Source organism: Diadema antillarum, unplaced genomic scaffold (genome assembly GCF_040938485.1).
Source record: "Diadema antillarum isolate AM-2024a unplaced genomic scaffold, OU_Dant_1.0 seq00000384_RagTag, whole genome shotgun sequence".
Lineage (NCBI taxonomy): Eukaryota > Metazoa > Echinodermata > Echinoidea > Diadematoida > Diadematidae > Diadema > Diadema antillarum.
In genome coordinates, this window is record NW_027271382.1 from 353,934 (window position 1) to 498,112 (window position 144,179).

General features: G+C 40.1%; 4 protein-coding genes and 1 non-coding gene across 5 annotated transcripts in view; 3 read left to right on the forward strand and 2 right to left on the reverse strand.

Moving 5' to 3' along the window:
- Positions 1 to 2,671: 2,671 nt before the first annotated feature.
- Positions 2,672 to 87,061, reverse strand: LOC139731753 (histone-lysine N-methyltransferase 2C-like). Its single transcript, XM_071642635.1, is given in 54 exon segments — positions 2,672 to 3,314; positions 5,513 to 5,815; positions 6,610 to 6,778; positions 7,177 to 7,307; positions 7,852 to 7,988; positions 8,522 to 8,684; positions 10,630 to 10,750; positions 11,915 to 12,027; positions 13,767 to 14,010; positions 14,777 to 14,886; positions 15,682 to 15,783; positions 16,768 to 17,453; positions 17,883 to 18,092; positions 18,584 to 18,754; positions 23,456 to 23,647; positions 26,715 to 30,752; positions 36,989 to 38,515; positions 38,518 to 39,774; positions 39,777 to 39,812; positions 40,639 to 40,795; positions 42,395 to 42,445; positions 44,039 to 44,112; positions 44,476 to 44,675; positions 45,117 to 45,351; positions 46,137 to 46,238; positions 46,934 to 47,080; positions 47,408 to 47,528; positions 47,985 to 48,200; positions 48,852 to 48,964; positions 49,664 to 49,795; positions 50,352 to 50,486; positions 51,121 to 51,336; positions 52,536 to 52,714; positions 55,160 to 55,324; positions 55,902 to 56,083; positions 56,672 to 56,776; positions 57,553 to 57,690; positions 60,587 to 60,706; positions 61,217 to 61,363; positions 61,911 to 62,089; positions 62,578 to 62,738; positions 63,256 to 63,449; positions 64,099 to 64,213; positions 64,980 to 65,160; positions 65,829 to 65,886; positions 66,481 to 66,585; positions 67,558 to 67,667; positions 68,275 to 68,408; positions 69,470 to 69,691; positions 70,394 to 70,762; positions 71,501 to 71,592; positions 72,035 to 72,072; positions 75,641 to 75,802; positions 86,947 to 87,061. Coding segments are annotated over 53 exon segments (14,703 nt in total). The 5' UTR covers positions 75,648 to 75,802; positions 86,947 to 87,061; the 3' UTR covers positions 2,672 to 3,221.
- Positions 87,062 to 99,284: 12,223 nt separating this feature from the next.
- On the forward strand, positions 99,285 to 102,751 carry LOC139731768 (uncharacterized). Its single transcript, XM_071642648.1, has 3 exons — positions 99,285 to 99,770; positions 100,990 to 101,736; positions 102,683 to 102,751. Exons 1-3 carry the CDS (start codon positions 99,285 to 99,287, stop codon positions 102,749 to 102,751), a joined length of 1,302 nt encoding a protein of 433 aa, XP_071498749.1.
- A 6,913-nt stretch (positions 102,752 to 109,664) lies between these two features.
- Positions 109,665 to 109,737, forward strand: Trnak-cuu (transfer RNA lysine (anticodon CUU)). The gene has a single exon. It is a non-coding gene; the product is annotated as a tRNA-Lys (tRNA).
- A 3,941-nt stretch (positions 109,738 to 113,678) lies between these two features.
- On the reverse strand, positions 113,679 to 132,393 carry LOC139731757 (ras-related protein Rab-11B-like). The gene is made up of 5 exons (XM_071642638.1): positions 132,074 to 132,393; positions 127,499 to 127,694; positions 123,261 to 123,454; positions 120,514 to 120,594; positions 113,679 to 119,242 (listed from the first exon to the last, which is right to left on the reverse strand). The coding sequence occupies exons 1-5, from the start codon at positions 132,111 to 132,113 to the stop codon at positions 119,100 to 119,102; spliced, it is 654 nt and encodes a 217-aa protein (XP_071498739.1). The 5' UTR covers positions 132,114 to 132,393; the 3' UTR covers positions 113,679 to 119,099.
- A 9,176-nt stretch (positions 132,394 to 141,569) lies between these two features.
- The window catches only part of LOC139731738 (ras-related protein Rab-22A-like), a 6,812-nt gene continuing 4,202 nt past the window's right edge, over positions 141,570 to 144,179 (forward strand). The window contains exons 1-2 of the mRNA XM_071642619.1: positions 141,570 to 141,978; positions 143,987 to 144,083. Coding sequence (XP_071498720.1) covers positions 141,936 to 141,978; positions 143,987 to 144,083 — 140 coding nt within the window. The 5' untranslated portion in view covers positions 141,570 to 141,935. The remainder of the gene's footprint in view (positions 141,979 to 143,986; positions 144,084 to 144,179) is intronic.

Consider the following 144,179-nt stretch of genomic DNA (forward strand, 5'->3'; position numbering starts at 1 on the left):
TTTTCTTTTTCTTATATATTAAACAAATTTTCTTGTACTTCAAATATATATATATATGCTTGTGTTGTCAAAGAAAATACCATGTTGACACACACATTATGCTACAACCTCTGAAATTACAATGTGATAAAATAGACTTTCATCAAAACACTTTGTTTACGTCTGAGAATACAACAAATGCTATTGGTGCATAGCAACCACACATAATTACATATGAAAATATGGCGTACCAATTTATCCATTCTACGATTAACTCATGGGCATGAATGCTATCTGATCGAAGGTATGCAACCATCGTGTAAGATAACTGCGGTGCTTTCGATGCATGTCCACAAAGAAAAAAAAAAATACACAGAGTATCAGCTTAATGATATGCTCATTCTAATACAACCGATACATGATTTTACTTAGCATATGGCACTGAAAAATTGTGCGTGAAAATATCACTGCCTGACTTGATTTCATCATTTCAAGTTACTGTAACCCCCGAGTGAATATTTTATTCAAGTCTTACCAGAACACGATTGTCTGAAAATTAGCACAAATTGCCCATCAAGGGGGCCAGTGGTGGCTTTCCCCCCAAAAAAAATCACCAATTTCTATTGCAGGAGAAGAGAGAAAAGCTTTTAACCCACACTGATCCCTTACAGCTTTCAACACTCGGCTCACAGAGCAATCTACACACACACACAATGATAACGTTTTTTTCTGCCAAGACAAATATCTCTCTGTATGATAAATACTTTTCATCTTTCTTTCTTTTTTTTCTCTATCTTAACTCTTCATTGCAGCACAAAACGGAAATTTCAATAATCATAAACTTCTATTGTACATCGACTCCAAACAAAAGTAAAGTCCTTAGTCTCCAAATTGGCAACACAATATTTCTGTACTCTACTAAGTGACCTATGAAGCACCATCCTAGTCATCAGAGTCCAATATTACCGCAAAATTAAACAAACGAAACAAAACCTTTCAGTCACAATATCTCTAAATATCCATCGCTGTTACAGATGAGATGGAAACAAAATTAATACTGGCATAGAAAACCTTCATATTTACAACACTACATGAAATTCCACTCTACAAAATTATTTCTTTTTACTAGTAAAGAAGATGCTCATTTTTAAAAACTTTACAGTGAGGTAACTAATACAAAAGTGTTCACTTTATACAAGAAAGAAACCTATCATTTCAGGCTGTGTATAAGTAGCTAATACACACCAGTAATAACAAACTGTACAAATTTGTTGACCATACAACTGAAATGAATATACAACATGTCTAGTTTGTCTGCCATGCTCATAAGCAAATGAGTATTTACAGAACATTCAACTTACCTAAGAACAAATACAACAATAAAGACATCCATTGCATGATAAAGTGGCTATTTCATCTGCTTTCTTTTCTGCTCAGCAAATCATATTTACCAATTCTCTGCACCAAGAAAAAAAGAAAGAACAAATACACTATAAGATGTCAGTTTCATACTCCAAGTGTATTTACAGATATCTACACGAAAGGGAAATATTTACATGTAAATGTACAATATATACAAAATATGGAGGAATGACTTGATTGAGAACATGATTGATTGATGAATATTCAATAATGTAACTTGTCTGAGGCACTGATATATATATACTCATATATATATATATATTTATATGTTCACGCAGAAGAAAACTGCCCTACATGCCTCCTTTCAGCATTGGCAGCAGAATTACAATTTGACATGATACACACACAGTGCAATACGTGACACGCACAAATTATATGTATCTTGACAGAAATATGTACAAACAGATGTGTGCTAAAACATTAACATTTCCAATATTTGTTGTAATGGCTATGAAAATCGCAAAACATTCGCAATTCAATTCCACGCAGAAATTTCACTCTACGTTGCCACACGGGAAAGAGTGGTAAATTGACGAAAGAGTGGCAAGGTCATAAACAAACACTTGGGGGGGGGGGGGGGGGGCGATTTGCTGCTGCCTGGCTGGGAGAATACCAAAGCATGCTCTCATTTCCTACAATCACATCCTATGTCCAAAAATTGAGCAGGAATTACAGTTTGTTGAAAAGCAATTGAGTGCTGCATGCTTTTCACACATTCCACATAATCGGAACTCTGGCGAACAGCAGAGCAGCCTTATGGGCAAGGAATACATTTTCAAACCAAGCACCAAAACGGGTTGAATCCAGGATTTTTCGCAGCTGTGTGTTTCAGACAGGTATACAATGAGAAAAAAAAAAAAGATACCTGTGATTAACTGTTCTTGTTGACAATATCCGACATCAAAAAAGCTTTTATCACTGCAATTACATGATTTTTTTTTCTTTTAGAAAATGAATGTACCGAGTCAAATTTGAAAGAAAGTGATATGCAAGTAAGCCAAAGCTCTCCGAGGATACTAGAGAGTCCTACACCCTTTGTTCCTTGGGTTTTCATGATTTATTACCAGGTATTCAAACATTTCAGTAGAAAGATGGAAAGAACACGTACGGCTTACAATTATGAGTTGTATGATGCAGCCATTGATTGAGTAACATGATCAGATAGCACATCTGTGATACACACAATAAAGAGCCTCTTCCTTTATATTAAATATTTCTTGGGGCATGAGGTGGGGAGGGGGGGGGGGGGGGGGTGTGAGGTTCCGTCTGTTTTCATTCAGGGTTAATGCATGATAGACAGCCTTTTTCATCAAACTAATGCCAAGCACATAATCACCGAAATCGTGATCTATTCATCTAGTAAATCAAAATGAAAGAGGAAGCGCAGAGACCACGGAAAGAGGAAATGAAATTTTGCGTCCACGGTTTTCCTGCAACTGAAGCACAGCAGTTCTATCTTGCCATAATGAGATTGCATGCTTACTCAACTAATATATTCTCAGCTACTAGCACCCCCATCCCCTGTAGTGAAGACATCTAATGTTCACGGTGAGGGTTGACAGACTGCAGGAGTAAAATACGGTGGTCCCTAACACGCCTCCACAATCATGGCAACATCTTGAAAACTTCTTTATTGCTCAAATAGGAAAATAAAAAGGAGTACTATTTACTGTGGATAGACAGTAGATTCTCTCTGCTCTTTGTCTGGATAAGCAGTCAACTCTTTGTAACACAATGAGAGTCGATTCATCGTGCGGGCCCAGCGTTCTGATTCCAAGATGGCTGACATGAGACGCGGTCACGTGATGAGCGTGGCGACATCAATTCATCCACTTGCGACAGTTGGGCGCCTTGCACAGACACGGAATCTTGTTCTGGACATCCTCCAGTTCGAACTTGTAGTCGTAGGTCAGCTGCATTTTGGATAGGTAACATGAATGATGATACAAACAGTATTACAATCAAAGCATCAGACCATTGTGTATTGTTCATCACTGAACAACATTGTGGTAAAGTCCTTATTTATTGCAACACAAGGATGCAATACACTCACAATGACTGCGCTTCCCTCAAACGGGTACTTCCTCTGGCCAATGCTAATGGTGTAAACTGTCTATGAAATAATCATAGCTCATAACCTTCATATCAATCCGAATGTCATTTTCACAGTAACAGAGGCATAAAAACTATTTAAAAAAACCCACCAAAAATATCCTATCTAAAACTGCAACTCTTGTAATTACAGGATCATGTCTCATGTCATCAGAATCTTAACCAGATCCTTTTATCTTTGAACATTTTCATGGAAGTTTGGGGAGCTAACTACAGAGGGCAATCACTGTTAAAATGCAAAGGATTATCAACAGCTAACCCTTTGGTAGTCGATTCTGCTGGGAAAGAAGAAAATACATATGATTCAATGAAATCTGCTGTGTAAGTCAATATTTACATCTACTATGCAAGAGGACAATGAGGAAGGGAAATTTCAATGCGTCCACCACAAGGATGGCCTTTAATTTGAGCCAGATCCCTCTGGTATTGAAGATGTTGATGGGTTTCCAATGAAATCATTGCAAACAAATTTTATCAACTGGGTCAACAGCAAGTTATCAACACAGACAGACAGGTACAGACGGATGGAGAGAAATGGGAGAGAGAGGGACTTTAGCCACGGTCACACTAGCAAAACATTGCACAGTTTGACTTTGAGAAGTCTGCGTGATGTTTCGTCGTCCATTCATGCTGGTGGCATAACTTGCTGAAGTTTCTGTTCTCAAAGTTTGGGTCACTGGTGTGCATGTGCAACATAGAAGAGGCGCACACCGTCTGACAGCTAATAGTGGGGCAGATATGTGAAAAAAATGCTCACATCCGGCGGAAAGTATGAAATTTTGCATATAGGGGTATTTTTGAGGCGCTGATTTCAAAAATTGCCGGATCCAGGAGATCTGATCACGGGGTCGGCCGCCATTTTGAATTCCAAAATGGCTGCCGTCAAAGATCCCTATCTTCAGTTCTGAATGACATTAGCCATTGGAATTTGATATATAAAAGCATGAAGATATGATGACTTCAATAACAGACTTACTTGATATGTCTGACAAGCTGCACGGCAGCCAATTTGAATTTAATACATATCTGCCATGTTGGAGTGTTAAAAATCTCTATCTCGGGTTTGTAAATTAGGCTACCTGATTGAGCCCGCGTTTGTAACTGATAGAGTGCGCGCTGATGTATTTACATTGTGACGTCGGTGAAAGGTGCATTATGCTTCCTTTTTTCTGCACTTTTTGACATGCCCGTGAATGTTAGTCGTGATGTTTGTCTTCGTAGCCACATTGGAATTCAAAATAGCAGGCATTGCGTTTGTCAGATACATCACATCAGTTAATAGTTTAACTCAGTATGTTAAAATACTTGTTTACACCTAATTTCAGGGTCACTCACCACTTAAAAATCGAGATAGAGATTTTGAATATTTCGTCGAGGCGGCCATATTGGAATTCAAAATGGTGGCCATTCGATGTTTGTCAGACACTCCGAATCAATCTGTCATCAAATTCAATGTGTCAAAACGCTCATGTGTACCAAATTTTGGTGCCACAGGTCATTCAGAACTGAAGATATGGATCTTTGAATTTGTTTTGTGATGGCGACCATATTGGAATTAAAAATGGCGGCCGACCCCGTGGTCAAATCTCTTGGATCCGGCAATATTTGAAATCAGCGCCTCAAAATACCCCTATATGCAAAATTTCATACTTTCCGCCGGATGTGAGCATTTCGACCAATTTTTGTTACATATCTGCCCTACTATAATGATTGTGACGTAATAAAGCATACACTGCTATGACGGCACACCCAGTTTCAGTTGCGTGCGTCCAGACTGCGCTGACTTCGAGAAGATTTGCAGGGGTTCAGGAAATTTCCCTAGTTTGAGAGGGAAGTTTCGCGAGAAGTTTTGCAAGAAGTTTTCTGGACGTTTGCCTTCACACTGGCAAAACTTCAAGAACTCAAACTTTAGAGTGTTTTGCCAGTTTGCCCGCAGCTACAGAGAGAGGGGGAGCATGACAGAAAGAGAGCAAGGAAAAAGAAGGGAACATATCCTCACCTCTTCTCCTTTCTGCAGTCTCCTGGAAGAGATAATGATGATTTTCTTCTGGTCCTTGTCAAAGTTCACCACCTCCGCCACGCAGTTCGGGTTGCACGAGTGGTTGATGTACCGTGCCGGGTTGCCGCTGCGCGTGGCGTCCACCACGGTGTTGTCGTCGAGCCGAAACATGTAGACGCCGCGGTTGGCTTCCTCGTACTCCCGCTCGCACTTGTTGGCCACCTCGTTGCGGATCAGCGTGCCAATGTACTCAATGACCATGGTGTGCTTCTCGATGTCGTGGGCGGCGTACAACCCTAAGCCCTGTTCAAATGTTAGATAGCACCCCAAAATCAGACTTCTCTCATCAGCCTCTGCCTTTCACCTATTTCCTAACCCTTTAGGACTTCGATGACTTTTTTTCTTTTTGTGTTTAATTCTAAACAAAACAGACACCCCAAAATCATGTGATTATTTACACATATCATACACATCTTTTTGATAACCAAGGGCCCTGTTGCCTAAAAAGATGCAATCAGACATAAGACAGAAAATAAAACTTAAGTCAGGTATCAGCCAATCACAGATTTAAGTTTGATATTCTGACATACATGTGACCTCAATTTTTTTGCAATAGGGCTCTATTCACAAAGATGTACAACATCATATTCAAAATAGGTGATACCTACAGGGCACAATCAATACAGCAAAATCGAAGATAAATACTCCTATGCTTCCATAAACGTAGATAAACTACCTTGTGGAAGACTAGCAGCTCCATTTCACAACTTGGAGTCTGTTTGATTGTGTTCCCTCTCATAAACTGCATTACATGCGGTTCTCTTGATGAATCTGGGAATTATGTCACTGATATCACTGTACTAGCTTATAGTCAATTTCCTTTTGTTTGAGTGTCTTCCAAATCCAGTGGCAAAAGACAAGCTCCAAGTTGCATAGTATCCTTTCAGTAATGAAGTACAAACACCAGTATCCCTTGAGCAAGTGCATTTCTTTGTAATCTGTTAGAACTGACCTTCCTACTTGACAACGATTCTATGCATGCTACAGTAAATGCTACAAATAGTTGAAAGATGATAAGAAGTGGTTTATTTCCGCACCTGGATCTGTGAGCGAGCCAAGTAGACGTTGGTCTTCCACTCCGTCTTGAGGCGCTTGTACTGCGAGGACTTGGAGTGGACAAACTGCTTGTTGTACGGCGACGCTACCTCTCCAGCCAGGGTGGTGTGGAAGGAGCGAGACGTGGTGTTGCTGGTTAGTGTGTGAGGTCTGCAAAGCAGGAAATGGAAACCAGGGTACAAGTATTGTAGATTTTGATGATTTTGTCTCCAAATTAGGTATCTGCATTCAGCCAAGTATTATATATTTTGGGTGTTTTCACAGGCAGTTCTTGCCCCAAAGCACTGAGACTGAACTGTGGACATCTAAAGATCACCAATGTGCATGATCTCAGAGCAAAGAAGTATGCAGGCGAGTATATTTTTTCTCACTAGCTGCACGTTGCACAAAGCACACAAAAAATTTGCACAACACAAATATTCCGTGTGTATTAAGTATTCAGGAAATACTCCTGGATGGAATCCTAAAAACTGTAACAGCAAAGCAGAAAGAAGACATTTCAAATTTGCAACTACACTTCCGAGAGATACACAGCAGACCGGGCTTACCTCTTGAGGTGAGTCTGTCTCCGCGGTTCGGCCCTGGCACAGCCCGTCGGGTTGACTGCCAGAGGCAGGTCTATGAGCGGTGAGCGGCCAAAGCGGAATGTATAGTGCTGGATCAGATCCACACCAGGAAGCTGTGAGGAGGCAAGAAAAGGGGGAGAAGGAGTCAGCCATCAGTATCACAGTAATTCCCAGCATTACTGACCACAAGTTGCCAAGACAGAGTGCACACTGTTCAGTGACCTGCTTTGGAAGATTGGTTGCTCGTTTCATTTTCCCTCTGCAAGCATTGATCAACTGCTTAACTGTCCCAAAATCCTTAGTAAAGGACTCTTACCCTGAAAGTGAACAAGCACAACTGAGTTCTTACAAAAGGGGCTTTAAAAGAGATTTTCTTGTTTGTTAAACTTTGGGCTTCTTTTCACTACCTCTTGGAGCACTGCTCTAGAGCAATGCTGCTACTTTCATGATTTTGAATGACATCTTATTACCTTGACAACAAAGAAAGGTCCTGCAGAGTGAGCCATAGCTTTATGTGAAAGTACATGTAGTACATATCGCAAATTACGACTAGATAATGCCTTTCACGTGATGGGGTCTAAGGTAAAACACTTTGTGAAGTTTGACCTGAAAGCATTAACAGCACCTCAAACTTTGGTGCCAGAACAAGATACTGACCGACTCGGTAATCCTCTGGATGGCCGGCTCAGTGAGGCCAAAGAGATCCTCCCCGGTCAGGAAGGTTGGGAAGAGTTTCAGCATGTCGGCATCTCGCCTTAGCTTGGCAATCTGCTCAAGGACCTTGTACCAAACGTCTAGCAGGGAGGAGGGACACAGAATAGATACATGTAAAAATCACAATCTAAGCATAAATCTGTACGAATAGAATCAATCAACACATCTTGAATATTTTGAAGCTTAAATCACTACTATCCGCTACCATTTACACCTTGATATTGTTAATTCTCGATGACCAAACACTCGCATCAATATTGTCAAAACGGTAATGAAAGACATCCAAACAAGTTTAAAGGGGGCACATGCACTAGAGCTTTTTTTTTTTTGTAAAGCTGATGAACAATGTCATGATGGTTTCAAAGTATGCTAACTCACAATCGGGTCTGAGCTGTATCAAGCTGCTGTGAAATAATGTAAGAATTTAGCTTTCCTACACAAACTTGTCACATTCAGTAATCCAAGAACCAAGAAATTTTGCATAGATTACAACAAAAGAATTCAGCACGCTTCAACAACATCCACCCATAGATTGAGAAGAAACCCATCTGGATAAGAACGTAAGTTTGACAGACAAAGAGTCTCTGTACGAATTAAATCATTTCCAACTCACTCCTGGGCGTGTCAGCCTTGTAGGTGACGTCCTCGTGGCCCTGCTCAATGATACGGATGCTGAACTCTGGGCGCCCATTCTGGTCCTGGATGGTGCAGGAGTAGCTGCAGCGCTTGTTGGTGTAGCGCATACTCCAGTAGAGACGGATGCTCTCATATCCGACCTGGTGAGAGATAACGTGGAGAATGAGGATAGAAGGGATGGCCTCCAAACTACATAACTACTGGGTGCAATTTTCAGTGGTCCTCTTTGCAAGCCCTCCATACTTCTTAAAAACGGAGGAAAATATGTGGCTAATACGCACCAAGTACGCGTCAAACCTTAAATCAAATTCTACCCATTAATAGCAGGTACGGAGACGACCAAGTCAGTCTTCATCAAAATCCTTTTTTATTGTCTCTGAGTAATTTCCATGTCCCTTAGCAGTCTTACAAGCATGACCAACTTCAAGAGCAGTTTGAATTTTCAGTTATATCAGTACAAATCCAAAAATCGCTAATGACTTTTGCTACACCCACTTTTATTCCTCCCCCCCCCCCCAAAAAAAAAAAAAATGTATTCGTAATGCACACACATAAATGGATGATTATCCTGAAATTTTCATGTTTTAACTAGAAATATCACTGAAGGTGATTAATACCCCCGCCCCGTGACGAGTCTTACCCAAGGAATGATCTTTCCTTGATCTTCTGCCATTTAAATGCCGTTACCATGGCAACGCAGCTTCCGACACGTCCGAAAAATATGTCTTGCACATCTTCCCACCAAGACTATTGTGTGTGCCACATTTCATAAGCTTTTGTCAAAAACTGAGGAAGTAGTTCAATCCACAAGATCTTTCCTTGATCTTCCGCCATTAATATGCCGTTACCATGGCAACGCAGCTTCCGACACGTCCAAAAAATATGTCTTGCACATCTTCCCACCAAGACCAATGTGTGTGCCACATTTCATGAGCTTCAGTCGAATACAGAGGAAGTAGTTCAATCCGCAAGATCTTTCCTTGATCTTCTGCCATTTATATGCCGTTACCATGGCAACGCAGCTTCCGACACGTCCGAAAAATATGTCTTCCACATCTTCCCACCAAGATCAAGGTGTGTGCCACATTTCATAAGCTTTGGTCAAAAAACTGAGGAAGTAGTTAAATCCGCAAGATCTTTCCTTGATCTTCTGCCATTAATATGCCGTTATCATGGCAACATACTTTCGGGTACTGTCAAAAAATGCATCTTACACATCTACAACCAAAGGCACACATCTGTACCAAGTTTCATGGAAATTGGGCAAAAACTGAGGAAGTAGTTTGCAACACAAAATTTTCCATCATTTTGGCTCATAATATGTGAGCTGTTACCATGGCAACATACTTTTTGTCACTGTCAAGAAATGTGTCATGCTGACCTATATCCTAAGACAAACATTCAATATGAATTCCATGAGAATTGGAAGAACACTGATGAAGCAGTTTTGCCATGAAGCATTTTGCCCTATATTTTACCAATAACATGCCGTTACCATGGCAACGCACTTTTTGCCACTGCGGAAATATGTGTCTTGCACATTAACATATTCAGATGAACATCTGTACCTAATTTCATAAAAATTGATCAAAAACTGTGGGAGGAGTTCGCGACGCAAGATTTGTACCCATTTTTGCCCATAATATGCCGTTACCATGGCAACGTACTTTTGGGTACTGTCAAAAAATACGTCTTGCACATCTACAACCCAAGGCACACATCTGTGCCAAGTTTTATGGGAATCGGTTGAAAACTGAGGAAGTAGTTCGCGACGCAAGATTTGCAACGGACCGCCCGCCCAACCGCCCGCCCGACCGCCCGCCCGACCGCCCGCCCGACCGCCCGCCCGACCGCCCGACCGCCCGACTTGACCGACCGACCGACCGCCCGACCGTCCGCTGATTCCTATGTACCCCCTTCAAACTTCGTTTGGCGGGGGTATAATTACCATCATGCAACAGACCTAAGAAGGAAAAGCTGATGATTCCTTTGGGTTTATATTCATCTCCCTAAAATAACTTGTCTCTGTGAAATATGCAACTGCTCAGCCACTGAAAGGAATCATGACTTGTGCGGGCAACTTACTGGGTAGATGGAAGTGAGAGAATGGAACAGATGCATCTGGTGAGGTAGTAGCTGGCCTAGAGACTGGAAGACAAGACTGCCGACGCGCAGAGTGAACTTTCGGTCGGTCATTGTCATGATGCTGAGCAGGAGAACAAAAAATGATACTAGTAAATCACACAAATATATACAGGGAGAGTGTATAGTCACATAGACCATTCCTCCACTGTTACATGTAAGATGCATGTTCAGATGCAGCAAAATTCCAATAAAATATTTTAGTGACTTCACGCAGTAATGGACGATAAGAAGCTCATCTCTAAAATGTCTTCCAAGGCGAGTATTGAAAATACTCCATAAAACAAATGCAAAGCAAAAAAATTAAAAATAAAAAATAAAAAGGGATAAATATAGATAGTGATTTTAACACACACACATAATATGTGTGACTGTGCATCACAAAACCAACAAGTCGCACCCCTTGATTTTATGTGAGGACTCGAAAAAGGTGAAATGGGTCAACTAAGCCTTGGTTTTTTCATGTTTTCTGGGAGAGCTATTCTTCTTCTACATTAATCTGTAGTTAGGGATCATAAAATAAATGGGAAAGTGTGTTTTCAGCAGTTTTCTGGATCTTTTTTTTTTTGTAGCGTAGTGTGATCAGGTATGTCTTAGAGGTTGCTTTTCATTTTTTAAAAATCCTTTGCAAACTCCTCACTTTCAACTCTAATAACTTTTCAAAAGATAATGCTACTGCTTTGAAAGTTGGCATTAATCATGGACAGAATGTGTTAATAGAGCATGCTCAATTTCAGCTTAATCTGATAATCCCTTCGTTGTTGTTGCTCTGGTGGTTCACATCCTGTTTTTTGTCCCATTCACCGCGCAGCTGGCACGGCTTAGTAAAAATTAAGCGCTTGAATAGACCCTGTACTTCAGAGCCTCTTTTCTCAGTTCACTCTTTTCCACAGTGTGTGCTTTCTTTCCAATATTTAGATACGTAAGGTGAGTCCATCTGAATTGAGTTATACATCATTTTAAAGCTTAAAGTCTACTCTTTCAGAATCTGAGCTAAACTAAAAGTCCATGTCTGGCGACTTTTTGTTGAATTTGTGATGCAGGACCACATACATTCAGCTTGCAGCTATAAAACACAGACCCTAATTAAGTATGTCACTTCAGTGTTCCAACGTCTGCCTCTGATGCAACTGATCCATGGCTACTTTGGTTGGCCAAATACGGCCAGCAGTGCCATGTGCATTGCTTCCTTGTGGAATGTTCCGACAAACAGGTGCATGAGACATACCTTGCTACTTGCTTGTGCTCATCCCTGTTGATGTAGACACGGCGGTAGACCACATGAGAATGGAGTGTACTCTCAGTAGGCTTGGAAGGCGCGTGCAGAGGACACATCATCGTCTGTCAGAGGAATAGTTTGACAAGAAGGAAAATAAACACAAAGAAAAAGATAGACCACTGATTACACAAATCCTGTAAAATTAGACCTGTGCATTTTCTGCATAGAAACAGCAACAGCATGGAGTTCTTCACTTATAAACAGCACAGCAGTACTTTGAGAGGTGACAAGACATATTTGGTTTCAAAAAAACACACATTACTTTCCCCTTTCTTGCAATACAGGAGTAGTAATACATTTGTGGAAAACGCATTTTTGCCCCCCAAAAAAGAAGGAAAATACAAAATATTAAAAATACTGCAAGAAACTAGAAATGTCGCTACAGCGACTGGTTATACCCCCGCCAAACAACATTTCATAAGCTTTGGTCAAAAAACTGAGGAAGTAGTTAAATCCGCAAGATCTTTCCTTGATCTTCTGCCATTAATATGCCGTTACCATGGCAACATACTTTCGGGTACTGTCGAAAAATGCGTCTTGCACATCTACAACCAAAGGCACACATCTGTACCAAGTTTCATGGAAATTGGGCAAAAACTGAGGAAGAAGTTTGCAACACAAAATTTTCCATCATTTTGGCTCATAATATGTGAGCTGTTACCATGGCAACATACTTTTTGTCACTGTCAAGAAATGTGTCATGCTGACCTATATCCTAAGACAAACATTCAATATGAATTCCATGAGAATTGGAAGAACACTGATGAAGCAGTTTCGCCATGAAGCATTTTGCCCTATATTTTACCAATAACATGCTGTTACCATGGCAACGCACTTTTTGCCACTGCGGAAATATGTGTCTTGCACATTAACATATTCAGATGAACATCTGTACCTAATTTCATAAAAAATTATCAAAAACTGTGGGAGGAGTTCGCGACGCAAGATTTGTACCCATTTTTGCCCATAATATGCCGTTACCATGGCAACGTACTTTTGGGTACTGTCAAAAAATACGTCTTGCACATCTACAACCCAAGGCACACATCTGTGCCAAGTTTTATGGGAATCGGTTGAAAACTGAGGAAGTAGTTCGCGACGCAAGATTTGCAACGGACCGACCGCCCGACCGTCCGCTGATTCCTGATATACCCCCTTCAAACTTCGTTTGGCGGCGGTATAAATAATAGTTGAAATATCTGTGACAGTGCAGCATGACAATTCACATGTTAACCTTGCCATGCTGAAAAAAAAAGATAAAGAAATAAAAGTGTCCTAAGTCAAAGTATCCTTTATCATGGCACAAAGGATGCATGATCCTTGCAACTTGTGCAGCAATTAAAATTTCAAAATTTGGTGGCCCATCCCTTCACTATCAGCATGTACCAAACAGTTAGCAGATGAAACACAGCGTCACTGCCTAATACAAAATCACATATATTTGTAATTATTACATGTGACTGAAATCGTAAGCCTGTCAGATGTCTTGTGAGACCACAGGAACAATGTGTACTAGTACCCAATACCAAGGTTCTGACTACATCAATATACAGCAGCAGGTAGGCTGCCACACGGTTATCCACCTACTGCCATGTAACAACTTGTCACTCGTGCATGCATAACAGAATATCAAAATCCTTCATCATACATCTATTCGTTGAGACACTGATAATGCAAGCAATTCAACCAAACCGACAACAGACTTTTTCACTTAGTCAATCCAAGCAACATCTAAAGTACAAGGGCAACCGTTGACAGCACTTGCAAATGCATGAGTTGAAGGATTTGAAAACACCCTCACCTTATCCTTGAAGAACATGCAGTGGTCCTGGATGGCACAGTTGAAGTGGTAGACGTTGCAGCAGCGCTGCTTGTGGCAAGAGATGGTGGCACCAAGCTTGCTGCAGTAGCAGCAGTGGCAGGTCTGGCCGCGCTTGAGGGCTATCTCCACGTTCATGAGGGATCCATTCAGGGTCTCGTAGACCTCGTCTGACCACAGGGCGCAGTTCAGGTGCACCCAGGAGTCTACATTCAGGTTCAGCAATCTGGGGGAAAGGACAATGAAAAAAATGGTGAAATCTCCTTTTTGACAACATATTATTGGGTCAGCTTTGGATACACTCAATGCACGAACGGGTGCTATTAGTCGATTATTGTGCTCTTACAGCAGCATACTGGATATGTTTATGTTTGAGTCGGGACACAAAGATATCTCACACGATGACCTTAAAGGACAAGTCCACCTTCATATACATAAGGATTGAGAGAATGCAGAAATATTAGTAGAACACATCAGTGAAAGTTTGAGGAAAATCGGACAATCTGTTCAAAAGTTACGAATATTTTAAGTATCTGCGCAGTCACTGCTGGAAGAGAAGACTACTACAGTGTATGATGTCACATGCATACAACTATATAATGAAAATAAAAAGAGAATTTCACAAAACTTTACTTTTTGAATAAAGTGCACATTTCTTCGACTTGCTACTGACATATGCTAAGGGTAATATTATTCCCCCTGCCTTCTGAAAGAGAGAAGTCGAGTGTTCTTTTGTTATGCAAGAAAAATGGAAATATGTTGAATTTTCTTTATTCTTTCTTTATATCGTTGTACTCATGTGGCATCACAAGCTGTAGTAGTCTTTTCATCCAGCCGTGACTGAGCAGAAACTTCAAAAATTAATAACTTTTTATCGGATTGTCCGATTTTGCTCAAACTTTCACTGTTGTGTTCTACTAATATTACTGCATTCACTCAACCCACATGTCTTTTAAAAGTGACACTTGAATATATGGAAAGATGTTCTGTACCTGGCTGGTCCATTGGTTTCTCCATCTCCAAGCTCACTGCACAACACACAGGCTCTGGCGTCTCGCAGCGAGCTACCTGATCTCAAGGACGTGCCAAGTTTCTTGATCAGCTGTGTGAGTCAAGAGAGAAATGAAAGCCATTCAGATGGGGGTATTATTACAGAGGGTAGTGTCAGGTATATGGCCGTTTCCCATCGTTGAACACTTCACTTCATTTCAAACAAAGATTGTCCCCAATGTACAGCAACTGTATTGTTAAAACATTGGTCATGAGTAATCACAACCATTTTGTAACTACAACAGCACCTGAACAAGAGAGTGTAAGTTCTACAGTGGGAATACACGGACAAACAGTTGCTGTGAAATTGAAAAGATATGATGAACAGTGATCCAGAAATTAGCTCTGCTGGATGCTTTCTCTCATTCATCATACTAGGTGTCTAGGAAAAAAAAAAATCTCACACAGAGTGAATCATACACCATATAAAGTGGCTGAATTAGGAAATTCGAACAAAGCGAGTGAGAGATATGTACGTCCCTTTTCAAGAGAAAATTTAACAGTATTCTACCTAGAATACAATATAGAATGCATTTGTGCTTCAAGAGGCAATATTCTATGGAGTTCGTAAATTTGTGAATTTCGGTAAGTAGACTCGCAAAACTCATAAATATACAAAAACACTGCAAAATATGCTGCGCAAAGAAGAAGAAGAAAGAAACAACACACAGATATTCTTATACAAGCTGCTTTGAGTACTCAAAGACGGACGACATTACCTCTATGACTACATGGTGTTCATATTTGTAAAAGTGAGTTTGGCAAACACCTGCCGGAAATCATATCTGTTAAACCATCCCTTCAATCTTTTTTAATGATATCATTTTGCCAGGGTGGTCTCACAAACCTGGTCTATGTCTTGGTCACTTGGTGGACGGTATTTCTTGGCTTGAGAGAAAGATCCGTGCCAGCGTCTCCATCTGATGTTCTTCCACTTCTTCACAAGAGGCTGCAATAAATCATAGGAAACATCAATAAGTCAACATCTCATCATCACTGTTCATCATGAGTTGCACATTTGCGTACCATGCAATTTGTCTCTACTTCCCTCCCTCATAACTAACCATTAAATGCCATATCTGGCCGAGGTCTGTGGTTATAAAAATAATGGTATTGGCACTCTTAACCACATTTGAGTATATGAATATAAGAACGACCCAAGTCCATGGAGGATCATTTCCAGTAAACTAAAAAAAACTTCATATCTGCTTTATTTGTCCAATAATATTCTATTTAACTGTGATGGGAAGGCAACATTGTATATACAAATTAGAACATATATTATTATGACAATTAACATTTACATTAATTGTGGAGAGGCCATTTTGTGTGGTGGACTTGGGTCGTTCTTTGATTCATATGGACTTGGGTCGTTCTTTGATTCATATACATGATATTCTGCTATAGAGATGGGAGAAGGATGAGAGAGGGCGCTATTATATGAATGTAAGAATGACCCAAGTCCTTCATTCTTACATTAATATAAGATTTAACTCATTCATTTCAGGCACTTCCGGGGATAATTAGGATTTATCATTTACACACAAGATGAGTCCATGCATAAGCTACAATTTCCCATGAAAAACTGAATTTGGCCAAAAATTGGACTTGGGTCGTTCTTATATTCATATACTCATTTGCCTATTCCCAAGTCTTCCAGAGGGCACTGGCATTATAAACACCCTGAACCCTTTTGTACAACTGAGTGAGACATGACAGTAAGACACCATGTCCATAGGCATTTACAACAAGCAGGATTTGAACTCAACGTCTCTGGTTGAAAAGTCCAGGACATCCTCCACTTTGCAAGGTACACTATACAACTGACTTCTTAAAGTTTCATTAAATTAACTTGAAACAATTAATCAATGCTAGCTGCCATGGATACATGAGTAGGAGCTCTGATGATTACTACACAGTACATCATCCTCACCACCTCATCTCCCAGAGCAGCCCTCCTCCTCGTTGCTGTCTTGAGTGTCATCTTTAGCTCCTCCCTTCCACCCTCCGCTTTGCCCTCATCGGTCTCTTTGCATACATCAGGCTTCTTCACAATCTCCACTATCTCCTTGCTCTCCCGGGCAGGAGACACCTCCTCGTTCGATGCCGGCGTGGCCACATTCACCTCCGAGGACACATTGGCAGGCTGGGCGGCAATCGGAGACGATATAGCGGGCTGTGCCGGTTGGGAGCGGGGCGAGATGGGGTTGGACTTGGACTGGGGCGGGGTCTTGGGAATCGGGTTCGGCGATGTCGGGAGTGAGCTGCTGAACTTGGGTGAGGTGACAGTGAGCTGGCTGACGGCCGGATCCGAGCTGCGGTGGTTGACCACCCGACCTGCCTGGGCCTCCGTACGGGCCACCTGGGCCCGCTGAGAAATGGTGTACTGCAGGTAGCAGGCACTGCTGCAGAAGACCATATTCTGGTCGCTGGAACTGGTGGACTTGCGAACGCCTTCCCCGACAACCAGGACATCACAGTGTCTACAGAAGTGAAGCTTGGGATCATCCAAAGCACCACTCCCAGATGACGACTTCAAAGTAGCCTTTGCTGGGACCACAGGAGTGGTTGAGGCTGTCGTTTTGGCAAATTTCTCTGGAGATATCTTTACTGCAACTTCTACAGTAGAAAAGAAAACAATTTTGGATATGAAACAGTTAAGATACAAGGAAATGTGTAATGCAATATGCTTCTAGATAATTGAATTTCAGACAAATCCCACCAATGAGTCAAACATCAGTCTAGTTATCCATTCAGAAACGTTGAATTTCAACATAGCGCTTTTGCCAATTAACTGTTCCCTGGATCAATGCCACAATAAACAGTTATATCTCCCATGCATTCCAATAACCTGAGAAGAGAGAAAACAAAGACCCTCCACACAAAGAATTCATATTTGTTGTGTATTGTCTCCATGGGACACGAGTAAACAATGGTGTGAGTGGTCAGTTTCACCTGACAGATTCAAAGAACTGTATGGACACATTGTTTGAACATCGAATTCTGATAGAGAGAAAAGAAACAAACAGCAAGAGAGCAAAATCTCACCAGTAGGGGTGGTAGGACTCGGCGCCCACTTTCCATGCCTCTCCTTCTGCCCGGCCTCGTTGACCACCTCAAAATTGACAGGCTCCTTGATGCCGAGCAGCTTGGAGAAGGCCGAGAGGACGCCCTGGACGTTGTGTGTCACCTCCGGCATGAGGGACAGGGTCACAGATGTCGTGGCACTGCTGTTCCCGAGTGTCAGCGGACCTTCGGCTGTTCCAATGAAATTATTGAAATTGAAGTCAGTTTTAAGATGTACGACACCCTTTTGTGGCATTCGACTAGAGCTCAGCCTGACATTCTACATAAAATATTTCTTACACAAGTCTTGTTGATACCTGTGCAACTTCTTGCACAAGGAAAACTGCAAAGTATATCAACTCATAGCGATTACTGTGATCTTGACTTTCTTGACCTAAATTTCTGTTCAGGCCTGTGATATCAATTTGCCATACTTCATTACTGTGTTACTGAAACTGTTCGAAACTATTGAAATACTCGGCTTTTGGTATTTTTGCTCTTTCAATCAAATATCAGTGTTCATAAGCAGATGCATATATGTGTGCCCAGATTAGGGTTAAGGTATTTAAGGAGTTTGGGTTGCCTACAATGAGTTCTCACTTGTCGAAAAACACTCACGATAAGAACAACCTGTTAGGTCTGCGACCAGTTATGAGGGGTCGCACGGCTTTGGGTCGACATACCTTTCCTGGGCGTCGGCTTGATGATGGCAATGGTGGGCGAGCCTGATCTCCTCTGGTCGGCCAGGACCTGCTCCACGTCCTGGGTGAACATGCGCAGCCCCTTCATCTTGCTCGGCTCCTGGGCCTCACCCTCCTCGCACTCCGGGGATGATGAGATGATGACATCTCCCCCTTTACCAACACAATCACACACAGCATTATGTCACTTAAAGAGTCAAAAGATGACTTGCACTTCTCTCACACAAAAGAATTCTTGAAGTCATGAACACGTTTCTCAGTGATGACATGAATGCACACAAATGTACACTCTCTTTTAAAAGTTCACCTTTCCCCATCCCCTTCCCGACACTGCATAGTACACGTAGTCCATTCGTAATCTTTCAAAGACAATACAGGCATAGCATGCCTTTAATCTATACAAATACTGTATCATCTGATAAATTTCAGCATGCAGATAAGTTAGCCTTCATTTCACGACAGACACAAAGCATCTAAAACTTGACAGGAAGGCATGGAGGAAGATTTTCAAAAAGGACACACATATAAAATGATAAACACAATACTGAAAGAGTCAACTGGCAAAGTCCATACAGCTGACCAAAAGGTACACAGAAACAGTACTTTGGTAACAGGTTATGAAACAGTAGCCCACTTGAAAGAGTACGTAACAATAACAGAGACAATGTACTGATGTGCTTCCTTCTTGGATCAGAATCCCGCGGCAAAGAAAGAGATGAATTTTGCGGATGCAAAACTTCTAAATTTGCTGCAGAAGTGATTTTAGAATCATGATGTACATAGAATTGTTTTTTCTTAATTTTCTCTGGTACTTCGCTGGTGTTAACCCATATCGGGCCACCTACGGGATATTCCGTAGTTCGTCCGAATGCCACAGAGGCCACATACGGCTTATCCCGTAGTGAATGAAATGACATAAACCTTATAACCTTTGACAACATATCCCAGAATGCTTTCCTACACCGTCTGCGATAATTCAAGAGGATTTTGTCAGTCCAACGTCAACAACATCATAAAAATCATCGAAAAAATGTGTGTTTACATGGAATAACGCGAATAACCACGAAGCATCAGTGGGTGCTATCTACAGCTGTACGGAGTGCTCGATTTTGGATTTTCTGCCGCAGTTTTTGAGGTGGTTTGGACACTTGCTGGGCGATGATTCGACTGTGATAATAGTCCCACATGTACATCCACATGTATGTACAATAGTATAATTCAGTCGAAACTGAAAAGCTGTAACGCCAATAGTTAGATCTATAGATATTGTGACGAGTTTTGCTTCAACATACTATAGGAAGTACACATTATACTACGACTTCCCGTGCACTCGCAATGGCTTCATCATCATAAACATAAATATAAACATGCAATTATTGTATCAATGGTCATGATATTTATATGTCCAGAAAGCTGACACTCTGATCATTTCATTTCCAGTACTGGATGTGTAAAATTACAACATTCACTATTTTTAATCCATGAATGAAAGCAAACAAACAAATTGATTTCGTAACTTTAGGATTACTGTACTTCACTTCTGCTGAGTACTATGACTGCACTGTGCATTGAATGGCAGCATCTTATATACCATTTTAAAGGGAATTTTATCCTCTTTTCAAATGACATATAACTTGTCAATGTTTTGTTCATTGCTTGCTAATGAAGAGCGATTGTTTGGATAGTTGTCTGCCTGCCGGTGTGTGTGCGCAAATGGTGCTGGGCCACTGCGGTGTTTGTTTACACAAGTGCGTTGGCCCGATATGGGTTAAGAGTCACTAACTTTGGCTGAAACTTATTATCAAATATCTGTCCCTCCCCAAACATGACATTGAACTTCATGCCATTCATTAATGGGGGGATGTAATACCTTCCTTGTATATATGTTCTACTACAGTTGGCAGCTCTTGGGAACTCACACATTCCCATACACTCAATTCCAATCTCAGAAAAGGTGGGGTAACAACCCTCTTATACCCCTTTCACACTAGTCACTCTGGGAATCACCCAGGAGATTCAACGGGGGAATCAAGCGTGGACACCTGCAAAAAGTTCTTTCAAACCAGCGAATGTGCTCCCAGACTATAATTTCTCTCATTCACTCTTGCGAGGTGGACGCACACATTACAGCACTTAGGCAAAATGGTCCGCAACACATTTAATCTGGGGGTTTAACAGCAATGCCTTTCACACTACAGGATCACCCACAAGTTCCCGGGGATGGTTGGGAATTTACAAGGGATGGTTCTAAAGTAACATTTCTGAAAAGTCAACCTGCAATTTACCCAGGATTTCACCCATGGGGCCATGAGACCATTCATACTATGAGATCTCCCTGGTGAAATTTGCTCAGTGTAAAAGGGGTACTTAAGTATACAACACAGAGCGATAGAGTGACCTACATTGAGACCCTTTTGTGTTCACAATTTAAGGTGTGATTCCACACCACACTTTTGTTGGATTTTCATGACTAGAATGTAAAAGGAATGGTAGAGGTGTAAAAAAATATTTTTAAATTGAGAAGGCCATATTTAAAAATTTTACACATTTTCAGGAAATTGTGATATCAGGAGCAACACTGTGTGCAAAATTGGAGAAAGTGATTATGGTTACATTCATACTCACTACTAGTACTTGGTGAATAAATATGAAACCAATCTTGATGAACTGTATACCATTCTGTTGTCTGTCTATACTCTACTCATTAAAGTCAACTGTGGTAGCTGTGAGACCTCTTTTTCTTCCGCACAATAGGATTAGCAAAATAACTGCTCGTCTAAACTTCAGTGTGAACATGAAAGCTTTAATCCATGATCAATATCAGCACTATGTACTACAACCATTAAAGCCACCAGGTGAACTATGATATAGCAGCGTATAGATAAGTGCCAGAACTGACATGCTATGCACAGAATAGCGTGCAAGTCTTAATTTCTTTCTTTCTCTCTCTCTCTCTCTCTCTCTCTTCTCTGGCTGTCTCTTCATGAATAGATATATCTATCAAGATTTGTGAGCTTTGGTCATGTAAAATAGAAATATGGGTTCCATATGTTACACTTCTTAACTCATAACAAGAAGATGGCAGACTTCTTTCCAGCCCCCTAATGGAAAGGAGACAGCAATGAAGTGTTACTGACAAAAAAAGAAGAAGAAAAAAAGTGAGGCGCTAGAACAGGTTTTCTTTCACCTGAAATATAGCTTCCGAGCTTTCGAATAATAGAGTTACAATGACTGCCATGATCATTTTCTTATGTCCATGCACAGCTATCCTAGCACTGGATTTCGCATGCACTTATACTGTATCTCTTGCAAATACAACACTGTAACTCAAACACTAAACAACTGCGGCACTGAGATTACAAGGGCAAGCACTTCTCCTGTACTGACCTACAGAACTTTTCTGCAAAAACAAACTGCAGTTCCATACAGAGATATTCTGACAACCATGGTTTAACTTAATGTCAAATTAAAAACACTTGCAGTAGGCACAAGAGAATGAATGTACTCATGATAAAAGCATGATGGGTCAGTGTGAACAGCACAGCAGCATAAAAACTAAAAGTCAGGCCATATTGCACAATACAGCTTCGGTCACAACTCAGCGTACGTTTTTGGCGGAGGCCACGGCCGCCACGTTTATCTGAAAACGTGGGGGAGGAGTGGCAAAAGCATGAAGGGAGTACTATTGCGCAAGGTGTAAGTACGTGCCATTTAAGCGGTCGCGTCCATCATACGTTGCGCACATGGTAAGTTGTACGTGCTGACAACATGCTTACAACGTACGATTTCCATGCGACTGCCACGTTGTCGTACCCAGGAGGTACTTTCATATGCTGCTCAGGAATGTTGTAACTGCGTGCAAGTCGGTTGTACAGAGCACGCACGTCACCCATACTGGGGTGAATTTGTCGCCCGACCGCAGCTCAAACGCAGCGAAAGTTCTGCATGAACTAAAAGTGGAACTAAAAGTGCTACGTCGTGTCTGCGTACTCCCAAATCCGCACCGAGGCGGTACTTACTATGCATGGATCCACAAATTTTGCACACGTTTTTGCAAGTAGACAGCACGCACTTGCAAGTACGGCGAGTAGTGACCGAGGCATCAGCAAGACAAGCATGCGTGTGAATAGCAGGAGGCAATGAATGACTGCAGAGCAAGATGTTAGCACACATAAATATATTTATTATACATATTTAATGTCTCTTCCAGGAATGCATCCTCCAATGCAACCATTTCGATTTGAAACCAGCACTCTTGAATGACAGGAATCAAAGAGCCGGACCTTGGGAGAGACAGAGAAGTTAACACTCCATGCCATGCTGTGCGATTCACATCCACAGAACACTCATGATGACCGACTAACATAGGAGTCATGCAAACATCAAGCACTTGAAATGGTAGGGTCTATAGTATCTGGATGATACACATGATCATCAGCTGCAAAGCAACCCCCTTGGCTCAGACATCCACCTGACCACAGTGACAAAAACTACACAAACCATCACATATTTAGGGAGTGGAAATAGGACACAACCATGAAACATAATAGTTCTGATGTTGACAAAGCTCACGAGGTTGCATTAGACTGGACGTTAGGGCAAAGACAATGACGAAATAGCCCTCTTCCACAGAAGTGAGTAGCTTGGACAAACTTGACACAACAAATAGGAAGGTAATAAATGGCAGCTGCAGATATATGGGGATATATAAATATATACAGAGACACAGCGCAACACCAAACAGGACAGCTGAAAACTCAAACCTTTTTTTGTGTGCGTGTCACTGCTTTCTGCTTTTTTTGGCGCTTTTCTGCTCTGAAAGCACAATTTTGCACAAGTGGACTGCAGCCTCACCTTGCAAGTTAGTGGAGGGCGGCGGGGTGGGCAGGCCAGCCAAGAGGTGTCCCCCTGCCCCACTGTACGCATGGTTCATGGTGCGTGTGATTGTGCGCTGGTGTGCCTGCATCTCTCGCATGACCTCATCACCTGTCAGGACAGTGACCTCTGAACTTTGAACTGTGGTGGTGATGGTGGTGGTGGTGGTGGCTGAGGAAAGGGGGGCAAGAGGATGCATGCACCACTCAAGAGCACATCACATTTTGTCAACTGCTTTTTGGTTTGTTTCTGAAGCTACACGCAAAAAAAAAGACACACAAAAAAAGTGCACACAGTCACAGTTTCTTTTTCCTTCTTTGTTTTTCCAGCTTGAGGCACATCGAAACACTAACAGTATCATTACCCTCCCCACCTCAAGAAGAGGTAAATAACTGTCAACATCTGTGATTAAAACACCTGATCACGCAATGCTCACACCGAACCATTCTTTCTGTAGGATTTTACATCTACGCTGGTTCTTCTCCAGTGACACCTTCCAGTAACACCTTTTAAATGAGCTGATACAAACTGATCCTTATAAAGCTCCTACTGTCTCCTTGTCAAATTCCTCTTTGTTCCTCTCAACAGATTTATAATTTTGATAAGGGGCAAATATTATCACTCAAATGATCCAAATTCTAGCCAGCTGTAATGCCACTCACTTCAAATGCCCATAAATGACCATAACATTTACAGCTTGATATGTGTCCTTCTAACAAACATTCACTCCTTTTTATCTTTTTCCCTCCCCTTTGTCTCTGTATACCGTGGTTCTAGATCTCTGAAATTTGCATACATTTTATTGTTATTCTCCAACAAATTTCCCTCTTACCATTGCATACTATCTCTATTCCCCTTTCAATATTTCAGCTGTCATTTACATACTAGTAGCTTTTTGACCTACAAGAGCACACTAATTCTGAAGATAATTTTGGCCCAAACAATATCACATATGACTACCCCCCCCACCCCCCCCCCCAAAAAAAAGTAAAAGCTTCCTTATTTTTCTTTCCCCTATAATTCTGCATCTGCAACCAACATGTTGCAGCCCAGCACATAGGTCATCTTTTGACATCCTTTCCTGGATCGCAAAGCTAAAGCACATCTGCAAGAACTCATTACGCACACATAAAATCTGTATTTTTTTTTTTCTTTTCATCTAAAGCACAACGGCTAGTAACACATAGTAGGTGTAACAACAAATGTTCCAGCCTTTACAGTGTGGCTACTCCGACAGCAAGCATGGACTGGGATATAGCAAGAAACGGGGCTTGGGGGGAAGGTGGCAACATTCAGTGTGTAAAGCATGCTGAAAACATCAAATTCACTGATCCAACTCCCTTCTGCTGCACATGTTTAAATGCACACTTCTAGAATCTCCCATTCATCATCATCATCTTCCTGTGATCCACGCACAATGTACACAGCCTTTCCTACCCCTCCCCACACAGACAAAAGCTTGTGCTGATGTAGCCTTTTGACAAGGCCTCGTGGCTGAATATTGAGACTAACTCGCCACACCGAGCACTGCGAGAAATGGGTGAACGCGAGACCAAGTGGCGCAGCCACGAGGCCTTTTGAAACCTGGGTTTTTTTCCCTACCACCTCCCAACGAAGGCAAATATGATTTATTCATATATTCATGAGTCAGATCACAGTCGGTATGCTATTGAGGACGTGTCAACGCTGCGCTGGCAATGCAGGCAGCTACGGATGAGCGAGCCGCCGGCATGCATACTTATGCGTATTCATTAGATGCGACGGCGTGGTGAGCAATGCGGTCGCTGATTGGCTGCTACCCTTTTTGGAAGGAGAATTGACGAGAAACAACGCTCAAGTTAAGAAATTCATGTCAAGTTTCAAAAGGCCTCGGTCTAGCATTCACCCGTCCTCTCGCACTTAGTCTCTTTTTCAGCCACGAGGCCTTGCCGAAAGGCTAGTGCTGATGGGAAGCGGTGTTTTTCGATGGCAGATTGCGGCAAAGAATAATCACTTCATAATCTGCCCTGAGGCATGTGATTTTTAAACTGCATGATTTGCAGTGCAGAATAAGAACTTGGGGAAGTAAATATCACACTGATTTCCATTCAGTAAACTTTCTTGCCTGTAAACTTGGGAAGACATTGAATTTTAGGTAGTGTTTTACTATATCAGTGTCATTGACATCTTCCACAAAGCCGTTCAACAAGCTCACAGGAAACAAGGTGCATCATGGTTGCATTTTTCCATTTTCACAATAAGGCCAACACATCAAAAATCAACTGATCCAGTGAAAAAAAAAAAAAAATAATAATGAATAATTAAATAAATGAATAAATAAAAATAGGTCTATATGACCTATACTGCCATGAAAGCCTGTGCAATCAGAAAGATGCACTTTGTTCATGCGAAACACACATCAATATGTCCTTGCGAAGAAAAAGCAGAAGTTACAATAACTCCAGTCAACATCTAATATAAACTTTTAGAAGGAGGGGTGTAGTCAAAACACCTGTTTCCTATCCTGTTTAAAGTAAAATGTGCTCTAAAACTCCCACATTGCGCAGTGAAACAAATTCTTCCTGGCTTAACCTGCCCTTTTCATCTGCTCCTTGGTAAATGTAACACATATGGAAAATATTACCCTATGATAGCATTGTGGTAACCATTGCAGAATGCAAGGTGCAACAAAAGTAGCTCTGATAAACAACAAGTTAGTAAATGTAGCTACCAATAACTTTGTAAGTTCTATGATCATGTTCAATTGAGATCTCCCTCAATTTATCTGAGCCAATGATTATAATGCAATGTTCCAAAGTTGTTACCACACAATCAGTAATACTGCCCAATAAAACACTCCTGAGAAATATAGAAAGCTGCCAACCATTACTAGTATGTTGTCACACCCAAATGGCTTTGAAGTGTATGTTGATTTTGCATTTTTGATTTGTGTTGACTCCACATATCCTTGAAATCAGTACTGCAGACATTGCAGATGGAAACTCCTTCTTGAAATTGCAGAAAAGACCATGGTTTACTGCTAAGTCAAATTTGGATCTACCTTGCCACTTAAGACTGGTGATCAAAGCTTGTTGAGATTAACAAGTATCAACGACCATGTGAATGTCAGAAGTGCTGTGATCTGTTATAGGTTAACCATAATGCAAATATCCTGGGCATAAAGTGATAGTGCCACATGCAATTAAGAATGATGCAGTGCAGTAGTTGCTACTTTTAAGGGAAGATTTTTTTTACTCACCTTGTCCTTTGCGACTGACTTCCGTCAAAGCAGTGGGTCCATTAACAACACCGAGCGGAAGCTTGACTTTGCTGTCCGGCGAACCTTTGCTGAGGTGGTCATAGAAGTCGGGCACCCCGTCAAGGATGGCATGTCCAAATGCGCCACGTAGACGGGTGGAGCCGTTGGCAGTCCCACTTCCAAAGAGAGGGCACAGAGAAAAGTTGATGCCAACTTCTGGCTCTGACAGTTGCAATACTGGCATCTGCTTTAGGGCTGACATCAACTCCTCGACTGAAGAATAGCGACCCTCTTTGTTCTTCTTCGACTTTTTCTCCTTGTGTTTCTTCTTTTCCTTGTGCTTATGCTTCACTGGCAGTGGAGACGTGGGAGGTGGCCCAGGTGTAGGTGCCTTTTCTTTGGCAACAGACAGAGAGTAATCTAACTTTCCTTGCCTGTGTATCTCCAGCAGCATCTGGTGGTCATTTTCTGCAGGTTTCCCATCTTTTTTAACATAGGGCAGCTGCTCAATGATTTCAAGCTGCTTCTGCTGTTCCGACGTTAACTTTATGGGGCCTTCTTCATCATGCACTTCAGATAATATCTCACCACGTGGTTGCGCCAGAACAGAATCCACATTTCCTGTCCCTGCACCGGGCTTTTCCAGGTCTGCCTGACCTGGAACCGATGCCTTGCCAATCATGCTTTTCAGCCCAGCGGCACAAATTGAGGGACCCTGTAGAAGCTGCTTCAGCAGTTGATTCTGGCTGCTCTTCGATAAGCCATCTTTGGCTTCCTTTGCATTGATATCTCCTATCATTAGCATAGCTTGGCTCTGCTGAAGCTTGGTGAGATCAACATTGGCTGTGGGATCATTCGCCATGATGGATTGTAATGCCTGGTGAGTGGCGCTTCCTGGGGCAGTGTGCTGCAGTATGTTTTTGACACTTAGCATCATGCTGCTCTTTTCCTGTGTATGTCCAACTGCTGCCAACACTGCATTTTCATCAAATGTAGGAAGGGAAGTGGGGGGAACGGGAGTGGGCGGGGCACTGAAGGAATCACTAGGTTTCTTTTTGACTCGCTTCTTCTTTGACTTTGTCACCTTTGTTTGCATTCCTGGATAACTTGGAGGCATGGGAAAGCCCTCTGTTGTTGGTGTTGTGCTTTGCCCAGGTATCAAACCCTGCTGAGCTGAATCTCTAGGAAACTGAGACTGAACTGGTGACTGCAGTGGAGGTGTCATCTGATGCTGCGGTGATGGGAAAGGAGGTCGAATGCTCATAGGGCTGCCATGTACTTGCGGACCATGGCCAGGGGACATTCCTGGATTCTGTTGCTGACCAAATGGGACAACTCCACCGTGTTGTTGTGGTACAGGAAGTCTGGCTTGATTTACAATTGGTCCTGCATTCATCTGCTGTTGCTCCAATCTTTGCATTGCTCGAACATGTTCAAGCTCTTGTGCAAGCTGTATTCTTTGTCTTTCTTGCTGCTCTCTAAGCCTTTCCATTCGTTCCCTTTGCTGGAATGTTTCACTAAATGGGTTATTGTCATGTCCAATGTTGATTTGCATTCGCTTGTCTGTGCTGGACTGCAGAGGCATGCCCTTTCCTGATGCTGGAGAATTGAGGGGGGACTGGATTGCTGTTCCACTCTGACTCCCAGCATACTTCATTCCAACCTGAGTATTGGGCTGATGTGGTGCAGACTGATTGGATGCTGAAATAGGTGACTGCTGACCAGGGTGGATCATCATGGGTGATGGAGGTGGCATCATTGGTGATGGATGGCTGCTGTTTGATGCAGGCATTTGTCCTTGCGGTACCATTGGAGACTGCTGATCTGATAAAATCATTGGGGACTGCTGACCATGCTGCACCAAGGGGGACTGACCACCAGGTGGTCCCATGGGTGACTGTGAACCAGGGGGAACCATAGGAGATGCAACTCCTGGGGTAACAACTGGTGACTGATGAGAAGTGGATCCAACTGGTGATCGCTCACTGTTTTGCATTGGTGATTGTTGCTGAGTCATAGGAGACTGTTGTTGGCCTGATGAGACTGCAGGTGACTGATGGCCACCATGAAGAATTGGAGATTGAGGAACCATGGGTGACTGAACTGCCATTGGTGACTGCTGTTGAGGAGAAGGGCCAACACTACCTGGGTGCACTGGGTGTGACATGGGTGACTGCTGGGATGGTTGTATGGGCTGTTGTTGTGGCTGATTTCCTCCACGGACCATGCTCATCTGCTGACTTCCACCTGGCAGCATGCCGCTCTGATTGGTACCAGGCAAACTAGGAGTCTGTGGACTATTTATGGGGATCATTGGGGTCGGAGGTTTGCTACCAGGCATCAGCGGTGTCTGTGGGTTGCTACCTGGTAGATGAGGGGATGGCTGGCTATTATTTGTCATCATTGGTGATGACTGAGGCATGTGTCCATTTCCTTGAATCATGTGCATATGTTGGTTAACAGGAGACTGCTCTGCTGAGTTTGGAACCATTGGACTCCCATGTCCTGGCATGACCACCATCCCTTGATTGACACCCGGCATCATCTGCTGACCATGCATCATTGGTGACTGTTGACCTGACCTCACAGGGAATGGAGCTCTCTCACCAGTTATTGGTGACCGCATTGGATGTGGGATCGGTGGGGTCATCTGTCGCAACATCTGTCCTGGAGGTGCACCACCCTGCATCATGCCAGCATGTGGTCCTTGCATTAAGGAAGGGGATGGGGATGGTATAGACATTCCCTGATTGATCAATACATCTGGTGGTACATTTGGTGAGGTTCCCCCAGGTGGAACAAGAGTTGGCTGTTGACCTGCCATCATGGGGTTATGCATGCCAGGGTTCTGCCCCTGGCCCGGCATCATAAGACCCTGTGGAGACATCATGCCTGGCATCACAGCATTGTGATGACCAAGTGGTGAATGGTTTGGTGCCATCTTTTGTTGTTGCTTCATACGGAATTCCTGCAATAGAATTGCATGCTGTCTCTGCTGTTTGCGAACGTTCTCCAGACACTTTTGTTGCTTTGAATGCCTTCCCTGCACTGCCTCGAGTTCAAGTCGGTCACTTTCTGGAAATTGTTTGTTGTTTTTCTTACAGGCTCGTTGTCTTGATGTCAGGGCCTTCTTCTTTTTCCTTTCCTTGCCCACCTCATTTTCAAAGAATTTCAGTTTGAATTGCAGCTTCCTGTCCTTATTAAATATCCATTCCTCATACTCTGAGCTATTAGTGTCCTCCGGTGCTTTGTCCTCTGTGTTGTCATATGGGTCAAAGTTCAACATTGCCTGAGACATCCCATCCATAGCCATGTTGAAAAACGGAGACGGCATACGCTGCATATTCGGGGATATGAACCTTCCTGGGAATCTGAAGTTATGAGACTGAGGTTGGCCTGGCATACGGTTTATCATAGGCATTCCCATTCTAGATCCTGGACCGGGCAATCTTGGCATGCCATGCATTGGCATTTGATCTCCGGGATGACTTCCTGCCATATGCATCCCAGACCCCGGCATAGGAGGCCTTCCTCCAATGCCTGGATTCTGCACCACCATTGGTCCTCTAGGTCTCATGCCAAAGTGATTCTGAGGCACTGAGGACATTGGAGATATGGGGCCTGGGCTGGGGTGTGCTTGAATACCATCATGAGCATTGAATCTGGGGCCTTGTGGGAACACTTGCATCTGGGGATGACTGGGGGAGAATGGTCCCATTTCTTGACCATGGGCATTCATATTTGGCATTCCCTGAGCTCCTTGAGGTGTCTGAGGAGCCTGCTTGAAAAGATCAGCACTATTGCTCCTCAGTGGATCCTTGAGGAGGTCTACACCATGGAAATCTCCTGCCTGTGGAGTCCTGGGAGGTCTCATTCCTGGAGAGGCAGGAGGAATCCCTTGCACCACTGACTGCTGCTGCTGCTGCTGCTGCTGCTGCTCAGCTATCTGACGCTGCATCTGTACCTGATACTGACGATTCATTGCCAGGAGAAGCTGTGCATGAGGACCAGGTGGCTTAATGGTGAAGTCTTCAGCGTCTGAATAGGGGAAGACATGAACACAAAGAGAGCAAAAAAAAAAAATCCATGAACCACATGTATTTTACCTTTGTTTAGTAAACTGTCATTTCCTTCAACAACAACAAAAAAAGCTTTTGTATCCATTACACACACACACACACACACACACACATAAAAATTAACACAATTATTGCCAGTAGCTAAGAAGCATACAGGCACTAAGAAGAGAATATTCAGAATCAGCAAATTCACTTTGACCACAAATAAAAGCTTCATAAAAGAGTATACATTTTTATGTTTACTAGCTATCACGCTGTCTGAAAAACTGTCGTATTTGAAGGGTGCTCAATCTTAAAGGGATTGTATGGTTTTGGTTGAGACCTAACTTCAGGTTTCTAAAACTTTTTTTTTTAGATAATGAGAAACCTCTTATGAAATGTGACAGAGCACGTAATTCCAAGAGGAATTCAACGATTATTTGATGAAAATTGGTTTTGCAATGGCTGAGATATCCAAAAGAGAGCAATTCTACTAGAAGGTGGGACCAACCTTTTATTACGATCGCTTCGTTTTACTTTGTTTTCAGCTGTCTAAGCCATTCCAAAACAGATATTCATCAAATAACCTTTGAATTGCTCTTAGAATGGCATACTTTGTACTATTTTATTAGGTGATCCGAGTATCCTCTCGGATCACCTTCTGTATCTGTACGGATTCTTTCTTCTTCTTCTTCTTCTTCTTTCTTTATTTCTGGACAAATTTTGTGTATCGATTAGCTCAGAAAGTATTCTTCCTATCAATTTCAAACTTATACCATATGTATCATGTCCCAAAGACGACGGGTCTAATAAAATCATAGTGATCAGTCGACCGTGACGTCACTATGATGTCATTATATGAAAACACATTCTCAATCATATCTCATCAATGGAATGGAATTTTTCAATGAAATTTACGTCACATATATTTCAAGTTATGCGCATTCTACTCATATTCTCAAAATTCATATTTTCTCTTAAAACGCGCGCGTTGAAATATTTGTATGCTCAAATCGAGCTCAAATTTTTTTTGCACACGTTTCAGACCATTTGAAGCATTTTTGGAAAAATTGAAAAAAATGGACGGACGCGTACGCGTGCGCACATATACGCACGCACAGCTCATATGCAATAGAAATTTCCCATTTTTTTACACTTATCGGATGCCTGAAATGTCAAGGAATATTTCTACCAAGTTTCAAGTCAATCCGACTCAATATGACGTCATACGGGCCCGTCAAAGTTGAAATTCCGCGCGTGCGTCAATGGGGATACACAGTGCAATGCCAAAAAACCGCCAATTTTAAATCCGATTTTACTCGTCAGGATGGACGGTGACCCCCAATTTTCTTTACATATTCTGAAAGCTGATGAGTTGTACATGTCATTTCATGGGTTGGCGATACTGAAAAAATGATTAAAAGATATGAAATTTCTTAATAAAGTAAAAAAAGTAAATTTTCAAAATGACGTCATCAAATTGCAAGTTCACTCGAGCGTATCTCACTTATCCTTTGCCGATTTTCACCCAAATGTCAGTATGTTGTAGCTTATGAAATGGTCTTTCACAAATATATTAACACAATTTTAATTGGATGACAGCATCACCTCGTAAAAATGGATTGAATGTAACCTTGTCAAATTTGACCAGTTTACGTGTTATCTCAATGGGAGTGCAGTTTTTCTGGAAATGAAAATTGACATGACTATCTTTATCGAGCACTAGCTCCCTTGTGCTTTGGTGAATTTCTCCCAGATTTTAATATGTAGTAGCTGAGACTTTGGGCTATCGTGACTGTGCCCTCCATTTTTTCATTTGATGTCGGGATCACGTCCAAAAACTAGGTTGAAATTAAAGCTCATCTTCGATGTATTGAGATATTCCTTTCTTTTTGCAACTTTCTTTGCAATAACTCAAGAAAAACAAGCTATATCAGCCCAATATTTTGCACATGTTTAGTTCATGTCACGTACATTATTTCATAAAATGACAACTACTTGATCGGACACCATCTTGGGTATGTAAATTGAGGTCAAAGGTCATAAATGTTTTATCTTGTATCTTGGTGAATACATGTCCTATCTTTCCCATATTTTGCACACGCAAAGACCATGTTACAAGAATCAAAACAAAATAACCACTTTTTGCTCAGATGCCATCTTGCCTGTGCAAAGTGGGGTCAAAGGTCATATGTACTTTTTTTCTCTATCTTCGTTATGACGTGTTATCTCTATGGGAGGGAATTTTTCTAGATGTGAAAATTGACATGGTTGTCTTTATCGAGCACTAGCTCACTTACCCTTCGGTGAATTTCTCCCAGATTTTAATATGTTGTAGCTGAGACTTTGGGCTATCGTAATGTGCAATTTGTTTCTTCATACGACGTCGGCATCATGTCAAAAAACTTGGTTGAAATTAAAGCTTATTTTCGATGTTTTATGATATTTCTTTTTTTCTGAAACTTTCTTTGCAATAAGTCAAGAAAAACAGCCTTTATCACCCCCATATTTTGCACATGTTTAGTTCATGTCACGTACATTATTTCATAAAATAACAACTACTTGATCGGACACCATCTTGGGTAGGTAAATTAGGGTCAAAGGTCACAAATTGTTCATCCTGTATCTTGGTGAATACATGTCCTGTCTTTCCCATATTTTGCACACGCAAAGGGTATGTTACAATAATCACTTCACTAAATAACCACTTTTTGCTCAGATGCCATCTTGGGTGTGCAAAGTGGGGTCAAAGGTCAAATATACTTCATTCTGTATCTTCGTTAGTGTATACGGAATTCGGTACCAAAGATGGCAAGTCTGACTTCCTTTTCTAAATGAGAATCCAAACATCACACGGCCAATGTCTCCTCGACACAAATGAAACCGGTATGGTCATGCATATTGGGATCAGGACTCAAATCATTGATTTTCGAATAGATCGGATCACCTAATTTGTCAGTGTTGACAAATTCCGGTTCTAGTTTATATGTGGTTTCTTGGTATTTTGCAAAAAGTGAAAAGCCCAATCCTCATCTCCACAAATACTATACCATCCCCTTAAGAAGTAACTGAAACTAGAAATGTCGCTATGCGACTGGTATGCCTCCGCCACAATGCATGATTCTCCTAATAGGTCTATAGTACATGTGGACAATGTGTGATTACATTTTCACAAAATTGGCAAAATATTAAAATGACTTTGTCACAAATGTGTTGAATGTTCACCTTCCTTGACTTAGGTTTAATTGGATGAATAGGAGAGCATGTATTTGGGGATTTAAGGACTTATAACTTGACTTCAACCCTTTCATAAGTTTATGCACTGAGTAATTTTCAAGGTATGGAGAAAAAGTGCAATTTCTGTATTGAATAGTAAATTGTTACCATTTTCATCTGGCCTTTGACCCTAAAATTCATAAGAGAATCACTGTCAGGCAGAACATGCATAAATATGTACTAAGTTTCAAGATAACTTGAGCCACTTCCGAGATATGGAGGAAGAAGTAAGTTCAGCACTTTTACTTGATCTTTGACCTTTTTGGCAAAAAAAAAACCTGCTGGCATTGCATAAATATGAGGGAAATAGTAAAATTTTGAATTGTTGCCCTTGACCTTTGACCCCTGACCTTTGACCCCATGAACCCCAAATTCCCTAGATAATCACTGCCAGTCAGTACATGCATAAATACTATGTTCCATGAAGATACCTTGAACAATTTGCAAGATACGGAGAAAAAATGAAATTTTAACATTTTTACTTGACCTTTTGACCTTTGACCTCACGACCCAAAACTTTCACCAGAGAATCTTAATTGGGTAATACATGTATACACTAGGTTTCAAGAAAATATCTTCAGGCATTGCATAGATATGGGGGAAATAGTGCAATTTTAAGCATTTGACCTTGACCTTTTGACCTTTGACCTTGAGCATGTGCACCCAAAAGTTGATAGGCACAACTTCACCCCCTAATACACATACATGCCAAGTTTCATTAAGATACCTCAAAAGGTTTTTTAGTTACGCTGTCCACAAAATTCATTACGGACGGACGGACGGACAGACGGACAACCCGAAAACATAATGCCTCCGGCACCACTTCGTGGCGGAGGCATAAAAAGACTAAAAATGTCGCTATGGCGACTGATGCCTCCGCCATAATGCATGATTCTCCTAATAGGCGTATAGTACAATGTCTTCACAATGTGTGATCCATGACAGTTTCACATAACTGGCAAAATATTGAAATGACAGGTTTGTCAGAAATGTTTTGAACTGAGTTTGCTATAATTTTCTAAGAGTGCAGGTACACATATTTGGGGAATTGAGAATTTTTACTTGAATTCTGACGAACCTTTTTATAAGTTTATGCATTGAGTAATTTCCAAGGTATGAAGAAAGAGTGTAATGATGGAACAAAATAGATTTTTTTTTTTGAGGGGGGGGGGGGCATTGAAACCTGGCCTTTGACCCTTAACCTCTGACCTTCTGGCTGGAAATTTCTTGGAGAATCTCCATTAGGTAATGCATGTATTAAGTTTTGAAACTAATAATGCAAGCATTGCATATACTAGTATATGAGGGAAATAGTAAAATTTTGAGGAGTTGACCTTGACCTTTGACCCCTGACTATAGACTCATGACCCCTAAATTCCCTAGATAATCCCTGCCAGTCAGTACATGTGTATGTACCAAGTTCCACGAAGATACATTGAACCATTTGCGAGAAAAGTGATATTGCAACATTTTCACCTAACCTTTGACCTTTTGACCTATGACCTTATGACATGAAACTCTCTCTGGAGATTCTTTACGCAGTAGTACATGTCCACACCAAGTTTCAAGAAAATACCTTTGGGTATTGCATAGATATGGGGGGAAATTGCAACATTTGTAGCATTTGACCTTGACCTTTTGACCTTTGACCTCTTGCCAATGTCACTAAAATCTACTCAACTAATTGTCCCATCATGCATCATTCTTGGACCAAGTTTGGTGAAAGCTGCTTCATCCAGTTTTGAGTTGTCACGTAAACAGATAAATTTTAGGATTTGACCTTGATCTTTGACCTTTGACCTCTGTCCGATTTCACTGAAAAACTAATCAAGTAATTGTCCCATCATACATCATCTTCTAACAAAGTTTGGTGAAATTTGCTCCATCCAGTCTTCAGTTATCGTGTAAACGGATACAATTTCATGATTTGACCTTGACCTTTGACCTTTAGCCAATTTCACCCAAAATCTATTCAAATAATTGCCCTATCATACTTCATACTTGGACCAAGTTTGGTAAAATTCCAGTAAATATTACTCAAGTTATCGCGTAAACAAAAGCGGACGGACGGACGGACAACCCGAAAACATAATGCCTCCGGCACCACTTCGTGGCGGAGGCATAAAAAGTCTTAACCCTAACTAGGCTGGACTATTTAGGTAGATGATAGAGCCGGTGGGGGGGGGGGGCCTCCAGATCTTGGCCATTGACCACGCGATCACGACGAAAATTGGCACACACATTGTCTGTGACGTAATCTAAAATACGGTGAAGTTGATTTTTCAAAAAAAAATATAATTTATGCAAAATGATGCATGAAATCGGACTATTTGGTATAAATCATAAAATAAAGCTCAAAACAGGCACACTTTTTTGTGTATATATTCTTTTTAATGTCCTTAGCAAATATAAGAGAAAAAAATTGTGCCATTAGAAAAGTTTCTTAAGTATTCTATTGTTTTTTGATTTCTTATGTATTTCGTTGTTTTTTCGACTTTTTGATTTTCACTGTTTTTTCGATGAAATTTGTCCGCGACATTGTTCCGAACACGAAAATATGTTATGAATTGATTTTAATCACTAAAACCCCCCAAATAATCATGCTTTCATGAAATGTGCCTGTAAGCACAGTTTGCATTGAAATTGTACATGAATTCACGTTTTAGAGCAATTTTTGGTCTGACATGCATGTACATATTTATGCCTAAATTCAGAACCGCGCGCCCGGGCATCGTAAATTTAGTGTGCAAAGATGCCGGAGACTCGAAAGAAGAAAGTCATGAAACATCGCGGCGATAGCTTTTCGCGGTGGCGATACATCACGTGGAACGTCAAGGGGGGCCTCTCTAAGGCCCCCCCCCCCCCCCCCCCCCCCCCCCCCCCCCCCCCCCCGGTCTGGTTAGGGTTAAAGGGTAACGTGTATGGATTTGAACAGCTTACCTTTGGCAATCATCTTTGCCTCTGCTTGCAACCTCTCCAGATCCATGTTGTCTATAAAAAGGTCTGAATTCTTGTTCTTGTTATCACCCTTTACCACACTTGCTGCATCTGCAAGAGTTGGCTGTCCTTTTTGCTGATTCAGTTTCTGCTGTTCTTGTTTCTCTTTTTCCAACAGATCTTGCAGGAGTAGGGGTTGCTCATGGAGCAGGGTAGGCCTTCGTCCAGCTCCGTGTGTGCTGCTCTCCCCAGGAGTTACTGCAGCAGATGCCGCTGATGTTTGCGTCTCTGGAGGGACAGGCTGTTGTTGCGGAGTCTGTGCTGTGACAGTTTGAGGGTTTGGGTTGTCAAACCCAAGTGAAGCACTTGTGGATGCAGGTTGAGAAGTACTGTTAGTCTGGTTACTTGTCACATGACTGGGGATTTGATCTGCCACTTGGCTACTGCTAGACACAACCTGACTGACATGTGATGATGCCGCAGGTGTGACTTCTCCACCTGCTGAAGGATTCTGGCCGACAGCTGTGACAGCCTCGGACAAATTAGCTGATGCGACACTTTCAATTAGGGGTTTCACAACCGACCGATTAGCTTCAACAGAACCAGCTGTTTTTTGTGCCACTGCTTTCTCACTATTTTGATGACACTCTGACTTTACATCTTCTGTCTCTGTTTTCATTTTTGATTGGATTGATGAGAGAGCTTCTGACGTTACAGCCTTAGTGGAACTTGCATTTGTTGAATTTTTCGTGGGACCATTGGCTTTGACAGTTTCTCCAGACCCATCAGTAGCATTCATAGCATTGCTTTCCTCCGCAGAGCACCCTGCTTTGTCAGGCTGACTCCGTTGCAGCTCAAGATTGCCTCCATCCTTGGTAATGGTTACAGCTGAGCCACCAGGGGATTTGGGGGCATGATTTACAGAAAGTCCTTGTGAAGACTGTTCACCTTGCATTGAAGGTTTCGGTACAGCAGATTCCTTGTCCACTGCTACTGCACCTTTATCATCCCCTGCTAGCATCTTTGAAGTATGTAGCTCAGATCCCCCTTGCTCCCCTACAGTTTTCACTGGTGTGCCCCTAGCAACAGGCTCATCTGAGGGATTTCCATGTCTGCTTTCAGACAGGGATTGCTCTGTGGAATTTGCTTGGAGTTGATGGTTATCTGAGGCTGCACCAACAGCTGTGTCTGGAGGTTTTTCTCCATCCTTCAGGGTTGGTGCAGAGCTCATACCTTCATCTATAGCTTCGTCACTCAACCCAAAGTCTTTGAAGAGTTGCTGGTTTTCTGCAGAGTGCTTGTTGGTATCCAAATCAGTGCCAGCGAAGTCGATGAGACTGAATTCTCCTGAAAGAAGAAGGTCTTCCAGTTGGGCATCATGGTCTTCCTGTTGTGGTGTCATGGCAGGGTCCTGACCTGCAGGTAGGTGCAGTTCCGCTGGGACTCCTGATGGTTGCTGACTGGAAATGGCATTGTGAATGCGTCCAGATTGGCTCTGCATGGGATTTGCATTCTGGGCAGGGAAAGAGCATTATGCTGTGGGAAGATATGTGCTTGCTGACCTGGGTGATCTGTAATGGGTGACATCATGGGTGGTCTACTGGCAAAATTCTGATGGGGAAGTTGGCGTGGTGCTGGTGGCCTGCTATGAGACTGCCGGACAAGGTGATCATACGGGTCAAGTGAATTTGACCCCATGGACGATCTCTGCTGAGAAATCATCGCCCTGTGATGAATCTTTTCTTGAAGCAGGGCTCCAATGTTTCTTGGTCTTGGGACAGGTGAAGGGGCAGACACAGGAAGTCGAACTCCTTGCTCAAATCTTCTAAGCTCAATGAATTGTCCCGGACCGGGAGGTCGATTCCCAGCATCACTGCCTCTCCGTGACAATCCAGCAGGAAAGAGCCCCTGCCGCCACGACTCATCTGTCTGCTCCTGACCAACATGAAATTGCTCTTGCCCTGCAGAGAATGGAGCTTGAGTTCTTTGTCCAATATATACCTGCTGCCCATCTGCAGGTCTTGGTGTGCTGGGAGCACTGGGAAATGAATTCACCTGATCACTATTAGCAATTGGTGGCACCTGATCTGTAGACACACTGGACCCATGGGGATACGGAGGAGGTGGTCGCTGATGAGCCTCTCCACTCCAATTTTGATTTTGCATTTGCTGCTGCTCGCGTCGCTTCCTTCGCTGCTCTTGTTGACGAACTAGAAGCTCCCTGATGTGCTGCCTCTGCGCATGCTTACTGCCCTCTGCCACAACAGTCCTCTCTTGCACAGGGGGAGCAGCGGTGGGAAAATTGGGGCCATTGCTGCCTTCTGGAAATACCGGATTCTGAAGGAATGGAGCCTGTTGTGGAGACGGGAGTGGCATGTCTGTCTGCATCACCGCATGCCCAGGAGACATATTTCCCACCACAGGTGGCACCTGCTGTGAGACTGGCCCATGTGGCATTCCAGGAGATTGGAGTCTGTCTATGATGGACTGATTGTTGGAAACAGGAAGATGCTCCGTGGCTGGTACTTGGGGCACTCCTTGCCCTGCCATCAAGGACACCAGCTGGTGTGAGTGTGCATTGACAGTACCACCTCCTCCGTGATCAATTTCTCCTGGGTGAGGAGACCGGCCGGGCAGCATGCTGGGGGCTGCAGTGCCTGTCTGCTGAAGATGTACACTGGGAGGCTGGGCCACCATAGGGGACTGAGGCATGGAATCGGTGTTCATGGCAGCAGGTGATGGGGCTGGGATTGACATGTGAACAGGAAGACTGCCGTGGCCTGACATCCCCGAGTGTTCATGTTCACCAAACTGGAATGTGGCATGTCTGCATAGGTAAGTAATGATATAGCAATGGGTTAGAATTGTGTTTGTGTACACATACAGCCACAAGGCAAACTAACAGATATCTGTTGAAAATGTAGGAAAATGGACAATTTAAAACACTACAAGGTACCCATGATTGTTCAGCATATGGCACAAAGGTATGTATATACCCATGAGACAGTATCTGTACAAGCAAAAGTGACCCGTAGTAGAGTTCATAAAATTTATCAAAGATTAGCATTCTTTACATTGAAACATAATAAAATAATTTGACAATATTTGCACGGCATACCAATTTTCTGCCGTATTGACACAAAAAAAAAAACATTTAAAAAAATGGCTATGTGGCAATGTTGATGCAAGCATTGCACTTCGCACAGCATTTACTTTGTGTGTGTGTGTGTGTGTGTCCCGGAAATTTGTGTCATTTTACTCTTTTGAAGAGAAATGTTTTCTTTCCAAAAATGTAATAAAAAACACACAAGAAGCATTCTTCAAAAGGCAAGTAAGAAATAGTGTTTGCATCAGCTAAAACTTCTTTTCATCATAAACATTGGAGGAATAGGAAGTCAGTTTCTCAATGAAAATTCACCAACAATTGTTTTCAGTTTTCATACTCATGATTATTGATTTACTCCAACGGAGGAGCTAATCCAAATATCTAATAATAATAAAAACAGGAACATACTTGCACAGTAATAAGGTTCTTTTGCACTAATCTGTTCATCGTGATTCAGGGACACTATAAATCAAGGCAGCTTTCTCTCCAAAGTACAATAAGTACTAACTAGATGGTAAGGGTTGCTACATTTTGCACTCACACGTACCTGTAGCAGGAGACACTGGGGTTCCCGGCAAGGACTGTGGGCTAGGCTGGGGCTGAGAGGCAGGTGTGGACGGTGGCTGAGCCTGCCGCAGATTGGCTGCGTCAGGTGTTGGACTTGTGAGACTGCTGTCAGACTTGTGGCGCTTCTGCTGGTTCACCTGCGAGAGAGATATGAACACTTAACATTTCAACTGCCACAAAAAGTCTCTGCTTGAAAGATTTTGAGTTTACTCAACGGGCAATCAGTTTGGGAGTTGAAATGCCCAGCTGGCTAGCTGTGACTACCTGCCCCTTTCTCTATTTGGTTCGTTTCTGTTGAAATGAGCACAACACTTAAATTGGTGTTATTACCCTGATGTCCAAGGACTTCATTCATATCATACAGTGCCATTATCAATCCCTATAGTGATGGCTATGACAATTTTTATCACTCAACCAAAGACATTTGGTAGAGTACCTTCCTTCCTCCTACACAAGATATCTAAATATTTCTATCACACATGAGCACAGAGAAATTATATATATATATATATATATATATATATATATATATTTTTTTTTTTTTTTTTTTTTTTTTTTTTTTTAATTAAAGCTTTCTGGATATAAAACAACAGATATGCTAGAAATGGGTAACTTCTCGCACATAAATAAAAAGTCTCCCAAGAGTTATTTAGCCAAATATTCATCAGAACCAAAAAAAAAAAAAATTTATGATGCATGGTTCATTAAGATGCTGTCAGTCAATGACAAGAACTTGACAAAGGGTAAACAATTGGTCACGGGTCTCATGGCAGGCTAAGGTGTATTGTCTGAAACAATGCACGCGATCAAATCTAGGTGTTATACAAAGGTGGGATAGAGAGGTCCTCAGACCTGGGGGCATGATTTGAGCACTGTACATGAATACACAGAGTTTCATTTAAAAAAAGAAAAAAAAACCTTGAAGCATAGATATGGCTGAAATAGTGACATTCTAAGAATTTGACCTTGACCTTTGACCATTAACCTGAAGTATGTGCACCCAAAAGTTAATAGGCACAACTTCATGCCATCATGATACCTCGGTTTTTCAGTTATGCTGTTCATAATTATGGGCAAAAAACGGACAGATGGACAGACGGACGGATGGTCAACCCAAATACATAATGCCTCCGGCAACACTCTGTGGCGGAGGCGTCAAAACAAGAATCTCTTGATACTAGTATTTATCATATGACCAAATGATTAGAGTCCATTCTTAGGGGAACAAGACAAAGGATTGTAGAAATTGTTTCACAGTATGCAACTCACTAAGCATTGGCACATGCACTGAATATTTTATGATAGAGGGGAAACAGTAAATGAACACTGAAATATGCTGGGTGAACAATTGTGTGATTGCACCATTACAGTCAACAACTCTACATGCATAATGTAACACACAAAAAATTGTCAATATAATTCATGTCCATTATTGTTTTCTCATTGCCCAAACATGCAGAAGAGTGAGAATAATCAGGACATGGTTTGGCATCTAAGGAGAATTTACCAGCACTGATGCACGGCTTGTGATGAATGTTTGCTCTTCATGTTCTTCAGTGACATATTTCAACAGCATGAAACTTGTAAAAGGCCTGCTTTAAGCTTTTGAACACTTGGAATTAGCACCCAACAGCAGTGACATGGGTATTGTCATGAATATGGTATTGGAATTTGGAGGTGAGCCATGGAGCAAGAGCAAGAAGGGATGTGAATTGGACAGAGCGAAGTAGGCATACCTTCTGGGCTTCCTTAATTCGCTGCGATGCTCGGTTCTCCCGGGCCCGTTGCTGCAAAGGGGAGGGGGAAAAAAAGTGGGGGAGCCGAGAGCCGGCACATGCTTATCACAATGGTTGCTGGTGAACATGCATGATAGTTTACATTCCGTACATGGGCAACACCTGCTAAGATGCATACGTGTCTTTTGTTGGAGCCAATAAGCGCCTTGTTGGCACAAGTGATTATGAACATGTAAGGGTATTCTGATGGGGGAAGGGGGGAAAATGGTGTCGCAACTGAAGATAGTAATACAGGAAATGAAGCTGTTGACTCAAGCAACATACAATGGAATAGGTGGACTGGTATAGACAACTAAACTCAAATACAGCACAACAGCTTTTTGCCGTATGGTAATATACACATTGGGTTTTGTCATGCAAATAGTCAACAAGAAGCAATTGGCCTGGCCTGGGGAATTGGAGCAAACCTCATGAATTTGGTCTCTGCCATTGGCCACTTGATGTGCCATATCAGAAATTTATATCCCCCTGATAAATACTTGCCTCTACTTACCTATATCGGAAAAAAAAGAAAAAAACAAAACTGATGCATCAAGGGCTTTGACTAGATAATTGTTTGTGTTATTCTCATTTAGTTATCTCCTTTGTTGATGATGTAATATAGCATTGATGCTGAATGTAACAAGTTGAACAGAATGCTGAAAAAGAAAAGAAATTACAAAAAATTTTCCTCCATATTTTGAAAGACACCCCTGAAAACTGAGTTTCTTCATTTTACAATGGCAATGAAGAGCATGTTGTTTTCTTTAATGAATGAAGACATAAAAGGAAACTAACTTAGGCCTAATGTGACTCTATCTTTTTAACTCTTCTGCAAGTATGATGCTTTTTTGCTTCCTTTTCAGAAACAATATGTGATACTGTGTGTCAGTGTCTCGTACAAGCATGTACACAAAAACTATAGAATAAGGTATCTGATTTCAGTCTCATTAGGTACATATTAAAAAAGCAGAAATTTTCGAGAATAATTTGTCGCGCTCGGCCAGGTTAAAGATAAATTCCATGTGTTTTCAATTCCACACAATTAATATCTAAAACAGTATTACATATGTATCAAACAAAAAATTTGCATGCTTTTTTTTGGTGCTAGTTTCATGTCACATGAAATGCATGAAAATTTCAGTTTCTTCAATATTTTTCATACATGCACATGCTTGCAAAGAAATGCAGCATATATGACCTGCTAATACCTATCTTTGGTATTTTTGCCATTGAGAACTGCAGTGTCAAACACAGGTTTTTCTCCTCATAACAACTGAAATTCACATATCTATTGAGAAGGCTGTTACCCAGGCCTAAACTAGGAAGCATTAGTCCGACAACACTCATATTATATTTGTAACATATTCAACATCACATCCCATACACACACTGGTAAAAATTGCTTTGCACTGCACAAGGGTTTGCATGTTGCCATGAATGTCCTTTTTTGGAATGTAACAAGTGAAGTGCACATGTATACACACACACACACACTCATAGTGATTAGGATGGGAAGGAAGGAGTTCGGTTTACTCAGCTGTAAAGTGAGATTCACATTCCAACTCGGTTGGGACAGAATAGAGCAAGAAATGTTCTACTCACCAGGAATGGTTTCTTGTTCAACGAGCCCGCTTTTCTCCACAGTTTGGCAATCTGCTTGGCACGTGATGGCCAATCTGAAATAAAATAGGTAATGAGAAGAAGAAATCAACCTCAAGACTGAGGGATAAAAATCATGAAAGTTGCACAAATTTGATACCAGACACGCAGCAGAGTAATCAATATGTGCCATAAAACAATGAACAAGAGTTTCATTTAACCCCCCCAAGACACTGTGCCAAAATAGTAGATATATGGTACACATGTAAAACACCCTATCTAACCTGTCTGCATGGTGTTATGTCTCAATTTTACACACAAAGCACCAGGTTACAAGCAAGATATAACAGAATGGTTGAAGTGGACGTTGAAGATGTGAAGTAATAGTGTGAATATGCAACAGCACAGTTAGAAATGAGAGACAAACAATCAAGTGTCACCTGGAAAGTCCTTCTTCAGGTCGGGATAATTGATGTTTGCATAGAGCACTGGCGATATGGTGGCCTGGTCACCGAGCGGTTCATCCTTCTCCCACTTCTTGATGTTGCGCTGATTGTAGGACAACGTCTCGCTGTCTCCATCCCCTGCCCCACTGGACCATGGGCTTGGGGGCTCAGCGAAGTCAGGACTGAAGGCGGGGCTGGGAGGAGGGCAGTACAATGTCACAAGATTGATATAAGCAATTCCTATCAGAAAAACTCAACTAAATGCAGGTGCATCAGCAGCAGAGCCAAGTCGTTTTTGTTCTTGTTTCTTAATCCTTCAGGTGCCCAGGCACTAAGCTTCACTTGAAGAACTTTTTCATTAGTGTTCAGTAATTCCTCTCAACTTGATCTAGTTGTAAAGTTAGCTAGCCTATTCAAGCATAGCATTGTGCCTCCGTCAACCAAGAAGGCCATAGGGAATATAGGGATTATATAATCTCTATTCACCGGCAACTCGTTTCAAGACATCCGTGCCTTTCAGCAAAGAAAGCACTGCAGAGTGCTTGTCAATGGGCAAACAAAGCATGTAACGGGTTAAGTAGAATTCAATGTCCTGTTCACTTAACTTCAACAAATCAACAAAGATGATTACTTACCTGGAAACCTGGTGGCCGACAGTAGCAGCTTGTACAAGCTGTTGTGTCAGAGGCAGGTGTGGCAATGTCTGTTTCTGCATCGGCGGCTGCTGTTGCTGCTGCTGAGGTTGCGGCTGTTGTGGTGGCAGTGGTGGAGGTGGTGGTGGTGGCGGCTGTTGCTGCTGGGCCTCCTGAGGGGTCTGTTGAGATTGTTGTGGGGCGGACGAAGCTGTGGTTGCGGCTGTACCATCAGCAGCTGTTTTCAAATCAAATGGAAACAACATGACATGAAATTGTTTTAAAAAAAAAAAAAAAAAAAAAATCTTTCCGTGGGTTCCAGAACAGAAAGATGGTGCGCTAAGAAAATTTTTCACCAAAGAAAACTTTACATTTACATGTGACCCTGGCATCACAATATGTGCACATAAAGTTGCTTAGGTTTAATTTCTTGTAGGCCTAAAATATATTAAAGAGAGACCACTCATGCCAGAGATTAATGGGAACATATAGTCTGTGAGTAAATAAGTTTTATGCGATGAATCAAACATGCATGGTATATTGATGTCCCACCTCAGCATTCTTATACTTTGTACACTCTGCACTGATAATTTTCAGAGAAGATTAAGGCTCCAATAAGCATGTCGGTCAGTTTGCGTGGCCAGTTAAGGATGTAAAGAAGATTTAGGAAGGGAAACATACGGTAACCCCTTTTTGCTTTCACAGCATCTAGGCCGTCTACACTGACAAACCAGTCATGTACTACCAACTTTATGCACAGAGAACTAACTCTCTTTGCTGAATTAGTTGAAGTTGCACCTAGATAAGAAAACAAGGCTGACAACTTGCAAGAATGTAAAGTCTGGCATGCCATTAACGATGGCAAATTACCTTTAAAATGACACTTGGCTTGAACCATTGAAACACACATTCTCACCTGCGCCTGGTGAACAAAAGAGGACAAAGTCATTGTCTGCCTCATACCCACCACAGCTGGACTGCTGGTGGCTTTTACTCTTTGACTCACAGTGAAAATGAACTTACCTGGTGTAGGGGTGCTTGTAGCCCCCGCATTGTGATGTCCCTCAGGACTCAGCACTCCGGAGAAGAGATCTTCCACTTCCTTGCTGTCTATGTGTGCTAGATCTGGCGGGTGACAAACACACATCATATTTACCAACGATGAGTAATAAACCAAATATACATGCCACAGATCACACTCAACATGCTACCAACACGGGAATCAGTACATGGGACATGCTACCAACACAGGAATCAGTACATGGGACAAACAAGAGCAAAATTTTGATTAATTCGAGAATTGCAGCTCAGTTATAATAATAATAATAATATATCAATTTATTAGGCGCGAAACCTATAGACATATATTCTTCTGCGCTGCAAAAGCTTCTGATGTTCTTGACGATAATGAACAGTTAAATGAAAAGATGTGTTTTGAGTCGTGATTTAAAGACTGCTACAGTTGGGGATTTCCGGACTTCTAATTCCAGAGTTTGGGAGCTGCATAGGCAAATGATCTGTCTCCAATGTTACTTTTGTTTTACGTGTTGGAATTTGTAAGAGAAAAGTGTCCTTGAAACTGCACAAATTATGAGTATGTCTATGAGATTTAAATACTAATAATTCGGATATGTAACTGGGGGCTTGACCGATGACCAGTTATCACATTGTTTAACTTTGTTTTTGCAACATTTCACTCTAACAGACAAGGATAACATCTTTTTGACAGGCAGAAGTGAAGACAAAGAGACATAATCTAGGCTTTGCTGTTCCTAGTTTCAGACAAGTTTTAGATTGGAAGTAAGAGACATGTAACGTACCATCAGGGACGATTTGAAGGTTGTACGACAGGAGTGAGTCCAGGTCATTCATGTGATCTGAGGTTGAGGCAGCCTGCGTTGTTGGGCCATTGTGCTCAGCAGTACTTGTCTGTGGGGCTTCCGCATCGATGCCGTCGATGTCTAAACCTGGAATGCCAACACCACCAATCGAAAGAGTTCAAGCACGTATATCCTATCCTTTTGTCTTGTCTTTGGTTATTTCTCCCCCGTACTAGCAAGTACAGCAACCTAATAGACCTTCAAAACAACTCTACACAAATATCTGTTACTTTCACATTAGTTTTTTCATCGTACGATTCCACCAGTATGATTACTACACTGGTTCCTTTATCAAACACCTACATTTTGTGAAAAGGGTTGCAAAAGTATTTGGAATATTACAGGTGTATTCAGCAGGTCACTATGATTGGGCATCACTCTGCCAGACTAGACTGTAGCCATTTTGTCACTCACTCTCTCCATTTTTGCCCAGGCCATCCCCAATGAGCATTCCCAGGAGCTCCTCTTGGGGTAGAAAGTTGAGGGGGTCCTCACCAGACCCGAGATCACCTGCTCCATCTGCAGTGCTGTTTGCCTGAAAGAAAGAAAAACAAAAGTTAAGTAAAAAAAAATGTAGAAAAAAAAAGCTGCTGAAAATTGCTTATCCAATAGTGGCAAGCCAATGAGTTTAAAAAAAAAAAAAAAAAAAAAAAAAAAAAAGCTGGTTCAGATGCATGCCTGTCCCAACATCTGTACCACATGAACCTCCTGAGGTACTTTGAATTCAATTTTTAAAAAAAGAAGAAAGAGATAAGAAATAAAAAGGACCTACAAGTGCAATATGTTAGTCACAAGAAATTAAAAAAAGCTTCTTCTCACAACACATGCATGCTCACACACGGCGCTGTCATTTACAACCTAAAATTCTTTACAAGAACATTATACAATCCAACATGTAGTCTACAACCTAAGATATCTTCTTCTTGCTGTTGTTGGAGAAATACACATTCATGTTTCTAGAGTCTAAAACAGGAAGAAAAGGTGCTCTCACCTCTGCCTGATTTTGCTGGGGCTGCTTGCTTGTGTCTCCCCCTGTTGCCGTTGTTGTTGATTTCTGGTCAACAGCGGAAGAGACTTTCAGTATTTCAGTGTCTTTGTGCTCTTGGGCTGGCGGCTGCTTCGTCTCCTCGTCGGAAATGTCAAGGGTCGTGTTCACGGTCTGCTTCTCCTTGCTGGAGTCCAGTAATGACTTGCCGAAAAATGCCTCCTGTTCATAAATGAAATTACCTCCAATTTAGTATCTAGGATGGTATGAGCATGCCTGCCATGTGCATCCATCTGTCATAGAGATGAGTTACATGAGAGCAACATCAACAACAAGAATATCAATGACACACAGGAGGCCATGATTGGTATAGATACGCAATAACTAAACTTTTCTATCTTGTCACAAGGGCAGGTAATGTGCACAAAATGGACAAAAATCGGGGAAAACAGGTTTGATACAAGCATCTAATGCCACTGACCCATTACGAGTGGTACCTCCTCCCCAGTTTACGTAAGACAATTATTTCCTGCAGTGTCAACAATGGTTTGAAAAGAATGGTTACTTAAACAAAATGGTGGCTTTTGAGAATTAAAAACAAATTCATGCTGACTGATCTTGATCTTGCCATGTGCAACATGAATGCAATACACAGCATTAAAGATTAATACACTTATAGGCAACTGAGGTCTTAGTCTATATCAAGATTAACATACCTCACATTCTTCAAATTTTGGGGGTTCCCATTTTGATATAGCATTGCCAATACCTGGTTCGCTGGGGGAAAAATCAAACTGTTTCTTTTTCTAATCAAACTGCCCATGAACACAGCACACGCTACACAGCATGATATATAGTTATATGAATACAAACCTGAAGGTAGAATGGAAACTGGTTTTCAAGCTGGCTTCTCTTCCGTGATCTTTTCCTCTTTTTCACCTTCTCAAAATGAGTGTCTTCACCGAGTGAATGAGCTCTTTGAAGGACTAAAATATAAGATTGAAAGAGGCTTTTGTTAAGAGGCAAAATAGTAGATGCTTTTTTCCTTCCTTTTGTTGTTGTTGTTGTTGTTGTACCAGAGTAACAAAGTTTATTGAGAAAAACTGGTGAACAGAAGTACTTCAGAAATCATGATATCGAAGTCTAAGAGCATACAAACTTGTATGTGATAGTCCTAGCAAATTGACTTAGATAAGCATGCATTTACAAGATGAAGAGTTTATGCTATATCTACTCTACTGGAATCTTCACATTTGTAACAAACATGTATACAATTGCATATCAGATCTCATAGTTACATGTGGCAGCATTTTGACACATTGAGTCATGCCCTTCACTGTATTGGCTTTCATTGCAGTGGCCCACAGTGTTATGTTATATGTGCTCTAAACACTGTGATATGAATATAGTCAATTGTCAATTAGAAATTATCATGCTCTAGACACTGTGATATGAAAACAATCAACTACTAATCAAAAATGATCAAGCTATTGATCAATTAAAGAATTTATGAAATGGCAACAGCTGCCTTTGCTTGGTAAGCAGTTGAATAATATTGATGTCAGAGGTTTTAACATTAACATAAATCAGTTCTGCTACAAAGAACTATGAGGAAAGGTATCAGCACTGAGTTGACATGGCTTAAGTATACACTGGACACAAAAAATGATGGTAAAAGAGCTCACCATCAGAGATCTCCCGTGAGGTATCCATGGACTCTGTAGCTCCCCCTTCTGATAAGCTTCTGCTGATGGAAGCCATTGTGTTTTCCTTGTGTGAATGAAAGCCCCTTGGCTTGGCTATGAAGCCACCAACACCTACAGGATGACACAGCAAATGACTCGATCCAATAACTGCATAGCATCAGAAGCCTTTCCATTAATTCAGCATGACATATGGCTTTCTGTTTCTGCAGTTAAATTCTCATTCATATTTGCAGTAAATCATTCTGTAGTTACTCTCAGTGACAAATGAACATTTTTATACAATTTTCCTCAATGTTCAATTGTGTAATCATTCTGGAGTTAAAACCTATGTGCTTACAAAGCTGATCAAGGGACAGCAAAATCACAGTGATATATGAATACGCTCCATAAATGTTAGATCTGAAAGTTCCCTGCGGATTTAAATGATATCCTCTACCTTGAATAAACGACTGAAGCTTCACCAAAACAACAGAATGAAAAAAAAAAAATCACCACCTTTCATATCTTTGTTCTAATCATTTTTAAATAGCACCTTATTATTTTATTCATTCATTAATTTTTTTATTGCACAGACATCAAGAAACATTCATGCTAACTAGGAGAAAAACACACAGATGGAGCAAACACATGACATCTTTTATATGGATTGCCACGCGCAAAATCTCACCCGGTCTCAGCGCTGTTCTGTGCTTCGACTTCTTCTTGTCATGGTGGTGGTGGTGGTGGTGGTGGTGATGCTTTCCTTCTCCTCCGCTGCTCTCATGTCGATCGAAGTGACTAGGTCCCTTCCAGGTATCGGGATCTAAACAATGACATTGTCACATACACAAAAAAAAAATGCCAGTGTTGGTCAAGCACTAAATCCACAACTGATAAGAAGGATTAACACTAACTAAAGACCTGGCCTTCCAGGCCCCTGCCTCTCAGGAAAAAATAACAACTCTTTGGGTGTTGGGAATTGTTCTTTGAAATCACTCTATTCGGATCTTTTTGAACATATTTGTGATTTTACCAAGATGCAGAGATGTCATGGCAACTTCATATTTACATATTTCAATAATGTGGATGTGTCAATGTCACATATACTGGATGACCCTTTAAAACCTCTTTGTTTGGAAGAGACAGAAATGAATGTTCCATAATCTCATTCACATCATATTAAATCGTACATACAATTATTAATGACAAACAGGCCCAACATTAGAGAAATGTGACATGGTACATGTGCAATGTATCATTCATGAAGTATTATCTGGCAACTGCCTGCAACAATAAGAAAACATGACAAAATCAACCTGCTTCAGGTTGCTTTGTTTTGTTCTTTTTCTTGACGATTTCTCTATCCCCCACCCCCCCCCCCCCCCCCATGTGAAATCAATGAAAGTATGGTGACAGATGAGAGAGATATGTAAAATGGCAGAGATAGACCCCCTTACCTCTCCCAAGACCTTCCGGATCGTACTCCTGATCGGCAATCTTGGAGATCTCCGAGTTGGGGTCCGCCAGGCTCCTCAGCAGGGCCAGGCTGCCGATCTTAATGCTCGATCTCCTGCGGGACCTCTTGTGGGTGCGCGCCATGGCCAGGCTGCTGATCTGCTTGAAGCCACTTTCGGTCAGACTCACCCCCTCCACCGAGAACTGTTTGCTGACTTCTTGTTGAGGAAACAAAAATAGAGATAAACAGAGTTGAAAAACGTACGAAACGTTACCTCACAAAGTTGTGCATGCATCCTCCTCTATCGTACTGTATTTTTCTTCATATTTTATTCTTTACAAGTTTGGATGTTTACAATGAGAGAGAAAGTTTGGGTGGCTCACAGATTTTGGGATATCTCAAATACTTTGTATCTAAATAGCTCTAAAAAATCACTGCAGTACAAATGCGTATTAGTGTAAGATACAAGATAACATAAAAGAAGAAAGATTACTGATATATGCATGCAGAACATTATTGACCTGAATTCAATGCATAATGAGCACAGCAATGCCACTAACTAGAGATACTACTTCACAATCATCAGCACAGAATAAGTGAAATATGTCATCTAGGAACATGCAAATATGTATGTGACCCTGCATCACAAAGCCAACAAAAAGTCCCCGTCCATAGATTTTTAGTCAAGGGCAGAGCCTGAAAGAGCAAACTCTAAGCTATAAAATGATGTATAACTCAATTTAAATGGACTCTCCTATCCTATCTAAATACTGGAAAGAAAGCACACACTCTGGAAAAGTGTAAACTGAGAAAAGAGGCTCTGAATTGCAAGGTCTATTCAAGCGTTTAATCTTCACCCAGCCGTGCTAGCTGAGTGATGAATGGGACAAAAATCAGGATGTAAACCCCTGGAGCAACAACAATGAAGGGATTATTAGATTAAGCTGAAATTGAGCAAGCTCTACTAACACATTCTGTCCACGATTAATGCCCACTTTCAAAGCAGTAGCATTATCCTTTGAAAAGTTCTTAGAGTTGGCAGTGAAGAGTGTGCAAAGGATTTTCAAGAAATGAAAAGGGGCTTCTACGACATACCTGATCACATTACTCTACAAGAAAAGGGTCGTAGAAAATCTGCTGAAAACACACTTTCAAATTCATTTCATTATCCCAAACTTAGGAATAATGTAGAAGAAGAACAGCTCTTTCAGAGAATATGAAAAGCTCAAGATTGACTTGGTTGACCAGTTTCATCTTTTTTGAGTGTTCCCAGGGTGCAACTTTTTGATTGTTGGTTTTGTGATACACGGTCACACATGTAGCATGAATCACAGAAGATGGTGAGATGAATTGCACTATCAACATAAAAGGGAATCTACTTATATGACGCAATCCTAATGGCCTCTCCTGAATTACCTGGTTCCTTTATTGCTAGTTTGGGTACTTTGGGAGTTGGATCTTCATGGCTGGGTTCTGGAAGCTGAGGTTCTGGCTCCGGAAAGAGCGGTCTGCATAGAAGACAGATGTAGCCCTTGTCCATGGCTCGCTCCACTTCATCCTCTGTGTACATGCCATCACAGATCGCATGTAACCACCTGCGCAAAAAAAAAAAAAGAGAGACATTAATAATACAAGAGACCCGCGGGTCTAGCGCTCACCTGAGTATCGCAAGTTCACCTTTCACGCAGTCACTAATCTAAATTATTCACAGCTCTACCAAAATTTGACCAGGCATTCTCAAGTAGAAGATGAAACTGTACAATAAGGGCCCAAATTTTTTAAGATTCCTTAATTTGGGGGGGGGGGGATTGGGGCCCCCTGGGGCCCTCTGGGTGGGGCATGGTGCCCATTTTTATAAATTGAGATCCTGACCCCCTAGGGATGCTACCTGCCAAGTTTGATGAAAATACATCATGAGGTTTTCAGGAAGAAGATGAAAATGTACAATTCAGGTCCCCATTTGGACCTTCCCAACCAACCCCCCCCCCCCCCCCTGCCCCCAAGAGGGGCACCCCTTGATCTCCTATGAACAAACTTGAAAATACAGTCATTAATGTACTCACTCATAGTATTATCTTACCTCTATAACTTCTGATTCTAGAGAAGATTTTTAAAGATTCCTTCATTTTGGGGGTTTGGGGCCCCCCTGGGGGCCCCCTGGGTGGGGAATGGTGCCCATTTTAAGAAATTGAAATCCTAACTCCCTAGGGATGCTACCTGCCAAGTTTGGTGAAAATGGGTCATGGAGTTCTCAAGAAGAAGATGAAAATGTACAATTTAGGCCCCATTAGGACCCCTCCTCACCCCCCTCCCCTGGGTCCCAAGGGGGGCACCCCTGATTCTGCCATGAACAAACTTGAAACTACAGTTATCAATGTACAAACTCATAGTATTAACTTAGCTCTATCACTTCTGGTTCTGGAGAAGAAGATTTTTACAGAATCCTTAAGTTTGGGGCGTTTGGGCCCCCTGGGGGCCCCCTGGGTGGGGCATGGTGCCCATTTTAACAAATTGAGTTCCTAACCCCCTAGGGATGCTACCTGCCAAGTTTGGTGAAAATGGGTAATGGGGTTCTCAAGAAGAAGATGAAAATGTACAATTTAGGCCCCATTAGAACCCCTCCCCACCCCCCTCCCCTGGGTCCCAAGGGGGGCACCCCTAATTTTGCCATGAACAAACTTGAAACTACAGTCATCAATGTACTAACTCATAGTATTAACTTAGCTCTATCACTTCTGGTTCTAGAGAAGAAGATTTTTACAGATTCCTTAATTTTGGGGGGTTTGGGCCCCCTGGGGGCCCCCTGGGTGGGGCATGGTGCCCATTTTAACAAATCGAGTTCCTAACCCCCTAGGGATGCTACCTGCCAAGTTTGATGAAAATCGGTCTTGGGGTTTTCAAGAAGAAGATGAAAATGTAAAAAGTTTACGCACGACGCACGACGGACGACGGACGACGCACGACGCACGACGGACGCCGGACGAAGGGCGATCGCAATAGCTCACTTGAGCCTTTGGCTCAGGTGAGCTAAAAATGTATAGTGTAATGGGAAACTCCTGAGCTTGACCTGTTAAAGACAGGCTGATATTGGTACATCGAGCACTTCCCATAGACACTTGCCCGAGTTTACTCAGGACTCGTCCTTAATGGGTTAATAATCAATATGAGAAGAGGATGTTCATCTTTAAATGAAATTTTACACATGATAACTATTTCATACAACACCTAAAAAGATTCTATCTATCTGATTACTCATCATGTGACATGCAATTTAAAGTATCACTGCAAACCGTCACTGTTGAGCTGTGCAGTTTTGTTTGGCAAAAGCGGCTTGCACAAAGCTGACATCACCAATTTACACTGACTCCCGTGTTAAACCCACACTCAGCTTGTAGTTTTTGTCCCATTGCGCATCTTTGACATCACAATGAACATAACTTCTTCAACGAATCGCTTTTTCGTGTACAACTGACTGTACTGTGCCACCCATTTGCTCTTCATGCCAAAATAGTTGCCATTTCTGTTCTAAAGTAAACAAATCTGTGTGGACCACATTTGTCGACGTCCAAGGTGATGTTAAAGCACATAGTGTATGGTCTTTACTTGTGCAATGGAACACAATTTCGCACTCAGTGAAAGATGAGGCACCTTTTTCTTTCACCTCGTGCAAAATCTGGTAGCATCGCACTCATAACCATTCACTATTTGTATGCAACCAAACTAATAGATAAATACTGTATACATTAAATATTTCACGAGGTTTTTATTTTCGCGAATTTCGCGAGTCAGGAGCTATTCGCGAAATAAAAGACACGTGAAAATAATTACTTTGATGCCAATATGAATGTGACACATACGAATACATTTCTCCATTCAGTGCAGTACTCCAAGATCGTGAATTTAATCACTCGCGAAATCATCGGGAAGTCCCGATTCGCAAAAATTTAGACACACAAAATATACGCCGTATACGGTACTACATCAAGCTCACAGAGGTGAAGCATTGATAATCAAGACTACAGAAATCAGTGCTTCCTTGCCTTTCACAATGAGAGCACTGGCAAATGAGCTCTCCGTCCCGGTAGCTCTTGAAGCAGATGGCGCAATGGGAGAGGCTGGCGCAGGGACCACACTGAGTGTAGTTGTTCATCCAGTCACAGTTGTTGCCCGGTGTCACTGCCCCGCAGTGAGTACAGCAAACACACCTGGGGAAAAAAAATTAAAAAATAAAAAGAGGACAGGCAAAATGACGGCAAATGAACTGCTGAATCTCTTGCTAATCTTAGGGAGAGAATTAAATATAATGTGCAGTTTTCATCACACCAGCAAAGGAGCTGACACCAAACGATCAAGAAATAGACATGGCTATGGTGACAGGAAAAAATCAACAGGATGAAATCTTATAGTTTTTCCCCTACTGGACATAACATCACTTCCTCGCCTGTTAATACCAATTCGAACAACATTTTGCCTTCATCACACAGAAGATTTCATACAATTTTTCTGTCCAAGGTATGATGTTCTATTAGTGTAGTTATCACAAAGTAATCACACTATGGTTTACAAACAGACAGCTGACAAGTTTCTGGTGATTAACTGATAAGCACTTCAATAAAAGCTCCCAGTCTTAATTTTTCCCTTGCAACTGAAGAAAAAAAATCTTTATAAAAAATTAATAATGCGATGGTGCACACAAGGCTGAAATTTGTGATAGGTGACAAATACGATATCTGTCTGATTCATATATTGCTGGTAGGCTATCAGAGTTGGTGGCAAACTTACCACTTGCATTTCCATCCGCCCTTGGGCACGGTCTGGAGCGGCGGGTCCAGGCAGTAGGTGTGGTAGCTGATGTCACAGTCATCACAGAGCAGTAGCCTGGCCTCATCGCTCGACTTTCCGCAACCTTCGCACACGGTGCAGTCCAGACAGCGCCAGCCCTTGGACAGCACCACCTTCGTGATCTGGATTTGACAGAAACACCAGGATACGTGGTGACACAAAACTAAAAATGCACTGCTGTTTTACTGTTTCACCTTCCATCGTCTTCCTGAGCACAACGACCCTTGAATACACATGCAAACTGAAAGAATGAATAATAAATGCCGTAACTTGAGAATAATGTTGAAGAATTGCTCTTTCAGAAAATATGAACTTCTCAAGATATAATAGGTTGACCCGTTTCACCTATTTTGAGTCTTAACGTAAAATTAGGGCAAGCGATTTTTTGTTGGTTTTGTGATGCTCGCTCACACATCGTAATTCTAGGATATGCTTTCAAAATGAAGACCCACCGAAAAAAAACAAAAGAACAACTATTCTTTTATACTGGATGCACAATGTAGACATGCTACATAAATCAAAGCAAAATCAGTGTTTCCCACATAGAAGTAAGATATCAGTGTTGTTGTTTGTCGTAAATTATTTGCCAAAACTTCACTGTTGTTCATCATTACCCAAATGCCAATGCAATGCAAGAACACAATTCATGTATCATCTAACAGTAAGCTCCCTTTCCCTAAACATTAAAATGTAGAAGGGGAGACACATACCTTGATGTTGACACAATACGGATGGTAGCATTGGCCACATTGCGAACATGTTAATAACCGTCCCTCTGGTCCCAGTCCAAAGCTGCCACAGCTCAAACACATGTCCTGCGAAGAAATATCAGTCATAAAACTTAGCATCAGATTAAGTGAACACATTATGATGTTTGACGAGTTAAGTTACAACCAAAATAGACACACACACACACACACACACACACACACACAAACATTTCTAGCAGGTAATATGTTTTTACAAATAAAAAGAGAGTTATAAAACAACTGTTTACTTTGTTTCATTCACATTGAGAAAAAAAAATAATTCCTGGCAAAACCAATTGCCACTACTTTACACTTCTACTCCCAAGCTTGGTGGTACATACATGCTTTAAATGCTTGGAAACCTTACCGCTTTCCTTCATCAAAACGTCCCAGATACATAAAATGTATGTTGGCATTTGTTTTAAAATCCAGAGGAACTGCAGTACACTAAGGCATATCGAAATATCTGGCACCTCTTGGGCAATCTCTAGTCCCTTTCATCAACTCATTCACCCTAACTTCAGAGTTAAAGCACAATCTTTTTGATTTACAAACAAGCATTCCACTCATTCAGTGCTATGACAAATATAGAACAGATACATGGCATATATAGCTGAGGTTTTGACCATACTGCCCATATATCTCTCTCTCTTCCTCTCAGTTCTATGTCCCCACCCTCAATGTATCATCGTGGGCACACACAGTCCTTGTCACAGGCAGGCATATGAATAGCTTTGATGATAAGAGTGATGACAGTCTTAACACAGGGACTACAGACTCAAGGACCCCAAAGAGAGCTAATATGTAAATCAGAGACTACACACACAAGAGGCATCACCTACCTGGGTGGATGTGAACTTGTCCTCCAAGGAGAACAGGACGACTGTGGTGTGCATGGATGAGTCCTCCTCGTCCTTCTCCTTGGCACTGGTCGTTTTCTCCACCACCACAGGTTCAGCTGGCACCACCTGACTGGATGGCTGCAGAACGAAAACACATGGATTCCTTCCGCTTTAGTCACTTGTAATTTCCCCTTTACATGTTACAGTTTTGTTTTTGTATGTGACAACTGGGTGTGACCCATAGCTCGAAAAAGATAGAGTCATTACAATACGAACTAGAAGAGCACTCGAAGAGCGCAGACCTCTGCCAAGCATCTTATTTCCACTCATTCACACATATTATACTAAAAATTGCCCTATTTCCCAGTGACAGAAGCTCAATTGTTTACCTCCTGCTTCCTGCAGCAGCTGTACCTCAGGCGCATGTTTAGCACTTGTACCCAAGCCTCAAATACGTGCAGCTTGAACTCCCAAGTTTATTGACCCTACTTGCTAAAGATGAGAATCCTTCAAAAATGTCACAAAAAATTTTGGGATCACTACCAAAATTTAATTATCTGTTCCTTGTGTCATTACTGACTTTTCCTCTAAGTTTCGTCAAAATCCATCACAGCTTTTCGAGTTATTTTGCAAACAGACAGACAAGACAGACAAACCAATGCCAGCAAAAACATAATCACCTTGGCAGAGGTAATCGCCATACCACAACCCAGGGCGTCCTATCCTGCTCTTTCATCACATGGGAGAAATCTGGAATATCTGAGGCTATTTAAGCTATCTAATCTTTTTCCCTTTCATGAACACATAATGCACATGCCCATACACTCATGAGATTGAGCACTTCTATGGATGGCACAAAACAATAGGCTTGACCCCAAATCCAGGATGTAGGTTCACCTCCTGGACTCTGCTATTCATATGGGATTAGGACAGGAGAACCCTGCTGGGCTCCTCTTCTATTCAATATACAATGGTTGGGCAAAGTCATGCTGAGCTCTCTCTCTCTCCAGTTGCTTGTTCACAAAAGGTTCTCAACATGAGGAAAACCTCACTATGGACATGGCAAACAAAATATCCAGTACACTGAACACTCTTTTAAACTCGCCTTTGAAGCATAAAGTCAGCCATGAGCTCATGTGTGATTGAGTACACTGACCTGTGCTACTGCATTCTTTCTTCAGCTGATTATCATGAGCTAATAATCAAGTGCAAATACATTTTCTCTTTCTCTGAAAACTTCCACAGCTGAAAGAATGCTTGCCTTCACAGCCAAATTATAAGTGTCATTTACACACAATATATTGCTTACAACACTGGGTGCATTTGAGCACTCAAAAGCAAGCCAAAGCAAACCGAACCAAAGCAAACTGTACCGTACTGTGCCAGATTTACAGCATTCGAGCGCGCTGTGGAGAAAGCTACATCATGAATTATTTTTAGAGGGAGTCACACAATGTGCAGCAACACATTCATTCATCTAACACACTTAAGCTACTTACAGATGTCCCGAACAAAGTGAATGAAATCATTGCATTATGACATATGTGCGTATTACGTGCATTCTTCACATGCCAACTTCTGGTACAGTTTTGGTACACTTTTGGAGCACATTGGGAAGGGGTCCACTTTTGGCTTGGTTCAGATTCTGTACAGTACACTTCAGGAGCATTTGAGCGCTCCTCTGACGTGGGTACGGTACGGTTTAGTACCCTTTAGGAGAGTGCTCAAACACACCAATTGTTGCAAACACTGCATTACAGAGTTTTCCCAACTACTTCTCACAGCAAAATTGCCTGAAAGCAGAAGTTTGTGATTCATTCGCTTGCAAAACAAGGCAATCGCCAAATTGTGTCTCGCCCATTCGCGTACAAGGAATTAATATTTTTTATAACTCCCAGAAGTTAATTGACCTGCTTATGACCTTTGACCTTGTGGTGACCTTCAATACCCTAAGGGACATTTACCATCCAAGTTTGGTCACAAACGGACAAAGGGATCAAAAGTAATGAGCCATAATCGAAACGCGCCATAAAAACTTAACATTGGGTCCTAAAAATTTGTTGACCCCTTTCTGTGACCTTTGACCTTGTGATGACCTTTAACTCCCCAGGGGACATCTACCGTCCAAGTTTGGTCACAAACGGACATAGGGATCAAAAGTTATCAGCCACAATCAAAACGCGCCCTAAAAACATAACATTGGGCCCTAAAAGTTTGTTGACCCCTGTCTGTGACCTTTGACCTGTGACGACCTTCACCTCCCCAAGGGACATGTTCCATCCAAGTTTGGGCACAAACGGACAAAGGGATCAAAAGTTATGAGCCATAAACAAAATGCACCCTAAAAACTTAACATTGGGCCCTAAAAGTTCGTTGACCCCTGTCTGTAACCTTTGACCTTGTGGTTACCTTCAACTTCTCAAGAGACATCTACCATCACCCAAGTTTGATTGCCATTGTAGCAACATGTGCTGAGTTATGTGTGATAAGAGAGTCTTGCAAGTAAACTTTAACGTATGACCTCAAATCACCTTTGACCTTATCATGTGACCTCTTACGGCACCATAACATGAAGGTACCCCCAGTGCATCTATGACCCAAGTTAGGTTGTAATCCAAGCAACTTATGTGAAGTTATTTGTCAAAAGAGAGTCTTGCAGGTAAACTTTAACATAGAAAAGAGGGTCTTGCACATACCCTTTAATATATGACCTCAAATGACTTTTGACCTCATCACATGACCTCTGACAACACCATAACATGAAGATACCCCTAGTGCTTCTATCAACCAAGTGTGGCTGCCATTGCTGTAACAGTTGCCAAGTTATGCATCATAAGAGCGTCTTGCAGGTAAACTTTAACATTTGTGACGGACGACGGACGACGGACGGACGACGGACGGACGACGGACGGACGCCATTTGGATCCCTTAGTCTCGCCTTCACCTCCGGTGGGCGAGACAAAAACAAAACAAAACAAACAAACAAACAAAAACTAGCACCCAGTTGCACTAGAGGGCCCTGTGGTTTCCATACCTGTGGTGTGGCAGGCGGCAAAGCTGTAATCTTGATCCTGGTCTTGGAGCCTCTCTTGGCAACATGGCTACCATGCCTTCTCCTCCTGCCCACTGCTGCATAGCTACTACTGCCTCGCCCCTGTTCATGCATGCACATTGAATGCAATGATGAGAAACTAGGTCTTCTAAAATCTTGTCATTTGCACCATCAGAAAATAACATGCTGAATCAATTTGCATGAATAACCAATAATATCAGGAAGTCGCATCAGGAAAATGAACTTTACACCAGTGCTTGTCTCCAAAGAATAAAACCCTCTAATGAAAGCACCAAAAAGTCCTACAAATATCTCATGTAGATTGCATATACTGAAATTATAAAGGATCAATTGGATCATCGCATGCTTTAACATTTGATATAAAGCATGGGATGCCTAGGAAATTATAGATGAAGTAAAACATGCTAATAAGCTGTGCTGTCAAGTCAGCACTTAAAACATTGTTTTGGGCACTTTTATCTTAGTGACGGATGATCTTCCAGTGAATTACAGTATGATCAAGATCATTTATTGGGAGAGGGATGGTTTCACCACGTCAAGAAAAAAGTAAAGGGGGAGGGGGGGGGGGGGGGGGGGAATGTAGCCACCTACCCTGGGCCTTCCGGCAAATCTCCTCCTGCCCATTCTCTCCAGCTGACTGAGCCTGTCCAATGGCTTACCGCCCCCATGGGGCCTTGCCAGAGGGGCGATGGTGACCGACACACCCTTACTCGTCGTTGACACAGTCGATGATAGCTCCTGATGCATAAAAGATTACACAATGGGAGTTGCATGAATTTGCGGGGATGTTTCTGGCCTGAATGTTATTTGCTCATAAAGGAAGAACAGATTGAAAGAAACAAATTGATGATAATCACACTTGCTATGAGATTTTTGATATCTGAAATATGATAACAAAAGTGGACATAGTAATGCATGACCACTGAAAGATAAGTTGCAAATGAAATAGGCACTTGCAGTTACTTAGAACTACTAGCAAGCTGTTTCTCAACATGAAGTTGTGCAGCAAAGCACTGATTTTATGCTCATTATACAAAGAAAAGGTGGTAGAAATGAATAGTTCTGTTTCAGCAGTCAAAGTACTCATCAAAAACCCATACAGATGGTTATTTCTACAGTACTCCCCATTCCCATGCTCTTGCGTGCTCTTCTCTTGCTCTTTAATCTTTGCAATTGTTGTTTTGGGTCTGAGTTATACACTGCATATTCAGCCTGAAAAAGGAAATAATGGATAGACCTCTTTCCTCTCACACCATTCAAGCAATGGAAGCTGGACAAACCATACCTCTGGTTTCCTATCATCTGATGCTATGGTGTAGTCCGTGTCGATGCTGCTCAGGCTCAGGCTGTCTTCCTGCACGCTGGACGCACTCAAGGAGAGGTCCTGCGATGTGTCATCTGGAATGGGCAAATATGGGGGTGTTCTGGAGCTTGTGGCATGGCTGGGACTCCTGCCAAATGCCCCTGGAAGTGTGCCAATGAAAAAGTGTGGTTCCATGTTCATAGACTGGATTCACAGGAGATCTCCTTGCATAGTAATAATGATCATAATAATACTGATTAAACATGAAAACAAACTGTCAGAGTGAGAAACTTTGACCACCAGTCCAGTAAGCTGTACAAACTACAACAAATATGATTGCCACTTGATTGTGCGTAAATCAAGCAACACGATGATCTGAATGGGGAACTAAGGAAGTCATACTGCCAAGCACTTGTAGCGCAATTGTGGTGCGCTTCCCTTTCACTTTCATAGGGCAATATTGCTATTTGAACATTTTCTCTGAAACAAAACAAAACGCAAGATCAAACCACATTAACCACATTAGCCACATCCATCTACACAATCACAGTACTTATGCTCATCCTAGTTGTATGTCATTTGGTCTAAGTGTAAGTGTAAGTGTGTGTGTGTGTTCTAGAAAGCCAGAAAATGAGTAAAATGGTCATACCTTCGTCAAATGGACTTGCCGACCGCCGCCTCTCCAATTCACCTGCCTTGTGTGGTCTGATGCGGCATTCGGGACACTTGTACGGGGTGGGCTGACCCGCAGCCTTCATCTGCTGGTAGTTGCTAACTATCGTCCTATCTTCACATTCAGCATGCACATATCTACGAAGCATGGACAGGAGGTAAAAGTAAGAAACAAATGCTGAAGGCAGGATAACACTTAAAACAAAACAAAACAAAAATTAATTGTAAACACCACAAAAGAGATGAAATTTTCTACTTTAAACTTGCACACACCAGTGATCTTGATTTGATTCATTGCCTGCTAACAGGTTACTTCATATGACAAACATCCATCCCACATGAAATAGCTGGGGAAGATGGCTTGCTAATAAATCAGACTGCCTCACAGGCAGGAGTCAGAAGTTCAAAGCATTACACTGGTGACAAAAGTTATATCACACTTGGAGCACAGTAGGTATGAAAAATCTCTATTCACACCTCACATCAAAGCAGCAGGGAACATTCATACCACAGTTCTACACAGCTGCAAACAATCACTTTAGACATCTTAATCATCAGTTGAAACTGGTAATACACATCTGAACAGTGGACCTCACTCATTTAAACAGCAGCAAACCCCTCATATTCTCCGACCAATCAGGTGGGCATTACACACCTGCTACAAAGGTGACACTGAACCATGACTTTGTGCGTAGTATGGTGCCGGTACGCCTTCCCACAGATTGGGCAGCAGTAGCCCTTATTGCGCTGTTGATAGCAACTATCACAGACGGTGTAGTTGTGGTGCCACCGTGAGCTGGGACCATTCCCGGGTGTTCTCGCCCCACAATCCGTGCACACCCGACAGTTCTGTGAAATAACACAAAAGCAATTGCAGTTGGACTTAGTACATGGTGTTGCGAACTACTTCGCAGTGCTGTAAGATACAGATGAAAAATATAGACATTTTGCCATGACTTGCTCACTATTTGAGAACTTTTCGACTTTAAGTCTCTGAAATGCAGTTCTTAGAAGGACACAAAGTAATACACCAACAATGAGTAACACTTTATCTCAAACTCTGCGACTCCAGTACACAAAAATTTAAGAGTCTCATGTGTAGCATCTACATGGGCTAGAAGGATGTCAACCAGGCACAAAATATACAGATGTAATATATCAGAAGATAAACATAAATTGATATTTTAGAAAGTATACTGTATACGCCATATATTTCATGAATTGAAGCTTGTCAGACAATTTCACAAGTAAATGAATTTGAGATCACAAACCAAATTGGCAGAATGGGAAAGAAATATATATTTTAAAGAAAAAAGCAAAACAAATGTACAAAGCATTTGAATAATGGAATGCATTTTGTTTGTTTTGTTGCGAATTGTTAAATCTCATGAAACATGCTCCATACATGGTAGATGACATACTGCAGTAATACAGGCTTTAACAATCCACATAAAGAGGGAGGACTCCACAGAAAGGGGGAAAACTACACCCAACTTACTTTGCATTTCCACCCATTCTTTGGAATGGTGATCATAGCTGGCTTGAGACAGAATGTGTGGTAGCCCTTGTCACAGGTGTCGCATACCAGCATCTTGTTGTCATCCCCGGGTTGCCTGCAATGTTGTTAATAAGTTGACTTGATTGTAGTCACATCATACACATTAGGCAGGGCTCGACACTAACCGTGGCCCGGTGGGCCGGGGCCACCAAAAATGAAAGTCGGGCCACCAAATTTTTAAAAAGGTCAAATTTGGTGGCCCGCCTCGGGCCACCAAAATATTTTGAAAAGTATGTCAATAAATTCGAAACTTTTTGCGCCAGAAATTAGCAGTTAAATTTTTTTCAAAGGATGGATGAAAAGGACTGAATGAATGCCTGAGAGTGAGTGTTGCAAGTTTGTTGAAGTTTATTTATGAGTAGATATGTCCAACTTCTAATTCTTACTATCATAAATCTTAAATATTTGACTCATGAAAAAAGGACTTTTAATGTTTTTTATTGGGGTTTTTTCGGGACACCAAATTTTTCTCTCGGGCCACCAAAAATTTGAAATGTAGGATTTTGGTGGCTCCATCGGGCCACCAAACAAAAAAGTTAGTGTCGAGCCATGCATTAGGCAATGATGGGCCTTGATACAAGCAACACACACATAAATTAACTTCCTTGTCAAATCTAGCCTAGAAAGCTACCAGTATCAAGCTTTACTCTGAGCAACTCAGTTGCATCTTACCAAGTCACTTGCTCTTTTTACATATCATTTGATGGGAGGGAAGTTTCCTGATTTGAACTTCATTTCACATAGTACAGACTCACTGAAAAGACACAGTATCAAATTCAGATTATTTCATGCAGTCTGAAATTGGAGGTGTCTTTCTTTACCTGCACGTCTGACAGATCTTGCAGTTCGGGCACTGCCACCCGGCTCGGACGATGGGATCTATAGATACCGTGGGATCCAGGCAAGAACCATGGTAGTGCTGGCCACAGCTGGTGCAGAACAGCGACTCGGACAGGTTGCCCGGAAGGTCACAAATGGCACATTCTAACTCCTCCATTTCAACTGTAAGGTGGAGGACAAGTCACAGGGCATCGTAAATATACACTTGGCAGGATACTGTTAAGGCTTTTATTCATTCATTTTTTTTTTTTTTTTTGGGGGGGGAGGGTCCATCAACTGGGGTCGCATTTAACTTTTTTTTTGACTAGCCAGGCGGACTACTTAGAATCAATTTTGACACTGAAGCAATATTTTGGCTAGCCAGACGGACTAGTTACTTCAGAATTTTATGATTTTTAGCTAGTCCGACGTGATTTTGGGTGGCCAATGGCCAGCGGACCATTGCCAATTTCGAACCCTGCATTAATGGCATGAAACACAATGCGACAAATATTGGTAAATGAATATGAAGAATTAATCATTCAAAGGATGCATATAAACTTTGTAGAACTGTTTAAAGTAGATGCATACAGTGGACCCCTGTTACAATGAAGTCCACAGGACCAGCAGTTTTCTTTCGTTTTATCGAAATTTTGTTATAACCGAACAAATTTAAACAATAAAAATACATAGAGTAGATAATGTGGTGGCCTGAAATTTTACTTTGTTGTAACCAGAATTTTGCTATAACCATGTTCGTTATAACAGGAGTGCACTGTATCTGTTTTGAAAAGTCAATCCATTCATGTATTTCACTTTTGACGGATGGGGATGATGCGTAAGAAACTCACCTCTCTCTTCTGCTAGATCCAGATGTTCAGGACATAAGAGAATGAGTGACTTGATACCCTGTTCCGCAACAAAAGAATTTAATAATGACATTAATGATCACCATATTTCTCTGTGTGAATAGGCACAAGGAGATACACATCTCTGATACAGCTTAAAATAGCTTTCATTCTCTGGAACAGGCCATGTCACTAAATCCCTATTCACATTGGGATTTGAAGTCACATTCATGCATCCCTAGCTTCACATTGACAACTCGTCAAAACTCTTCACATAGATGCAGCCATGCAGGAAACATAGTCACATATTTCATTTAGACAGCTAATATCACCACTTTGAAAACAAACAAGTTGACCTCGCATTTGGCATGCACAATAGAGGGCTTCATAGAAAGCACATGTAAGGATCTATTACTCATATCATTCTAAGTTAAAAGCAACATAAAATATTACAGTCATCTTGCACAAGTCAAAGTCGCATGAGTAATACCTTGCCTGGCCAAACTATGAAAAAATGTGTTGGGAGTGTATTCTGTTAGTTGAACATTGCCCCAGTCATGGCTTACGCTCCGAGCCAAATACACTCAACTTGTGCAGGGTTGAAGAGTTGGCTGGTGTCTTACAAACACAAGTACAGTGTGCAAAGGAATCTTACCTGAAAGGAACCACTACTTGCAGCACATGGGTAGTGATAGACTCTATTGCAGCCTTGCTCTACACAATGGATGGTGGCTCCATACCTGTGACAGTAACTGCAGTGCTGCATGATGGATACAGATAAGAGAAGTGACACAAAACTTCAGTATCAAGATCCCCAATGAGATGTGAGTGCAAACCAGCGTGGGCTTGCAGGCACGCCCCTCTACTAGTGTTAGAATATGATGTACAAACTTGAGTGATTATGTTATAGTTATGTTATCAAAATATTTTTTTGCATAAGCTAACTTGGGCAAAGGGTCAAATGTCCAATGAAATGAACAGGTAGATTCCTTACAATTAAAGGGATGGTACAGTATTGGTGGAAATGAGAATTGGGCTTTTAACTTTATGCAAGATACCAAGAAAACACTTATGAAATAGTACAGAGCATACCATGCTAAGAGGAATTCAAAGTTTATTTGATGAAAATCGGGTTTGGAATGACTGAAACATCCAAAAACAAAGTAAAACAAAGCGATCGTAATAAAGTGTGGGTCCCACACTTATTAGAATCGCTCTGTTTTGAATATTTCAGCCATTTCAAAACCAATTTTCATCAAATAAACATTGAATTCCTCATGGAATTACATGCTCTTTCATATTTCATGAGAGGTTTCTTATTATCTCACCAAAACTGTTAGAAACCTGAAATTAGGTCTCAACCAAAACTATATGATCCCTTTAACCTGCCCTACAATGTTTTCGGATGCCTGTGAGATGGAGGCATGTGGATTTGCAACATCACACTTTAGTCAACATTATCTGATGTATCAGCAGCTTAACACGGAGTACAACTAAGTACAAAGTAAATCCTTTCTAACTTCACACAAACACTGCAGTTTAAACGTACATACGCAAAAGGAGAAACATGAAAAAGAAAATAAATCAGCAAAATTTTCGCATGATGATGTTACGATTTAGTATTGCCATTTCAGCAAATGTCCTGCCAGACTGTGAGGAAATATGGTTGTCCTGCATTGTGTACAAGAAGAAAAAACAGAGAGGTGAGGATTTCACTGTGGCAGACACTTACCTGAGTGATACCTGAGAACACAGCTTTATCCACATTCAGGAGTTGAAAGTTTTCATTTTGGCACACACCATCCGACCATGCAGCACAGCAATGATGCGCTGTTGTGTGACCTGTGGCGCATAGAGTGAATGACAAGTCCTACATGGATGACTGAAATCCAATATGTTTGGGATGTTTGATCACAGGATTTACTTTTTTTGGGGATTGGAGAGTTAATATTACATAAACAGCCATATACTATATAGACTTGCAAATGTTTGTAAATACCACTGAAAAGAGAATTAGTCATTCAATACATTCTCATGACATTCATCTCATTAGAGGCTGTACATATTTGTACAGACAGAGCTTTGATACAACAACATGACTCACTGAAAAATATACACTTACAAATCGTCGGTTGAGAATGATAAGGGCGTTAAGTTGTCACAAAACCCGTAGTGTTCAAGATGACTTAACACCCTTCTCATTCTCAACAGACGAAATACTGATGAACTATACATTTGCATAGTGATGCTGACTTGAGCAAAGTTGATTTCCTGAGACCTAAATTTTGATTTAATTGACACAAGGCTTTCTTTCTACTTTGCATGGAAATGAAATGGCTCCATCTTCTTCAGCTCACTGCCCTCCATCCCCCCCCCCCAAAAAAAAAATAAATAAAGGGGAAAAAAATAAAAAAATAATAAATAACGTACTTGTATGTCTGAAATTTACCTGATGGTTCAAACAGAGTATGTAGCTCAGGTTCCTCCCCGTGACCTACATGGCTGAGCTCATCCATGCCCTCAAGAGATGGGTCCTTGATGGAGTCAGGGTTGGTTCGCCGCGGTGATTTACTCCTGTCCCTGCTTCAGGGCGATAGAGCAGAGTGAGGGGAAAGCGTTATTGTGGAGTCTTAAAAAAATTATCCACAATAAACGATGGTGAAGTAAAAATCACGATGCTTTTGCAATCATAGTATGAATCTTGAGTGTATTGTGATTGCGTCTTCATGACAGTTCTCTCTTTTAAATAAAACACTTCAATCATCAAAGAATATTTGGTTAATCTTAACAAATATTATGTCTCTGATACCCCTTTCAGGTAATCGCGGTTCAATTATCCGCATCCAAATAATGCGGATGAAGTAATCAAAATCTCGTTCATATATCCCATGAAGTGCGCACTACTTTTACGAGCGCCCGTTCATATAACGGTGCGAAAGACGGGAGTATTTGTCATGGTTACTGCGCACGCCTCTATAATGACGTAATGTTTCCGGTGATATATACTCGCGTGTATGCACAGCTCTCGCTCAAGCTCAGCAATCAGCGGTTGTGCGGGAAATCGAGTGACCTTTGACCGAACTGTGGAATGTTAGGGCGCATAAGTCGTAAAACGCGTTCATGTATTCTCGATCAACTCCTCATGCTGCAATAATGCGCATAATAGCAGCATCAAAATAATGCACACTTTTTTACTCCTCTCCCGTTCATGTAATCAAAATTTTACGACTTATTGCTCCTATTATCCGCATCCACGATTACCTGAAAGGGGTATGAAAGTATCAGCAATATCTCACAGAATTGATCTTCTATATGAGTAATAACCTTGGTGACATCAAAATTAGCTTCATAAAAGACATAAGTTTAGAGTAGCACGGATGAACTGCATGAAATGTGGACAAAACAGTCATGTGTTGACACATGAATCATAAAATGTTCATCTCCACTTGAGTGGTTCTAGCCACAATTCATTATTAGTGGATAGACAGTGGAAATTTGGGCTTCTTTATAAGAGTATCTTGAATGTACCTTGCTAGAACTGCTGTTACCAAGGTATATGGAGCTACATATTGTATCTATGGGATAAGAATGAGAAGTTTTTCTTTGTATGTAACAGTGATTGGAATCACACACTGTGTTGTTACCTCTGTGACTTAGGAGGACCCCGCGCTCTCCGCCATGTGAGGTGCTTCTGGCTCCTCTCATGAGGACTGTATGCTGTGTCATCGTCATGGTTTCTCTTCGGGCGGGGCAAGGGCTTCCGGAAGGGATTGAATCCTGGGGTAGGGTCAAAGCGCAGAAGGTCCCCCTGTCCCAACAGGCTGCGTTCACCGCAGCAGCACAGCGAGCACGAGGGCTCACTGCTACTGGAATAGGATGCGTTATGAAAACTGATTTCGTTAGTTCTGCCCAGTTATCAAATTCAATAGTCTGGTCAACATATGGCTGTCCTTTTTCTGTGAACAGTTTATCCACGCCAGGGCATGTAGTGTATATTTCTTCAATGAGCGATCATCAGATATGCTTTTAGCATCTTCTTTAAAATATTTATGTGTACACAATTTCCTCCTTAACATGCATTATGTCATCTCGAAGGTCTGCTACAGTTCTCCGGATAATTCCCCTCTCCCTATATACATACACGCAAGAACACTGGAAATGTGATCTTTATAGTTATATCTTTTATGTTCAAAAATTTGTTAAAGCAATGCAGTGCCTCTTCCTGAAGTGTGTATGACTGCAGTATATTTGCCATGATTTCATTACATATCCTGCAAATGAAATACGTTGTATGCATGTAGGGTTCACCAGACAAATTCAAATACATACAGTGATTCACATTTCTTAATCTAAGATTCTTCACTTGCAATCCACTCGTTTGGCATGACCATGTCATTCCACTGAGAAATCACTGTGTTCACAATTCACTAAAAATAGCCACAGTCAAAAAATATACCACCTTTGGCTCCCTTTGCAGTCAGTAGCAATTCATCAAAAAACAACATCAACACAACAAAACAAAGAAAGAAAAATACACACAAAAGGCAAAAAAAAATGCTGCAACTTACCCATTATTACACACTTCCATCATTTCCCCCTCATACTGGTTCCCATCTGTAACGCCCATCCCATAACCTCCCTGGCCCAGGTGGCCAGGGCTGACCCCCCTATTGCTCAGTTCAGGCGAGGTCACCCCACTGTCCGTTGCAGCACTGTAAGAGTCCAAAGATTTGACCAGTGACTGGTCACTAGAAGTCCTCTCTACAAGGTGTTCTGCATCATCTGCCACATTGGACACGTCCCCAGGGTCATCGTCCAGTGGCTCATCATCCACAATTTGTTTGGGGGCCGGGGAGGCGTCCGCCTCTGGCCCGGCCGGAGTTGTTTCCATGTTTATTGCAAGATCTGTTGGCTCGTCATCCCCTGTACCCTCCAATCTACAGAAGATGTGAAAAGTAAAGCAGGGTTTGCAGCTCACAAACTTTCCTCATAACTTTCATGTTTTCTCACTCTTGCTCACTTATCAGAGAACCTGCAAACCTGATAAAATTCCTTGAAGAAAAAAACGCTTGACTGCTTTATTAATTCTTTAAGCATACAGTTGTTCAAAGTCCATGAATTCAATGTATTCTGTATGCATGGAATGACCCATCAGTATTGTGTTTTATCCTCACTCTACTTTTAAGAGTAGTCATTTATTTTGCCCTTACAAACACTCAACCTGTAGTTCCTGAATACCCAGATTCTTTACATATATTTCATATTTTCTGAATACAATTTGTTGTGTCCTGTTGAAAATGTATACTGCTGTACTTACAAAATGGCCTTCACCTTCTATATATTCCATAACGTGGAAACATCAAAACATGAACACTAGTAGCTCAAGTACACTATTTTGTACTTGAATGGAAGCAAATACTTTTCATTTCAGATTGGATCAAGCAGAGCATATGAGAACTTACAATGCATTTGTCAAGTAAACTCATTATTTGCCATAGTAATGCAATCAGATGTATAATTTCATAATCTAACCCCCCTCCAAAAAAAACCCAAACAAACAAACAAACAAAAACCAAATGGGTAACAAAAAGACCTTTGAAGAACACTAACAAATGTAACTATCAGAGTAGATTAGATTCAAGACAGTAGGTGGTAAATGTAATGGAAGCACTCACCTCAGACCCCTTCGTCTTTCATTGATGGTATATGTCTCACGTTTTGGCCGTCCCCGTCCTCTACGTTGTGGAATCTCCACTTCCATCGAGACCTGAAATGAAAAGTTGACAATCCACTGAATACATGAAGAGTTGGAATCAGATTGCACAACTTCTCTCTTTCTTGACATAAATCCCGGCCTTTATGATTATTTTCATCAACAAGGTGTGAAATTTTGTAAAGCGCATGTACAGGAAGAGTTCTTTTCCTCAGCCTTGTATGCAGAAGAGCAATATCCGGTAATGATTAAGTGACTTGCTAAATTCTTGTTCACAAAAAGAGCACAAGATGTGCAACAGTATGTACACTGCTGAATAAGTCTATCAAAAAATAACTTTAATCTGGCTAGATGGGATGACATGAGCAGGAGGGTTAGGAAGGAATACCCTGCACTCTGTATTGAACAATTACAAGTGAAAATGGGTCCCTCAAGTCATTAAGGATGTAAGGCCTATTTCCAATGATTGTAATGAAAACACACAAGCAGGACTTACCTCAGGTTCTGGCTTGGGGCCAAGTCTTCGCCTGCGTCCTACAAAGCAAGAATTTCCAATATGTGCAAAGTCAGAAAATATGCTGATACCTCAAGATTGTATTGGCATAATACAAGATGATATGCAAAGTGAACATCTAATTGTAAATTCATTATCTGACATGATTTGCAACAAGCTTGTTATCCTATAAACAACCTTATTTTGTTCCTCAAATTTGTCATTTCCATGACATTTGGGAATAGGCTGAAAAGATATTCTTTTTGATAATTCAGAACTTCTTGGAAGATGTGCTCACACTTAAATAAAATTCGTTTTACTCTTTGAAGCTTTTATCATGATTTTAGTACACTACTGTGTCTTAAACCTTTTACATAAAAGAATCAATCCCTCATTTACAATGTACATGTACACTACATGTCTTTTTGCAATAAGCAGCATGTTTTATGAAGTGAGTTTCAATGAAGTTTTATCATTTTGCAAAAGCTATGCCAGCAATATATTAGGAAATGTGTACCTGCTCTAAAATGCCTAGTTAACAGGTTTACTGTTGATGGTGACTGATGAAGATGATGACACCGATGGCTACGTGAACAACAGTGTACTGTAATTGAGTAATGTGTAATGCTGTGGATTCACAATTCAGGGCAATGCCAGCATTGTGTCACCACAAGAAAAAAAATAATAAACAAATGCAGTGTACAGAGAGGGGGAAAAGCTCAATAGAACCAACATAATGTGTACGATGATACACATGTACTGTATCACGGAGCACTGGTCACCTGTAGCATTAGTTTTGGGGGTGAATCAAAGAGGGCATATGACTGCCCAATAAAAGCTACAATTTGTACACTGTACAGTGTACATGTATGTAACATGTTCGAATCTCACTTTTACATTGTATTGTTCAATTTGCCGGACTTTTAAAAAACAATGCATTGTCCTACAGTTTTTGCGATTATTCTGCAACCTTCCTATGATAAAGAAATATACGCTGTACAGACAACAAAGGATACATGACACTATGTAAAGTGTTCTAAAAATTCATTTGTTTTATATTGAACTGCTACACCCTATATTTGTATGTTCAAAGTGTTCATTGTACATGCACATAACTACATGTAGCATGTTGACTCTAGATTCTTGTAATCTTTTTGACATTATACATGTACCCCTCAATGCTCTCTATTGAGACAAATTTTGTGACAAAATAGAAGTCAGATTTTTGGAAGCACTGTGTATTGCTTTGATAAATGCATTTAGTTTGACATATCTGGGCCCTGTTTTATAAAGAGTTATAATTGATTATATAGTTGATTTCTATCATAAGTCTATGGGAGCCTGTGTAGTGAGGGAATTTACAATCGATTATGATCTTTTCATAAAACGGGGTCCTGGATGACAACATAAAGCACTGATTAGTATTCTACAAGTATTTCATCACTTTCCTACATTAATTGTACCTTCTATGTAATTCAGCAACCATTTTGATCATGTTTAATGTCATATCGCCCTCAGAAATATGAATTATTACATAAATTATGCCTTAACGAGCTGGTACAGAGCATACAATCTAAAGTGCAACTCTGGTCCATTTATATTCAAATTAAATTCAATAAAGTGTAAATGGTACACACACAATGGGAAAGGTTATAATGTACATCACATTACATACAGTATAAAGGAAATACAAATTTTTTGTACATGTTTTCATGATGTAGTGATGGTGGTCACAAGCAACTAAATGCAACTTTCAGAGGAGGTACAACGTAATCATTTCACAAGTTTCCCGGTACTCTTAACCCAAATCTTCACTAAATGTCTCTATTTGCAAATTATGTAATTCAACAAGTACAAGGTATGTTCTTTGCATCAAATTATTGTAGTGTGGTAGTAACTGGCTATGATGACTCTCAGGGGCAAAGGGGTTGTAGTTACGTACTACAACATCATCCACACAAAAAAGTGCTTAAAAATACTTCTTGCTCACAAACTAATGAGAGTTATGGGGTGATGGCATATCTCCCTTTCAAATTTGCATGAGAATGCGACCCAGATACAACATACATTTGTAAAATGTATCACTATTCGTTGAAAAGTCAATGAAACTGTAAAATTCTGTATGCATTTCATCCTCTGTCAGACTGTAGTAATACTACAAATCTGTTTCTCTGATTTTACTAAAAAATGTATGACCTTGCACTTTAAGGAATTAAAATGGGAAAATTATCCTTTTCTACACCTGTGCCACAAGCCACAAGTGTGGGCATACACACAAGGCCTAGTATGTATTTGATAAATTTGTTTACAAATGCCATACACTTGTAGTGCATAAATGTATGCCTTGTAAAGATCTACATGTACAATGTACATGTACAATTGTCTGTAGATGTCAGATTGATATGACATGAACATGTTGGGCACAACTGATGTTTGTGTGCCACGTACTATGTATACATCTGCACTATGTGGGAAAAAAATTATCAAATTGTGATATAAAAACAATATGTAGTATTGTACATGTACAGTACGTATGACAGATATCACGGGATCTACATGTACAGTTGTACATACAGTGTATGAATATGATAACACACGAAAATATCACCACCTGATCTTGATCGCATTAAATTTACAGACAGTCATTAGTGTACAATATGTACTTACGTTGTACGATAACCTCAGCGCAAATTGTGAGAAAAAATAAATAAATCTTGTGAAAATGTCAGTGGCCTCATTATTCCCAAAAATATTTGTATGTGAAAATAACAGCTTTTACAGTAGGTACCCTACCTGGTTTGTTACTACAGGTACCAAATGACAAAGGATTTATAGAACAAAATCAGAAGTAACTGTCTCTGCCTGGAGCAAGTTTTGTTCTCACTCCACAGTACATTGTACGTGTACAATGTACATCATACCATTATTGAGTATGAAAAACGGATTGCCACCATCTTATTTGTTATTGCTGTGGAAAATATTACAAAAATCAAGACATTTGGACACTGCAGACAAAGAAAAAGAAAAAGAGATTTGCCATTCTTATATTTCAGTCGGACAGGAGAAAAGGAAAATTATTCTTAAATGGACAAAAAAAATAAATAAAAATAAGCCCTCCTCTTCTAGAAGTATGTACAATGTAAGTGAAGGTACATAACATGCAAGTTTGTTCCATGATCCATAAAAACAAATGCACATGTATACAACTGTACACTGTAAAGTACATGTAGCAAACAATACATCCGGTTAGAATTCTTGACATCCCTGTGACATTTAGATGAGGTACACATTTCATATATAGGATACTGTAAGCACCATACATTTTGTGAGCATATTATTTCGCAGATCAAGATTTTGGATCAACAAGTTTGCGAGTGGTTAGATTTGCAATTCATAGCAATGGCAAAGCAATGAGAAGAAAGTTTCATTGCTTTTCAAGAAGCAAAGTTAGTGATATTATGATCTTGGAGACAATATCTGTTATACATGTACAGCGTTGTATGTACATTGCATTTGTGGTAATAAAATCAGCACAAAATATAGGGCGTGTACAGTACACTCTCACATACATGTATTGACGTCAAGATAGACTAGACATGCAATTCTCACCTGACATTCTCTCTGAATCTGCTCCAGTGATTGGTTAGTGGACCAGCACAGAGAGCTTACTTGGAGAGCTAGGGTATTTATTACAGCATGATAATGGCGTGGTACAGGTGTGATGGTGTAAAAGCGATGAAAGGGTGTGAATAGCAGCCGATCTGACAAAATCTAGCATGTAATATGCAAAGAGGGAATTAAAGTTCCATTAAATACTGTAAGTATAAAAGACTGATGACACTGCAAAAGCTACATATATACAAGGGTACAATATGTATAACTTTTCTTCATATAAAATATAGATGCAAAACAGCATATTGCAAGATCTTCAGAAAATGAAGTACAGTGTAATATGCCAAAAGACCATAAAAAGAATTAAGTGTATATCAAGTATCACACATATCACTGTCTAGACAATGCCACACACACTGTTCTAGAATTGCCCTTCAGCTTGGATACACAGTAAATGTACACAATTTAGAACATTTTTAGCAGAGCTCAAACTTCTCTGTTAGTTTCTGTACCGTAGTAAATGAAGCCACTTTTGATTGTCTGGAAAAGTTTGTTTACTGGGCACATACTTTTGTAAGGTACAAAGCCTAAAATCACAATGTAGCATCTTTATAAGCCAGTACTTTTACTTTACTATTTCTTTGTGAAGGGCATCTTCAAATGAAAGTTGTTGTAATCATCCTAGATAGTTAAAGGGAATAGTTTTGGTTGAGACCTAACTTCAGGTTTCTAACATTTTCGTTGAGATAATGAGAAACCTCTTTTGGAATGTGAAAGAGCATGTCATTCCAAGAGGAATTCAACGTTTATTTAATGAAAATTGGTTTTGAAATGGCTGAGATATCCAAAACAGAGCAATCCTAATAAAAGGCGGGACCCACCTTTTATTATGATTGCTTTTCTTTTACTTTGTTTTTGGATGTCTCAGCCTTTCCAAAACCGACTTTCATCAAATAAACTTTGAATTCCTCTTAGAATGGTATGCTCTGTACTCTTTTATAAGTGGTTTCTTGGTATCTTGCAAAAAGTTAAAAGCCCAATTCTCATATCCACCAATACTATACCATCCCTTTAAGGTACAATGTATGTTGATATGGTATTAAAACAAAAGTATCATAATTGCTTTATTGTTATTTGTAAACATAACAGAGAATGATAAAACAAGTTTAGAAGAAGCAATTCAGAAGGACAAGAAGAGCTCTGATAAATAAGATTTAGCAGGAAAAATATATGGAAAAAATGAAAATTGTTTTCTAGTACAATGCACTGTACCTGTCATTCAATATCACTCCAGACATTTTATATTATACACTTTTGTATACTCATGTCATACATAAGTCATGCACATCATGTTTTCCTTTGTCAGCATCACAAAATATGTACTTTCAACATACTTCCCAAGTATATTTGATACTAATAATAATATATGATAAAGCTGTGAGATTTTTTTTCCCATTTTGTTGGCTTAAAATCAAAACACTACTTGCTACTGTGTATGTACCAACTGTATGTGCACAGACTGTCCACTGCATGGTGAATGAGTTCATGTTCATTCCAGGCAACAGCACATACAGTAAAGGTGTGCATATTTGATGATTTCATCACAAACATGTACAATAAATGTACATCTACTAATATTATGTAATCATTCTCTACTTGTAGGACATAAAAATTCAATGTATGATAAATTATGATGTAATAATGTAGATGACACCTACAGCTGTACATACAGGTACAGAGTACATTGTAGTTGTGTGTCATCAGGCAGAAACACAGATGTAGAATATACATTGTTTAGGCAGACAGCATTGCATTTTTATAAGATAGAATGTTAATTTGTCAGAAAGGTAGTTAGTAGCCCAGGGTTGAAGCCATCACACATCCATCTACAACATTTCCTCGCAAAGCATGAAACAATCAATGGAAGCAAACCCAGTAAAGGGATGACGTATAGTTTTGGTTGAGATGGGCCTTCAGGTTTCCAAATTTTCATACACTGTAAGATAGTATGAAACTTCTTAAAAACATACAATTCTACAAGATTCAAAATTAATTTGATGAAACTTGGTTTTGAAATGGCTGAGACATCCAAAAACGAAGAGGTCACTAATAAAAGGTGGGACCCACCTTTAAAATGATGACCACTTTGGTTTACTTTGTTTGTTTGTTTGTTTGTTTGTTTGTTTGTTTTTCTTCTTTCTTTTTTTTATATCTCAGCCATTTCTGAACCAATTTTCAAAGAAACTTTGAAATCCTCTAAGAATTGTGTGCTCTTTTCATAGTATTTTATAAGTGGCTTCTAATTAACTTACAAAAAGTTCAATTCTGAATCCCCCATCTCAACCAAAACTTAACCATCCCTTTAAAAAACATACTGTACAACAGCAACATTCCTTTATTCATCAAGCAAATCAGGATTCCTACAATGTACATGTAGATATACTGTGGAAGTGTTTCATTTGGACTACATGTATTTGTTCTACTCCAAACTCTGTTTATTAAAAAAAAAATCAAAATAAAGCAAAGACATCATAAAGCATGGAGACTGGAGAGGATAAAGTACTTCTACACTACAGATAATGTATCATTAAAACTTTTTGCTCAGTTACAATGAACAAGAACTACATGTATGTTGTACTGTACATACGTGTACATAATAAGCAAATTATACATAGTGGTGCAAACAACTTACAAGTCATAAAGGTGTCTCTTTATATAGATTTGTTCAGTGTGCTTTGTAACATGCACTGGAACCATAACTACAGTTGTATAAAGTACTGTATTCGCTGGCGATATTAAGGCCTCACTATTTTTTAACAAAAATAAAGCTGTAAAGTCCAGGTAAGCCCTACAATGTACATGTATAAGCCAGCACAAGCAAATTATTGTCTTTCCAACTCAGAGAATCACCTGCCTAACCAACGCTTATAATCATGTACAGTGACTGTACAGTATCAATGGGACTATGTAATGAGCCAATGAGCAATGCAATATCAACCACTAATGCTATGTTTTGCAATCAAGTGACAGCATGTTTTGTCAGACAATCCGTTCAAACGTTATGATTTTCTGAAGTTTCAGCGCCGCTTTCGTTGGATGAGAAGATTAAGTACTACATTTTGTGACGTTACATGCTCAGAATGGTCTAAAGAAAATACGTACATGTAAACAGTATAGGGAGAATGCCATAAAACTTAACTTCTTTTGAAAAGTACACATTCCCTCAACTTACAGTGTATGACAGAATATACAATGTATGTCAAGGGTAATATTCCCCCTGCCTTGTGAGAGAGGCAAGTAAGGTGTTCTAATATTATGCAAGAAAAGTGAAAATAAGTGTCTTCATATCTTCTTTGTACATGTACATGTACATACAAGTATATTATGTACACTGTACACCAGGCATTTGTACATGAATGAATGAATGAATGACAGCATTGGACAATGTCATCAATGGTAAAATACTTCTTTCTTTCGTATGTATCTTGTACTTATGTACATGTGTCCTACTGTTTGCACAATTTTCTTGTATGAGATACCTCACTGCATCAAAGTGCAGTAATGTACAAGAAATTTGCCTACATGTACCGGTACAGTGTACATTGTATGAGAAAGATACCTGTACAAATTGTACCTTCAATGAAGTTTTCAAAACAATTGATAAGCTTCAGTATGTGTGACAAGGTGAAATGGTTGAGAAAGATGTTGTTGTTTTTTCTTTTTAGTACAGTACATGTGTTTAGTAGTGCACATTCATTTTCTTTTTTGTATTACATTGGTCAGCAGTGTGTGCTCAACAAATCCCTACTCCTATAACTATAAAGATATAATAATTATAATTTTTTCATGGTTGGCAATTCGCAAATGTGTCATGCCGCAAAAAAGGCCATCAGTTCTAATTTGTGACAGTTTCATGCCGCAAGAGCTTACATACTGTACCTTTACAATACTACAAAGTACAATTTACCTCACGGAATTTTGATTTATACATCATTCTCAGCTGTAACCCAAAAAGGTGCAGATCCTAAACTAAGTCATGAATGTTGAAGATTAAAGTCAATTTCTTAACTTTGTCAAGATGTTTCAATCATTGAAATGACATCTTAATTAGAAACAACAATAATTATGACCTTGGTCACCTTCATTGCTTACCCTATATTTGTACATTGTGTAAGGAATACCCCTTGTTTACTTTGTGTACCATCTCTACCACACTCATAATGTACTTTACGGGGAGTTCTCATGTGGTCCATTAATTGAACAGATCTTCACCACCTGGATGTAGACTGATAGGCCACACAATTTACAAAAGACTATGAGCCTCATACACACTTGTACAGTGTACATGTACAGTACTTTCTACTGCGAAGTCAATACAGGTAGTTGGCTCTTTATGCCAACAGCTTCCATTACTTCATACATATATACAGCTGTACAGTAACTCTCCCGGGACAACTTCCCTTCTTTTAAATGCTATGTGACCAAAACGTATCATCTTTGAAGTCTACACATGAGATCGCAATAGCTCGATGTCATTCTTGAAAAAGAAAAAAAGCATCAACAAATTATAAATTCCACAGGTTGTTTCAAAAGCACATTTTCATTTATGACTCTTGACGGGGAACAAATATAAGCATTATAACAATTAGGGCCTAATCCACAAAATACCAGTGGAAACTACACATGTACACTGTAATTTTCGTGACTCACGGCAATAAGTGTACCACTATATCAAATATTTACTATACGATGTACTCCTACAAAAACTAAAAAACAATTACCAATGTATCTCAATATGTAACATACACACATTTGTAACCCAAGGGCCTTTCAACAGTTAATGGCATTACAATGTACATTGCAACAAGAACCAGTTCTGGGACAATTACCCAAGACTCATCCCCTAACCCTAATCTTTAATCTAACCTTATCACTAGCCAGTATTTAGCCAGGGGGTAATTGTCCTCAGGGTCAATCTTATTTGTAAATTTCAAGAGCATTTTCATTGACCCCAAGCATTTTCATATTTCTACCAAAATAAAATAGCACTTGACTTACCTCTTTCAGAAAGGGGAATATTATCCTAAACAATTGTCTGCAACAAGTCGATGGAATGTGTACTTTCCATGAAAAACAAAATTATGTGGAATTCTCCTTATACATGTATATGTTCTTCATATTGCTGTCCAAAATGACATTATGAGTGCCATGCAGTCTTCCAATATCCAGCAATGATGGAACCAAAACTTTAAACATTCAGAACTTTTGAGTCAATTGTCTGATTTTCCTCAAACTTTCACCGATGTGTTCTACATGTACTTATTGCTGCTTTCACTCAATCCACATTTATATTTGGCTTTGGTTTCCTTTCAGGTCCAAGGGGGTACCTTAGGGGTATGTAATACATGTACACCTGTGCATTCTGCATACCGTTAGTGCCAGCATGTGCAATGTCGGCAAATAGTAGTTCGCAAGATTAATAAAGGACAAGTCCACCTTCATATACATTGTACATAAGGATTGAGAGAATGCAGCATTACCAATAGAACACAACAGTGAAAGTTTGAGGAAAACTGGACAATCCGTTCAAAAGTCGTGAATTTTCGAAGTTTCAATGCTGCCATCACTGGATGAGAAGACTACAACAGCTTGTGATGTTACGTGCGTAGAACCGATATAAGGAAAGTATAAAGAAATTCAACATCCGATTAAATGTATTTTCACTTTTTTGCATAATAATACAATACAGCACTTGGCTTGCCTCTTTCAGAAGGCAGGGGGAATAATACTACCCTTAATTAACATATGTCAGTAGCTGTTGGAGGGAATGTGCATGTTTTTTCTAAAACTGAAATTTTGTGGAATTCTCTTTATATTCCCTAAACATCATTCTATGCATGTGACATCATACACTCTCGTACAACTGTAGTCTTCTCATCCAGCAGTGACTGTGCAGAAACCTTAAAAATTCATAACTTTGGAATGGATTGCCAAATTTTCCATAAAAACTTTCACTGATGTGTTCCACTAATATTGCTGCGTTCATTCAAATCCTTATTATGCATATGAAAGTGAACTTGTCCTTTAAATGGGGAAACTCAAAATTTGTACACATACACATTGTACAATGTACAGTACAACTTGTATATGCCTGATTGTTGTATTCGCATCCATACTCTACATGAAGTCAAATTTTTTACTAACTAAAATGAATGTAAATATCATCAAAATATAGAAAAAATAGAATGTTTTCGGAAACAAATAATGGAATATGCCTGGTTACCTTGAGCAAACTACTATCATACATGTACAACATGTACATGAACCCCAAGATGAAGCCTCGTACAGTGTACAAATACATGTGTGTGTGTGTTGTCAAAATGGAAAAGGTCATCCTATAATCTACAACCTAAATAATCTCAAATATTATTTACATTGTAAGTCATAATTTCTTGTGAAGTATAAGGTGAAAGGGATGGTACAGTTTCAGTTGAGATGAAGCTTCAGGTTTCCAACATTCTTTGATGATATTTTGAGATTTAATGAGAAATACAACCGCATGAAAGAGCATATAATTCTAAGAGGAATTCAAAGTTTAATTGGTGAAAATTGGTTTTGAAATGGCTGATATCCAAAACAAAGCAATCCTAATGAAAGGAGGGATCCAACTTTTATTAGGATTGCTTTGTTTTACTTTGTTTTTGTATATCTCAGCCATTTCAAAATCGCTTTTCATCGAGTAAACTTTGAATTCCTCAAGAATTGTTTGCTCTTTATCATTTCATAAACTGGTTTCTAAGTACCTTGCCAAAAGTGAACAGCTGAATCCTCACCTCAAGCACCTACATGTAGTATACATTGTACCATCCCTCGAATACCTTGCAACTGCTGGACAATTGAACCGTGTATCGCAAGATCATCTGAATAAAGCAGTTTGTGGTTCTGATTACATCTAACAAGGCAAAAATAATGGGTAAAAAGTTTGCTACACTGAAGTTTGTTTACACACTATAAAGTGGTGCTCCCACTAAAGGGATGTGTACCTAATTACATTTTAAATGTACTTGGTGATCTGCCCTAAACTACATGTACATGTACATGTATCGGCTTTATCGAGTCGGCCTCACACCAGCGTCAAGCCGCCTCCCCAAAAATTTGAAAGTGTGTCTACAAATAGCAGAAATGTTGGCTGTACGCCGCCTTGAAGTCGGCTTGACTACCCCCGTTTACACATACGGCGGCTTGGCCAGTCTGCGTGGCGAGACTTTCATTTGAACAATGATTTATTTCTTTCGTGCTTCCATCGTGGTCGATCTCAAATCCTGTGACTTTCATTATGCGATTTTGCCACTAGTGTAGTATTTTAGCACTTTTCACTTATCTGTTCTCCTGTTACAGACGCGTTTTCTTCATAGCTATGAAGTTTGATGATGTGAAGAAGCTCATCGAGCGAAATCGATTGAGATTTCATTCAAGTTGGTCATTTGGCATTCAGATTTCTGACGCGCAATACCGAGGTCAACAAATTCACGTATCCGCACTATTGCACAAGCCCATGATGATCATGTGACTCTCGAAAACCGGCGTCAGTCCGCTTTGTGTTTACACATACGTGAAGGCGGCGTGAGGCCGCCTTGAAGCCGACCTCAAACCACTTCCAGAGGTGAACCGAAACTGGGGCGTCCTCAAGCCGCCGTCAGTCCACTTGTGTGTTTACACATTACGTTTGAGGTGGCGTGAAGCCGGCCTCACGCCGGCGTCAGTCGTAAGTGTAAATGGGGTGTATATCTCATCATACTGATATACCACATTTCAGATCCAATAAAATTCCAACATGCATGGTCAGCCACAGAGTACAAATCTAAACTGTATTAAAACTTTTAACAGCATGCCACCATAAATTCCTTGCCAATGCTATAATGGAGTAGGATGCTGGAAGCATTACTTTCACATGCTTTATTTTACAAAAGAAGAAAGTATTTAAGAAAAAAAAATCACATGCTCTATACAATATCGCCAAGTGCTTTCTAAATTTTCTAGCTAAACAACTGATTCAGATTGCATTTTATAAACTTTCTTATCCCATGTTTTTTGTTTAGTTTTTGTATGTGAGCAGTGGACATTAGCAAATGTTTGCCACACAGCAAATACCAGGTACTACTCTCGCAGTGTATGGATGCATCTGGGAACTTCTCTTGTGGTATTTCTACCAACCTGGTTTCATCAGAATTTCTCCCAAGTACAAAAACTGCCACTATGAGATCATGTCAAAACACTTTGGATATTGTCTTGGTCTATACTGTACCATGCCATTGTTTGACTGCATTATTCCTTACCGAACTATAATCGATACACCTTTTTTTTTTTTTTTTTTCTGGTTGTTTACATCAGCTTTAAGGCACTTACTGTTTACCACTGGGAGCAGTGATTTTAAAAAAAATGTTTGAGTTATCATATATGATGTATACAGTATACATGAAGGTCAGTTGTATAACAGAACATTCTACCATAAAAAAAAAGAAAAAATAAGAAGAATAAATTATAAGGGCATACAGGGTATCACTATTTTTCGCAATAAGCCATAACTGTCTACAGATGGTCTATGCTAGAAACAATTCTATTTTACCTATTCTTCACATTTTGCATATTTACACTGTAACAATACTTATCATTGCTTATACTGATTAATATCCATTGGTTGTTTCTATCCCTAACTCATATTTAAGAACTATTTTGAAGCACTAAAGTTTGGTTATTGTTTCATCTGCAAATGATAAATAATGCCTCAAAGGCAATGCTGCACACTGGCACTGGTCTGACGGTCCGTGACCAGTAACAATCACTGTTGGACCAGTAACCCTGGGGCGCTCCTTCACACATTTTTTATACTGTGGGAGGGCCCTGCGTCAACAGAGTGGTGTCTCTGTACGATAAAAAAAAAAAAAAAATACAAATTTAAGCGCCTCTAAAAGTGTCCTATCTTACCAGCAAAAGGCTTACTTTTAAACTATACATACATTCCGTATCTTTTCATACTGGTTGTACACTTGCTCATTTCCAGATTGATCCATGGTCTTGAAAAGAAAAAAAGTTCATCTACATACATGTACCCTCCGTTCATGCCTTCGTTTTTCGAAACAACCTTTGCGTGGCACATTGCGCATCGGCGATATGAATACAGTTGTATGCATGAAAGCTGCGATGTCTTTAGCCTTTGGACAAGGCCCTTTTGCTGTGTAGTGGCGAATGAAGGGTTCAAGTGAAACGCGCACAGCAGAGAACGATCGGATGCCACACGATGTCGCACAGCAAAAAAGCCCCGTCAAAAGGCTACATTGCTACCAGCTAGAGCATGTGCACACGTTTCAAATCCATTGTACTGAGCAGTTGTCGTTCTGACAGATTCCTCTCGACCGAATTATTTAAAGTTATCAATGGACAGAAATGGACTATTGGAGCAGGCTGTGTTGGAGGAACCAAATGTTCAACATCCTGTTTTCAATAATTGGACTACATGTGTTTGTATGTAGAAAAAAATGGGTGTGCAGTCCTGCTTTAAATAGAGTCATACTGTATTGCAACTTTTTGTCTTTCTAAGCTGGAAGTTCAGCTTACACATTGTACATACATGTACAGCCTGTATGCACCATGTACATTGTATGTATCTTTTTTTTTTAAAATCACAGAACATTAAAACACTAAAGACATTTTAGTTAAATTTTCTTTGGAAAAACTACTCATTTTGATAAATTGAGGAATTCTGAAAAAATTTGTGGCATTTCATCCATTCAATACAAAAGATCTACAGCTGTACTAGAAATCACTGTTTTCACACCTCAAAATGTAAAGCTGAAAATTTACACAGAATTTCCAAATAAAAGAAAAATAATAATACATGAAAGGAATACAAAGACTAAAAGTCAGCAAGCATTGAACATCAAGAATATTTGCCAACATGCATTCAAAAACTCACTTGTCCTTTGCTACAGTGGTAAATCTCCTTGGTTTTCAGACCAACTCTTTCACGCAATATAGCGGGCTGATGGGGGGGGGGGGGTGGGTGAGACTGGGAACACAGCAACAGGGAAGGTTTCTGGAGTTTTTAACATCATGCCAATGGAGTCGGTTTTTTATGCCACTTTTTTCTTTTTTAATTTGATTGTTCTTTCAGTTTGACTTTGCATACATGTTCGGTTATTTATCCATCTATGGATCTATCATGTACTATTTCGTGTTGTTCTCCCTCTATGTTATGTATATATTGTATTTGTTATGCTTCGTCATCTATATGAGAATGTAAAAATTCCGCACTGAATTTCCTGTAATGTTTTTTATTGGATGATTAAAATGAATTGGATTGAAATGAATTGAATCATAATGAAGTCAAGGCATCCGTTCATGAATATGTTGGACTTGGTGACAATGGGAATGATCCATGACTCAGGAGGAGCAGGCTGTTCAATTCTTTTATCAGTCAGGTGAAGGAAAATATATTTACATTGTTCCTCACAATACATTACAACATGTTGTTACACTCTACAGCTCTAAAAAAAAAAAAAAAAAAAAAAAAAATGTCAGTTGCATACAAGTGTTAGACCTCTTACGTTACATTTGCTTGGGATTCCTTCAATTCTTGTCAATTGCACATGCAACCTTTACATGTCATTGTATAGCATAGATTGTGTCCCCAAATCATTTTAATTGAGCCATGGCATTGAGGTTTCTACCGATGCCTTTTATGTTTGTCATCCACTCCTCGCAAACTAACAGCACAAAATCCCACTTGATACCAATGCTCAAACAGTGATCTCTTCTACTTCACTTAAATTACTATTAATACACAGTCTTTTCGCGTGCTTCAGTTCTAGAGCATACCAACACTACCAACACTCACAGCATTACAGCAATGCACGCATTCTCATTTTCAAACATCACACCCACACACACGCTCTCTCGAAGTCACGTTACAAACACACTTACACAGAACGTTTGCATGGGATCGCACCACACAGAAAACATCGCTAACATCACGCAGATATCAAAATTGTTTCCAGCATTATTTGAGAATCAGAAAATTGCTTGCTAACTGAAAACATGCGATGAAAATACGGTAGTCAAGATGAATATTAGTGAAGCACAGCTCAAGCTTCAAGGGCAGCAGCACGCTCAGCTCTCAACCTCCTCAGCCAAGCGGACGTGTAATTTGTTAATTAAACGATGGAATTTACCTGCATGTACATGCATATTTTGCGTTTCAAATGCAAGTTAGCAACCAATAAAAGGAAAAATAACATAGAACTCACAATGTACGACGTCTCGCAGGAACAATTCTACCGGGATAATGAGCCCGTTTGAAGAAACAAAGGGTTCGAATATTTTCATCACGATTACTTGTCTACTGATGCCGCCATATTGAATGCCTCTTCACCCTTTGTGACCTCCAAAACAGGGAGATTTAAATGAAAAAATGTAGATCCCCTCAATCAGTCGTAAATATCTTTATTACCTCATACAGGCGGAACATGGATACATAATGTCAATCTTTCTTAGATTAAGACATTTTCTAGGTTTTATCACCTGGAAAACACATTTGATGACATACAGATTTTAGTTACATTACGCGGATGAATCTCATGTTCTGAATGAACCGACCTTTTTTATTATGCTAAAAAATACTACACACACTCGCGAGAGCATTGCAGTGCCAGTGTGCAGTGTGGCACCCATCCCTGTGTGTGTGTGAGGGAAGGACCGCCGCTGAATGGCACCAACCTCGCGCAGTTTCTCGTCGCAAACGATCATTTTTTTTTTCTAATATTTACGATAATATCGTGAGTTTGGTTTATTGATCTCAAGATGTACCAAATATCATCGGCAAATCATATTTGATAGCAGGGACGGACATGATGTTCGCAAATGAGTGGGGTTCGGAGGAGTTTATTCGTTCGTATTGGTGCGCTGGCGAAATGGATTTTATCATACGCAGCCACAGCAAAATGTACACAGCAATAAAGATGGCCTGGACTCCGTTATTGTGCCCCACCCCCGCTTTGAAAACACCCAGTATGATCGTACACATGGGACATGTTTAAATGGCCTGCTCAATACATTGTAATACATTGTACTATGCGAGTTTAATTCTTTCTCCTTTTTACCCTCTTGGGTATCTTTCTTCCATGTATACGCAGAAGAAAAGATTTGTGGTTTTGTTTTGTTTTGTTTTTCTGCTTTGGACAGTGCTATACTACTCCGGTAGGCCTGTGTACGTCCAGAAAAAAAAAGAAAAAAAAAAAGAAAATAAGGTCGCCACTCGGTCTGTCGCTTTTATTTCTGTTTTCCCCGCTGGTCTGCACATAGTAGGCCCTATGTATACGAAACTGTTTTATATTCTGGCTCATTAGGCCCTGCTCATTTTTTTTTTTTTTTTTTTTTACTGCAAAAGTAATGTGTAAATCGTCGCTGCATACTCACGTCTGGCAGTATGATGCAAATTCTCAGTCGAGAGGAAATCGGAAAAGATTTTTCGTTTCTTTTAGAAAGTTTTCATATTTTCGGTGAAACAAGCTATACAAATATTATGAACAGCGTTGCTGGATAAATATTGAAGAACATAATACACAGCGCCTTCGTTAGTTTTCTCCAGTTAGGCCTATCAAAACTGGCTAGGCCTATAGGCACCTACATTTCTGCCTTATAGCAGTAATATAGTGACGGCTGATGTTATTCATTCATTCATTCATTCATTTCATTTCCACACGGGCACTTGCTTCAGCCACAGCTAGGCTGACTGTTTTTCCACAAGTCCACGGTTAACTGCATGGGTTAACACACGAACACACAGGAACAATATACGCAGATCATACGAAAGCAAAAACGAAATAAGGCCTATTATGAAAACACAAAACAACATCAAAAAGACACCAACATTTGAGTTTACAGGCTGCAAATCACAATCCCCATATCCATCACAAGCCCCCCCCCCCCCCCCGTTCCCACTCACACACGAACTTAAAACTTCCATGCTAAATCATTCGTGTTTGAACTTTCACAAATAAACTACAAGCCCATGTAGGCTACACAAAGCATATAAAGTTTAATTCAGGCCTATCTACGACTGAAAACAGTCTCATTAAATAGAAATTATATATTCAACTTAAATCTGATGGTGAAGGACATTGCTTTCAGATCCCTATAGGCAATCGGTTCCATTCTTCGATTCCAAATGAAAAACTCCGTTTCTTGATGGTTACCTAATACACGGTTTAGGTATAACTCAATAAGCACATTTCTTTAACCACAATAATATTCTTTAATTACAAAATGTCTTAAAATTTCTCCCAGTATCATAATCATATGCAATCTTCATAGCCCCTACTGAGCGATCATATGAAAAATTCGCTATCAGTAAGATTATCAATTGTCAAAATATCAAACAAATTATATGACTCGGAAAACTCCATTCCTTCTTCAGTACATACAATTTTTTGTTCTTTCAATACAATTTGTTTTCCGAAAAATGTGAAATTTCAAAATGACATATATATCTTCCTTATTTCTTATCCGATTTTTGTCATTTTTGTATCGTTCTGTAGGAAATATACACTCAACCAAAAAAGTAAGTTCCCCCTAGCATCATCTTTGGATATATCTAAAAAGTATTTTACTGATTTTCATAATTCAAACGGGAATGGATAGGGAATTTTATTACTCATTATAACATGTATGGCATATCATTGCCACCAGATATCATTATTGGTGTGAAAAAAAATAATGCATTTGATGTCATAGAGGGAAAAGTTGCACTTAAGGTTATAATAATGAAGCATATTGTGTACATTACATATATGCAAGCTAGCAAGTAATGACCTTTTTAAATTGTTATGTAATTCTCAGATCCCCTGACTGTAATCCGACAGAGAATCTTTGGGATATCATTAAGCAGAAAGCGAGCAAGAAGGTGAAAGATGACACTTCACTGCAAGAATTTCAGCGCATCTTGCAGAGAGCATTATAGGCCAACATTGAGCAGCGCCAAGTACAGACTTTAGTTAACAGTGTATATGAGGAAGAGATACCGGCTGCTTGGTCATTGAAGCAGATGGTGGACATATCAATTATTAGATACTTCACTGTGTGCTCATGAAAAGAAAGAGATAGAGAAATATGCAATAAACCATGCTTAAAAGTTCAGAATCATGAGTGATTGTTTGATTATTTGTGTAAAAGTCAATGCAAATCACTAAAGTGCAACTTTTACTATAGTGCAATTTTTTTCCCCATGCATTTTGACATAAAATGCATTTTTTTCATACCAATAATGATATCTGCTGGCAATGATATGCCATTCATGTGAATTATGAGTAATAAAATTCCCTATCCATTCCCTTTTGAATTATGAAAATCGGTAAAATACTTTTTGAGATATATCCAAAAATGCTTATAGGGGGAACTTACTTTTTTGGTTGAGTGTATATAGTTCCCTTTCTTTTGAAGTGTGTCTATTTTTTTGGTGGACTTTCTCTCTGTAAGCCCTCGTGCAAGTCTCACATCGAGGCCGAAAACCTCTATTGGTGAAGCAGAACTGCGCTTCTTAACTGTTACATATTATCTTATACTTTTCCCTGAGAGTTAAAACTGAGTTAAAACTATACGGGCAGAGGTGACTCCAAAAAATAGGCCTTAGGTTATACTTTCCGCTCAGGGGCGCAGCCCCAAAGAAAACAGGGGTGCACGTCACGAGTTCGACCCGCAGCGAGTCATACATCCCACGAGAATACAGCCCACGAGTCATACAGTCCATGAGCTCGACACTTACAGGCAGATAAGGCCCATGAGTCCGACACTAATAGGCAAGCAATAAGGCCCATGACAAGTTCGACACTAAGCATAATAGACCCACGGAGTTTGACACATTAAGCCCCATGAAATGATGACGATTGTAATGCCGAACTCCTGGGCCTTTTTTGCTCAATGCCAATTCATGGGCCTTGTTTGCCCAGTGTCGGACTCGTGGGCCTCGTTTGCCTTCTATCGAACTCATGGGCCTTATTTGCCTGGTGTCGAGCCCATGGGCTGCATGACTCATGGGTGACGGTCTCCTGGGATGACTCCGTAAATGCTAAGCACATACCTTCGAGGCACCGAGGCACTACCGACAATATATAGTTTTAAACAGAAACTTGAAATCAGGCATAGTATATTTCTTTTACATCTAAGATTAAAAGAAGGGGAAAGTACTAGTATGTCGAGGTGAAGTCGTGTGAGAAAAGAAAAAAGAAGAAAAGAAAACAGATGAGGGACAAAGATAAAAACAAGAGGAAGAAAAGATGATAGAGAAGAAAAGAAGAAATGAAGAAGAACAGGAAGAATAATAAAGGTAAATGACTGATGGAGGAGAAAAGAAAAATAAACGAAGAAGACGAAGACGAAGAAGTATCCCTTTATTGTTTTATTCGTCATTGCGTGTTACTCCGGTATTACTTTGAGTTTCTTGAATAATTATTGTAACTGTTTTATGTAGATACGTGTACTAGGAAATTCAAAATGTGCGCTCTTAAATTCACGCAAAGTAACGACTGTATATATTACGAAGGTCAACACAAAACTCGGACGTGCATGGATACATTTACACACGCATAGACATACATGTACACAGCCACACATACATGCGTCATACACAAACATGCACAAACACACGCAGAGCAGACACACACACATGCTTCATGTACATACAAACATGCACAAACCACTTTATGAAATGTTAAAGAGCATACAATTTTAAGGGGAAAAACTTTATTTCATGACAGTCGGTTTTGAAATGGACGAGTCCAAAAACAAAATAAAACAAAGCGATCCTAATTAATGGTGGATCCCACCTTTTATTGGGATGGTTTGGAATATCTCAGCCATTTCTAAACAAATTTTGATTAAAAAAACCTTGAATTCCTTTTAGAATTATATGGTCTTTCATATCTCATTATTGCCAGGGAACATATTTTGCTGGTTTGATTGGTTTTGTAGAAGATAAGTTAGCTTACGTAATGACTCCCCAGTACAGTGCTCCTTGAGCTTCTTTAGTTATTTTAAACATGTATAGAGATAAGGTGGGGCAAGAATGGGCTGTGGCAAGCTGCTGGTTCCCTTGGGCAAATTACTGTATTGTTCGAAACAGGTGGTTGTCCCTTCTTCTGGGGTGGCATGCATTGGGAGTGCAACCTGGTATTTTGGAAGATAATAAGACTTTGATTCATTAGCTTTGCCTCTATAATGCAGTCCTGTAGTTGAGATCTCAGCAGTTTTCAACTATAGATCGAATTGTTTTCATTGTGTTTTAACGTGTGAATGATGTGAATTTAATGGATACTATTTTGTAGGGTTAGAAATGTAAAGGTGGAAAGATTGTTTCAGTGTGCAACACCCTGTGCGTGGATGAGGTCACTGGTTGACAGCTCTTTTACATCAACTTGGGAGCACCTGTGTGGCAACCATTGGCCTGGGTCTGCCCATAGGTTTCAGTTTCCCAAGAGACTGTGGTGTGTAGAATCCCAAAGAGACGGCTGTGGAGCTCGGCTCTTTTCCCTGCTTTATGAATAAATGAGCAACAATTATCCACAACATCCCTGTCTAAAGACGCTGACAAAATGGTGGCGAGGATGGGTTGCTGTGACGACTGACTGAAAGAGACGCTGACCCAGTCACTGCAGCCAGAGGTCAGTGGGGAGACATCAGTTTTGCTGCAACTGTTGACACATCGGATGACTGAGGGAGACACTGACCCCTTCACTGCTGCCAGAGGTCTGCAGGGAGACATCAGTGCTGCTGCGACTGTTGACACATCGGATGACTGAGGGAGACACTGACCCCTGCACTGCTGCCAGAGGTCAGCGGGGAGACATCAGTGTTGCTGCGACTGTTGACACATCAGATGACTGAGGGAGATGCTGACCCCTTCACTGCTGCCAGAGGTCAGCGGGGAGACATCAGTGTTGCTGAGACTGTTGACACATTGGCTGACTGAGGGAGACACTGACCCCTTCACTGCTGCCAGAGCTCAGCGGGGAGACATCAGTGCTGCTGCGACTGTTGACACATCGGATGACTGAGGGAGACACTGACCCCTGCACTGCTGCCAGAGGTCAGTGGGGAGACATCAGTGTTGTTGCAATTGTTGACACTGGGTGACTGAGGGAGATGCTGACCCCTTCAGTGCTGCCAGAGGTCAACAGGGAGACATCAGTGTTTCTGAGACTGTTGACACATTGGCTGACTGAGGGAGACACTGACCCCTTCACTGCTGCCAAAGGTCAGTGCGGAGACATCAGTGTTGTTGCGACTGTTGACACATCGGATGACTAAGGTAGATGCTGACCCCTTCACTGCTGCCAGAGGTCAGCGGGGAGACATCAGTGTTTTTGCTACTGTTGACACATCAGATGACTGAGGGGGATGCTAACCCTTCACTGCTGCCAGAGGCCAGCGGGGAGACAACAGTGTTGCTGAGACACTTGACACATAGGATGACTGAGGGAGATGCTGACCCCCTTACTGCTGCCAGAGGTCAGCAGGGAGACATCAGTGTTGTTGCGACTGTTGACACATCGGATGACTGAGGGACACACTGACCCCTTCAATGCTGCCAGAGGTCAGCGGAGAGACATCAGTGTGGAATTACTGCGACTGTTCAACACATCAGATGACTGAAGGAAATGCTGGTCACTCCCTTACTGCTGCCAGGGGTCAGCAGGGAGACATCAGTGTTGTTGCGACTGTTGACACATCATATGACTGAGGGAGACACTGACCCCTTCAATGCTGCCAGAGGTCAGCGGAGAGACATCAGTGTTGCTGCGCGCGACTGTTGACACATCAGATGACTGAAGAAAATGCTGGTCACTCCCTTACTGCTGCCAGAGGTCAGCAGGGAGACATCAGTGCTGCTGTGACTGTTGACACATTCAATGACTGAGCGAGACACTGACCCCTTCACTGCTGCCAGAGGTCAGTGGGGAGACATCAATGATGCTGCGACTGTTGACACATCAGATGATTGAGGGAGATACTGACCCCTGCACTGCTGCCAGAGGTCAGTGGGGAGACATCAGAGTTGTTGCGACTGTTGACACATCGGATGACTGAGGGAGAGGCTGACCCCTTCAATGCTGCCAGAGGTCAGTGGAGAGACATCAGTGTTGCCGAGACTGTTGACACATGAGATGACTGAAGGGAATGCTGGTCACTCTCTACTGCTGCCAGAGGTCAGTGGGGAGACAACAGTTTTGCTGCAACTGTAGACACATTGGATGACTGAGGGAGACGCTGACCCCTTCACTGCTGCCAGAGGTCAGCGAAGAGACATCAGTGTTGCTGAGACTGTTGACACATTGGATTACTAAGGGAGACACTGACCCCTTCACTGCTGCCAGAGGTCAGTGGGGAGACATCAGTGTTGTTGTGACTGTTGACATTGGATGACTGAGGGAGATGCTGACCCCTTCATTGCTGCCAGAGCTCAACAGGGAGACATCAGCGTTGCTGCGACTATTGACACATCGGATGAGTGAGGGAGACGCTGATCCCTTTACTACTGCCAGAGATCAGTGTCGCTGCGACTGTTGACACATCGGGTGACTGAGGGAGATGCTGATCCCTTCACTGCTGCCAAGGGTCAATTTTAATTTAAGGGTTAATTACTATCTGGTCTACAGTCAATTTGTCTCATAATAGCCATTTGGTCTATTTTTGGTCTAACACCAAATAGTAATTAAACCAAATAACAATTATCGGTAGACCAAACAGTAATTGGACGAAATGATGACTAGACCAACTGGTTATTAGACCAACTGATATTGAAGAGTCTATTAGACCAACTGGATGTAGACCAAGTGGTAATAGAGTGTAAACCGATCCGGACGATAGCCTCTTTGAAATGGTTGTTTGAAGGTTTAAAAGTACCAACGCACCCTTTCGGCAAAACCGGGGGGGGGGGGGGGGGCTTTGGACGAAGGTGGGGTTCCAGTCAACGCGATGCGACCCAACGCTCCCAACGCACCCTTTCGGTAAAACCGGGGGGGGGGGGGGCTTTGGACGAAGGGTGGTGTTCCCATTAACGCGACGCGCCACCATCCAACCCACCCTTCCCTTACGAAAAAGTCCTGTGGTACTCCTGTGGTAATTACCACAGGACGGTACCACAGGACAGTACCACAGGAAAGTACCACAGGAAAGTACCACAGGACAGTACCACAGCAATTGTCCTGTGGTATTTTGGGACATACCACAGGACAGTACCACAGGAATTCCTGTGGTATTTTGGGACGTACCACAGGGTAGTACCACAGGAAAGTACCACAGGACCGGTACCACAGAACAGTACCACAGGACAGTACCACAGGAATTCCTGTGGTATTTTGGGACGTACCACAGGGCAGTACCACAGGACTAGTACCACAGAACAGTACCACAGGAACTGTCCTGTGGTATTTTGGGACAGTACCACAGGACAGTACCACAGGTCGATCATTACCAAACAGCATTACCACAGGGCAGTACCACACAGCATTTCCATGGTACCACAGGAGAGTACCACACAGGACAGATCGAAAAAAAAAATCTGGGAGAATTTTAGCCACATTTCACGGAATATTCCTGATAGGTGAGTGATGGATTTCAGGACAAACATGGCCCTACTTAATAACCTGTCCTACTCCTAACATATAACCTCAAACGAGAGTCTAATGGCCAAGTGCCAATCTAGTCCTATAATAGATCTATATAGTCATATTCTATTCCTAGGTAGCCATCGACCTTATCAGTACATATATATATGGCCGTCTATCCGTAAAGCATTAAGGCATGGTTACTAACTCGATTATACTTTATTATCAAGATATGAAATTACACTTTCATAACAATATCTATGATATTGGAAATAACATAACATAATTAGACAATCTTTCATAAAGTTCAAAGTAACTTCCATCATCAATACTTTGATTTTTTAAGACATATATGTATTTTCTAAAATCTAGAGTGCTTTTTATGAATATTCATGAGCTATGTAAAAATTTGTACCACAGGAGTACCACAGGAGTACCACAGGAGTACCACAGAAGTCCTTATGAAATTTCTCATGCTTTACATCAGCACTTTCACTAAATAGGTAATACTGTAGGAGTATAGGACAGGATAAGTAATGGCAAATCAATTGTTATAATTCACAGCATAACTCATCTATCAATTAATTGAGGAATATTAATATGTGCTTTTTTGTTTGTATTTTTGTTATAAATTTCAGTTGATTCTGCCTTACAATTTTCCTGTGTGGTACTCCTGTGTGGTACTGCTGTTTGATATTCTCCTGATGTGATAGTCCTCTGGTATAAAATGTTAAGAAAAAAAAAAGAATATCCTGTAGCATTTTTCTGTGGTACTTACGAATTTAATTTGCTGTGTGGTACTTCTGTGTGGAATAGCACCATATTATGATTTTCCTGTGGGATTTTGGACAGTTCCTGTGGTACTCTCCTGTGTTATACATCGAAAATTACCACAGGAATTCCTGTCGTACTGTCCTGTGGTACGTTCCAAAATTCCACAGGACAATTCGTGTGGTACTGTCCTGTGGTACGTCCCAAAATACCACAGGACAAGTCATGTGGTACTGTCCTGTGGTACTATCCTGTGGTACTTTCCTGTGGTATTGTCCTGTGGTACTATTCTGTGGTACTGTCCTGTGGTACGTCCCAAAATACCACAGGACAAATCGTGTGGTACTGTCCTGTGGTACTATCCTGTGGTACTGTCCTGTGGTACTGCCCTGTGGTACGTCCCAAAATACCACAGGACAAGTCGTGTGGTACTGTCCTGTGGTACTATCCTGTGGTACTTTCCTGTGGTACTGTCCTGTGGTACTGCCCTGTGGTATTGTCCTGTGGTACTGCCCTGTGGTACTGTCCTGTGGTACGTCCCAAAATACCACAGGACAAGTCGTGAGGTACTGTCCTGTGGTAATATCCTGTGGTACTGTCCTGTGGTACTGTCCTGTAGTGGTATGTCCCAAAATACCACAGGACAATTCCTGTGGTACTGTCCTGTGGTATGTCCCAAAATACCACAGGACAAGTCGTGTGGTACTGTCCTGTGGTACTTTCCTGTAGTACTGCCCTGTGGTACTGTCCTGTGGTACGTCCCAAAATACCACAGGACGAGTCGTGTGGTACTCTCCTGTGGTACTATCCTGTGGTACTGTCCTGTGGTACTGCCCTGTGGTACTATCCTGTGGTACTGTCCTGTGGTACGTCCCAAAATACCATAGGACAAGTCGTGAGGTACTGTCCTGTGGTACTATCCTGTGGTACGTCCCAAAATACCACAGGACAATTCCTGTGGTACTGTCCTGTGGTACTATCCTGTGGTACTTTTCTGTGGTACTGTCCTGTGGTACTGTCCTGTGGTACTGCCCTGTGGTACTGTCCTGTGGTACGTCCCAAAATACCACAGGACAAGTCGTGAGGTACTGTCCTGTGGTACTATCCTGTGGTACTGTCCTGTGGTACGTCCCAAAATACCACAGGACAATTCCTGTGGTACTGTCCTGTGGTACTTTCCTGTGGTACTGTCCTATGGAACTGTCCTGTGGTACTGTCCTGTGGTACGTCCTAAAATACCACAGAACAAGTCGTGTGGTACTGTCCTGTGGTACTATCTTGTGGAATTCCTGTTGTACTCTCCTGTGGTACGTCCCAAATGGCAATTCATGTGGTACTGTCCTGTGGTACTGTTGTGTGGTATACGTCCCAAAATACCACAGGACAATTTGTGTGTATACTGTCCTGTGGTACTGTCCTGTGGAACTTTCCTGTGGTAATGTCCTGTGGTACTGCCCTGTGGTACATCCCAGAGTACCACACGAGCCTGTGACACAGTACCACACAGTTCCTGTGTTAACATATATTTGTGTGGTACATTGTGTGGTACCAACCAGTACCACAGGGAGTACCACATGAGCCTGTAAAACAGTACCACACAGTTCCTGTGGTAACATTTATTTATGTGGTACATTGTGTGGTACTGACAAGTACTACAGGGAGTACCCTACAAGTCCGTGGTACAGTACCACACAATTCCTGTGGTAACATTACAAGTGTGTGGTACATTGTGTGGTACCGACAAGTACCACAGGGAGTACCACAGGACTTTTTTGTTAGGGTTTCGGCACAAGCCCCACTGTGTGACGTACGTTAAACAGCATTGGGCTTTTCTTCCACGTACAGTATCCTTCCTACTCGTGGCGGGGCCGATTTCCACGACATAGCATGTTTTCCCCTTGCTCTTTCTTTTCTTTCTTCGTTTTATTATCGGAAGGACTTCATAATGTCCCTGGACTAATGTAACCAGTAAATACAACCCTACCCAGTACGGTTAAACCGAAATCTAACCCGCTCGCTAACGCACGGATGCACGCACACTGCGATGGGGCCGATTTCACGACTTTGCCGGTCATAGAACGTAGCAGGTTGATAGTCCCGCGTGTTTTTTTTTTTAGACGGCACAGATTGGGGACCCTAACCCTAACCTAACCCTAACCCTAACCCTAGCCCTAGCCCTAACCCTAACCATCAAACCCTAAACCTAACCCTAAACCTAACCCTAACCCTAAACTCTAACCCTAACCCAACGTGTTTCCCATAGGTTTAATACGCGCCATGCCCCAATCTGTGCCGTCTAAAAAAAAAACGCGCAACTTTTCACCCTGTACAACAGTTACTGCAGGATACCCCATCAATGAGTGGTATTGGTAGTAGGTGGTGCGCCTAGCAGGTCGACCCCTTCATCTGCTCTCAATATCCCCCCTGAATGCTTTGGACATTTCATTTGAAGTTTCTTCACAATAGTAACAGAGGTTTGGATATATCTTGAGGAACACTGGACGATTTCTGGACATTTTCAGCCTGTGGTGTGTGTGCTTGAAGGATATCATGTTTTGCCTCAGCTGGCATTGAGTTTCCCTGCGTGAGCCATTTTGTGTTGAGTTCACTGGTCATTGCTGCCTGTCTACAAGCATGACTTATTCAAGTTCAGTCAGCCACGACAACAAAGGACGCATGTCTTAGTTGCCCTTTCATGCCCCAAGGTAACAATGGAGACGGTCTGCTACCACAAGTATTGTTCTCATTGTTCTTACTGCCTTGGCCTTAACGCTGCCTTCTTCAGAATTGGACACTGAATTCAAAATGGCTGTTACTGCACAGGACAGTATACGACTTATTTACGATAGATATTTTCTTCTACACCTGAATCCTCATAGCAGAGAGGTTGACATACTCATGCAGGCACCTGTTAATCTTCTCTTGAAATCAAAAGACAGTGCTGGTCATCAGAGAAGATGCAGGAAGCATCGTGGCAAGCGTGGTGGAAGGCGAAAACAGAGACAGATTCGTGTATACACGGCATCGAATCTCACCGATAGGATTTGGCGCTATGAGGTACGTAATGACAATGGCAGAAATCTGAGTAACATTGTGAATGTACCTTAGGAACATGATTGTAAACTGAATGTTCAATGTTATAATGGAACTGCAATTCGGTGAGGAACAAGACTAACCTCCTGCTTGAACATGTTATTGATAGCAATGTGGATATCATGTTCCTTACGGAAACCTGGTTGCATAGTGTTGATCCGGTTGTCATTGATGAGTGCACACCAGCGGGTTATACATTCTTAAATGTGGCCCGTGGTAGGAATGACCCTCATGGTAGGATAGCAGTCATCTACAAAACTGCATTGAACTTGTCCACTGCAAACATCAACATCCTGTCTTCCCACGACACCTTTGAACTAGCTGCTGTTACCAACCCCTCACGGTCAATATGTTATGTTGTCATCTACAGACCCCCACCCTCCATGAGGAATGGTTTGAAGACAAAGGAGTTTCTTCAGGAGTTTGGGGAACTTGTTTGTGAGCTGACTACGTATTCCTGGAAGCTTCATATCTTGGGTGATTTCAACATGCACGTAGATACCCCTCGTAAGCCGGATGTAGCATGTTTCTTGGAAATCATTGAGGAAGCAGGTCTGCAGCAGCATGTCACTACTGCAACACACAAATTAGGCCACACTCTTGATCTCGTAATCTCCAGGCTGGATGAGTCACCTGTGGTCGACTGTCGAGCTTGTGATAAACTGTGCTCGGATCATTTCATCATTAGCTGTACTATTGATGCAGCTAAACCTTAGACAGAGAGATCCGTCTGTCCGGAGGACTCTTTTATATTTTGCCATTAACGCTGTCCTCCGTAGACAGACGGAAGGTGGTAGTACCCATTGCTGTGTGGATGTTCTTAGCCACTGTCTCTATGGAAAATTGGGTGAGGTACCTCACCCTTCTCGATTGCGTCTAATTCACGGCCCTGGGTCGGCAAATTTAAGCTTGAATAGTTAAATCAACTATTCAAGAATAGACTACACTCACCAGATTAATGAATAATCCAATATTTTAGTAGAATTTTCAACGTAAAACACAGCCTGTCGCGTCGTCACGTTCAAACTGCAGAAACACACACTATGAATCTCTTAGCCAATCATATGCGAGGTAGCTTCTACGAGTTTGTTTTACTAAAACACGTACCTCGCATGTGTTGGCTTTCAATGGCTTACAGATTAAAAATGGCGACTTACTGCTTGCGAACGGCGATGTTGCGATATCGATAAAATTTCTGCGTTATAACCGAGTAACTGTGAGTATTTCGATTGCACAATGTGAGAAATTAACCCCAAATATTGCTGCATAATGTGTCATGTCATGTCAAACTTGTTTGAATGTAAAATAGCTGCCTGAAATTTGGTTAATCGTAACGTTTGATCTGTGCGCTACTGCCACACAGGAGCTGGCATCATTGACTTCGGTCTGTATACGGAGGGGATCCCGTGAAGCCAGACGTAGTCTCCGCGGAACATTCCCCGACGGACAGATACAGACCGATCTTTCGGTCAAGCTAAACCTAAGCAACATGATGCAACATCGCATTGCAGAAACTTTCGAAACTTAGACAAGGGTTCCTTCATCACTGACATCAGTGAAGTGTTTCATGACTTTCCTTTCGACGGTGATGTTGATGATCAGGTTGCATTCTACCACAGTACCATTCTGGATGTGCTCAACAAACATTGTCCGTCCACCAAGCGTGTTCATCGTTTTTGCCTTCATCCACCTTGGTATACGAATGAAATTCACCAAGCGAGACGCTCACGGCGAAAACTCGAAAGGCGCTGGAGAAAGTTACAAACACCTGAGAGCCGCCATCAGTACCTAACTCAGATTCATGCCGTTTGTTGTCTCATTCACAAGGAGAAATCAAAGTATTACAGAGAAAAGTTGAAAAGTGCAGATGTGAAGAACGTGTTTCGTGTCCTGAACACACTCTTGAATAGCTCACCAGCAATCCTACCTGCAGACATGCCATCTACATGTACATCATTGCCTGACAGATTTGCCACATTCTTTGTAAAGAAAGTGGAAAAGATTAGAGAAAATCTCCAACTTAGGAACGAGGAATCGCATACTGACGTCTGTTCAAGTGAATCGATTGTGGATACATCTGGAGCCGAGCTGGCAGATTTTGATGCCATCACAGCCCAGGAGGTGTACAAATTAATTCACTCTGCGCCTAATAAGTCATGTTTGCTAGACCCACTGCCTACGTGGCTGCTAATGGAGACCATCAACACTTTTCTCCCCTACATTGCATCAATTGTTGACACATCACTCAGTAGTGGCGTCTTCCCATCGTCGTTGAAGGAAGCTGTGGTGACTCCTCTGATCAAGAAACCAAACCTAAATCGTGATAACTTGAAAAACTACAGACCAGTCTCCAATCTCTCATTTCTTTCAAAGATAATTGAGAAAGCTGCTTTGTCTCAAGTCTCCAACTACCTGGATACGAATGATCTCTATGTTGAGAACCAGTCAGCTTACCGACGTTGGCATAGTACTGAGACTGCTCTCTTGAAGGTACAAGACGACATCTTCAGATCACTGGACAACAAGCTCGTTACCTTCATCGTCTTCTTAGACCTGTCTGCCGCATTATTGACTGTATTGACCATGATATTATGCTGGCTCGCTTAACGAGCAACTTTGGCATCTCCGGGAGTGTGAAAGCTTGGTTCACCTCTTACCTCTCCGACCGCAGCTTCAGGTTGAAGGTTACAGGTGAGCTTTCGGAACCAATGTCTCTTGCTTTCGGAGTTCCTCAAGGTTCCGTACTAGGCCCGCAACTTTTCAGTCTATATACTCAACCCATAGCTGACATCATCAGTCACCATGAGGGCATACAGCATCATAGCTATGCTGACGACGTGCAACTCTACACCTCTGCAGACCCGAAGGACAGTCAGGCAATTGAACTTGCTCTCACCACATTATCTGCATACATGTGTCAGGGACCTACAGCTGTGGATGGAGGATAATCTGTTGAAACTGAACTGTGACAAAACTGAATTCCTTGCTGTTGCTAATCCGCGGTTCCATCCCTTGATATCTGATGTCACCCTGACTGTTGGTAATGTCGTCATTTATCCATCAAGTTCAGTTAGAAGCCTGGGTGTCGAAATTGACTCCTCCATGAAGCTGAATCACCACGTTTCTTCTCTAAGCAGTTCGCTTCATTTTCATCTCTCAAATATTGCACGTATCAGGCCTTTCCTCGATCAGAAAGCTTGTGAGCATGCTGTGAGAGCTCTCGTTACCTCAATAATAGACTATGCAAACTCCATGCTGTCAGGTACTTCTTCAAGTAATGTCCAGCGCCTTCAACGTGCTCAAAACCGTGCTGCAAAGCTGGTTTTTCTAGCCAAGAAGCGTGACCATGCCTCTCCTCTTTACACTGGCAAAAGCGAATCATTTACAAAATCCTGTCAATCACGTACAAATGCCTTCAGAATTGTGCTTCATCTTACCTCCTGAGTCTACTTTCACGTCACCAATCTAAAAGACAAGGAATGCGGTCAGGCCAAGACCCAACCCGGCTGTCTGTTCCTAGGACTCTCACTCGGACAGGAGACAGATCCTTCTCGGCAGCTGCCCCACGCCTGTGGAATCAGCTCCCTAAAAGTATCAGGGAATCACCATCTCTGTCAGTTTTCCAGAAGTCGTTGAAGACTTTCCTTTTCAATAACTGATTGATTCATTATGTACTTTCTTTTTCTTTCTCTCCTTGTTTGTTGTATTTTTTTCTATCTTTCTTTTCTCCTACCTCCCGAGTGAAAGATGGATTTGTGAAGCGCTGTGATACATATGTACTATTTGTAAGAGCGCTATAGAAATACTAATAATTATTGTATTGTATTGTATTGTATCAAGAGGTACTAGTAGGCGAGTAGCTACAAAAGTATTAAGGCGCTAGGCGAGTATCTCCCATGACTGGCCGGCTGCAGAGTTCTGTGGTGGTTGCGAAGAAGCTAGCGCTAGCTTCTATACTCTTTGGTGGTTGCAAGCAAAGAGGTTCTATCGAACCTCTTTAGTCGCTTGCAAGACGTCTAACGTTACGTCGCCGTCGGCGTGCGGTACGATCGCTACCATAGAGATATATACCAAGAACACTAGAGGGCGGACTCCGTAAAATCCCTGTGACCGATAGAAGGAGGCGTTCGCCACTTTGGTCCGGGCAAATTTGGATGGAGCGGGGCACAGAACTCTACAGAGTTCTGTGGAGCGGGGTCTGTTGCAAAATCTTGCGTCGCGAACTCCTTCTACAGTTTTGAAGCAATTTGAATGAAACTTAGAGTAAATGATGATATTGAGGTATAGATGTGCAAGACATGTTTTTTTGTGTGTTTGTAGGACAATGCGTTGCCATGGTAACCACAATTTTACCAAAACCTTGTGGAGCTAGGAACTACTTCCATAGTATTTAAGCATTCAATTTCAAAATTGGTATCTATGATGATCTATAGGTGTAGTTATGCAAGACACTCTTTGTGTTTGTAGTTGACAAAGCATTGCCATGGTAACCGCATGTTTTCTTCGAAATCCTGTGGAGTGAACAACTTCCACAGTTTTGAAGCAACTGAAATCAAATTTGGTAGGCATTATGGCCTTGAGGCAAAGATGTGGAACACAATTTTTGTGTTTGTCGGACAAAGCGTTGCCTTGGTAATCATAATTTTACCAAAACCTTGTGGATTGAATAACTTCCACATCATTCAAGCAATTAAGGTCAAATTTAGTATGTATGATGATCGGGAGGTGTAGTTATGCAAGACATCAATGTGTAAATATAAAGAAAAATGTGTTGTAACCACTCATTTTTATATCAAATTGAACCATTTAATCTATGAAGGTGAAATTTGGTGTGTATGATTATCTTTAAGTGTAGTTTTGCAAAAATAGTAATGTCCTTTGTATTTGTATCGGACAATGTGTTGCCATGGTAACCGCATTTCTTTTTTACAATTTAATCCTGTGGAGTGAACTTCTTCCACAGTTTTCAAGCAATTGAAACCAAATTTGGTAGGCATTTTGTCCCTGAGGTATAGATGTGGAACACATAATTTTGTGTTTGTCACACGAACCGTTGCCATGGTAACCACAATTTTACCAAAACCTTGCAGATCGAATAACTTTTCCATCATTCAAGCAATTAAAGTCAAATTTAGTATGTATCATGATCTAGAAGTGTAGTTTTGCAAGACACCAATGTGTTAGTATAAGGAAAATGTGTTGCCACGGTAACCACTCATTTTTTTTTTTTGGTCAAAATAAACCATTCAAGCTATGAAGGTCAAATTTGATGTGTATGATGGTCGTTAAGTGTACACTGTAAAAACATCGGTGTTAGATTTAACACCACGGGTGTTAAATCTAACACCGATCAAACTTCAATAAAGGACCACACCCACAGGTGTTAAAAATGCACTGTGATGGTGTTGAAAAGTGTTCACCTGACACTTCGTGGTGTTAATTTGACACTGTACCTGGTGTTATTTTGACACTGTACTGGTGTTAATTCTAAAATGACACCACATGGTGTTGATTTGATATTTGTTGGTATTAATATCAATGGTTTAACACCCGTCCAGCTTCAATAAGAGACCACACCAGCTGGTGTTACTTTGGTGTAAATTTATTTTCACATTTTTTCAAAAATCTAGTATTTTAATGTAAAATTCTTGATCGTCTTGTTTAAATCAAAAATCAACAAGAAGTGCAGTTACAAAGAAACTCTTCAAAAAACAGTTTAAAATTTGGAAATGACACCCGGAGGTGTTAATTTAACACCATAAATGAGCACCGAAAATTTAACACCAGCTCGGTGTTCACTATTTAACACCGGACTTTTTGCAGTGTAGTTATGCAAAATGTCCCTTGTGTTTGTATCAGACAATGCGTTGCCATGGTAACCACACTTTTTACCCAATCCTTGTGGAACTCAGTGTCAACTCTGTAATTGTACAGTAAACTAAAATTATTCTGTTTCCAATTCGACAAGTGCACAAACTTTAACGTCATTGCCCTCATGACATCACATACTATAAAGCAATTGGGGGCGTCAGTGATAATTCTAGTTAATCACTGTATCGATGAAAAAATTATACATGCATATAAAAGTATAAAAAATATAAAGATAGTGAATTGCATCTTGTATAGAATAACGATGGGGTGACTAATTGGCACTTTCTCCAACCCCCTCTTTTTATGGCAACCAAATAGTAAAATTATATCACAGAAAAAATAAAAGTTTAAAGTGTGAATGGGTAACTCCCCCCCCCCCCCCCCCCCCTACACACACACACACACACACACACAAGCCTGGTTGGGTTTGGGATTCGGGTGAACATGGTGAAAGGGCTCCCTCTTTTACAAATTAAATTCTTGATCCGCTCACGTAAAGCCTGCATTTTTCCATAATGATTTTCGCTCGACTATTTTGTTGATAAATAACTGATATCAATGATTAATTGCGTTACTTTATTTACTTATACAGATTGATTCAAGACAAAAAAAAAGAAAAAGAAAAGGTCTTGCAAAATTCGTCAGGGGCACTCCGCCCTCCCTATAGCCATTCTCGATCTAGTGCTACGAAGTTATAGCTAATACATAACTATAATATGCAAGGTCGGCGGAACGGGGGGGGGGGGGCATTTCAAGTGCCTCCTTTCCACACACACAAAAAAAACCACCCAAAAACTACCCTTTTTACTTTTAAAAAGTGCTCTATTCTGAGTGCCCTATTTGGCCCTTGAGCCCCCCCCCCCCCCCCCAAAAAAAAAAAAAAAAAAAAACTCACCCTTTGCTATACCAGCAGTTAATTTTACTATGGTGATATAGTGTGAAAAAAGCTAGCATACCAAATAATATGCCTGATGACACGACATAAATGTGCTCCGGCATTGATATCTCTCTGAAAATAGAGTTAGCATCATGGGTCTGATTGGGCTTTTGATTCAGGGCAGGGTGAGGATTAGGATTAGGGTTAGGGTTTGGGTTAGGGTTTATGTAAGCTTCAACATTAGCATTTCAAACTGGAGCATGTGTCATGGAACCAATATGCCTACACGTACTTTTAAAAATGATTTCAAAATGGGACAACGTTTAATTAAGTGTTCCCCTTTGGCGGCTTTCCTCCCAGGAGAACACTTTCAACAGTTGGCCCAATGAAAACTTCGAATGAACTCATCAAGCAAATCCATCACGCAGACTGAAGTCATGTCCCCTGTAAGATACACAGTATTCTATAGACTTTTAAGTGAACACTTCTCGGAGCAAGACCTGTCGCAAGAAGATGATATCATGGAAACCAGCTTTCTGAAAACTGTTTTGCATCATTAGGCCTATGGCTGTTTGTTCACTGAAAGCAGTAGGTATGTAAAAAACAACCAAGCGTCCAAGCGACCTTTACTGACCAAGGATATGTTGTGGCAATGGGGAATAATCAGGTACGATTATTAATTGCAAACACTAAGGAACTTGTTTTAGAGCAGCAAACCATCCCAGACAATGTGAATTAATTTATTTCACAGTACAAAGACTGACGCAGCTTAGGAAAGTTTGATGTAATTGCGGTAATTATATATCACAAAGGGTCACCCGGTTGTCTGGAGATCAAGAGAACCCTTTATATTGCATTAACCATGGTCGTGTTGGTCGGCTTGAAAGTATTACCTCGTGGAGAATAAGGTAAAATTTTGTTTAATTTTCATTTTCTTTACCATTCATAATAAGAGATTGCTAGCAGCTTAAACTTTTGAGTTGTTTCCTTATCTCATCTCCGACCCCCTCATCTTCTTGCTGAAATGCGTATAAATACAAGTGTTTGAGCGCTAGTGTGAATACGTGTTTACGTGTCCCACTACTACTGCGCTGCCCGGACCATGAAGCTCCTTGCCCGGACGCGTGTTTTTTTTAGACGGCACAGATTGGGGACCCTAACCCTAACCCTAACCCTAACCCTAACCCTAAACCCTAACCCTAACCCAACGTGTTTCCCATAGGTTTAATACGCGCCATGCCCCAATCTGTGCCGTCTAAAAAAAAAACAAAAAACAAAAAACAAAAAAAAAACAAAAAAAAAACGCTGCCCGGACAAAGATGGCGCGCGGCCTTTTCAACTCCGCACACGAGCACTGCGTACGCGCGCCACACGCAGTCCGCGCTCTGGGCCCTGTTGCATAAAACCCTTACCGCTGGACTTACCGCTCCTTTCTAGCGGTAAGTCTTCAAATTAGCGGTAAATTTTGTAATCCTTGATGCTGATTGGCTGTGACGCCTAATTTTGACGGTAGTTACCATTGAAATTCAACGGTAAGTTTTATGCAACGGGCCCCTAGTATTCTTTAGTATAGACCACAGAAGAGTTCTGTGGTATAGACCGATTCTGTGACGCGCTATGTGTATTTTTGGCATGGGCAGCGCCATTAACGCGGTGTCTAAGCCGACCCGCCCCCCCCCCCTCCCCTATTCCCCACCCCCTTCCGCGCGCGGAATGAAAAACTGATGCATGGTCGTTTTGGCCAATAGGCGTCTCGTACTGAGTGCGCGAATGCTTGCTTAGTGCGCCAACCTTTGTTACATGTGCGCGATAAACATGTTGCCCGTGGGGTGGGGGAGAGGAGGGGGGGGGGGGGTCGGCTAATAAAAGACACCTCAAAATGAGCTTATGGCTGCGCCCAGTGCCACAAATTGTCTGCTGCCCTCCGGGTTCGTTGAGGGCAGCAGACAATTTGTCTCCTCTCCCCCACCCCACGAGCAACATGTTTATCGCGCACTTGTAACAAAGTTGAAAGTTTATTTACTCACAACCCAAACTCTGGGTATCGGAGTCCAATGAAAAACATATACTAATGTAGCACATTATGATATCAATAAATAAATAATAATTGCAAATAACTCTGAAAAGTGTACAAAACAACTATAAAAAAAAGAATGAAATGCGATTGATGAAAAATGAAAACATCTACAGAAATATACAATATATACACGATATATGGTGAAACAAAAACAAAACAAAAACAAAACAAAGAAAGGGAAATATGACGAGAGAGAGAGAGAGAGGAGAGAGAGAGAGAAGGGATATGGAGGTGAAGAGGGAGAGTGAGAAGGACACAAGACTGGTGAATTAACAAAAGATATACGAGTGACTTTTGGTTCAGGAAAAAAAAAAGAAAAAATAGAAACAGAAAAAAGAAAAACGCAAAGACATACGGAAATGAATTCATACGCTAAGTGAACAAGAATGAAGGAAATATGGAGACGGGAACGAGAAGAAAAAGAAGTAGAGAGATGGAAGAAAAAAGGAGGAGAGAGTGAAAAGACAAATAAGTTATATATCAATTGTAAAGAAGGCACAGCCTGTAAAAAAAGGCATGTAGTATTTGCAAAAAGGATAAAAAATACTAATAATCTAAACATGTGTCATTATATAATTACAAAACTTTGTTAGGACTGTTTCCTTTTGACAATTAAATAATTGATCCATCTTCATATAGTGTTTGGGTATTTCTAGCAATATTTTTAAAAGTATTTCTTTCGTTGTTCATTAAAGAGTCTACACTGAAAAAGGTAGTGAAATTCATCGCCAATTTTCTCTTCATCTACAATGGGTACAAAATCGTTCGTTTCTTGGAATGTGACTAGTTGTATCTTCCAGAAACAATTGGCAGTTTATGATTAGCGCAACGGAATTTACATAGAATTTTTGCCTGTGAATCATTAGTGTCGAAAATACTTCTCAAAATGAAGATCCTGCTCAAAATTCGATAATTTAAACATTGAGAATTTTTGTCTACATTACTATGCCACTCTTGTTTATAAATATCATTTAATCTGGTACTAACTAAATTTTTGAAGCCAGCTAAAGTGAGATGTGATACTTGGCTGTTCCAAATTGCAGTTAGACCTAAGTTGTTAAACATTTCTTTTATCCTAATTACCCATGTCATCGAATTTTCTTGCCTCGCCGATAAAATATATTGAAAATTATACAAAACATGCGCTATCCTTGACATATTACTGTTAACAAGTTTAAACCAAAACATTAACATCCGAAGGGTTACTGTTTTTTGTAATCTATCTTTACCTATTTCCCTGTAAACCATACAATTCGGAGTTCGCTTATGTAATCCAATCCAAGAAGTTCCTTACAATATCTACAAAAGAAAGTTTCAATTTGGGCGAGGTCTTCAAAACCCCAAATTTCACTGCCGTAAAAAGCAAAATAGGCATGATCAAATGTTCAAGTAGCTCTATACCCTCACACATTACGCAAAACACGTACGCGTCGCGCGGTTTCAGCTTTCATGACCTAGTCAACGTCACTGCTATATGCATATGTGGGACTATGCACGGCACAACAGATAGTTATGTCGTTGTAAACATCATACCATGGATATTTGAGCGCTCATACTTGCTTGAAAAAGAAATGACAAAGATGCATAATAATGAATTTAGCTATATTTTGTAAGTGTCCGAGTCAAATTCTTTTAACTGAAGTTCATAAATTCTTATTCAACCACCAATACTGTGTAGCCCGGTTAGCTCAGTCGGTAGAGCATGGGACTCTTAATCCCAGGGTCGTGGGTTCGAGCCCCACATTGGGCGCAAGTTTTTTAATTTTTTTTTTCCTCTCTCTCTCTCTCTCTCTCTCCTTCTCTTTCTCTTTCTCCCCACTTTTTTTTCCTCCTGCGGGAATTATTATTCATCGTCTGTAAATTGCTAATTAGTATGTGTGTGTGTGCGTGTTTGGATAGGAGGTATGGGCATATACTGTTACTGTATTTTCTTTTGATAATGAAATTTATTATAATCATGTAAGCTAATATAAGGTTGCAAGATTACCGTCATTGGTAGATTTGAGGAGTGTATTGTGAATTATTTGTGAGGAAGAAAAGAAGAAAAGATCTCCATTAAGAGAAATAAATTGGATTTTCATTTGAAATGAGAGTGTTTTAATTGTTACAAGATGATAACTCTCATCCCTCCCCTCCCCCACCCACCCGTAGGCATCTTGGTGTTGTATTATTGCCATTTCTATTATCATATTGAAAAATGAAAATGTATAGTTATTTCAGTTATTTTTAAAAGAATCATCATCTCATGTCGTACAGTATTGAATTGATGTTTCTTGTATTATTTGATTGGAAGTGAATAAGTATCATTTGAAAAAAAAAAAATGTTGTTTGTTAATTACAAGTGTGCCATCCTGTCCTTGCTATATTTATTTTGAATTGGGTAAGAGAATACCAGTATATTCCAGTAGTTGTTTTTTTATATATCCATTGCTTTTGTTTAAAACATAGTAAAAATAGTATTTCGTAACTTATATTGTGCCAAATCCATTCTGTTGGGTGCTCAATAAAGGCACATACAAGTACATGTATACTCACATACTGTAGGGCCTACCCCTGTCACTGATGAATGCATTACTTTCAAGCAGCACTGACAGCATAATGTAGACAACAGCATGACATTGAAGATTTGAATGCTTTTAAACAAATTGTATTTCCCATGCAATAAACACTACTTTTTAATTACTTCTTTGAATGCAATGAAATTAAAAAAAAAAATGAATAACATATTTTCATTACCTAGCTGTAAATCAAGTAGTGTAGGCCTACTGTACAGTGTATTATTCATTTGACAAAAGAGCATCTAAAGCAGTTTGGCATCTCACACACACACACACACACACACACACACACACACACACACACACACACACACACACACACACACACACACACACACACACACAAACACACACATATACGTATAGGCCCACCTCACTCATACATTAATGTATACATTAAACTTTTTTTTTTAAAGCTAGAATTATCCATATTCTAAATGCAATTTATTTTCCAAATCAAGATATGCAACACATGCACCTACACATTATGCTAAATTTCCACGAGGCACTGAACTTTCATATTGGCTACTTTTAGTTATAGTCATCATACCCAGTTATCTATTCCAGTGGGAATGTGTGTTCACCTGTTGATATAAGTTATTCAGAGCAAATTCAGTCCACTTTCTCTCACTCTCTCTTCCTATGTCTGTGAAATATAAGGTAATCATGCAACTAGTAATAAAGAGAATCGCAGTGACAGCAATGAAGGACTAGTAACAATAAGTACCGTAATGAACATAAACATTTTGGGCTTGGTGTAGTGTAATTCATTTTGTTCTTTTTCATAGGTTGGCAAAATGAACAGCAAAATTATAAATGTAACAATATTTCATACCCTTCATGAAAGTAGATCACACCTCTCAGTTTCAAAGTGAGTCCATAATAATAAATAAATGTGGCAGTAATTATTAGTAAAACTGAAACATAACCACTCCCATTTTCTGGAAATGGTCCGAAACATTTTTGAAATTCTCCGTCATCATCTCAAGGTCTATCGAGTTAAGGCAAGGAGCAAGCTTTTGCAACATTACATCATAATAAAACAAACATTTTACAAAACCTACTTGGGAGGTCCCCAGTGGCGACATCTAAACGACAAAAATTACCCTAACTTTCTTCACTTTTGCTTCATTTTCATCAATCCACTGACTTTCTTTCATTTCAGTCATTTTCATGATTTTCTCCTTCAGGTGTGTCATCCTGTGACTTTTTTTCTTGCAGTAAACACATTATGATATGTTTTGTTATTGTCACGACCTGGGGCCCATTTCATGAAGTCATCACATAAACGTCATTACATAAATCTCAGAATGGCCAAATTTGCTCATATGTAGCTATAAGAAACTTTTAACGTGAAGTAAAATCCATTTCATGAAGTCTAGCTCTCACATTTGTGTCTTATGAGCGAAAAGCCTTTCATATAAGACTTTTATGAAACGAACCCCTGGTTGATGCTTTATGAATGATTGTCCTAGGAGCAGTTTGGAGTATGGTATTGGTAAGTAGGTTGTACCGGTATCTTGTATGTGCGCTTGTGTGTGTGTGTGTGTGTGTGTAGGGAAATTTAGGAAGAATTTCACGTTGGATGAGTGGACCTTGACTAAGCAGATTTAGGCCAAGAAGCAATCAGATGATGATTTTGAGTATACATGCATGTGCTGCTGCACAGATGACATCACTTATTCCTCAATTATCATTTTCTCTTCTTTTTTTTTGGGGGGGGGGGGGCACAAAATCCCATCAAACAATGGGGCTATTATTCAGAACTGTCACTAAAAAGACTTATGGTATTCAGGACCAGCAGTTTTCTTTCGTTATATCAAAATTTTGTTATAGCCAAACAAATACATGTACAGTATACATGTATATAAAAGATAAATATGATTGATAGTAATTTTGGGACCCGAGTTTGTTCTTAACCTACTGAGGACGAGTCCCGAGTATACTCGGGCAAGCGTCTATGGGAAATGCGTGATGTAGCAAAATCAAACCGTCCTCAACGGGTTAATTGTAACAAAATTTCATTATAACCATTGCTTCTTCTGTTTTTAAAAGAAGTGCACAGTACTTCGAAGAGCATGTTTCTTTTCACATTTGATGTACAGAACAATATTGATTTGTGCATTATTTCAAGGACACCTCTGGATGATTTTCAAACTTTTACATTTGAACAACTATAAATTGGTAACACTGGGTGCAGATTTTCAGAATTTGTAGTGATTGGGATGAGGAATAGGAGGGTTTTCATAATTTATAACAAATCACAATGAACAAGGGTGATGACATGGCAACCTCACAACAAAAATGCATGAGTTGGGGCTCAAGGAAGCAGACCAATAGAAGGTATGCATAAATTCTACACAGGTGAACTTGTTAAGCATGTGATATTGTAATGGAATTACATTGCTACATTTCTGAAATATGTGAGGCTCCTATGTCATTATCTTTGTTCAGTGTAATTTGTTTGGGGTTTTCAGAGTATTGATTTCTCTGCCCAAGGACCACAATAAATTCCACAAATCTATACTTGGAGCTTTTGATTTATGTACTACAGGATGTGAAGTTATGAAAATCATCTGGAATGCTCCTTTGAAGATGTTTTTCCAATTGGCCGCGCATTTGGCCAAGCTCTGGAGATAGTCTCGGCCGCGGCCGAGCCCGGCCTTTTCTCACTGTAAACGCAAACTGGGCCAAATGCGGTACCATATTGTGACCGGCGCGCTCCCAACAATAGTCGTTTGCTTACAAGCAGAGCGCCACTACAACAAAATATTGAAAGGTTTGAATAAAAAGCCTGGGCCGAGCCCGGCACTGTAGAGACAAAAATTGCGGGGCCAAGTACCGCAATTGATGAGGCCGGGCTCGGCCCGGCCCTGCACTGTAAACAGGGTCATAGGTTCCTACATTACCTGTATAATATGTTTATCAGCTCCTTATCTATTTTTTTTTATCTTCATAAAATGTAGCAAAAGTCTTGGGAGACGTGAATAACCTTATAAATGCTATGCTACTGTGATTTTTGTTTTGTTTTGTCTTGAAATAACAATTTAGGGTGGGGTGTTTTTTCTTTCTTTTTTATGTTAAAGCATTTTTGTTTTCTAATCATTGTTTAACACGCATTTAACACTACAGCAACAATACATTCAAAACCGTTGTATCCTTCAAATAATGTCTTTTTAATACATGTAATAAGTGCCTTGTGGCGGTTAGGGAGGGTGTCACAGCACATACATGATGTGATAGCTTCCCTTCCCTCAATTTGTGGCAACAGCCAACCAAACTGAGATGCCATTCCTACTGAGCAAAGCATGACAGTGCCAAGCCTATGAAATGCAGGAATGGAAACACTTATTACTATACCAAATCAGAATTGGATTTACCGTCACTTCTCACTTCTGCAACTCATTGACAGGACTGATGGAACAATGAAAGTATGCCTTACATGTCTGCAAACACTATGAACACAGTAAACAAATCAACAATTATCTAACATCTTCTTTTCACCAAGAAGTAATTGTTTAACAGCCATGAAGCAATTTATTTTCAAATACTTAAAGAGCAAGGATACATGGACAACACTTGCTTACATAAACAGGAATACAAACTTCTCCTTGAATAGCCTTCCACCTCGCAAGATTAACAAGTGTTTGATGTAAACAAAAAATCAATATATATATAGCAACAATCATCTTTTATATCATCACACGTCTATCGATGCAATATATATTTCTGTTTGAAACACATGTTGACATGAAAAGCAGATGCACCTTCAATGATAGTCACCGAAAGAAACAAATGAACTCAACACTCGTACGAACCAAGATTTCGACAGATGGTAGTTGCCTGATGATAGTACAAACTTTAAATGCTTTGTACAGCATTCACACCACTGAATTGCATCTTTAAACATTTGAATCATATAATTGCTTCACTGAAATTTACAGTATAAATATAATATTGAAATTTTCTCATACAAAAAGAAAAAAAAATGTAGTGTGTGGAAATCAGTCAAGTACACAGAGGGGAGCCTTATTTCTCATACAGTAAAGCCCTACACTACTAGCATGTTTTTAATGCCAACTCTGGGCTCAATTACCATCTAGCATTTTGCTGAGGATATCATGAACTCTATGGAGGATCAAGCAATACTGTTCTTTGACACTTTGAAAAAATTAGCAATGCCAAATATGCCAAGTCAAGACAAACTGCATATCTGTGAGAAAACAACATCAAATCAATTTAATATGGATGCCTCCAAATCTGCATTTGTGTGGTTGTTTGTTTGCTAGTTTGTTTCCCATCATAGTGCACATATCTGAACAAGACAATGAAATAAATGGCAAAACTATCGCCTAGTTTTGGTCTCCAACTAAAAATGCATTTAAAAAAAAGTAATAATAATAATGCCTCCAGCACCTATCAGGGCTAATGCATGAAAAGAAATCAGAAATGGGAAAGGCATGACTTTCAAGGAAAAGTTGTGGACATCTACAAGTCCATCACGGAATGCAGTCCATTATCTTTTAAGTCATTTACCACTGAATTCGCACTCTGGGTATATGGGAGGCTTCGTCTTTTATTGTGGGTATGTGTTACCACAAACTGTGCCTGAATGCTTTAATTTTACAGTCGGTGGACATTGTTACATCACTTGTGAACGAGTCAACTTATTTGCTTGGCACAAACTGCTGACAAATCTTCACTGAAGATGTATCAATGACATTCCCTTGATTCGCTTGCTTTGATACGCGAGATTTACAGAAGGGATTACATATTGAAACATTTTTTAAGACTGTAAAAAGATGTTATGTTTCATGAATCAGATACCACATCCAGCTGATTCAGATTTTATGCATGCTTTCTTCACAAAATTTGCCTGAACAACGAAAGAAGCGTGCCCGAAGGCTTGCCAGACCTAGCAACAGCTAAGTGAATTCCTGGCTATGAATCTTAATGGGAGGGAGCAGGTGAATGAAATATTTTGTTACTAGGCTGTAGGAAAAGAAACATCCATAAATTGTAATAAATTACAGAAACGGTCTATTACGCACCAAATGATCCCTTTACAAAATTCACAGGTTTGGGATTTTATCCTAGGATAGCTCTTACCTTTTCAGCTCCCGATCCTAAGTCATTCTTATTCTCTTTCATTGCATTGAGCTGTTTTAAGATCACACTGCTGGCAAGCTCTATCTATGGGATTGCATATTGTTGCAGTTTACATTAAAATTCTCTTCCCATTAAACAAAAAAAGAAATCTGCTCAGTGAGATTAATATGCATGCACTCATGTGTTTCACAATCAAGCATACAAATAAGCACTGCTAATTTACTCCACAGGGCTCGACAGACAAATTCATCAAGTGATAACACTGACAAGGCTTAACAGCCCAATTTTGTAACAGACTCAAAAGGTAATGCATCCTTTATTCATTCAGATAGCAATGACAATTGTACATCTTCATCTTCACCGATGTTCTTGGGACTACCACCTGCTCGACAACCGTATGAACACTTTGCTGATACAATGTACATGGCATACAAAATAAGACTGCAAGTCAGTGTAACAACTCATAGATGGGAGTTTTCGAAACAGAAGCAAAAAAAAAAAAGCAAAACAAAACAAATTGGAATCTTGTGAACTGGTCAATTGACAGTGGCCATATTCTTAACAGGGATAAGGCAGAATATCGGTAATGGAATCCTCTAGAATTTCCATTCCTCAGCATTTACAAGCAGAAAAAAGTAGCTATACTTATTTAGGCATCTATCGGACATAGCCAAGCATATGCATCTTGTAATCTGTACTCATACCTTCCGACTTCATAAACTCTGCTGTGCTATGTAATGCACAAGTTTTCTACAATCTCACTCAGGATAATACAGCTACGACAAATCTGTAAGTAGACCTCTACAATGCACACGACTGTGCAGTGCATACACTGTACTGTCTTTACTTCACATTCGGAGACCACTATCACCAAAATGCTGAAAATATTGTTGAAAGAAGAATGCGAATAACAAAACCGACAGAAACTGCCACAGTTTATGTCCCAGACGGTACACACAGGATTCTGCCGCATACAGGGTCAAGCACTCAAAGTGACCTGCAAATACACCACAAAGTTGTTGATGGAAAAACTGAGACAAAAAAAAAAAAATGTTCTATAACATGTCCTGTGTGTGTGCTACCGAGTTCCAGACCTAGAACGAACATTTCACAATACTCAACAAGGGAGTTAACAAGATGCTAGTATAGCCCGTTAACAGGAAATACTCAATTCAAATAGAGCACTCATTTCCTGTGACGTAGCACTCCCTTCTCTTTTGTACACAAATTTCTTTTGTATATCTCTTTTGTTCACTTCGTACAGGCTATTACATTTTTGTGGATAATGTACAGCATATGTGGGTGATGATGTACTGACATTAGACAACGGATTGACTCCATGGATTCAAACCTGTACTGTGTCAAAAGTATATCCTTCCATTCATCAGAACTGTAGGAAAGCCTTGAAGCCACCAATCGATATGGATGAGAAATGATGGCGGTGGTGATAGTGGTATTGGTGGCTGTTTGTGTGTATGTGGAGGGAAGGGGGAGGGGGAAGGGGCAGGTACTGCTCTTTTCAATCTGATAAATTATGTGACATTTTGCATATGAAAAGATTTTGTCAAAGAGCTAATGCACTGTGATTATTTCTCCTTTGCAAGGATTATCACACGCCACAAAGTACATCCTACACATTAATTTAGGTTTGGTATGCAGTGCACTCTAATCACCGACATGCTCACGGATAACACATATTACAGATGTAGTAGTAGTAGTAGTAGTTGGTGTAATAGTGGTAGTAGAAGTAGTAGCTGCTACACCTAATTAATTTCATAACAAATGTTTCCTTATGAGTCTGTACAGATCCTTTGTGTCTAAATCATTCCTTAGCGTAATTCTAGCATGGCCCGGCCAAGGTACTGCATAAAAACACATACAATCATGGCAGTATTTACAAATGCTCACATACATATCAAATTAGTTCTTTTTCATTCTTTTATGAAATCTCAAGGAAAACAATGACAAACATTACAATACTTTCAAATAATATTCTATCCTATGAACAGTGTGAAATTACAGTCCATTTATTTGTCTAGTTTATACCGTAACAGGATTATTTCTTTTTTATCTAAATGTGTTGGTAGTCTGAAAACTCAGTCTTCAACATGACAGACTCGACCTTGACAAGAAGTGTGGATTATTCACTTCACTGTTTCAGTGTAAATTAACTCACTAGCACAAATAACAACATTTCTTCAAATGAAGCCTATGTATATATTCCAATATGTATACATCATATATATATATATTTATATCATATATGTCTCATGATACCAGGGAAACCATGTAAGTGACATTTGGGATATATTTTAACTACACGGCCAATTGCAAGGACGGTGTTAACCTGACGTTTACAAGCTCATAAGAATTAGTATTTGGAGCTCGACCCTAGATGAAACTTGTTTTGTTATCAATAGGTCAAGTGCATGGAGAGAGATTTTTATAAAGTTTCTCTTCACTAACGCTCGGTACTGGAAAAAAAAAAAAGGCCACATGCGTAATTTAGGTAAAAATGGGGATGAACCACGGAGCCCATTCTTGCTAAAGAATAAAAATTTACAAACAAGCTGGGAGGTCACACAATCCCCATTTGTTTTATGCAGCTCACTCATTACGGGGTATTGTACACGAGTACGGAACACTGTTTTGTTTTTCCATGAACACAAACGAAATTGATTTCAGACTTATACCATTTGATGCTGCAATTTTTCATCAAATCGTTATCCAAAAAGGATCAGGGTATTCATGATCAGTTTCACAGCATCCTTTGGACTAAGACACGGCAAAACGTTACATAAAATTATGTAACTCCCCCCTCTCTCCCCCGAATTAGATAAAAAAAGAAATGGGTAACTAAACTGAGTTTGACACAAGAGCGATGTACAAATGGGTAGTTCACACAAAACCCCATGAAGCTTATACACATGCTTCAGTGTGTGCAGTAAATAAAATGACTATTCATTTATCCTACAGATTCCTATGGAATGCATTCACCTCTTGGCCAGTGCGAGAAAGATCTGTCAAGTGTAACATTCTGCTACGGTTTACATTACGCTTGGCAAGATGTTCCCGTCATTCTCTTTCTCTCTCACACCCCAGAAGAGTTCTCTCAACTTGCAGTACTGACAAGCGTGTCTTACCCCGTCGCTGGTACCGCACAGTTTCACTGACAAGTCTCTTGTAATTTACACACACACACCAAAAGAATTTGTACAAAATATAAAGCGGTGAATCTGCCATTTCTACTTCTAACCCCCACATAGGCCACTCACATGACCAATCATGGGATATATTACATAATATTCTCAATATCTACTTGTCATCTTCTTATCTCTGAATTTAAACTTTCTCAACATTTTCTCTCCTTTTTTTTTCCATTTTTTTTTTCCATTGAGTGTGTCGGCATTGAGAGTATGGAGCCAGAATGAAGGAAGAATATATCTTATGATTGACAGCACTTCCTCTTGTTGGGTTCATTGTAGCCATTTGTGGGTGGAATGGTGATGGGCTTGACATCTGAGCTGGGTGAATCTTCGCCGTTGCCTCCGTCCCTGATGTTCTTCTGCGACACAATCTTGTAGATTTCTGCAGGGATTAGGTTGGAAAACAAGGAATGAGGAAGCTTCTGTTATCCAGCATGAACACATTTCTATTCGTATAACACCTAATTAGAATGTAGCTATCCGATTGGTCGATTGCCCATCACGTGGCATTTAGTTAAAAGTTCCATTGCACGTTGTGGCTGTCAGCCGTGCAATTTTGTTTGCGCAAAAATGTATAGTGCATGGCTGATGTCATCCATTTCCATTGACTACCGTGATAAACTCACGATTGACTCGAATCTTTTGTTCTATCGCACGGTTCTGATGTCACAATAAACGAACATTTGCCACGCGTACTCAACAATTACAAGCGCATACTTTTGTCACTCATTTTTTTAAACAACTTCAACCGATCGGCTTCCTGTACGTATGTACACGGCGACTGTGACTGTGCTGCTACTCAGTCGTCTTTCATGGAAAATGGTTGCCATTTCTGTGCTAGATTGAAGAATCTGTGTGGACCACATCTCTTGACATTCGAGGTGTTGTATAATACAAATAGTGTATGGCCTCTACTCGTGTAATGGAACAAGATTTCGCACTCGGTGAAAGATGAGGTGCACTATTCAACTCTACTTCGCCTCATTGAATACTGTAAAACGAGGAATGTTTGCGTGCATTTTAATTTCGCCAATTTCGCAAGCGCCAAGATTCACGAAATTAAGATGCACGCGAAATTTCTTGTCTACACTATACGCATTAAACGCCAGTGGCAATTCGCGAAAATTTCATGCCACGAAAAAGGCCGTCGGCTCCAATTCGCGAAAATTTCATGCCGTGAATATATCATATTTCACAGTAGAGCGCCTCTATCTTTCACCTTGTGCGAAATCCTGTCCCATTGCACTCGTGACCATTCACTATTTGTATAATGTCATATAGCATACAATCAATGCTCTGGCACACCTTACCAATCAAAGTACTCCATTAATGAATTTAGAAGAAAAAAAGAATCCTAGCGAACAACAGACAACGATCCAGAATTCTCCCTATCACATGTAGCCGATATCTGATTGTTCGCTTTGGGGACGTATACTTCCGGTTTTGTGGTTCTGGAAAACGTACCAAAGATCTTACTGTTAACACAGTCCTTTCAAGACTACCACAATTGGTACTTTTAAAACAAATGATAGAAAATTTACAACCATACTAATATCATCTAAGCGCATATTCAATAATGATGGGCAAGTATTGTGATGGATGAATGAAAAGGATAAATACTTTTAAGACTTTCAGAGAAATCCATTATCTTACCTGTCAATATTTGAACGAAGGCCTGTTCCACATTTGTTGAATCCAAGGCTGAGGTTTCAATGAAGGATAGCGTATTTCTCTCTGTTTACAAAGATAAAAATCATTGAAAGAGGTTGACATGACAATAGCCATGAACATGTACAAGTGAACATCCTTTATAGTGTAGCTCTATCAAAAACTGCACACACATTACGTGTATCCTTTCAAAACTACAGGAATTCACCGGGTCATGACAGCTTCAAATCAGGGTCATTTTTTTTTTAGTGCTGTCAGTACAACTACAAAGTATCATGACAACTGCATGATAAAGACTTTTGTGAAGCATACAGAAGTAGGTTCACCTGTAAGTCTGCCTCTTTTCAAGGAAGTACTATAAAAATTGTTTTTGTTCCAGTAACTTTTTTTCTTTCAATTGTGGCTCTTTCCAAAGCAAGAAATGTAAAAGGAGGTCTCTAATTTCTGTCTCTAATTTCTGTGCCAGGAGTGTCACTGTGTGAACAGGTATGACTCCATTATCATTACAATAATTATCTTTATTATTATTATCATTATTATTACTACTACTATTATTACTATTATCACTATAATCATTATTATCATCATCATCATCATCATCATAATCAAAATGGGGGACCTGACAATGCTTCCAACAACTAGCAGAGCCATCTGGTACAGCAGTGGCAACACTGAAGAGGCTATGCTGGTTGATTAAAAGAAGACCTTATTATTATTATTATCCGAGTTGACAAATACTCAATTATCCATCTGCTTGCACACACACACACACACACACACACACACACACACAAAGAAATTAAGAGAGAGAATGGCTACAAAAAGGAGAAATATCTACTGAATGGAAATTATGATGAGAAATGTGGACAATGGATTGGGTGACATTGATACAGAACAAATACCAGCATACAATTTTGTATTATCAAGAAAAGTGTGCCATATGGTTGTAGTGCAGTTCTATGTGCAAACCTATGAAAATGTCCATGAATTTGTGCTGATATTGCATCTCCAGTTGCTTGTTTTGCACCCCCAGATGAAATACAAAACCACAACTGGTTTGTGAATATTAGAGTACAGTGTACAAGTATGATGGTAAAAGGAGGAAATACATGTACCTTTGGTGCACAATCCTATAACATATGGAATAGAGCCTGTACATAAACCTGATGGAAAATGGGCACAGGTTTTTCTCAAAACAAAGGTAACATTTCACATCAAATTGTATTTCTTGGAGGCTGCTGCTAATTACATTGTCTATTGATATGCTTCCCCTTTGATTCTTACATCACTGAATTATTTTTCTTTCTTGAAATTCTTGTATAACAGCTATTAGCAAAATACTGAGGTTATAACAAGCTTGAACTTAATTTATTTGGACATTGTAGAGTGCCCTGATAACACTTTTAAGAGATATTTTTAATCAGTCCCAAAAGCTTTACAATGAATGCATTCTATCTAAAACTATATTCTCCAGCCGCCATGGAGATGCCGTGGCTAAGAGGATAAGAATGCTCTGAATGACATGAGCATGGTAGGGGGTTCATGGGTTTGAACCCATGCGAAGCCCGATATGTTTGCCCTTCAGCAAGGCACTTTTATTTTTTATTTTTTTTTTGGGGGGGGGGGAATTTGCTTTATCACTGTGATTTCTGAAATCCTGTGATTCTTTGCAACTGATTGACAAATTGCCCTACACCAGCATCTGGTGATTCTTCTTGCAATATGTTCTGCTAATCCCATCAAGGCTTACCTTGATTTAAACTCAAGTGCCAGTATTGTCTTTAACCCTATTCTAACTGGGGGGTCAAATTGCCCCCCCCCCCCTCGACATTTCGTGCCACAATTCCGCAACGCTCAAAAGATTTTGCTGTGCCTTTTCATGACTTTTTTTCATTGAAGTCTCCTGCATATTTTGAGACCACATTTGCGACGTCCGGGTACACCGTTCTGAAGTTACATAATGTTTTGCATATGCGCGTGTCAACCCGAAATCAGCTCAAACTCATGATATCGTGTCTTTTTGTTTGTTGAATTGATTATTTCAACTTTTACCCATTGAAATTAATAAATTCTAATGTAGATAAGCTTGAAAAAGTGCCTGCAACAAATATTGGCAAAAAAACAATAAAAAACAAAAGGCCGAAAAAAACAATAAAATACATAAGAAATTAACAAAACAATAAAAAACAAAAGAAACTGATTTTGATTGTGCTATCTTTTTTAAGAAAACTGGTCAATGTGTCTTGAGGAACTCTGACAGAAAAATTTAGCAATCCTTCAGTCTTTTTAATAGAGTTATAGGTGAAAACAGGATTTCATGCATAAATTTGCATAATTAATTTACTGTAAATGGAAAGCCAATTTTTTTCTATTGTATGACCATGTAATCTTGTAGTTGACATCCGGCTCTATCTTCAGGCAAAATTTTGCGGCGATCACATGATCAGCAGCCGAGATCTGAAGGGGGGGGGTTCAAATTTACAGTTGAAGGGCCGTAGTGGTAGCACCTCTCAGGCAACTCCCACGCAACTTGCCCGTAACTAGAACATGAGTAGAACATAAGTAGCACACGTCCAGCAGGTAAGATGGACGCGAAACTCACCCAAATCCTTGTCCGCCCGCAGAAAATTATCCTGCATGCTGGAAAATCCATACATGCAACAAGCCCGCGTAGCTTGCCTGGAAAGGTGCGACAGGGCTTTACAGATCTTGACAACTCACAATCAACTCACCTGCAAAGACTTTGGCTTCGTCTGTTGGGACTGCCCTCAAGTGCCGTAGGTCACTCTTGTTGCCGACTAACATTATTACAATATTATTATCTGCATGGTCCCGCAGCTCCTTGAGCCATCGTTCTACATTCTCGTATGTCAGGTGCTTTGCTATATCGTACACGAGTAGCGCTCCGACTGCACCACGGTAATATCTGCATGTGAAGACAATAGAAAAACAAATAGTATACCATGCAGTGAAGATTGCACTTAAAGGGATAGTACAGTTTTGGTGGAGATGAGAATTGGGTTTTTAACTTTTTGCGAGATACCAAGAAAACACTTATGATATAGTACAGAACATACCATTTTAAGAGGAATTCAAAGTTTATTTGACGAAGATCGGGTTTGGAATGATTGAAACATCAAAAAACAAAGTAAAACAAAGCGATCGTAATAAAGTGTGGGTCCCACACTTTATTAGAATTGCTCTTTTTTGATATCTCAGCCATTTCAAAACCAATTTTCATCAAATAAACGTTGAATTCCTCATAGAATTACATGCTCTTTCACATTTTATAAGAGGTTTCTCATTATCTCATCAACATATGTTAGAAACCTGAAATTACTGTAGGTCTCAACCGTAACTGTACAATCCCTTCAACACAAGTACATGTATGAGCATTCATATAAAACAGGATATTGAAGAATGCAACTGCAACTCATTAAAAAAATTCATGAAGCCTATTTTACTATTGAACATGCAGCTCTTGGAGCATCCACAAGAAATTCTCATTCACAACATGAAGCATTGTGGAATGTGTGAGGACTTTCAGAAGGGATTGCTACTTTACACACGTTATGTTCATGCACATGTACTGTAAAACATGATATATTCGCAGCATGAATTTTTCGCCAACTGGAGCCGACGGCCTCTTTTGCGGCATGAAATTTTCGCGAACTGCCACTGTCATTCAATGCACATGGTGTAGACATGAACTTTCGCGTGCATTTTAATTTTGCGAATCTTGGCGCTCACGAAATTCGCGAAATTGAAATGCATGCGAACATTTCTCGTTTTACAGTATGTTCCTCTTGACTCAGAAAAATTAACTACAGTCAACCTTGCTTATTAAAGTCAACCTCGCATAAAGTCGAATAATCGCCTAAGTCGAAGGTCTTTTCAAGTCCTCTTCTCTCTATATTCTATTGATTCTTATCTCTCATACAATTGTAAGTTGCATTTTCTCTAAGTCACAGCTATTTCTTCAGTCCAAATAGATTCAACTTCGGCAAGGTTGACTGTAATCAATAATTGATACAACACTTGACACATATGTACCACATTGCAAACAAATTATCAGCTGATTATGATGCATTGAATTTGGGCATGTACATGGTACAATGCCCACGTAATAAATAAATACCAGTGGGCCACTGTGATTCAAGTCTTACTCATTTATACCAGATGACTCACTTTGCACACATGGGCTGCATTATGCACTTCAGTGTCAACACAATGTAAAGTAAGTGTACAACTGTACACAGATAAACAGCATGACACAATGTAGGTCTACAGTATACTTCCTTGTAACAGTGCAATGTTTGCTTGTCTGGCCAAAGAGGAGCCAAAGTACTGCTGACCATTCACAGTCACACATGAGCCAAACCACTTGGATGCATTCTGATTCATCACACTGGAATCTGAGAATACTGTAATCATGCTTCTACAATGTACGCTATCCACCCACCTACATGCCCCCCCCCCCCCTTCATAACAGATTTTATGATCTACAAACTGGAATAACGACACATTCATATGTACCTAAATTGCATATCAGTGTACAGCAAACATGATATTAAACAGAACAGGCGGCTCCATCATAACAAAGTCCTTGAGACAAGCAGTTTTTTTTTTTTACACCACACCAAAATTTTGTTATCCCCTGCAGCAGAACAAATAATGTTTGTAAAGATATGTACATTGCACACATGTACAATGTACTTGTACACAGTATAATAAATTTGGGGTCTGAATTTTACTTTGTTGTATGCAAAATTTTGTTACAACAGGTGTGCCCTGTAGTTACATTTTGTAGGTACAGTTTGTACGATAATCCTGTGCATACATATCGCAATAAAGGGGCTAAATACAATCATCAGGATTTGATAATTTATGGTAATACTATACATATTCTCCAGGGGTGATGGCTCTACACTTGCTAACCACAAATCACAGGGCATGTACAAAGAATATCATGTGGGCAGATACAGGCTGTATTTGGTTGAGAAAACTCAATGTTGACTGTAGAGTAGGGCGTGTCACTGCTGGGCAGGGCCACATGCAAATTTTTGTCTACACCACTCAACCACAGAGCAACAATTTGGCCTTGGGTACTGTACAGTAGCTACATGAGGTCATTCCTTGTCAACCTTCATCTACTGTCCATGAGTTTATGAGATCTCTTTCAAACACTGCGCCCTAAATTATGATCATAGGGCACAATTAGGGAAAATGGGTATTGACATATATGTGTCAGCTTGTCCACATCCCCCCCCCCCCTTTTCTCATGAAGGCCGCAACTACATACAGTGTAGGCCTACACGTACTCGAATCAGCTATGAGGGATGCAATTGATGCTCTAAATTTTCGGAATGCTTAGTAATGGCATACAGTACATGTGTTGTATAGGCCTACAGCTATAGTCATTAATGTGTGCCCCAAACTGTTTTAAATGTAACCATTTTTATTACCAACTTCCTCTTGGTCACTCTACATACAGTATTAATGATTATATTTTTATTAGATTGATGTGATGGTCCATCTAGGTTAAAATCTGAAAATCTTTTCAGATTTGGATTGAATTATTATTGCCATACACTGTACTTATAGGCCTACATAAAATGCTATTTCTTGACCAACTGTGTCATGGCATATGTACTTCTGTCCATTTCCCTCTCACATGTATCAATGAGGGGTATCAACTTTGCTTTGCCGTCAAAGCAATCGGAACTCAAGCTTAATAAAGATGCACCTACAGTACATCATAAATTAGTTCCTGAAACCCAGCAAATATACAGCTGCACTACCATTGTGATCAGGAAATGCCTCTACCTTCTTTAAGCTGCCTTGACACTTGCTAGAATTTAACTTTCACACTGCCTCCTCATTATGGCGTGTCAGTATGTGCTGCATAGTAGCATGTAGGATGTAGTCCTTTTTTGGTCTTCGGGAAGTCAAGTTTACGAAGAGTTAACAAAATGCGCAATCTTCGGGACACACATTGTTATATCATGTTTAAGCCACACTTGCATAATATGCACACATTTTTTTACACATTTGTATTCATTGCCACAACATACATACAGACAGTCACATTCTTGCAACTACACTCATCATATTAAGCTCTATGCATCATATGCTGCATGAATCAAGTCTCAAAACATTTGAAAAGACCTTCAAGTCTCAGTATTAGACAAGGAACTTTAACATTATTTAAATCCATTAATAAGAATCTCTCAAATATCTCCCATTTGCAAATAGCCATATACAGATACATACACAGATTGTATGTGCCTCACTATATTATATTGTAGGGGATAATGCAAAACCAGAAACATTTACGGTATGAAATTTTTGCAAATTGCAGCTAACAGCCTTTTTGGTTGCATGAAACTTTTGAAAATTGCCACTGAAAGCCAATATCATGTGTAGATAAACACTTTCATGTGCATTTTATTTTTGCGAATCTTGGCTCGCATACAGTGTAAGTGTCATGTACGCGAAATTTTCTGGTTTTACAGTAATTCATCCCATAGGAAATTGGATTGCTATAATATAATCCATCCAATGTGGCATCCCCGGAGGACCTCACAATAAGTTTCAGCTAACGTGTTCTTGACATCATATGCAGAAAACAGCCAAAGAGTACCATGCCAGCAATGGTAAAGTATCTGCCAAATACAACTCCTTTCTACAGTGCACTGCTTGTACTGTGACGATAGCTATAATTATAACTTATACCAACACTCATATGGTCCTCACTTCCTAGAAAGTTGACTAATGGTGATTTAGGTCTTTATCTAAAGATCATACATCTTCTCTCTCCTGTCACAAGTTAAAACAACAAACAATGCATACCAACAATACCTCCATATTATATGCAACATGTACAAAAAAAAAATCAAATTAGCTCAGCAAAGCAACTACCAGTATTACAATGTACACTTCAAAATAAATACACACTTCAGATACTTACGCACTAGTTATGGCTCTATATCTTTCTTGGCCTGCTGTGTCCCATATTTGTGCTTTAATCGTTTTGGAGTCGACTTGTATGCTTCTCGTGGCAAACTCTACACCGATCGTACTTTTGCTCTCCAAGTTGAACTCATTTCTTGTGAATCTTGACAGCAAGTTGCTCTTCCCAACCCCAGAGTCTCCAATCAGGACAACTGCATTTCAACAGGCCGGAAAACAAAACAACAACAACAAAACAAAGGGTGAGTGCATGTAGTTAAAAGGCAGTGCTCATATTCATGAGGTCTCAGCTAACATGGTGACAAACAAAGCATTTATTAATGAAAACAAAAACATAAAATTCACTACATTTACTGTACAACGTACAAGTAATGTGAAAGTTGAAGCCATCCCCAGCACATCGTGGAATGAGTTGTGCAGGATAAGATTCCCTCTAGCCTGGAATAAAGGCTTGTTGATACATGACACATCATTCAATGCAGGCTCAGATTGCAGCATTTCAAAGAATAGCAGGATGCATCCATAGTGTGATGTCGTGAGCATTTGCTGTGGGTGATGCAGGTAGGTGATATCAGCTGTAGAGAGTAACAGTGGAGTACCTCAACAGGATACTCCTTCAACCAACCAGGATGCATTGCTGTGCATTCTAGGCCAGCAGAACATACAACTTACAAGTGTGGATAACGAATGTTAGGAACACCCCTGACAGCATGCACATGTACTGTACAGGTCCTGTAAATGTAGAGCCCTAAATCTCTTTCCAAAAATTGATGTTCTGAATGTGGGCTTCACACCCACAATTAAATATGTGTTCTGATTTTTCTAATACTGAAGCCAAGGAATTTATCCATGAGTTTAGAGTAACCACTGAAAGGACAGAAAAACACACTGCACAAAAATAGAAACTCTTTTCATCAATTATGCAAAGTAAATGCAGTATACAATGTATGCCAAAGTGATGATTAAAAAGAAATAACTGCTTTTATTCTTCTTCCCAAAAAAGTACAGATTCTTGTTATTATTATTTCTTTTTGAAATACAGAAGTCTTAAATGTCACTTCCAGTTCCACTTCTACATTTTTATTAAAGTGAGTATCCCACTGGGCTGGAGACTAGTTGGCAAGCTGGTGGCAACTCGAGTCCCCGTATTCAAGGAGACGTCTTCGCGACGTCTCTGCAACGTCTCCTAGAATGTAGCCAAGTCTCTTGGAGTCATGAGAGAATCAACGATGTTTGCAGTCTCCGAGACATCTCTGCACTTTGGGCTGAGGAGATTCTTTGGTCACCTACAAAAATTGTACACATCTCTGCAACATCTCTTAGAATGTAGCCGAGTCTCCAAGGAGTTGCGAGAGAATCAGAGATGTTTGGTTTTTTCAGAGACGTCTCCTTCTAGTCAAGGCCAAATTGTGGAGACTTCAGTGTAATTCTTTTTTTATGCGGTCTCTGAGACATCTCCGCGACTTTGGGCTGCGGAGACCAATTGGCAACCTACATGTGCCACAGAGGCATCTCTGCGAATGAGAAGACGTTTCTATGACAAATGAATTATCATCTTATTTGGAGATGTCTTTGAAGTCGCCCTGAAGTCGCCTTCTTGCTGAGCGCCAGTCATTTTTTGTGTGTGTGTGTGTCTTTCATGTCACATAAAGTCACAGCAACTGATCTGTGGAAGCAGTCACGAGTTCAAACTGGCTAAAATTATTCACACAGGCATCAGTTTTCTAGGGATGCCAAAAGAATTCCACAGGTGCAATTATATCACTGATCAGGGATCAGGGAAAATCTATTTTCAACTCTAAGATTTAATTGGGTATATTTCGCTTGTTTATTCATACATTAAATTTTACCCAACTATAGAATACAGTTGAACCTCTCGTATCCGGACAAGTCGGGACCGGGGCTCATCCGGATAAGGGATTTGGCCGGATACGGGAGACTCAATGCTTTGTACATGTACATAATTTTACATACACATGTACTGATGTAGCCCATTGTAGTACCACATGTAGTAGTACTGCAACCTTTTCATTGTTACACTCAGTAACAGACCCCAAAATAGAGGTTCGTGTTTGCAAGAATGAAATCATTTTCTTTTATAAATTCTTGGGATGATTTACCTAAAAAGAAATGTATCAACTATATGTAATTCATGTGTGTTTGTGTAGGAGTTCTCAAGGAGTTGGGAATCCCCCTTTCCTCCCGTAATTATATAAAAAAAAATCACGGCGAGATTGCGTCCGTATAATAGAGAGATCTGGTTAAAGGGAGGCCGGATAAGAGAGGTTCAACTGTACATAAAACAATTGAGTCAACCCCATTCAGAAATATGTGTGCATTTAGTGTACAAATACTGTAAGAGCTTTGTGCTTTCAGAGTGTTTAAAACTGTACCATCCTAGAAAGCCGAATGTCATTTTCTTCTTATCATTTCCATCAACTGATATGGTATATTAAATTACACCCTAGATACTACACAAGTGCTCATGCATGCATAGGTGTACATTGTGTGCACCACCCCCTGGTACTGTACATTATACCCTTTACTCTGCAATCGCGAATTCCTGCACAGTAATTGCAACTGGGTTCTTTTCTCCCCTTTGTTTGAAACCAAAAGGTGTGCTTTAAACACTGAACACTTTCCTTAACCCATTGAAGATGGACTGATTTTGCTACAACACGCATTTCCCACAGACACTTGCCCAAGTATACTTGCGTCTCATCCTCAACGGGTTACAAAAAAAAAAAGGACTTTGAAATTTGATCTTGCATGCCTTCGTGTATGCCTTTCTCTGTGATCATTCATAGCATGGGCATGTAGAATGTATACATATTTATATCCACAGTTAAGTATTGATTACCCAGAATGAATGCGAGAATGTCGGGGGAATGTGAGATAAAAACTCAGCCCCTTTATTTGGGTCATGAGAAGTTCCCATCAAATTCATGTTAAAGAATTTTACAATTCATAATGAAATCTGGTCAGATTTTGACTTTCCTGACACTTTATGCGTTTGATCTTAGCTCTCATAACATCTTGCCGCGCCCTGGCCGACTAGCACATGCATGTGTGTCGATTGAATGTGCACATTGGACGTGTGTTGTCAATGTTCAATCGAACATTCATTGAGCTTGTACATGGATGTACATGTAGCTCACCACATGCACACAGTGAAGCTTTGCTATAAAGCATAAAATAGCGTAAGTTGGTGGCTTTTCATACTGGATGCTAACTGGATGGAGGTCGTGAAACTGACGAGTCAAAAACTTTCTTTGTAAGTACCCACAGCAACTGATAGGGAATCTTTGAAAAGTTATTTTGGTTTCAAGGTACCAGTAGCTTTTTGTGGAAAATATGAAAAAAATAGTGTCCCATTCATCAGAGGTCTGTGCCAAATCATCCCGTGAAAAAAGCTCCATTTGTGTTGGTGATTTACGTGCTCTCCCCCCCCCCCCCCCCCCATTGGCCATTGTGTGTGTGTGTGTGTGTATGCATGTAAATTGGCAACTGTACAGACAGTAACACTGTTAACAGACTGGTGGATCAGTATTTTTTTTGTGTGTATTTTTTTTCTTTTGTTCATTATTTCACTGAATAATTTCGCCAAGGACAGTGGAGTATGCCGTCTGGAATAGGTTAATGATCCCCTGATCGAGATATAGCTCAGTATCCATTCAATTTCTTAAAATCATGAATGAAGGACAAAAGTTTACAACTGTTGAGTTGTATCGTGCCATGCATGCACAGCACCCGCATCCCGTCTCTGCTCGATCACACCGTGCAGGGCCAGGGGCAGGGGGAAGGGCATTAGAGCAACGGTGTGGCATACCATAAGTGCTTTCATTACGCACACACATCGACACATGCACACGGGTACACACATCCGGTTTTATCCAACGCGAGATCCCATACACCTCCCTGCATCTGCACACAGTAACGGAACACACAAGTGTAACGTTACACATGCTGCTGTCGACCCGTAATTCCCAATATCGCGACAGGTACTCGAATTTGCATGCACTGCTTGATTACTTAGGGTAAAAATTTTGCATTGATCAAGTTGATAATAGTAAATAGGCCGTAAAGTGCATGATTGCCATGTCTACAGCCAGCCATCATTATTTACATTACAGATCTAAAAATTTATCTAGTCTAGTCAAACTTTGTTACACTTCATTAAATAGCTGCTAGAGGCTAGTGCTGCTCTTCCTGTGCACTCTACATTACACGACACAGGCATTCATTAGAGTCTACTTATTAGGCAACGGTAACGGTGCGGTTACCAAGTACCGATACCGGTACTTGTTATAATGTACTAGGCCTAATATGTTACACTTGCAGACAGACCGTCTATACATTGTAGATGAAATGGCCCATATAGCATTACGTGTAGCAACGGCAGACGTATACTATTGTTACTGTGTACGGCCATTGTGTACTGCACAACCGAAAGAATCGACTTTCTTACCCATAAGATATTCACCCTCATAGATGAAAACCATATCATATTCACAAACCGGTGGGTACATTTCGTATCTTCTTTATACAGACTCATATTCTGTCTGGAACTCACCTTTGAATAAATAGTCGTACTCATCATCTTTCGTACCCATCTTGGTAGTGTCTACTTCAACCTGTTCGGTTACGCCCCTGAGTAGTGACTTCCGGATATGTCACCGGTAGGGATTCCCTTATAAACATGTAATGATTGAGACTAATTTGACAAATAGAACTGCTACTTTTCGAATCTATATATCTCCAACCCAGCAGATTAATTTGGATGATGGTAACCCGCTGATGGTGCTAGATTTAGACGATGAGATATGATGTATGGAGATAAACATTAGCCTTCAAAATCCGTACAATGGCGGCGTACAAGACGCCCACAGTGGAATGACGTCATGCACTGCGATGGCCGTGTACTGGGACTGTGTGTGAACAGAGTGTGTGTGTGTGTTCGATGTCATCTATGCGTTGAGATTACGATGTTCCACGTCCCCTGCTGATTCGTTGCGATCAAATGTTTGAAGATTACGTTTGCACAAAAATATTTCATCTAGATAAAGACACGTTGCTGTTGTTTTTTTTTTATCGTTCTTTGATAAAAAAAAAGAGTTGCACTTAAAGTGCAATCTAGAAATTTAGAATATATCATCGACTTCTAGAGACCTATTTAATTGTTTAATCATGATATAGTGCGTTATTAGTTTAGATTATCTTTTTTTTCTGTTAAACTAGGGCTTACTATACATTCTGGGACTTTAAGCTTATCAAAAGTAAAAAAAAAATGAGTAAATAAAAACATGAACATATCCAAATGGCCTTCCAGAATACTTGAGTGTTGTCAATATAGTTGGTACCCATTGTAAGTTGCATGATAGCGAACTCCTATGTGATAAAAATCCAAAACCCTACCTTTGTAGTGGCGTATCCAGAGGGGGCGCACCGGGCGCACGCCCCTCTTTATTTTTTTTTTTAAACAAAAGAAATAAAAAGAAAATGGGGGTGCGTGCGCTCCACCCCCCCCCCCCTTTTCATTTTACAAAGGCGCCTCCCTTAAGGAATTCCTGGATCCGCCCCTGCTTTGGGATACGGAAAAAAAGTCCTACAGCAATAGGCCTTATGTGCGCATAATATAAGATAGGCCTATTGAGAGAAATAGAAACTCTTACAACTGAGTCTTTTATATGCCTACCTTATCTAGGCCGAGGCCTTATAGATAGCCTACTATATGCCTTGGCCTATTTGTTTTCAGTGTAGGATAAATCATTTTCTTTCAATTTACGAATAGAGGCAGGGGAGGGGTCTAAATTAGTCACTAGAACACGGCTTGGATTATAACGGGTTTGTAAACAATAATGGTAAGAAAGATTGAAATATACTGATCTTTATAAACATCGCAATTTCCACTATTACTGCATGAGATGGATACTTTAACCGGTGGGCCGCAGAAGGTTATTGGGCAAATCGGGCCCGGTATTTCAAAACTTCGCGGGCGAACAAGGAGACACTGAGGATTTCATGCTGTTGTGAGGATTGGTGTATCCCTATAGTCTATGCACCCCCATTACTCTATCGACAGACTTTACGGAACAGTGCCTTAGAATCGCCATGGGAGAATTTCTGATATCAAATCATGAGAATAAGAGATCGAAAAAGCCTCACTGAATCAGGGAGACTTTTGAACTCTGCGATGATGATAACTATTCAATTAATCAGTAATAAACAGAATAGAGTTCATTTAGCTCCATTCGCGACCTGAAGGTCTTTTTTTTTACTTTCAAGGAAACGTGAAAAATAAACGACAATATTGGTGCATGCAGACATACGCGAAATGTAGTATGTATTTCATTTTCAGAAACGTGACATTATCAAATTGATAAAAATTGGTGTTTTAGTTAATCAGTTAGTCAGTGAATTAGTAACTTAGTGGGTTGCTTACTTGTTTTGCTTTGATGTACAATTGTAAAGCGCCTTGAGCATTTAATCAAAGTGGAGAACGGCGCTATAGAAATTGTATGTATTATTATTATTATATTGTATATATGTCATGAATGTTATATATGTCATGAATGTTTAGAGAGTCAATTATTGCTTCCATCAAACTTACTATTTGGAGGTCATGACGCTGTGATCGATTTGATACCTATAGGACCTAAGTCTGGATTTTAACCTTGGTAACTTGAGCCAATTAGTCTTCGCTTTGTATTAGTCGCGCTTGGTTCTGCTACGTGAGCTTCATGATAGGGAGCACTTATCATCTTTATGACCCACATTATGCTAAATCCAGTCACTATCACTGTTTTCTCCCGGTTGCTATATTGACATTGTTGTTGATGTTGTTGTTGTTGTTGTTGTTGTTGTTGTTGTTGTTGTTGTTTTAGTTGTTGTTGTTGTTGACATATTGTTGTTGTCGTTATGATTTACATCATTATTATTATTATCATCATCATCAGCGTCATCAGTCAGTGTCATTAGCAATATCATCATTAATATTTCATTTCATTTCATTTCATTGCGTTGCATTTCATGCATGAATGATGATATTATGTCATCATTGGCATCATCATTAATATTATTTTAGTTATTATCACTATAATCACATTATCAAGTTAGACACGTTAATTTAAATGACGGCTGATGACAAATATACTATTTCTTAGAGAGCCTCATAGTGAATTAGAATTTCCGAGTCGCAAATCTGCGACACCGCTGTCAGAAAATTTTTAAAGTCTCGTGATGGCGCTCTTTACATTGTGAGGTTCAATCACGAGCCATAACTTGAAAAGCGAAAGCTCATTTTGATAAATGAGATTATACTTACCCTGTCATCATTGATGAATAGATAATCATGCCGTATCAAATATTCCCAAGACCCTGCCCAGCCTCTTGATATTGTCAGCCCTCTCTCCTTCTATTCTTTTTTTTTTCAGAATCAAAGCATGATTTATTTTCATTGTTAAGAGATCACAATAATCGAATTTTCTTTAGCAAAAAGCCAACGATACGTTCTCACATGAGCTGTTTTAGAATGAGCATAAAATATTAGAAAATTATTATAGTTTTAGAAAACAGCGATCTATATGAGGATTCATTTTTGTGCTCTTTATGTTGTTTGTTTTGTTTTTGTTTTGTTTTTGGTTCTTTTACAGTCACCACCATTTGGGTCTCGATGAATGTATACTATTGAAAGATGATACTACATCAAGTAAAACTTGTGCGAAAGATTCATTTAAAACGACACAACGTAAAAGGGTCTCTTCGAAAAAAACTTTTTTTAATTGTCTCTGTTATGATCTATTTTTTTATGCCTATGTCACATGAAAAATATTGCAAATAATAAGAAGACCATTTCAGAGCCTTTCACAGTCATAAATTATTACTTCATAATTTGGTCTTATACTCCTTCAGTAATAAAGTTTAAAAAAAACTCAATTCCATCAACTATTATATATAATTTATTGTTAACTGAAATTGGAACAGAAAAACAAGCGAAATCTGACTGACATGGTTGTTTGTTTGTGATTGCCATGGCAACCAGCAACAGTAGACATATAGCTGAACTATATATGAAGATGCTTGCTATACACATTTAAGGAAAAGTCAACAAATTTGGTTGAAGTTGGGTAAGGGCGAAGGAGTGGCAAATGAAATGTGGTATCGGGAGCGCAGTATGCTCCCTCCCCCCCCCCCCCCACTTTTATAGGGCTAACATGCATATAAGGCGGGGTCAATGTGTTCATCGTCTAAAAGCTCTTTCTGTTTTGTTTTGTTTTTTTGTTTGTTTTGTTTTGTTTTGTCTTGTTTTGTTTTGTTTTGTGTTTTTGGGGGTGCATATCAAGATATCGAAGCATTTCTTTTTTTTTTTTTTGGTGGTAGTGGTGGTGGTGGGGGGGGGGGGTCGATAACTAGGCGGACCCTGAACACTAGTAAATCTTATTACACCTTTTGCATATAGCTTATTATTGTATTTTAAATTTTCACGTAGATTTTGTGCATGTGTGCGTGTGTGCGTGTGCATGTGCAGCATCGTCACCCCCTTCTTGCGTTTTGAATTAAAAAAAAAAATCATTGTAAATTAAAACATAGAGTAACTTTCATTTTGATTCCGTAGCCTGTGTACTCATTAGTGCATGTGAATTAAAAAATGTATATATTGACAGCTGAACTCACAAGATGTAACATGTTTTCATCTGACGCGTACTGAATGGCCGCCATAAATAGCCAAAACAACAAAATTGTGTTTATTTTCGACTTCTTTCTTGGTGCCCCTCTCTTGCTTGCGGGTTACCATATACAGTGGTGATTAGAATTCGTCATTGTTGAAAGGCCGTTGATAAGATCTCACCCTTCGCTTGGAATCTTTATTTGTTCTCCGAGAATTAAGTTCAACAAAAATAACGTCTCATAGCCTGCAAAGGACCGAAGTCCACTTTAAATTCTCTGCACGGATTTGATGCATAGATTTAAATAAGTAAGGGGAACTTTTAGGACCAATCACTTGTATGGAATATTCGAGCAACCTTGCCTGCAAGATTAATTGCTCACATGCCTTTCGCAGAAATCAATCGGATCCATCACAAATTAACGGGGAATTCGTGCACGTATTCTTCAGCCTGCGCGTGAGAGTAAAGGGGTAAGTATAGAAATGAGCAGAAGTTGTAAATAGTAAATATATATTATAACTATATGTATAGCTAAAACCTCGTTGACTGTACTGCAGAGAACGCCTATAGCATCACACACAACGAGTTCCACAGATCTATTGACGCTTAATTGTATATTTTATTGCACTCCTGTAAGTATGTATTATGCTCAAATTAACGCGGGAGAGCCGTTGATATTGAGTTCATGTGGTGCAGGCCAATAGTGTCGTCTGTAGTCGTCTTCGTGTAGTAGTGGGGAAGCGGTGTTCTTGGGCCAATCAGTGTTCTTGGTTCATTCAATAATACTAATGTGCAAAATGCCCAGCTGATGTACATAAGGGTATATTTACATCAAACATTTTACGTGGATCCAGTGAATGCAGAGAATATATAATGTAGAACCCCTTACGAGGAGTTTGAAGAAAATCCGTTCAAAATGTATGCATTATCAAAGATTTCGATTTACTCCCTGGTTAAGAAGGCTACAGCAATGTATGCTATCAAACAAGAAGAACGGTATCAGAAAAAAAATGGTCCACAAATTCCACAAGAGGATTCCGCAAAATTATTGTTTTATGAAAAGCACGCACTCCTCGACAGACACTTATCACTTATCATTCGAAGGGTGTATTACCCGGTGACACGACATTTGCTCCTGCGACAATTGCTCCGGTCTTATTTTCTCTAAGGACTTAGGGTTAGGGTTAGGGTTGTGATAGGGTTTTAGGTTTAGTTTGATGTGAGAATTAGGATTGGGGTTAGGGTTATGTTTATGGGTTGAATTTAAGTTTGGCTTAGCATGCAGATATATCATGGGAGTAATTGTCATGGAACCGTATTACCCTCCCCCTTCTGAAAGAGGTAAGTCAAGTGCTCCATCACTGTATGCTCGAAAGATTTAGATGATATAAAATTCTTTTTATATAATATCATAGGCCTATACTAATGCGACAAAACGGACGTAACTAAATCTTTTAAAAACATTTACAACTTAAGAACGAAATATCAAATATCACTGGCGTGTTCTACGGACATTTCTGCATAAATACTGAATACACGATAGCCACCGTTATTGCATTCTCTGACATCTTACTGAACTTTAAACGCATGCACAGATGGTGACACACTGGTCTTTTATACTCCCTCTGATAAAGAGCGTATATGAGTCAGACAGTAGCAACAGCTAGAAAACAAACACATTATTGGATGAATTGTCTTAAATTATGACGTAAAGGACACTCATTTTAGCAGAATATGTAGCACAATTTAATGTTTTTTCTGTATGTTTATTTTTGTTTTTGTTTTTGAGGGTTTTTTTTCATGTGACCAGATTACAGTGGTGACAATCATGTATTGTCTGAACCACTGGTGACATCACCTATTACAGTATACCCACGGGCATTTAGTGCGTCAGTAGCTGAGTACTAGTATCCTCCAATCAGCACTGTTACGTCATTGGTGAAAGAGTTCTAAATTGAATTAAATTAAATTGAATAACTGAAACTGCACTGGTCTTGCACTCGAGACACAGTGAACAGTTCCAGCACGTTTATTTTCATATTTCACTTGACATCAAAATACATCCAAAAAAGAATACAAACCAAGCAAGATACAAAATATGTCATACGTCGGGACATGAACAGAAAGTGTGTCAGCATTCATAATGTACATAAGACTATTCTCTATAACTTGTGAAATATGATGGAACCGCAAAAGCAAAGCTTGTAAACGCAGGTTCCATGAAAAAATACCGGTGTAAATTTGCTATGCAATCAATGGAGATAGGACACAAAGTAATAATGACGAAGCGATATGAAAGCTAAAATATTAAAGTACAAAGGGAAAAAGAAATAAGAGAATAAAAAGAAAAAGTGAAAAAACAAAACAAAAAACAAGAACCCAAAGAATAAGAACTGAGTGAAAATATGGCATATAGGTACACAAGTATATACGTGCACATTATCTATAATCAACTTCATAATGAGTTCAAAATGTTGATACAAATACGGATGCAGTGATTATATAACGGGAGCATAAACCAGAAATATACATTGAACGAGGATACTGCGCATATAACATATCGAAATATTCTAATCAGACTGATTATATTCATTTATCAACATTAATTTCAATTTTTGTTTAAATGTAAACATACTAGAACAATTGATTAAATCGGCGGGAAGATCATTCCAGAATTTAGGTCCGGTAAAAACAATTGTTTTTTGAGCAAGGAGTGTGCGGGTACGTGGAAGGTGAAATGATTCTCTTTGTCTTGTGGGGTAAGCATGGACGGCATAGTTTTTCTGAAACATATTGAGTAAATACGTCAGGCAAGCCGTTGGCTGATAACTGAAACATAAATGTGCCTAAGTTGTATAAAAACAAGTCAGCAACCTTAAGGAGTCTGTTTTCAAAGAAGAAATCATTCGTGTGACAATAATAATCGGCTAGATTTACTGAACGAATAGCCCTTTTTTGTAGTTTGAAAATTTTATCAATGTATAATTTGGCACAGTTTCCCCAGGCAAGTATTCCGTAACAGAGGTAGGGTAAAATGAGCGTTGAATATACATTTTTCAAAATATACTTTGGAAAAAAGTGTTTTAGCTTATTTAAAATCCCAGTATTTCTCGAAAGCATTTTAGATAAATAATCTATATGATATTTCCATGTTAATTCATGGTCAATATGAAGACCTAAAAATTTAAACGATTCAACTTGAATCAAACAATCATTATTCATTTTTATATCGCCAGGCAAATGGATCACAGAATTACTAAATAACATATAAACAGTTTTGTTTATATTAAGAGACAACTTGTTTGCTTGGATCCACATTTGAACCGACTTTAATTCTCTGTTCACTACATCTAAAAGGGTTGTTGGGTTTCGATGGGAAAAAAAGATATTAGAATCATCGGCAAAAAGAAGAAAAGATAAAACATTAGATGAATTTTTGAAATCATTTATATAAAGAATAAACAAAAGTGGGCCTAAAAGGGATCCTTGAGGGACCCCACAAGATAGTGCTTTTAAGTTGGAACTGAAACCGTTGATATTTACAAACTGTTTCCTGTTAGTTAGGTAGCTCCTGAACCAGTCCAAGGCCTTTCCACGTATCCCATAGTGCGAGAGTCTGTATAACAAAATACCGTGATCGATAGGTCCAGGAATATACCAACAGTATGTGACGAGTCGTCAATAGCGTGGGCTACTTTATCGATAAAAGCAAGCACAGCATGAGTAGTAGAGTGTTTTTTCCTAAATCCAAATTGAGACTCACAAACAATATTGCATTCGTTTAGGAACTTAATTACACGAGAATATATCAACTGTTCAAGAATCTTAGACATCGCCGTCAAAAGAGAAATTGGACGATGATTCTACATCGACCCTGCTCAATGTGTCACTCTACATGCGTTACCTATCACTGATGACTACGGACTTCTTGATGTCATTCATTATATCAAAACGTGAATAACTTGGTCTCTAGAAATCCCACGGTCCTATGCAAGGGTTTTTAAGTAGGTCCTACATTGGAAAATGTCACCTACTACTTCTGATTGCTCCAATACAATACTTTCAAAAGCCGGTATTACATAAAGGTGTATACAGGCCGCACGATTAAGAGTTCTGACTTGCCCATGGCATAATTTTGATGAAGATGTGATACGGAATGTACAAGACTGCTTCTGTTTTAACATAAGTTTGTTGAAACCACAAACAAGTTGTAAATTGAATTAACGTTTCGTAATATTCATCGCGGAAAATGTAACTTTAAACTGCAAGTATAAACCTTAACTCAGCAATGAAGTCGTATTTCCTTTGTTTTTTATTTGCAGGAAAAGAAGTTGCCATAAAAAAACGTACAAGTGTTCATTAACATTTTGTGGTGATAATGTTACGTGTTTGTTAGTGTTTATGTGTTTAGATTCTGTGTGGTCGTAAAGGCATGCCAATCGAAAAAAATATATACATATATATACGCTAAGTGTTTCGGGGATTGTAATCAAAAAGTCATAAAATCTCTTTAGCATAAAGTAAATGAAATCGATGTTCCTTTCCTTTAAGTTGGAGATAATGACTGAATGCAAACGAATGTTGAAAATTTAATTACACTAAGGAAACATTCAGAATGTAGATACTTGACTAACTTTAGTAATAGGACGAACCTACTATTTTGATAGTGTTTATTCAGGAGTTGCCATAGTTCTTCAGCATTGTATGTATATGAAAAAAAAAAATATCCTGGCGAGGATGATGCATGCTTATCTCTTCACTTTCTTTATCATATTTATGACATATATGAAAATTGAATAATTCAACTTACGGACAGAAGAGTGTCGTGACCATACACTCTAAGGAAAAATAGGTTCAGTTTTGAACTTTTTTGTGACACAATTATAGCACCTCTACGGGTGCAACTTTGCACCTCTGAGACCAATGAGCATGTTTAAATCTGCCACTTTGCACCTTTAAAGGCGCTACAACTGTGACACACGTATAAATGTGCAAGGTTGAACCTATTTTTCTTACAGAGTATAGGCCTAAAGCTCGTTGACATCGACGAACAAATAATGTTAACTTCCAGGAGAATTTTTGTCGTGCTTTGAATTGACTGGATATCGTCTAAAAGCATTAGTCCGTTTTCATGGCCGTATATCAGCTGATTGTCATGACTGTATACGACAAATATCCTAAAAGCCGTATGATAACCAAAATAGCATCAGAAGAACAAATGATATCAACTTCCACGAGAACTTCTGACTGGGTGCTGTCGAAATGCAGTACGTCAGTACGTTGTAAACCGTTGTGGTAGCCGTAATTATTATGTACAACAATGTCTTAAAAGCCGTATGAAAAAGGAAAGCGCCAGACATGACAGAACTGTATCTCATCATGATATACGCAAGTTGTCTAGGGATCTAGCTGAGCATGACATGATTTCGAACACCTACAAAGGCTTGTCCTGATGTGTGAAATTTTACCATTGATATTCACGTTGAACTGTGTCCTAATTAATCTCCAACTTTACTCAACAGAATACTGAAGGATGGCGTCCTTATAGATTCACCTCAACCTTTGTTTACCGCAAGTCAACACAAAGCTGATGGTCAACAAATCGTGTACAAACAGCGGATTTTTTTCTTTCTTCAGCGAATTGGTTAAAAATATCTCCAAGTACTTTTGAGCGCTACAAACGATTTACATCGAAGGTGATCCAAGGTCAGAGGGGAAAACACCTGCAAAAAGTAGCGTTTGATACATCATCTACTGGTTCAGTTAATCATGAAGGCATTAGAAGCAAAAGTCGTCATTCTTGGCAAAGAAGGTAAGCCTAGGAACGAAACCCTTAAAAACTAATCAGTCCATCGATTATCAATGATAAAAGACCGTTTACGTACAATGTATTCAAATTCCATGCATGCTTTGTTTACCAAAGTTGTCCTTAACAACAACAAAGACTGGCGGAGGCCTGCCATACCTAGCAACTGCGTTAGAAACTTCATTGGAGGGAGCAGGTGAATGAAATTGTTCGTTACTACAGGCTGTCGGAAAAGAATCATTTATTACAATAGGATAAATGTACATGTATAGCATTGCAGAAACAATCCATTGCCTGTCATGAAATTTCAAGCGCTGTGAATGTCGAGGTTATACAGGATTGATACAGGGAAACATTTTACCCCTGAGAACTTGATGATCCTGAACTCGGTACATAAAAAGGCTTCATTCAATAATTAACTCGCTAAATTTACTTTCACTCTTGTCGTCGTACATTAACGTCTTTTCTGTCCTTGCGGCCGCAGTTAACTTATTTGCATTTCTATGCAATAATCATTATCATATTTCCACGTGACAGTTTTATCATGTTATCTAAATTTGGATACTGGCAGAAACTTTATTGCAGACCAGTGTTTGCTAAAAAATGCATGGAATAGTTTACCCGCGTTGTAATGCATAAACCATTTTAAGCCGGCACAGACCGCCTAACAACTGAAAGCACCCCCTCTATGGCCAATACCGGCAAAATTGCTCTGGGCTTATAAGTTACCTTGGAGACTATTATTGTTGATCGACATCCGTACTCTTGGTCATTTACAAGCGAAGAACAGTCCCTGACCTTACAACAGTATATATGCCAATGTCTGGTCGGCAGTTAGTTCTCAGAGGTTGTAAAACGTTTTTGATCTTGTTTTTATTGTTCATTTTGTTCGGAAGAGGTTGTCAGTGTACGTCAATGTAGAGGTTTTCACTGCAGCATCGAGGCCATTTTTGCCGACCGTTGGCAGGACCGTTGATCGTCAGAAGTTGTTTTTTTCTCTCTCTCTCTTTTTCAATTTCTTTTTCTGTAGCGACGACCGGGCTTCGCTTATGGGCGACCAAGCTTTAACCTTTGAATAGAACATAGATCCATAAATCAAAGATATGAGAGTTAAATTCCTTCTATTCACAGTGAAGAAGTTTCTCGGGGACTTTTTTTTTAGAAACTCCTTCACTTATCTGCCTGCAAATGATGCCTACCTTGAGTCGCTGTACACCTTACTATGCCTAAATTAAGAAATACATGCATTTCACCTAAAAGTACGTGGTACATTATAAAATGCAGACATAAACACATGCATATCAAACCTATTCATACGTATGCTGACATAATACAAGTATACGCAAGTAATCATGAACCATATCCACGCAACTATCAGTGACTATACAGATATCATACATACATTGATACAAACGTACATACACGCATATGCAAACTTATGTGTATGATATACTAATGTAGGGCCTACATATTGATGATATTCGTGTTTGAGTATATAATGTGATATTTGAATGGAATAAGAAAGATTGGTAGTTACACATATCTTAAATTTACACTTACAAACAGTTGTTTGTTTTTGTTTTGTTTGTGTTGTTTTTTCATGCATGCCTCTTGATGAAATATTACTGTATCTTTTATATTGTAAACTGACTGTTTTGGATGCACCAGGTGGGTAGGGGAGGATGGCCCGAGGGCCCAAGTCATTTAGTTGGCTCATTCCAGAACCGGGCTGCCCAACCTGTTGCACCCTTACCACTCCAGTGTATGTTCTGATTTCGAAAAATGTAGTGTGATATAAAGTGATTGAAAGCCGAATAAATGATAATAATAATAATAATAATAATAATAATAATAATAATAATAATAGTAATAATAATAATAATAATAATAATAATAATATTATTATTATTATTATTAATAATAATAATAATAATAATAATAATGTGTTTCTGTGCATGCGTTCTTCAAATGATTGTACACTTACTTGCTTCCTTTCTCTGTTTTTCACAAAAAGGTGTCGGGAAGACGAGTATTGTGGTGAGGTATGTGGGCAAAATCTTCAGTAAGCAGGTCAGCCCAACCGTTGGAGCATCCTTCTTTACATTTAAAATGTAAGAAAAAGGGTACAGTAGTATCATATTTATGATGATCATATATCTTTTTCTGTCCATACCCATTAGCGCTATTGTGACCGATAGTAAATTGAT

Bases quoted from the DNA above. Each gene is read 5' to 3' on its own strand.
- LOC139731768 (XM_071642648.1), top strand. From the start codon at position 99,285: ATGTTCCTTACGGAAACCTGGTTGCATAGTGTTGATCCGGTTGTCATT. The intron at 99,771-100,989 runs GTAATCTCCAGG...CTCATTCACAAG, and splicing joins TAGGCCACACTCTTGATCTC to GAGAAATCAAAGTATTACAG. The intron at 101,737-102,682 runs GTATTGACCATG...GTCTGTTCCTAG, and splicing joins TGTCTGCCGCATTATTGACT to GACTCTCACTCGGACAGGAG.
- LOC139731757 (XM_071642638.1), bottom strand. From the start codon at position 132,113: ATGGGTACGAAAGATGATGAGTACGACTATTTATTCAAAG. The intron at 127,695-132,073 runs GTGAGTTCCAGA...GTTGAAATGCAG, and splicing joins GTACGACTATTTATTCAAAG to TTGTCCTGATTGGAGACTCT. The intron at 123,455-127,498 runs GTAAGTATCTGA...CTTCACATGCAG, and splicing joins TATAGAGCCATAACTAGTGC to ATATTACCGTGGTGCAGTCG.